The sequence below is a fragment of the Heptranchias perlo genome, chromosome 2 (assembly GCF_035084215.1).
Source record: "Heptranchias perlo isolate sHepPer1 chromosome 2, sHepPer1.hap1, whole genome shotgun sequence".
NCBI classification, from domain to species: domain Eukaryota; kingdom Metazoa; phylum Chordata; class Chondrichthyes; order Hexanchiformes; family Hexanchidae; genus Heptranchias; species Heptranchias perlo.
In genome coordinates this window covers 166,567,286-166,683,750 of record NC_090326.1, presented here as the reverse complement: position 1 = coordinate 166,683,750, position 116,465 = coordinate 166,567,286, and the positions used below count along the sequence as shown (strand labels likewise).

General features: G+C 46.6%; 2 protein-coding genes across 3 annotated transcripts; one reads left to right on the top strand and one right to left on the bottom strand.

Annotated features, from left to right (window-relative positions):
- The first annotated feature begins 2,045 nt into the window (after positions 1-2,045).
- Positions 2,046-61,302, top strand: fbxl6 (F-box and leucine-rich repeat protein 6). Of its 2 annotated transcripts, none has more exons than XM_067968718.1 (10): positions 2,046-2,123; positions 6,310-6,902; positions 7,663-7,821; positions 11,414-11,477; positions 12,813-12,944; positions 16,086-16,193; positions 22,654-22,767; positions 26,850-27,081; positions 28,156-28,396; positions 60,772-61,302. In XM_067968718.1, the coding sequence occupies exons 2-10, from the start codon at positions 6,400-6,402 to the stop codon at positions 61,085-61,087; spliced, it is 1,869 nt and encodes a 622-aa protein (XP_067824819.1). In that variant the 5' UTR covers positions 2,046-2,123; positions 6,310-6,399; the 3' UTR covers positions 61,088-61,302. The 2 variants fall into 2 exon arrangements, with proteins under 2 accessions (XP_067824819.1, XP_067824826.1); XM_067968725.1 differs by lacking the exon at positions 60,772-61,302 and adding an exon at positions 40,941-41,274.
- Positions 59,466-98,421, bottom strand: smpd5 (sphingomyelin phosphodiesterase 5). Its single transcript, XM_067968735.1, has 8 exons — positions 98,332-98,421; positions 94,729-96,098; positions 78,431-78,506; positions 76,104-76,244; positions 72,653-72,742; positions 66,132-66,195; positions 63,430-63,589; positions 59,466-60,562 (listed from the first exon to the last, which is right to left on the bottom strand). The coding sequence occupies exons 2-8, from the start codon at positions 95,869-95,871 to the stop codon at positions 60,428-60,430; spliced, it is 1,809 nt and encodes a 602-aa protein (XP_067824836.1). The 5' UTR covers positions 95,872-96,098; positions 98,332-98,421; the 3' UTR covers positions 59,466-60,427.
- Between the last annotated feature and the right edge of the window lie 18,044 nt (positions 98,422-116,465).

The following is a 116,465-nucleotide window of genomic DNA, read 5'->3' as shown; positions in this document are numbered from 1 at the left end:
AAGGGGAAGCCAGATAAGTAAATGAGGGAGAAAGGAATAGGATATGGTGATAGGGTGAGATGGGAGGAGGCTCGTGTGGAGCACAAACATCGGCATAAACCTGTTAGGCCAAATGGCCTGTTTCTGTACATTCTATGTAATCAGCTGTCCATCAAATGTACCTCATTAAGGGTCTGCTCCTGGGCCTGACCAAGATGGCCACCGACAGGGCCAGGCTAGAGGCAGCCGATCGCTCCGACTCTCTGCCTCTCTTCTACGACATTCTCCGCGCCCGGGTGGCCCTGGAGAGGGTGCATGAGGTGTCTGCCGGTACGCTAGAGGCTTTCCATGACCGGTGGGCACCGCAGGGGCTGGAGTGCTTCCTGGATCCTCACAATAAAATTATTATTTGACACTTATTTTGGTTTTTTGATTTGCTGCGCATAAAACACACCCTAACCCCCCCTTCTTTAAAAAAAAAAGAAAAAGAAAGATGGCCATCTACAGGTCCAGTCTAGAGGCGGCCGATGGGGGCAGTCGCTCCGACTCTCTGCCTCTCTTCTGCGGCATTCTCCGCGCCCGGGTGGCCCTGGAGAGGGTGCAGGCGGTGTCTGCTGGTACGCTTGAGGCTTTCTGCGACCGGTGGGCGCCCCAGGGATTGGACTGCATCGTGACAAGGAAAATAAAACCATGATATAGTTCGGTTATTTAATTGACCTGTCGGGATGACATGGGTGGCCCAGTGTCATCAGAAAAATGGGACATGTTCACACCTACCCTCCACCCCCCACTTCCCTTAATGGGCTGAAACAAAAATTAATTGGCTGCAAAGTGTGTGCTGGTATTACAAATTGAGAATAGCTTTGAGAAGGCCAACGGAATGTTGGCTTTTATTGCTCGGGGGATAGAATATAAAAACAGGGAGGTATTGCTGCAGTTATATAAGGTATTGGTGAGACCGCACCTGGAATACTGCATACAGTTTTGGTGTCCATACTTAAGAAAAGACATACTTGCTCTCGAGGCAGTACAAAGAAGGTTCACTCGGTTAATCCCGGGGATGAGGGGGCGGACATATGAGGAGAGGTTGAGTAGATTGGGACTCTACTCATTGGAGTTCAGAAGAATGAGAGGCGATCTTATTGAAACATATAAGATTGTGGAGGGGCTTGATCGGGTGGATGCGGTAAGGATGTTCCCAAGGATGGGTGAAACTAGAACGAGGGGGCATAATCTTAGAATAAGGGGCTGCTCTTTCAAAACTGAGATGAGGAGAAACTTCTTCACTCAGAGGGTGGTAGGTCTGTGGAATTTGCTGCCCCAGGAAGCTGTGGAAGCTACATCATTACATAAATTTAAAACAGAAATAGACAGTTTCCGAGAAGTAAAGGGAATTAGGGGTTACGGGGAGCGGGCAGGAAATTGGACATGAATTTAGATTTGAGGTTAGGATCAGATCAGCCATGATCTTATTGAATGGCGGAGCAGGCTCGAGGGGCCGATTGGCCTACTCCTGCTCCTATTTCTTATGTTCTTTGAGCCCTATTTACGAGATTGTCAAGGAACTTAAGAGCCTGAGGGGGGTGGTAAACAGGCGAAAGGATAAGCAAAACCAAACAATAAATTAAATAGTTAGAGTACAGTCAAATAAACCTGCTGCTGAGGTTTTTCAAAAACTCCTCCAGCAATAGCTGTCTGTCTATGCAAATGAGCAGCTGCAATAAAAAAAATAAACGTCAGCATTTTGCTTTGTGCCACGCATTTAACGCAAAGTAAAAATAACATATATTTTAAATGAAAATGTTTTTAAAAAAATAATAAAAATTCTGCCAGTTTTTTTAAAAAAAAAGTCGCTTTGGTCGTTGTCCCCCCCTCCCCTTTTAAAACGTTGCCTTTAAGAGTACGGTCCGAAGAGCGACGCAGGCGTCGACCCAGCTTGAGCGCGAGCGGCCGCTGGCGTTTTGTGATTGACGGGGGCGTTGAACCAATCGATGTTGAGGACCAGGCTTGCCTGTTTGAAGGGGCAGCAGCGAAGTAGCCAATTGGCGTGCGCCGAGGGCGGGACCTGAAGCCGGTGATCAGGTTAGTGTGAGAGGGAGCGGCGGAAAAAAAACAACATGGCTTCAGGCCGGAGAGTGAGGCAAGTAAGTGACGGAGCAGAGGGGACGGGGAGCAGCAAAGCTAGTCTTGTCAAATAGGTTTACAAATAACAAAAACAGGGTTTTTTTTTTGCAAAAGCGTTAACAAGACTTCGTTACCATGGTTACTTCCGGCCCAGTTGCAGACCGTGGTCACTTATCCCCCCTGCAAGTTGCATATTATGCCCAGATATATACCCGCCCCAGATATAGACCGTGGTCATCGTCTGTACCCCCCCCCCCCCCCCGGATATAGACCGTGGTCATCGTCTGTACCCCCCCCCCCAGATATAGACCGTGGTCATCGTCTGTACCCCCCCCCCCAGATATAGACCGTGGTCATCGTCTGTACCCCCCCCCCCAGATATAGACCGTGGTCATCGTCTGTACCCCCCCCCCAGATATAGACCGTGGTCATCGCCTGTAAACCCCCCCCCCCCAGAAATAGACCGCGATCATCGCCTGTACCCCCTCCCCCCCCCCCCCAGATATAGACCGCGGTCATCGCCTGTACCCCCCCCCCCCAGATATAGACCGTGGTCATCGTCTGTACCCCCCCCAGATATAGACCGTGGTCATTGCCTGTACCTGTACCCCGCCCCCCCCCCCCCCCCAGATATAGACCGTGGTCACCATCTGTACCCCCCCCCCCCCCCAGATATAGACCGTGGTCATCGTCAGTACCTCCCCCCCCCCCCCCAGATATAGACCGTGGTCATCGCCTGTACCCCGCCCCCCAGATATAGACCGTGGTCATCGCCTGTACCCCCCCCGCCCCCCAGATATAGACCGTGGTCATCGTCTGTACCCCCCCCCCCAGATATAGACCGTGGTCATCGCATGTAGCCCCCCCCCCTGCCAGATATAGACCGTGGTCATCGCCTGTATCCCCCCCCCCCCCCCCAGATATAGACCGTGGTCATCGCCTGTACCCCCCTGCCCCCCAGATATAGACCGTGGTCATCGTCTGTACCCCCCCCCCCCCCAGATATAGACCGTGGTCATTGCATGTACCCACCCCCCCCCCCCCCCCCCCCCCCCAGATATAGACCGTGGTCATCGTCTGTACCCCCCCCCCCAGATATAGACCGTGGTCATTGCCAGTACCTGTACCCCGCCGCCCCCCCCCCAGATATAGACCGTGGTCATCGTCCGTACCCCCCCCCCCAGATATAGAGCGTGGTCAACGTCTGTACCCCCCCCTCCCCCCAGATATAGACCGTGGTCATCGCCTGTATCCCCCCCCGCCAAGATATAGACCGTGGTCATCGCCTGTATCCCCCCCCGCCAAGATATAGACCGTGGTCATCGCCTGTACCCCCCCCCCCCCCCAGATATAGACCGTGGTCATCGTCTGTACCCCACCCCCCTCCTCACCCAGTTATAGACCATGGTCATCGTCTGCACCTACCCCCCCCCCCCCCCAGTTATAGACCATGATCATTGTCTGCACCTACCCCCCCCCCCCAGTTATAGACCATGGTCATCGTCTGTACCCCCCCCCCCCCCCCACCCCTATGAATCAAGGAAGTACACCCCCCACCAGCCTTAATCCAACCTGACAGCTCAACTGAGGTTGAGAACGCAGTATGTGGGGACTCATGGCAAAGAACTGTGTCCTACGCACACAGCAAGAATTCACAAACAGCAAATAATCTCTTTTTTTGGTGGTGGTGGTTGAGGGATAAATCTTGCTCAGAACACTGGGAGAGGACATTGTTCTTGGAATAGTGCCGTGGGATGTTTTACACCCACTTAGGAGGGCAGATGCTGCTTTGTTTTAACATCATAGTCAGACTGGTGAAATGGGCGACACATGGCAGATGAAATTTAATGCAGTGAAGTGATGCATTTTGGAAGAAAGAACGAGGAGAGGCAATATAAACTAAATGGTACAATTTTAAAGGAGGTGCCGGAACAGAGACCTGGGGGTGTATGTACACAAATCTTTGAAGGTGGCGGGACAAATTGAGAAGGCTGTTAATAAAGCATATGGGATCCTGGGCTTTATAAATAGAGGCATAGAGTACAAAAGCAAAGAAGTCATGCTAAACCTTTATAAAACACTGGTTAGGCTTCAGCTGGAGTATTGTGTTGAATTCTGGGCACCACGATGGCCTTGGAGAGGGTGCAGAGAAGATTTACTAGAATGGCACCAGGGATGAGGGACCCACGGTGATAAAAATAGAGAATGAAACAGGGGCAGTCGGTCAGGTCACGCAGAAAACTGCGAGGGAGGACAGGCTTCACCCAGGTTTAGAAGTTTAGAATGCAGAAAGCTGTTTAGGTGTTATTTCACTGAAGATGACTGTGATGTGGGGAAGCGTTGCATGCTCATTATTTTGTATTATCTTAGTAGGTACAGCACAGGAGGATGCCATTCGGCCCATTGTGCCTGTGCCGGCTCTTTGAAAGAGCTATCCAATTAGTCCCACTCCCCTGTAATTTTTTTCCCTTCAAGTATTTATCCAATTCCCTTTTTGAAAGTGAATCTATCATCTTACTGGTACTGAAATCCCTGCTTTCAGGAGCTTAGGTTTTGGAATTTCTCTTTGAATACACCCCAACTGTCTGATATGAAATAATTGATCATATCTTTTAATGTGAAATAAGTCTGGCTGAAGAAAAATATTACCGTTATGCGGCATTTGAAGTTAAGTTCCGATTTCAGAGTTGCCATAGAAATTGGTCTTGTGTGGTAGCGCAAAATGGGCGGAATGGCATCACATCCCATTATATTGACAATAGAGCCGAATATCAGAGGGACATAGAACGGGCGGACGATGGGATAACTGCCCGTATTGTTATGCAAAGACAAGTTGTACTGGGTTGAACTAAGTGAATCTGAACATAATTGTTGTTTTGTATGTTGGCTTGTGAAATAGAGCAGCTTAGATATTGGGCACTGTGAGTGAGCTGTACTGTGAGAGGCAAGGATTCTGCTTACTGACTGACGCCACTAAACCAGAGAAGGTATTTAGCGCAGACCCAAATTTGTAACACTGACACTTCAGTGCAGTACAGGTGCCATCCTTTGGATGAAATCATAGAATGATAAAATCATACAGCATAGAATAAGGCCATTTGGCCCATCGTGCCTGTGCCGGCTCTTTGAAAGACCTATCCAATTAGTCCCACTCCTCTGCTCTTATTATCCAATTCCCTTTTGGTGGTTATATTGAATCTGCCTCCACCACCCTTTCAGGCAGTGCATTCCAGACCATTACAACTCACTGCATAAAAGAGATTTCATTTCCCCTCTGGTTCTTTTGCCAATTATCTTAAATCTGTGTCTTCTGGTTACCGACCCTCCTGCCACTGGAAACAGTTTCTCCTTATTTACTCTATCAAAACCCCTCATAATTTTGAACACCTCAATTAAATCTCCCCTTATCCCTCTCTGTTCTAAGGAGAACACTCCCAGCTTCTCTAGTCTCTCCACAGAACTGAAGTCCCTCATCCCTGGTACCATTCTAGTAAATCTCCTCTGCACCCTTTCTAACACCTTGACATCCTTCCTAAAGTGTCAAGTCCAGAATTGGACACAATACTCCAGCTGAGGCCTAACCAGTGATTTATGAAGGTTTAGTGTAACTTGTCTCACTCGGTAGCTCGACATACACCCATGGCTCTTTTAAATGTTGGGTTTTTAAAACTAATTACATACGAACATACATATGTAATTTGTTCACCCAAGTTTTTAAAAAAAAAAAGGCACTGAGTCAAAAGGAGGTTCAAATGCTCATGAGCTGGGCTCTGATGACTTTTGTAGACAATATGCAGTTCATTAGCCTGTCCTGGTCATCAATAAACATCTCGCTCCCATTATGCTGGGAAGTCTCTGGGCCCAAGTGCTCAACACGGGTTGGTCCGGTGGTGATGAAAAACAGAGACTGACCAACGCTTCCTTCATGTTTCCCCACCAAGCAGAATGAATATGCACATCGATGCTGCCGTGTCTAGAGAGAGCATCTAGTGCTGAGCTATATGGCACTCGGTTGAAGTTCTGGTGAGCGCAGATCTGGGGGGATTAGGGAGGATTTTGAAGTGATGAATCGAACATCCAAATGTACCGGTTTAAGTGCAATTTTCCTGATAGTGTATTGATACTAATTGGCTAAATAAGCCTCGTGAATCGGTTTGGTTGTTTCGCAAACCAGTTCAGTGAAATGCCGACTTTCTCTTGTTCCAGTGACGCTGCAACGTTCCTCTTTGTACCTTGCCGTTGGATAAGGATTCGTCCGGCCGAAGAATTTCATGAGGAGGACTGAGAGGGGACACTATGATGGAAGGCTCTTCATCTCCCCACAACTCCAGGCAACCGTCTCGCAAGCGGGAAGGGAGTGTGGAAAGCCAGGGTAGGTCGCACGTCCGGGTCACCTCTAAGCCGTTGAGGAAAGTGCGGCGAACGGCGAGGTGGAACACTACGGACTACACGGTCCACGAGACCGACAACGACATGCTTCTGATCATTTCCAATGAGCATGAGGTGGAGAGGAGGCCCTCGAGAAAGGCTGGGATGAGGAAACCGTCAGCGAGGAAAAGCAACCGCAAGATGAACACGAAACGCAGTTCCCTCAACAGTAAGGTTTCCCTGGACGATGCAGAGACAAAGGAGGCCGTCTCTGAAGATGCAGGAGGCCGCAATAAGCTAATGGATTCAGAGGTGGAGGTTAAGAAGAAGGTGGTCTTGGACCGATGGGGCCAAGAGCTTCCGATCGAAGTCTTGGTTCATATCTTCCATTACATTGTGTCATCGAATGGGGCCATACCATTTCTCTGCAGGTAAAGGCACGGTGAGATACAGAGTTTCTGACTTGTTGAGGTGAGACCGTTATGAACAGTGATGTGTACAAACCCTGCACGCGGCGGGACGCGGGCCCTGCACATGTATTTTTGGCAAATGTTCATCTCCTTCCCTTTTAAAAGCTGTTATGGATTCTGCTTCCCTCACCTTTTCGGGTTGGGCATTCCAGTAGTGCCTTGCAGTAATTGATCTTAGTTGCACTGTGCAGTTGATCAGGGCTTTTACATATAATCATTATCCCACTACTGATGATACGTCCTCCTTAGATCACCATTAACCCCATCGATTTGAAACTTGAGCCCTATAATTTATTTTTATTCGTTCATGGGATGTGGGCGTCGCTGGCAAGGCCAGCATTTATTGCCCATCTCTAATTGCCCTTGAGAAGGTGGTGGTGAGCCGCCGCCTTGAACTGCTGCAGTCCGTGTGGTGAAGGTTCTCCCACAGTGCTGTTAGGTAGGGAGTTCCAGGATTTTGACCCAGCGACGATGAAGGAACAGCGATATATTTCCAAGTCGGGATGGTGTGTGACTTGGATGGTGGTGTTGTTCCCATGCGCCTGCTGCCCTTGTCCTTCTAGGTGGTCGAGGTCGCGAGTTTGGGAGGTGCTGTCGCAGAAGCCTTGGATGGTGAGACAGAGCAGAAATCTCCTCCACCACAATCTCGGGATTACCACCCTGGGTTTCAAGCTGCGTGTACGTGTGACTTGATCTTCTCGTCCTCTCTTTTTTTAAACAGGATGGCCCGTGTGTGTCACCTGTGGTATGGAGCTGCTGCCAACCCCAGACTCTGGCACAAGGTTACAGTCTCCTATTGCTGGGTGGAACCTGGAAAGAAACTGGTACCTCCAATTCAGAGAAAAATCCAAAACACCCTCACCTGGCTGAGAGACAACAGGTTCGTATGAGTCTGATGGCCAAAGGAACCAGCTGGTTGTTTTTAATTGGGATGGGGTGGGGATTGATGTGTGGTATTTTCAGGTGAGGTCAGCTGCCGCAATGGTCAACAACAACAATAACTTGCATTTATATAGTGCCTTTAACGGGAATAGTGCCAGAGGACTGGCGGAAAGCTGATGTGATTCCTATATTTAAAAAGGGAGATAGAACAAGTCCAGGGAACTATAGACTAATTAGCTTATCGTCGGTGGTAGGAAAGATAATGGAATCTTTACTCAAAGATGTAATAGAAAAACATCTAGAAAACAAAAATATAACAAAGAGTGGTCAGCAAGAAGGGAAAGTCATGCTTGACCTTATTAAATTATTTGAAGAAGTAACAGAAAGAGTAGACAAGGGTAATGTAGTAGGTGTAATATATTTGGATTTTCCAAAGGCCTTCGATAAGGTACCGCATAGTAGACTCATGACTAAGGTCAGAGCATGTGGAGTCAGGGGACAAGTAGCAGAATGGATAGCAAGCTGTCTACAAAACAGAAAACAGAGGGTAGGGGTTAAAGGTCGCTACTCAGACTGGCAGAAGGTGGGAAGTGGTGTTCCACAGGGATCGGTGCTGGGACCACTGTTGTTCACAATTTACATTAATGATTTGGATTCAGGAATTGGAAGCACAATTTCAAAATTTGCAGACGACACCAAATTGGGGGGTGTAGTTAATATAAAGGAAGAATGTGTCAAAATGCAAGAGGACATTAATAAACTTACAGAATGAGCATGTAATTGGCAAATGAATTTTAATATAGATAATTGTGAGCTGGTGCATTTTGGTAGGAAGAATAAGGAGGCCACAATCTGTTTGGATAATAAGAGTCTAAATGGGATAGAGGAGCAGAGGGATCTCAGGGTACAGATACACAAATCATTAAAAGTAGCGACACAGGGTAATCAGGCCATTTAAAAAAAAAGGCAAACCAAGTACTGGGGCTCATTTCTAGAGGGATAGAATTGAAAAGCAGAGAAGTTATTTTAAACTTGTACAGAACCTTGGTTAGACCACACTGGGAGTCCTGTGAACAGTTCTGGTCTCCATATTATAAAAAGGATATAGAGGCATTGGAGAAGGTGCAAATAAACATTCACAAGGATGATACCAAAACTGAGAGGATATCCTTAACAGGAAAGGCTGAACAGGCTGGAGTTCTTTTCTCTAGAAAAGAGAAGGCTGAGGGGTGACCTGATGGAGGCCTTTAAGATAACGAAAGGGTTGTAGGGCTGGAGAAAGTTACAGAGAAAGGCAGGGGCGAGACCATGGAGGAATTTGGAAACCAGGATGAGAATTTTAAAATCGAGGTGTTGCTGGACCGGGAGCCAATGTAGGTCAGTGAGCACAGGGGGCACTGGGTGAACGGGACTTTTGGATGATCTCAAGTTTACAGAGGGTGCAAGAACTTGTGTTTATATAACACCTTTCATGACCTTAGCGTGTCCTAGAACACTTCAGAGGTAATGAATTTCAAGTGCAGTCTCTTATGTTTTGTGGGCAAACACGGCAGCCAATTTGCACATAACAACACAAGCTTCAAATGACCCGTTAATATGTTTTGGTGGTGTTGGATGACAGATAAATGTTGGGTATTGGGAGAACGCTCCGTGCTGTTCTTCGAATCGTGCCATGAGATAGAATCGTAGAAAGTTACGGCACGGAAGGAGGCCATTTGGCCCATCGTGTCCGTGCTGGTCGAAACGAACTATCCAGCTTATTTCCACTTTCCACCACTTGGTCCGTAGTCCTGCAGGTTTGTAGGTCTTTTACATCCACCTGAGAAGGCAAGTTGGTTTAACATCTCATCTGACAGACAGCACCTCTGACAGTACAGCACTCCCTCAGTAACTGAACTGATGTTTCAGCCTGGATCAAGTGCTCAAGTCTCTGAGGTGAAAGTACTACCAACTTAGCCAAGCTGACACTGGCAGATGGTGCAGTTTTACCTTTGTCAGGTTGGTTTCCATTTGCTCTATACTGAAGGAGAGAAAGCTTTAAACCTTGCAGTACTGATGGCAGAATTGAACTGAAATAATAAGACAAAAATAATTTGTTACATTCTAAGATTTTTAAAGCTGGAATAGTTCCATAACTAAGCACATTTCCCGAGCTTTGCCTTTAGAATATTTAACGTTTAGAATGTATGGATGAGTTTTGTCAATGTTTCATTTTCGAAAGTGTACCTGTTGACATAGTGACCAAGAACCCAATGGTATTGAAGTTCTTGGACATCTTATGGTGGCCAGTCTTGTGCTTTAATGCATGGTTTCAGTCAGTAGAAGCCCTCATTTAGGTGTGGCAGGAGGTGTACTGCTCTTCCTCCTCTGATATCCTCATACATGCCTTCGTCACCTTCGGACTCGACTCCTCCCACACTCTCCTTTCTGCGCCCACTGTAAACTCCAAATTGCCCAACACGCTTGTTGCATATACCTTGTCCCACTCTGTGTCACTTGCTCATAGCCCCCTCCTATCTAACCTACATTAACTCCCTATTCTCCCCCAGTGCCACAAGTTAAAATCCTCATTGTTAAATCCCTCCACGGCCTTGCTCCACACCACCTCCTTCAGCCCGAAGGTTCCCCACAAATTCTCTGTTCCTGTGATGCATCTCTCCACCCCCTTCGCCCCACCATTGGAGGCTGTACCTTCAGATACTTGGGATTTACTTTCTGGAATTCCACCCTTCCAACAACAACAGCAACAACGTGCATTTATTTGGCACCTTTACCGTAGTAAAACCTCCCAGGGTGCTTCATAATCAGACTAAAATTGACCGAGCCAAAGAAGGAGATATTAGGACAGGTGACCAAAAGCTTGGTCAAAGAGGTAGGTTTTAAGGAGCGTCTTAAAGAATGAGAGAGAGGTAGAGAGGGGGGAGAGGTTTAGGGAGGGAATTTCAGAACTCAGGGCCTAGGCAGCTGAAGGTATGGCTGTCAGTGGTGGGGCGTAGTCGGGAATGCACAAGGGGCCAGAATTGGAGGAATGCAGAGTTCTTGGAGGTTTGAACACGAGGATAGAAATTTTATAACCGAGGCTTGGCCGGACTTGGGGCCATTGTAAGTCAGCGAGCACAGGGGGTGATGGGTGAACGGGACTTGGTGCGAGTTAGGATACGGGCGGCAGGGTTTTGGATGAGCTCAAATTTATGGAGGTTCAACTCTAAACCTCCCTCTCCTCCCATTTAAAACACGTTACCGTGACAAAGCATTCAGTCAGCCCACATACTCTCTTCCCTCCTGGCCCGGACTCCAATTCCCCCTCGGGTGGTTTTCCAGTTAAAGGCGCCAAGAAATGGAAGGTCGCCATCACCCCCACTCATGGCACAGAAACGTTTCATTGTGACCACCTGGGCCGACAGCTTTAACATCGAGATGGGCGTGGGTTCTCAGAGTTCAGGGGCTACGGGTGGCAGCGGAGAATCATTCCCCCACCATTAAGACGACCAACACAGGCACTTTTCAAAACTGAAGGAGTCAGTCCTCGAGGCTGGAAGTTGTGGTAAAAGTTACAAACTGATTTTGTCTGCATTTTTTTTTACATGCAGGTTTTCACAGCTTCGGGAATTCTCCCTCTGCCACTGGAACAATCTAGTGAGTTACACCATGAAGGTAAGATTTACGCTCGAGGGTTGCTCTCCAGTCGGATTAGCAATTTGTTTTTGGTACTGTTCCTAAAATAATATTCTAAGGAATATCCACTGATGCTGACTCTTTAATCCCCTGTCACCCCAAATGTCAGGGAAAAGTTTGCCAAGAGAAGCTGGGGTTGTGCTCCTTAGAGCAGAGAAGTTTAAGGGGAGATTTGTTGGAGGAGTTCAATATCATGAGGAGTTTTAATAGAGTAAATAAGGAGAAAGTGTTTCCAGTGGTCAAAGGGTCATTAACCAGAGGACACAGATTTAAAGTAACTGGCAAAAGAGCCGGAGGTGAGACGAGGAAAAATGTTTTTATGCAGCGAGTTGTTATGATCTGGAATGCACTGCCTGACAGGATGGTGGAAGTAGTTTCAATAGTAACTTTCAAAAGGCAATTGGATAAATACTTGAAAGGAAAATTTTGAAGGGCTACGGGGAAAAGAGCAGAGGAGTGGGACCAATTGGACAGTTCTTTCAAAGAGTCAGCACAGGCATGATGGGCTAATGGCCTCCTTCTGTGCTATGATTCTATTTTGGACAGTTACATGGGTAAGATGGGTATAGAGGGATATGGGCCAAGTGCAGGCAATTGGGACTAGCTTAGTGGTATAAACTGGGCAACATGGACATGTTGGGCCGAAGGGCCTGTTTCCATGTTGTAACTTCTATGATTCTATGATTCTATGTATCATTCTATGATTCTAAACACGCTAGAACCAGTTAGAATAATCTTTTCCACACCTGTACATTCCTTTGCTCTTGTGTAAATTTGATCTGTTTTCTTCCCTTGTAGCCTAGGTAAAAATGGGTAATAATAATCCACTTTGCTGGCAAAAGGGTGTGTATTTAAAGAAGTCAAAGGCACAGACTGTCTGTTTGTATATGGGAATTTTTACTCAGAGGACATAAAGGTGTTGGTGGTGGAAAATTCACTACGGTACAGTTCTGCAGTTGTGGTTAAGATACATTGTGGAAGAAGCTTTACTTTGCTGCACCCACAGCTGGGCATGTTTAATGGGGCAGAGAAGTGGGAGCTTTACCCTGTGCTGTACACGACAGGAATGCTCGATATAAAGGGATTTTCATCTGTTCTATCCTTTACCTGGCCTGCAACGCTTAATGCTGAGGTAGGTTGTAAATTACAGGGAAGTGTTCCATTCGGTAGCATTAACATCCCTAACTTTGAGTTCACTTCCCACACAGTTCCAGCTGGCATCGCCTCATCCTGTTTGATTTTAGAGTAGAGTTCCAGGTCTCACCGTTATTCCAGTCTTTCTACACATCGGTGTTACTGTTTTTCTCTTTTCAGGCCATCACTGAGTCGTGCCCTCAGTTAGTCTCCTTGCGACTGACTAACTGCACTGGTGTCACATCTGATGTCTTCGAGGCGCTGGCCACCCATTGCCAGAAGCTGGAAAGTTTAAATCTGCAGTATTCAGTGGTAAGAGGGCTACTTGTGAATCTACACTCCAGCTATTGCACAATTGTACCAATTTGAACAAGAAAGGGGCTTCAGTCAGCCTATTATACCTGGGCTGGTGCTAGTTCTTTTCCTGTACCCTCCCTTTATTATTTTTTCTTTGTCAAACTTGATTTAAGGACCACTGGGTTTGGCTGCTGTGCACCTGAGAAAACTGACCGCAACGTGCTGTGGTCAGTTGCAAATTAATTTCGGAAAGGGGCCTGAAATGGGCATTAGGCCCCCAATGTGCATAGGCAGTCGGCCTAACGCCAGTTTCAGGTGGGTGCCCTGGACGACTACTGGCACCCTGACCAATGTGGCATGTAGTTGACTCCGCTCCAATGGCCACTCCATATTTTCTTGCGTGGAAAAATAAATTCTAATTTCCCCTTTCATGCTCTTATTACTAATCCTAAGTTTATGCCACATTGTTATCGATTCACCAATTAGTGCAGACAATGTTATCCCTTGCTATGATTTCTAGCAGTTTTCCTATTACTAATATGAGTTACCCGCCTAAACCCTTTCCATTTTCTGGACAGGGGTATAAGATTGGCCGCCCTCCAATTCCCATTTCCAAAGATTCTTGTTAATTTACGATGTGATTAGTATGTGTGTTATTTGATCACTAACTTTCATCGCTCAATATTTGGAGTGTAGGCCTGCAGGGCCTGATGATTCATCTTTAAATCTAGTGACCTTTTTAGTACACTTTTTTCTTTTTAATATTAGTTGTTCTGCGGTACTCATGCAATCCTTTCTCCATCCTCTTCTGTAACTATAGGGGCCAAATACTTGTTAAGCACCTCTGCCATACTTTTCATCTCCACTAGATCACTGTGTGGCCCACCCTTTCAATGAACTATCCTCTTGCTTTTGATGTCCCATGCTCTGGAATTCTCTCCCTAAACACAACTGCCCCTACACCTGCATCATTTGTCTCCTACCTATCTGAATAAAGGCCATGTATCTTTAGGAATGGTTTCTCTACTCTTTCCTGAATCTTGAACTCCAGCATCCCCCAAGGATCTGTCCTTAGGAATTTCCTTTTCCTTGGCAACATCTTCTGCAGGCTTAGAGTCAGCTTCCACATGTATGCCAATGACACATAAATAAGGAGAAACTGTTTCCGGTGGCAGAAGGGTCAGTAACCAGAGGACAAAGATTTAAGGTGATCGGCAAAAGAGCCAGAGGCGACACGAGGAAACATATTTTTAACTCCGCGAGTTGTAATGATCTGGAATGCACTGCCTGAAAGGGAGGTGGAAGCAGATTCAATAATAACTTTCAAAAGGGAATTAGATGAATACTGGAAGGGAAAAAATTGACAGGGCTATTGGGAAAGAGTAAGGGAATGGAACTAATTGGATAGCTCTTTTGAAGAGCTGGCTCAGGCCCGATGGACCGAATGGTCTCCTCCTGTGCTATACCTACTATGAACTCTACCTCTCCACCTCCTTCAGCCCCTCCACTGCCCATGTGTTGTCAGATTACTTGAGTGATATTCAGCATTGGATGAGTCACAACTTTCCCATTCTGCAAAGGGATATAGACCGGTTAAGTGAGTGGGCAAGAAGGTGGCAGATGGAGTACAATGTGGGGAAATGTGAGGTTATTCACTTTGGTAGGAAGGATAGAAAACCAGAATATTTTTTAAATGGTGAGAAACTATTAAATGTTGGTGTTCAGAGGGACTTGGATATCCTCGTACAAGAAACACAAAAAGTTAGCATGCAGGTACAGCATGCAGTTAGGAAAGCAAATGGCATGTTGGCCTTTATTGCAAGGGGGTTGGAGTACAAGAGTAAGGAAGTCTTACTACAGTTGTACAGGGAATTGGTGAGACCTCACCTGGAGTAGTGCATACAGCATTGGTCTCCTCATCTAAGGAAGATATACTTGCCTTAGAGGCGGTGCAACGAAGGTTCACTAGATTAATTCCTGGGATGAGAGGGTTGTCCTATGAAGAGAGGTTGAGTAGAATGGGCCTATACTCTCTGGAGTTTAGAAGAATGAGAGGTGATCTCATTGAAGCATAAAAGATTATGAGGGGGCTTGACCGGGTAGGTGCTGAGAAAATGTCCCCTGGCTAAAGAGTCTAGAACTAGAGGGCATAATCGCAGGATAAGGGGTCGGCCATTCAAGACTGAGATGAGGAGGAATTTCTTCACTCAGAGGGTTGTGAATCTTTTGGAATTCTCTATTCCAGAGGGCTGTGGATGCTGAGTCATTGAATATATTCAAGGCTGAGATGGATAGATTTTTGGACTCTAGGGGAATCGAGAGATATGGGGATCGGGTGGGAAAGAAGAGTTGAGGTTGAAGATCAGCCATGATCTGATTGAATGGCGGAGCAGGCTCAAGAGGCCGTATGGCCTACTCCTGCTCCTATTTCTTATGTTCTTAACATCAGGAAGAATAAAGCCGTCACATTTTACCTCTGCCGCAAGCCCTGTTCCCTTGCCACCATTCCAACCCCCTCCTCGGTCACTGTCTCAAGCTCAACCAGACTGTCCTTTCATTATTTTTTTGTGCTGGTTAATAAAATCAAATGGAAAGAAATTCAATGGAAAGCAACAGAAAAGGAAGGAAGCAGAGACAAGGTAGAGAGCAAAACCGAAATGTAAAAGAAAAAGCAAAAGAGGAAAAAAAAAATGCAAAATGGCAGTGGAGGGGCTGAAGAAGGTGGAGAGGTAGAGTTCATAGTATCGTAGTAGGTATAGCACAGGAGGAGACCATTAGGCCCATCGTGCCTGAGCCAGCTCTTCAAAAGAGCTATCCAATTAGTTCCATTCCCTTACTCTTTTCCCTGATGGACGAGTGAGTTTGACATTCATACAAAGGGTAGTGGAAATCTGGAACTCTTTTCTCAACCCACCCCCAAAGCTGGGGGTCGATTGGAGCTTTCAAAACAGAGATTAATAGATTTTTGTTGGGCAAGGGTATTAAGAGTTACGGAACCAAGGCGGGTGGATGGAATTAAGAAACAGATCAACCATGAAATAATTGAATGGCGGAACAGGCTCGAGGGGCTGAATGGCCTACTCCTGTTCCTAAATGAAAGCCAGGAATCTGTTTTATTGAGTCTCAACTCCTATTTTGTTTGCCTTTTCCTTCCAGGTTGACACGGCAGCTGTTGTGGGTTTTCTCGAAGCAGCAGGGTCGAACCTCAAACAGCTTTGTGTGACGTACAACAGTCGCCTGCACAACATTTTCAACGCCATTGTGGTAAGGCACATCATCGAGGGCTGAGATATAGGAGCCCATTATATTAGGGCTTGGACTGTAGTGGGGGAGGGAAGAATTCTGCTGAACCTGTGTATGTAAAGTACATGCATTGGTTGTGATCTTCCAAAGTTCCCCAGATTCTAGAACGGTCCCCGTGGATTGGAAGGTAGCAAATGTAACCCCGCTATTCAAGAAAGGAGGGAAGGAAAACCGGGAACTTCAGGCCAGTTAGCCTGACATCAGTCGTCGGGAAAATGCTGGAATCCGTTATTAAGGACATGGTAAACAGGGCACTTAGAACATCATAATATGATTAGACAGAGTCAACATGGCTTTATGAAAGGGAAATAGTGTTTGACAAATCTACTGGGTAGGTAAAGGGGAACCATTGGATGTAGTATATTTGGATTTTCAAAAAACATTCTATAAGGTGCCACATAAAAGATTGTTACACAAGATAATGGCTCATGGGGTTGGGGTTAATATATTAGCATGGATAGAGGATTGGTTAACGGACAGAAAACAAAGAGTAGGAATAAACGGGTCATTCTCAGGTTGGCAGGCTGTAACTAGTGGGGTGCCGCAAGGATCAGTGCTTGGGCCCCAGCTATTTACAATCTATATTAATGACTTAGATGAAGGGACCGAGTGTAATGTATCCAAGTTTGCTGATGATACAAAGCTAGGTGGGCAAGTAAGTTGTGAGGAGGACACAGAGTCTGCAAAGGGATATAGACAGATTAAGTGAGTGGGCAAGAAGGTGGCAGATGAAGTATAATGTGGGGAAATGTGAGGTTATTCACTTTGGTAGGAAGAACAGAAAAACAGAATACTTTTTAAATGTTGAGAAACTATTAAAGGTTGGTGGTCAGAGGGATTTGGGTGTCCTTGTACACGAAACACAAGAAGTTAACATGCAGGGACAGCAAGCAATTAGGAAAGCAAATGATATGTTGGCCTTCATTGCAAGGGGGTTGGAGTACAAGAGTAAGGAAGTCTTGCTGCAATTTACAGGGCTTTGGTGAGACCACACCTGGAGTACTGTGTACATTTTTGGACTCCTTCTCTAAGAACATAAGAAATAGGGGTAGGAGTAGGCCATATGTCTCCCTGCGCCTGCTCCACCATTCAATCAGATCTTGGCTGATCTTTAACCTCAACTCCACTTTCCCGCCTGATCCCCATATCCCTTGATTCCCCTAGAGTCCAAAAATCTATCTATCTTAGCCTCGAATATACTCAACGACTAAGCAGCCACAGTCCTCTGTGGTAGCAAATTCCAAAGATCTAAGGAAGGATATACTTGCCTTAGGCAGTGCAACGAAGGTTCGCTAGATTGATTCCTGGCATGAGAGGGTTGTCCTATGAGGTGACATTGAGTAGAATGGGCCTATATTCGCTGGAGTTTAGAAAAATGAAACATATAAGATTCTGAGAGGGCTTTACAGGGTAGATGCTGAGAGGCTGTTCCCCTAGCTGGAGAGTCTAGAACTAGGGGGCATGGTCTCAGGATAAGGGGTCGGACATTTAAGACTGAGATGAGAGGAATTTCTTCACTCAGAGAGTTGTGCATCTTTGAAATTCTATCCCCCAGATGGCTGTGGATGTTGAGTCGTTAAGGTCGATAGATTTTTGGACTCTAAGGGAATCAAGGGATATGGGGATCGGGCGGGAAAGTGGAGTTGAGGTCAAAGATCAGGCATGATCTTATTGAACGGCGGAGCAGGCTCGAGGGGACCTAGGGCCTACTCCTGCTCCTAGTTCTTGCGTTCTTATACTACATGGCGTACTTGGATTTCACCACCAGAGTACAAGCAGGGGTACTGTTACATTTAGGTGGCTGACTAGGCTGAGAGGCCAATCGAGTCTGTCTGATTTACATTAGCCGCACTTGTTCAATGCATTATTATAATAGTCTGCATCGTTAAAGGACGATGGTGGATGTTACTTTACTTTGTGATTATCATAAATGTTTTTTTCCCCTCTGTTTTTTCTTTCATCACCCTCTTTTTTGAGCCCTCTGGTCAGCACCATTCATCATTCCTGTGGCTCAGTGGTAGCCTCTGAGTCAAAAGATCATGGGTTCAAGTCCCCCTCCAGAGACTTGAGCACATAATCTAGGCTGACTCTTCAGTGCAGTACTGAGGGAGTGCTGCACTGACGGAGGTGCCGTCTTTCGGATGAGATGTCAAACCAAAGCTCTGTTTGCCCTCTCAGGTGGACGTAAAAGATCCCACGGCACTATTCGAAGAAGAGCAGGGAAGTTCTCCCCGGTGTCCTGGCCAATATTTATCCCTCAACCAACACCACTAAAAAACAGATGACCTGGTCACTATCACATTGCTGTTTGTGAGACCTTGCAGTGCACAAATTGGCTGCCGCATTTCGCTACTTTACAACAGTGACTACGCTTCAAAAGTACTTCACTGACTGTAAAGTACATGTAACATCCCGAGGTAGTGAAAGGCACTATATAAATGCAAGTTTCTTTTTTCTTTATTCCCAAGCAAGAGTGGGTTGGGCAGGGTTCCCACTCCCAGCCTTTTGCCAGCACCACCCACCATTCAGCTGCAGAGATGTGTGGACAAGGAGGTTGTGGGGTGATTCGCCTCTTGAGCCCCATTTCCTTTGAACGAAGAGGCTTCTGCCTCTGGCATACACTGACGCCCGTTTGAGATCACAAGCTCACCACACGTTTCTGAATTGAGAAGCCCGGGTGGAAGGGTCACAAGTCAGGACAGCAGCAAATGTAACCCCACTATTTATAAAAGGAGGGAGAGAGAAAACAGGGAACCACAGACTGGTTAGCCTAACATCAGTAGTAGGGAAAATGCTAGAGTCTATTATAAAGGATGTGATAACAGGACACTTAGAAAATATCAACGGGATTAGAGAAAGTCACCATGGATTTGTGAAAGGGAAATCGTGTTTGACAAACCTACTGGAGTTTTTTGAGGATGTAACTGGTAGAATAGATCAGGGAGAACCAGTGGATGTGGTGTATTTGGATTTTCAGAAGGCCTTTGATAAAGTCCCACATAAGAGGTTAGTGTGCAAAATTAAAGCACATGGGATTGGGGTAATATACTGGCATGGACTGAAAATTGGTTAACAGACAGGAAACAGAGAGTAGGAATAAATGGGTCTTTTTCGGGATGGCAGGCGGTGACTAGTGGGGTGCCGCAGGGATCAGTGCTTGGGCCCCAGCTATTCACAATATATATCAATGATTTGGATGAAGGAACCAAATATAATATTTCCAAGTTTGCTGACGACACTAAACTAGGTGGGATCGTGAGTTGTGAGGAGGATGCAAAGAGGCTTCAAGGTGATTTAGACAAGTTGAGTGAATGGGCAAATACATGGCAGATGCAGTATAATGTGGATAAATGTGAAGTTATCCACTGCGGAAGGAAAAACAGAAAGGCAGAGTATTATTTAAATGGTGATAGATTGGGAAATGTTGATGTATAAAGGGACCTGGGTGTCCTTGTATACCAGTCACTGAAAGCAAACATGCAGGTGCAGCAAGCAGTTAGGAAGGCAAATGGTATGTTGGCCTTCATTGCAAGAGGATTTGAGTACAGGAGCAAGGATGTCTTACTGCAGTTATACAGGGCCTTGGTGAGACCACACCTGGAGTATTGTGTGCAGTTTTGTTCTCCTTACCTAAGAAAGGATATACTTGCCATAGAGGGAGTGCAGTGAAGGTTCACCAGACTGATTCCTGGGATGGCAGAACTGTTGTATGAGGAGAGATTGGGTCAACTCGGCCTGTATTCACTCGAGTTTAGAAGATTGAGAGGGGATCTCATTGAAACATATAAAATCCTGACAGGGCTAGACAGACTGGATGCAGGGAGGATGTTTCCCCTGGCTGGGGGGGGGGTCCAGAATGAAGGGTCACAGTGTCAGGATACGGGGTAGGACATTTAGGACTGAGATGAGGAGAAATTTCTTCACTCAGAGGGTGGTGAACCTGTGGAATTCTCTACCACAGAAGGTTGTGGAGGCCATCTTCAGCCAGAAGTGCCGAGTGGATGATCTATCTCGGCCTCCTCCCGATATCCCTACCATCACAGAAGCCAGTCTTCAGCCAATTCGATTCACTGCACGTGATATCAAGAAACGGCTGAGTGCACTGGATACAGCAAAGGCTATGGGCCCCGACAACATCCCGGCTGTAGTGCTGAAGTCTTGTGCTCCAGAACTAGCTGCGTCTCTAGCCAAACAGTTCCAGTACAGCTACAAAACTGGCATCTACCCGACAATGTGCAAAATTGCACAGGTATGTCCCGTCCACAAAAAGCCGGACAAATCCAATCCAGCCAATTACCGCCCCATCAGTCTACTCTCAATCATCAGCAAAGTGATGGAAGGTGTCGTCGACAGTGCTATCAAGCGGCACTTACTCACCAATAACCTGCTCACCGATGCTCAGTTTGGGTTCCGCCAGGACCACTCGGCTCCAGACCTCGTTACAGCCTTGGTCCAAACATGGACAAAAGAGCTGAATTCCAGAGGTGAGGTGAGAGTGACTGCCCTTGACATCAAGGCATCATTTGACCAAATGTGGCACCAAGGAGCCCTAGTAAAATTGAAGTCAATGGGAATCAGGGGGAAAACTCTCCAGTGGCTGGAGTCATACCTAGCACAAAGGAAGATGGTAGTGGTTGTTGGAGGCCAATCATCTCAGCCCCAGGACATTGCTGCAGGAGTTCCTCAGGGCAGTGTCCTAGCCCCAACCATCTTCAGCTGCTTCATCAATGACCTTCCCTCCAACATAAGGTGAGAAATGGGGATGTTCGCTGATGATTGCACAGTATTCAGTTCCATTCGCAACCCCTCAAATAATGAAGCAGTCCGAGCCCGCATGCAGCAAGACCTGGACAACATCCAGGCTTGGGCTGATAAGTGGCAAGTAACATTCGCGCCAGACAAGTGCCAGGCAATGACCATCTCCAACAAGAGAGAGTCTAACCACCTCCCCTTGACATTCAACGGCATTACCATTGCCGAATCCCCCACCCTCAACATCCTTGTGGTCACCATTGACCAGAAACTTAACTGGACCAGCCACATAAATACTGTGGCTACAAGAGCAAGTCAGAGGCTGGGTATTCTGTGGCGAGTGACTCACCTCCTGACTTCCGAAAGCCTTTCCACCATCTACAAGGCACAAGTCAGGAGTGCAATGGAAAGGTCTCCACTTGCTTGGATGAGTGCAGCTCCAACAACACTCAAAATGCTCGACAACATCCAGGACAAAGCAGCCCGCTTGATTGGCACCCCATCCACCACCCTAAACATTCACTCCCTTCACCACCGGCGCACTGTGGCTGCAGTGTGCACCATCCACAGGATGCACTGCAGCAACTCGCCATGGCTTCTTCGACAGCACCTCCCAAACCTGCGACCTCTACCACCTAGAAGGACAAGAGCAGCAGGCACATGGGAACAACACCACTTGCACGTTCCCCTCCAAGTCACACACCATCCCGACTTGGAAATATATCGCCGTTCCTTCATCGTCGCTGGGTCAAAATCCTGGAACTCCCTTCCTAACAGCACTGTGGGAGAACCTTCACCACACGGACAGCAGCGGTTCAAGAAGGCGGCTCACCACCACCTTCTCAAGGGCAATTAGGGATGGGCAATAAATGCTGGCCTCGCCAGTGACGCCCACATCCCATGAACCAATAAAAAAAATGTCACTGAATATTTTTAAGAAGGAGCTGGATAGATATCTAGACACAAAAGGATGAAGGGTTATGGGGAGAGAGCGGGAATATGGTATTGAGATAGAGGATCATATTGAATGGCGGAACAAGCTCGAATGGCTGAATGGCCTACTCTTGCTCCTATTTTCTATGTTTCTATGTGAGGCAGATCAGGAAATAGTAATGAAGTGACTTAAAGCCTCGGCTTTAAAAGGCTGTTGGCTGTAAAAGAAAGAAAGAACTTGCATATATATTTTACGACCTCAGGATGTCCCAAAGCGCTTTGCAGCCAATGAAGTACTTTTGAAGTGTAGTCACTGTTGTGATGTAGGAAATGCGGCAGCCAATTGGCGCACAGCAAGGTCCCACAAACAGCAATGTGATAATGACCAAATAGCTGGTTTTAGTGATGTTGCTTGAGGGATAAATATTGGCCAGGACACCGGGGAGAACTCCCCTACTCGTCTTCAAAATAGTGCCAGCGCTGTTGTAATGTAGCAGGAAGGGAAGACTGAAGGGGAGGCAAGAAGTCCCGAGGGGTTCCGACTTCCAGACCGATTAGCTGACGAGCATCCGGACACCTTTTTATTTGACATTTTTTACACGAGGTGGACGATATTGGGCGACAGTTTGCTCACAGGAGGAACGGGCTGATGTGGGGGGGCGTCGGAGGGAGTGGAGGGTTTCCCAGTCGGCTCCCTGCTTTATTCACCTGTTTTCCCTGTGCTTCCGTCCTGTAGGCTGGCTGCTGCACTGAACTTCGGCTACTGGAGGTGAACACCGAAATCAAGCAGACCAACCCCTACTTCCAGTTCTGCATCGAGATGCTGCAGGCCGGCTGTCCCAAGCTGCGGGTATTTCAGGAGGGTTTGCCCCATGTCCTGTCCTTTAGTGTTTGTGTGTGTGTGTGTGTGTGTGTGTGTGTGTGTGTTTGTGCACACGTGGTCTTTTCTTTCCCATTATCCAGGAATCCACATACATTTCATTTATCCCAACGGCTGTTGTGGATTGAGATGTGATAAATTTGTCGTTGTGTGTTCCAAAATCCTATCACTACAGCTTAAACTGAAAAAGACAGGTATTATGGTGATCATTATTGGAAAGGGTGCAGAAGAGATTTACTAGAATGGTACCAGGGATGAGGGACTTCAGTTATGTGGAGAGATCGGAGAAGCTGGGATTGTTCGCCTTAGAGCAGAGACGGTTAAGGGGAGATTAAATAGAGGCATTCAAATCATGAAGGTTTTTGATAGAATAAATAAGGAGAAAGTGTTTCCACTGGCAGAAGGGTCAGTAACCAGAGGACACAGATTTAACATAATTGTCAAAAGATCCAGAGGTGAGATGAGGAAATTTTTTTAACGTAGCGAGTTAATATGATCTGGAATCCACTGGCTGAAAGGGTGGTGGAAGCCGATTCAATAGTAACTTTCAAAAGTGAATTGGATAAATGCGTGAAGGGGAGAAGATTGCAGGGCTACAGGGAAAGAGCAAGGTGGTGGGACTAATTGGATAGCTCTTTCAAAGAGCCGGCACAGGCACGGTGGGCTGAATGGCCTCCTCCTGTGCTGTAAGATTCTATGATTCGATGTGCACTGACTTATGTCGTGTTATGTTCTGTTACTCAGCTGTTGATTATCTGCTCCCAGGAAGCTCCCAGGTTTAATCCCTGGCCTGTTTTGAGTTGGCTTATCTTGGTTGGGATGGGGGTAGGGAGGCTACAATTGGCCTCAGCCTTCCTCGGTTTTAGGAGTGGGAATAATCAGCCACGGTTCCTGCTCTCGAGTGACCTGTTGGGTCTGGCTCAGCCTCCCGCCAACCACGGTTGAATTTCCTTGCCAGTGAGCCTCACGTGTGACTAATACTCATTTGGGTATGGTACCGGAGGGCGCCTATGGAAGTGCACCCTAGCAAGGAGTCAGTGCCATCAGGGAGGAGAGGGAATGGCAGAGGAAATTGGTAAGGATAGAAGTCCTGTTATTAAGCCAAAATTCATTTTAAGTGAGTTGATTGCCACAACATCAATCTCCTTTGCTGGCAATCTGTTCCGCACGTTTTGCTGGCTAGGTAACACATTCTTCCAGTCGCTAATCCTGCCTAAGAATTTCCTACTCGTATACTCTAATCCTGTGGTTCTCTCCCCCTTTCAAAACCATCATCACCCCCTTCTCATAAAAATCCTCCCTCGACCCCTGTGTTCTTGTAAACTAACAGCCCATCTCCAACCTCACTTTGTTCTCCCAAAGTCCTTGAATGTGTTGAAGACTCCCATATCGTGCCTATCTCTCGCACAACTCCCTGCTTGAATCCCTCCCACAGCACCAAAATGGCTGCCTCTGTATTGTGACAGTGCTGCATTTTCCCTCTTCGTCCTCCTGAATCTTTCTTCGGCACAGTTGACCACACCATCCTCCTCCAATTCCTCTCCTCCGTTGTCCAGCTCAATGGGATTGCCTTTGCTTGGTTCCATTCTTATCAATGCGATCGCAGCCAGAGAATCTCCAGTAATGGCTTCTCTTCCTAATCCCACACCATTACCTCTGCAGTCACCCAAGGATTCATTCTTCATTTCCTCATCTACCAGGTGCCCCTTGGAGAGAGATGGAATTGTTTTCCATATATGCTGATGACACCCATCTCGACCCCTCCTCTGTTCCTGTGCTGTCAGACCGCTTGCCTGAAATACAGTCTTGGATGGTCCACAGTTTCCTCCAGCTAATATTGTGGTAATCGAAACCATTGTCTTCGGCCCCCTGCCACAAACTCTACGCTTGTCATTAAATCCATCTGCCTTCCTAGCCAAACTGTTGGCAACCTTAATGTCCTATACGACCCTGAGCTGAGCTTCCAACACCATATTTTCTCCATCACAAGGACTAAAATAGGGGGGAGGGATAAACCTGGCAATTACAGGCCAGTCAGCCTAATGTCAGTGGTTGGGAAGCTTATAGAGGCAATAATCCAGGACAACATTAGTTGGCATTTGGAAAAGTATGGGCTAATAAATGAAAGTCAGCAAGGATTTGTTAAAGGAAAATTGTGTTTGACCAACTTGCTTAAGTTCTTTGAAGTAACAGAGAGGGTTGATGAGGGTGGTGCGGTTGATATGTATGTGGACTTTGAAAAGGCATTTGATAAAGTACCACACAATAGACTTGTTAGCAAAATTAAAGCTCATGGATTAAAGGGACAGTGGCAGCGTGGATACAAAATTGGCTAAGGGACAGAAAGCAGAGAGTAGTGATGAATGGTTGTTTTTCAGACTGGAGGGAAGTATACAGTGATGTTCCCCAGGGGTCAGTATTAGGATCACTGCTCTTTTTGATATATATTAATGACCTGGACTTTGGTATAGAGGGTATAATTTCAAAGTTTGCAGATGACACAAAACTAAGAAATGTAGTTTTAATGTGGAGGATAGTAACAGGCTTCAGGAGGACATCGACAGACTGGTGAGATGGGCAGACACATGGCAGATGAAATTTAACAGAGAAGTGTGAAGTGATGCATTTTGGTAGGAAGAATGAGGAGAGACAATATAAACTAAATGGTACAATTTTAAAGGGAATGCAGGAACAGAGACACCTGGGGGTGTATGTACACAAATCTTTGATGGCAGGACAAGTTGAGAAGGCGGTTAAAAAAGCATATGGGCACAGAATGCAAAAGCAAGGAAGTTATGCTAAACCTTTATAAAACACTGGTTAGACCTCAGCTGGATTATTCTATTCAATTCTGGGCACCACACTTTAGGAAGGATGTCAAGGCCTTAGAGAGGGTGCAGAAGAGATTTACTAGAATGGTGCCAGGGATGAGGGACTTCAGTTATGTGGAGAGACTGGAGAAGCTGGGGTTGTTCTCCTTAGAACAGAGAAGGTTAAGGGGAGATTTGATAGAGGTGTTCAAAATCATGAACGATTTTGACAGAGTAAATAAGGAGAAACTGTTTGCAGTTTCAGAAGGGTCGATAACCAGATGATACAGATTTAAGGTGATCGGCAAAAGAGCCAGAGGTGACATGAGGAAACATATTTTTACGCAGCGAGTTTTAATGATCTGGAATGCACTGCCTGAAAGGGCGGTGGAAACAGGTTCAATAGTAACTTTCAAAAGGGAATTGGATAAATACTTGATGGGGGAAAAAATTGACAGGGGGTGATGGGGAACGTGCAGGGGAATGGGATTAATTGGATAGCTCTTTCAAAGAGCCGGCACAGGCACGATGGGCCGAATGGCCCCCTCCTGTGCTGTACCTATTATGATACTATGACTACCTACTTCCACCTTTCGTAAAATTATCCATGCCCACCTGAATCTCAGCCCATATACCACTGAAACCCTCATCCGTGCCTTTGTCATCTCCAGACTTGACTATTCCAGTGCTCTTCTGGCTGACCTCCGATCCTCCTCCCTCCCTAAACTTTAGTTCACCTGTCTACCCATACGCTATCCTGCACTAAATCCCACTCGCCCATCATCCCTATCCTTGCAGACCTACATTGAAACATTGGCACCACCCCCCAACCTTTCGAACTCCCCATTCCTCTGATGATGTCCAAATTTAACATTTTTTCCCCACCCTCTATTGACATTGAATCCCATTCTGTTGTCCTGGCCTAATTTCTGGAATGACTCTCGTTATTCTTCTCTGAGTCCCATAATGGTCTTTTGAAGTTAGAGGCCCAGTTCTCCCAAATATTGCCTTGCCAATGGTTTAGAAAGGGTTAAAACGCTCTGTTTGAGCTTGTGGTGAACACCACCTTGAGCTCCAGGTCTCCAGTGTGACCTGCTAACAGTGGCCTTGAAGTGACTGTTCAATATTTGTACCCTGATCTTCTCTGCTGTGCTCAGCAACATCCACTGACAGTGTAGACCTTATCACCTCTCGTTCAGTGTCCCAAACACCAAGAACTTCTAACCACTTCCTCTCTTGCAGGTGCTGAGACTCCTGAACCTGACCTGGTTCCCCAAGGCTTGCACGATGATCGTTTCACCGGAGGTCGGTTTCTCTGAGCTGGAGGAGTTGTGCTTGGCCACATCTTCGTTCTCGCTGGTCACGGATGAAGTTCTGGTAAAGTTGCTGCGCTTGTCATCCAGGCTGCGGACATTAGACCTGCGAGGTTGTTACCGGATCACCTCAACGGGATTACAGCTTTTGCCCTGTCAAGGTAGGGATGTGTTTCTGTGAGACCACTCTTTATGTGACCCCTCTGCCCAGGTGTTTGTGATGTGATTAGGGAACTCTTATTTTCTTTCTATTTCATTTATATTTATTTGGTTAATGTGAAAGGTGTTGTTACTACAAAATAAAACACTTCTCCAGCTCATTGCTATCATCAAGCACTCCCAGATCAGTTATAGCATGTTTTAGATGCAGGCTAAAGCACCTATTTGCTCTGTTGGGTCCTCCCAGGTCAAGTACAGCATGTGTTAGACACAGAGTAAAGCTACTGTCCCATCAAACCCTCCCAAGTACAGCACAGGTGAGATACAGAGTAAAGCTCCCTCTACACTGTCCCATCAAACACTCCCAGGGCAGGTACAGCACGGGTTAAATACAGAGTAAAGCTCCCTCTACACTGTCCCATCAAACACTCCCAGGGCAGGTACAGCACGGGTTAGATACAGAGTAAAGCTCCCTTTACACTCTCATCAAACAACAATAACTACTTGCATTTATATAGCGCCTTTAACATAGAAAAACGTCCCAGGGCACTTCACAGGAGCGATTATCAAAGAAAATTTAACACCGAACCTCATAAGGAGGTATTAGGACAGGTGACCAAAAGCTTGTTCAAAGAGGTAGGTTTTAAGGAGGGTCTTAAAGGAGGTAGAGAGGCGGAGAGGTTTAGGGAGGGAATTCCAGAGCTAGGCAGCTGAAGGCACGGCCGCCAATGGTAGAGCGATTTAAATCAGGGATGCACAAGAGGCAAGAATTAGAGGAGCGCAGAGATCTCAGAGGATCGTGGAGCTGGAGGAGGTTACAGAGATAGGGAGGGGCGATTTGAAAACAAGGATGAGAATTTTAAAATCAATGCGTTGCTGGACTGGAAGCCAATGTAGGTCAGCGAGCACAGGGGTGATTGCTGCAGTATGTTAGAGCATTCCTGAGAGTGAACCTCGAGCTAGCCCCTCACTGAGATTACAGCCCCTGACTTCTAACCCCTCTCTCACATTGAGATGCCCGTGGCTTAAGGACTAAACTGCTTTCTTATGGAACTCTCTGCTTATTCCAACTCCAGACCTGGCGCGGCTGTTCCTGGGACTTTACTGCAGCACCACCAACCTACTGCTGGCTAAACAGGGCTCGGAGCAGATGGCATTAAAATGGAGGCATTCCTTGCAAGAACTGGATCTGACCGGTCAGTGCTACAAAGAGAAGGACCTTGAGCTAGCCATGGAGATCCTAGCAGGGACCGAGGGGAACCATGTCCTGCACTCCTTGAACCTGGCTGGGACAAAGGTCACGCTGGATGCTATCAGGTATTCATCGATAGACGTGCTAATCAGTGTTGTCTCCTTTAAAAAAAAATGTAAGATCTGGAGTGAGAAAAGGCCATTCAGCACATCAACAGGGAATTAGAATCATAGAATCATAGAAGTTAGAACATGGAAACAGGCCCTTCGGCCCAACATGTCCATGTCGCCCAGTTTATACCACTAAGCTAGTCCCAATTGCCTGCACTTGGCCCATATCCCTCTATACCCATCTTACCCATGTAACTGTCCAAATGCTTTTTAAAAGACAAAATTGTACCCGCCTCTACTACTGCCTCTGGCAGCTCGTTCCAGACACGCACCACCCTTTGAGTGAAAAAATTGCCCCTCTGGACCCTTTTGTATCTCTCCCCTCTCACCTTAAATCTGTGCCCCCTCGTTATAGACTCCCCTACCTTTGGGAAAATATTTTGACTATCGACCTTATCTATGCCCCTCATTATTTTATAGACTTCTACAAGATCACCCCTTAACCTCCTACTCTCCAGGGAAAAAAGTCCCAGTCTGTCTAACCTCTCCCTGTAAGTCAAACCATCAAGTCCCGGTAGCATCCTAGTAAATCTTTTCTGCACTCTTTCTAGTTTAATAATATCCTTTCTATAATAGGGTGACCAGAACTGTACACAGTACTCCAAGTGTGGCCTCACCAATGCCCTGTACAACTTCAACAAGACATCCCAACTCCTGCATTCAATGTTCTGACCAATGAAACCAAGCATGCTGAATGCCTTCTTCACCACCCTATCCACCTGTGACTCCACTTTCAAGGAGCTATGAATCTGTACTCCCAGATCTCTTTGTTCTATAACTCTCCCCAACGCCCTACCATTAACGGAGTAGGTCCTGGCCCGATTCGATCTACCAAAATGCATCACCTCACATTTATCTAAATTAAACTCCATCTGCCATTCATCGGCCCACTGGCCCAATTTATCAAGATCCCGTTGCAATCCTAGATAACCTTCTTCACTGTCCACAATGCCACCAATCTTGGTGTCATCTGCAAACTTACTAACCATGCCTCCTAAATTCTCATCCAAATCATTAATATAAATAACAAATAACAGCGGACCCAGCACCGATCCCTGAGGCACATCGCTGGACACAGGCATCCAGTTTGAAAAACAACCCTCTACAACCACCCTCTGTCTTCTGTCGTCAAGCCAATTTTGTATCCAATTGGCTACTTCACCTTGGATCCCATGAGATTTAACCTTATGTAACAACCTACCATGCGGTACCTTGTCAAATGCTTTGCTGAAGTCCATGTAGACCATGTCTACTGCACAGCCCTCATCTATCTTCTTGGTTACCCCTTCAAAAAACTCAATCAAATTCGTGAGACATGATTTTCCTCTCACAAAACCATGCTGACTGTTCCTAATTAGTCCCTGCCTCTCCAAATGCCTGTAGATCCTGTCCCTCAGAATACCCTCTAACAACTTACCCACTACAGATGTCAGGCTCACTGGTCTGTAGTTCCCAGGCTTTTCCCTGCCGCCCTTCTTAAACAAAGGCACAACATTTGCTACCCTCCAATCTTCAGGCACCTCACCTGTAGCTGTCGATGATTCAAATATCTCTGCTAGGGGACCCCCATTTTCCTCCCTAACCTCCCATAACGTCCTGGGATACATTTCATCAGGTCCCAGAGATTTATCTACCTTGATGCGCGTTAAGACTTCCAGCACCTCCCTCTCTGTAATATGTACACTCCTCAAGACATCACTATTTATTTCCCCAAGTTCCCTAACATCCATGCCTTTCTCAACCGTAAATACCGATGTGAAATATTCATTCAGGATCTCACCCATCTCTTGTGGTTCCGCACATAGATGACCTTGTTGATCCTTAAGAGGCCCTACTCTCTCCCTAGTTACCCTTTTGCCCTTTATGTATTTGTAGAAGCTCTTTGGATTCACCTTTGCCTGATCTGCCAAAGCAATCTCATATCCCCTTTTTGCCCTCCTGATTTCTCTCTTAACTCTACTCCGGCAATCTCTATACTCTTCAAGGGATCCACTTGATCCCAGCTGCCTATGCATGTCATATGCCTCCTTCTTCTTTTTGACTCGTGCCTCAATCTCCCGAGTCATCCAAGGTTCCCTACTTCTACCAGCCTTGCCCTTCACTTTATAAGGAATGTGCTTACCCTGAACCCTGGTTAACACACTTTTGAAAGCCTCCCACTTACCAGAGGTCCCTTTGCCTGCCAACAGACTCTCCCAATCAACTTCTGAAAGTTCCTGTCTAATACCATCAAAATTGGCCTTTCCCCAATTTAGAATTTTAACTTTTGGGCCAGACCTATCCTTCTCCATAGCTATCTTAAAACTAATGGAATTATGATCACTGGTCCCAAAGTGATCCCTCACTAACACTTCTGTCACCTGCCCTTCCTTATTTCCCAAGAGGAGGTCAAGTTTTGCCCCCTCTCTAGTCGAGCCATCCACATACTGAATGAGAAATTCCTCCTGAATACACTCAACAAATTTCTCTCCATCCAAGCCCCTAATGCTATGGCTGTCCCAGTCAATGTTGGGAAAGTTAAAGTCCCCTACTATTACCACCCTATTTTTCTTGCAGCTGTCTGTAATCTCCTCACATATTTGCTCCTCAATTTCCCGTTGACTATTTGGGGGTCTGTTGTACAATCCTATCAAAGTGATCTCTCCCTTCTTATTTTTCAGTTCTACCCATATAGACTCAGTGGGCGAACCCTCGGATATATCCCCTCTCACTACTGCCGTGATGTTCTCCCTAATCAAGAACGCAACTCCCCCTCCTCTCTTACCTCCTGCTCTATCTTTCCTATAGCATCTGTACCCTGGAACATTGAGCTGCCAGTCCTGCCCCTCCCTTAGCCATGTTTCAGTAATAGCTATAACATCCCAGTCCCATGTACCCATCCATGCCCTGAGTTCATCTGCCTTGCCCATCAGACTTCTTGCATTGAAATAAATGCAGTTTAATCTAGACTTCCCTTGGTCTTTGCCCTGCTTTCTCAGACCATCTGTCCGGTCATGTTCTGTACACTCTCCCTTACTGCCTTTTGTTTCTGTCACCACTTTATTTCCCACTGACTTCCTGCATCGGTTCCCATCCCCCTGCCACATTAGTTTAAACCCTCCCCAACAGCACTGGCAAACACTCCCCCTAGGACATTGGTTCCAGTCCTGCCCAGATGCAGACCGTCCAATTTGTACTGGTCCCACCTCCCCCAGAACCGGTTCCAATGGCCCAGGAATTTGAATCCCTCCCTCTTGCACCATCTCTCAAGCCACGTATTCATCTTAGCTATCCTGTCATTCCTACTCTGACTAACCCGTGGCACTGGTAGCAATCCTGAGATTACTACCTTTGAGGTCCTACTCTTTAGTTTAACTCCTAACTCCCTAAATTCAGCTTGTAGGACCTCATCCTGTTTTTTACCTATATCGTTGGTGCCTATATGCACCACGACAACTGGCTGTTCACCCTCCCCCTCCAGAATGTCCTGCAGCCGCTCCGAGACATCCTTGACCCTTGCACCAGGGAGGCAACATACCATCCTGGAGTCTCGGTTGCGTCCGCAGAAACGCCTGTCTATTCCCCTTACAATCGAGTCCCCTATCACTATAGCTCTGCCACTCTTTTTCCTGCCCTCCTGTGCAGCAGAGCCAGCCACGGTGCCATGAACCTGGCCACTGCCACCTTCCCCTGGTGAGCCATCTCCCCCAACAGTATCCAAAACGGTATACCTGTTTTGGAGGGAGATGACCGCAGGGGACCCCTGCACTGCCTTCCTACTCTTCCTCTGTCTGTTGGTCACCCATTCACTATCTCCCTCAGTAATTTTTATCTGCGGTGTGACCAACTCACTGAACGTGCTATCCACGACTTTCTCAGCATCGCGGATGCTCCAAAGTGAATCCATCCGCAGCTCCAGAGCCGTCAAGCGGTCAAACAATAGCTGCAGCTGGACACACTTCCCGCAGGTGAAGGAATCAGGGATACAGGAAGGAGCCCTGAATTCCCACATCCCACAAGAGGAACATGACACGAATTGGATAATATATAGTTTAAAAAGGAAAGATTTGCGGGTCTATGGGGAAAGAGCAGGGGGAGTGGGACTAATTGGTAGCTCTTTGAGAGTTGGCACAGGCCCGATGGGCCGAATGGCCTCCTATGCTGTATGATTCTACGATCAAGCCCATTCCACCCGGAGTCTATGTATGATTATTTGCCACCATCTCCCCTTGTCGATCACTTATGTTATGTTTACTGGTCAGCGCTCTTGCATGCTCATACTGAATCCCTCTGTGTGCATTCTTAACACTGGTATTGATGTCTTTATTTTAAATGCGCTGTTAAGTACCTTCCCCTACCTCCCCTGTTTTAAAGACATCAGGCAGTGCCATTAAAATCTCTAGTAGGAATAACAGGGGAGAAATTGGTCTGGTGCCAGAAACCAACGGCAAGTGGGCGGCGATCCTGGAACGCGAGCCCGAGGCTCGCTGATAATTGGGCCGAGAGCCTCTTATCTGCTTAAATCTGGTGTTCTGCGGATGGCAATCGGGGTCCCCGATGCAGCGGTGGGAGGTGATCGGAAGGATGTGTTGGGGGGGTGGGGAGGGGAGGGCGTACTCAGGCCAGCAACCTCCCACAGTATTGCTATAGAACCAGGAGGAGCAGGAGTGCATCTACATTAATGCAAGTATAAAACACATTTACTAGCCTTTTCTCAGCGGCCTCCCTTTAAGGACTGCTGGTTTGGCTGCTGTAGTCCCGGATGGAACAAGGGATGAGAGATTACAGTTACGAACAAAGACTTGGTAAAATTGAAGCATAGGAAGGCTAAGGGGGGAAATTTAATAGAGGTTTTCAAAATTAAGAAAAGTTTTGAGAGGACAAATAGTGAAAGATTGTTGCCACCAGTTCACTTGAACTGTGGTGAAGATCTAAATTTTGTCCTTCCTAAGTTGTCAGCATTAATGCCAGCGTGGTAAACAAGGTTGGTGAGCTCCAGGCATAATTAGCCACGTGGGAATACGATGTGGCGATAACGGAGACCTGGCTCAAAAAAGGGCAGGATTGGGTACTAAATATTCCTGGATACAAGGTGTTCAGGAAAGATAGAACATAAGAAATAGGGACAGGAGTAGGCTATCCGGCCCCTCGAGCCTGCTCCGCCATTCAACAAGATCATGGCTGATCTTCTACCTCAGCGCCATTTTCCTGCACCATCCCCATATCCCTCGATGCCTTTAATATCTAGAAATCTATTGATCTCTGTTTTGAATGTACTCAATGACTGAGCCTCCACAGCCCTCTGGGGTAGAGAATTACAAAGATTCACCACCCTCTGAGTGAAGAAATTTCTACTCATCTCAGTCCTCAATGGCCTACCCTTTATTTTGAGACTCTGACCCCAGGGGAAACATCCTCCCTGCATCTACCCTGTCGAGCCCTGTAAGAATTTTGTATGTTTCAATGAGATCACCTCTCATTCTTTTAAACTCCAGAGAATACAGGCCTAGTCCACTCAATCTCTCCTCATACGACAATCCCACCATCCCAGAAATCAGTCTGGTGAACCTTCGCTGCATTCATAAATAATTGTGAATCAAGAGGTGAAAGGGAGGGAGGAACTTAAAACATTTACAATCACCAGGGAAAGGGCTTTGAAAAAATTATTAGAACTAAAAGCTGACAAGTCCCCAGGTCCTGATGGACTTCATCCTAGGGTCTTTTAAGAAGTGGCTGCAGAGATAGTAGATGCGTTGGTATTAATTTTCCAAAATTCCCTAGATTCTAGAAGGGTCCCATCAGATTGGAAAATAGCGAATGTAACTCCTCTATTCAAGAAAGAAGGGAGACAGAAAAAGCAGGAAACTACAGGCCAGTTAGCTTAACATCTGTCATAGGGAAAATGCTAGAATCTATTATTAAGGAGGTTATAGCAGGGCACTTAGAAAATCTCAATGCAATCAGGCAGAGTCATCACGGTTTTGTGAAAGGGAAATCGTGTTTGATTAATTTATTCGAGTTCTTTGAGGAAGTAACAAGCAACGTGGATAAAGGGGATCCTGTGGATGTGGTGTACTTGGATTTCCAGAAGGCTTTTGACGAGGTGCCACATCAAAGGTTACTACACAAAATAAGAGCTCATGGTGTAGGGGGTAACATATTAGCATGGATAAAGGATTGGTTAGCTAACAGGAAACAGAGAGTAGGCATAAATGGGTCATTTTCAGGTTGGCAAGATGTAACGAGTGGAGTGCCACAGGGATCAGTGCTGGGGCCTCAACTATTTACAATCTATATCAATGACTTGGATGAAGGGACCGAATGTATGGTTGTTAAATTTGCTGATGACACAAAGGTAGGTATGAAAGTAAGTTGTGAAAAGGACATAAGGAGGATGATTTTAAACCCCAAGAACGGGTGGGTTAGGGGCAGGTGGGAGTTGAAAATAGTTGTTTTTTGGGTCACGACCGCAACCCGGCTTTATTTCTGGGTTTAACGTCGGTGTGGAAAAGTACAGGCTTTGCATTGGGAATGCAAAGTCTGAAAATTTTGCAATTGTGATCCAAAAAAAAACTATTTTCAGCTCCCACTCGCCCCCAACCCACCTATTGTTGGGGTTTAAAATCACCCCCTCGGAGTCTGCAAAGGGACATCGATAGGTTAAGTGAGTGGGCAAAAATTTGGCAGATGGGGTATAATGTGGGAAAATGTGGACTTGTCCACTTTGGCAGGAGGAATAGAAAAGCAGTATATTATTTAAATGGAGAGAGATTGCAGAACTCTGAGGTACAGAGAGATCTGGGTGTCCTAGTACATGATTCACAAAAACTTAGAATGCAGTTAGAGCAAGTGATTAGGAAGGCAAATGGAATGTTGTCATTTATTGCAAGGGGAATGGAATATAAAAGTAGAGATGTTTTGCTACAGTTGTACAGGGCATCGGTGAGACCACATCTGGAATACTGTGTGCAGTTTTAGTCTCCTTATTTAAGAAAGGACATAATTGCTTTAAAGGCGGTTCAGAGAAGGTTCACTCGACTGATTCCTGGGATGAGGGGTTATCCTATGAGGAAAGGTTGGACAAGTTGGTCCTGTATACACTGGAGTTTAGAAGAATGAGAGGTGATTTTATTGAAACATAAGATCCTGAGGGGACTAGAAGGGGTAGATGCTGAGAGGATGTTTCCCCTTGTGGGAGAGACTAGAACTAGGGGCCGCAGTTTAAAAATAAGGGGTCTCCCATTTAAGACGGAGATGAGGAGAAATTTCTTCTCAGAGGGTCGTGAGTCTGTGGAACTCCCTTCCCCAGAGAGCGGTGGAGGCGGGGTCATTGAATAGTTTTAAAGCTGAGTTAGGTAGATTCCTGATTAACATGGAAGTCAAAGGTTATAGTAGGTAGATGGGAAAGTAGGGTGAGGTCACAATCAGATCAGCCATGATCTTATCAAATGGCAGAGCAGGCTCGAGGGGCCGAGTGGCCTACTCCTGCTCTTAGTTTGTGTGTTCGTATGTACTCCCTCTGTGGCAAGTATATCCTTTCTTAGGTAAGGAGCTAAAATTGTACACAATACTCCAGGTGCGGTCTCACCAAGGCCCAATATAATTTCAGTAAGACATCTTTACTCCTGAACTCAAATCCTGTACTCAAGGGGGAAGGAAAAAAAGGAGGGGGGTTGGCAGTATTGATTAAGGAGAATATTGCAGTGCTGGACAGAGAGGATAACCTGGAGGGGTCAAGAACAGAATCTATTTGGTTAGAGTTAAGAAACAGTAGAGGTGCCATTACACTACTGGGTGTATTCTATAGGCCACCACCTAGTGGGAAGGATATAGAGGAGCAAATTTGCAGGGAAATTACAGAGAGATGCAAAAGCCATAGAGTAATGATAATGGAGGACTACAATTACCCTAATATAGACTGGGATAGTAATAATATAAGGGGCAAAGAGGGGGAGGAATTTTTGAAGTGTGTTCAGGAGAACTTTCTCGACCAGTATGTTTCCGGCCCAATGAGGAAGGAGGCATTGCTGGACTTGGTTCTGGGGAACGAGGCGGGCCAAGTGGAGCAAGTGTCAGTGGGAGAACATTTAGGGAACAGCGATCATAGTATCATAAGGTTTAGAATAGCTATGAAAAAGGACATGGGATGAGAACAGATCTGGCCCAGGTAAATTGGCAGGCAAAACTGTGATTGAACAATGGGCGGCCTTTAAAGAGGAGATGGTTCGGGTACAGTCTAGGTACATTCCCATGAGGGAGAAAGGTAGGGCAACTAAAGCCAGAGCTCCCTGGATGACGAAAGAGATAGAGAGTAAGATGAAGCAGAAAAAAGGGGCGTATGACGGGTGTCAGGTTGATAACACAAGTGAGAACCAGGCAGAATACAGAATGTTCAGAGGGGAAGTGAAAAAGGATACAAGAGGGGCAAAGAGAGAGTATGAGAATAGACTGGCAACAAACATAAAAGGGAATCCAAAAGACTATAGGCATATAAATAGTAAATGGGTAGTAAGAGGAGGGGTGGGGCCGGTCAGGGACCAAAAAGGACATCTGCTCATGGAGGCAGAGGGCATGGCTGAGGTACGAAATGAGTACTTTGCATCTGTCTTTACCAAGGAAGAAGATGTGGCCAAAGTCACTGTAAAAGAGGAGGTAATTGAGATACTGTATAGGATAAAAATTAATAAAGAGGAGGTACTAGAAAGGCTGGCTGTACTTAAAGTAGAAAAGTCACCCGGTCCAGATGGGATGTATCCTAGGTTGCTGAGGGAAGTAAGGGTGGAAATTGCAGAGGTACTGGCCATAATCTTTCAAACATCCTTAGATATGGGGGTGGTGCCAGAGGGCTGGAGAATTACAAATGTTACACCCTTGTTCAAAAAAGGGTGTAGGGATAAACCCAGTAACTATAGGCCAGTCAGTTTAACCTCGGTGGTGTGGAAACTTTCAGAAACAATAATCCGGGACAGAATTAACAGTCACTTGGACGAGTGTGGATTGATTAGGGAAAGCCAGCACAGATTTGTTAAAGGCAAATCGTGTTTAACTAACTTGATAGAGATTTTTGATGAGGTAACAGAGAGGATTGATGAGGGCAATGCAGTTAATGTGGTGAATATGAACTTTCAAAAGGTGTTTGATAAAATGCAGCATAATAGGCTTGTCACCAAGATTGAAGCCCATGGAATAAAAGGGGCAGTAGCAGCATGGATACAGAATTGGCTAAGTACAGTAAGTAGAGAGAAGTGGTGAAAGGTTGTTTTTCAGACTGGAGGGAGGTGTACAGTGGTGTTCCCCAGGGGTCGGTGCTGGGACCACTGCTTTTCTTGATATAGCCATGATGTGGAGATGCCGGTGATGGACTGGGGTTGACAATTGTAAACAATTTTACAACACCAAGTTATAGTCCAGCAATTTAATTTTAAATTCACAAGCTTTCGGAGGCTTCCTCCTTCCTCAGGTGGACGTTGATTTTCCAACAAACGTTCACCTGAGGAAGGAGGAAGCCTCCGAAAGCTTGTGAATTTAAAATTAAATTGCTGGACTATAACTTGGTGTTGTAAAATTGTTTACAATTTTCTTGATATATATTAATGACTTGGACTTAGGTGTACAGGGCACAATTTCCAAATTTGCAGCTGTCACAAAACTTGGAAGTGTAGTGAACAGTGAGGAGGATAGTGATAGACTTCAAGAGGATATAGACAGGCTGGTGGAATGGGTGGACATGTGGCAGATGAAATTTAACGCAGAAAAATGCAAATTGATACATTTCGGTAGGAAGAACGAGGAGAGGCAATATAAACTAGAGGGCACAATTCTAAATGGGGTACAGGAACAGAGAGATCTGAGGGTATATGTGCACAAATCAGTGAAGATGGCAGGGCAGGTTGAGAAAATGGTTAAAAAAGCATAAGGGATCCTGGGCTTTATCAATAGAGGCATAGAGTACAAAAGCAAGGAAGTTATGTTGAACCTTTATAAAATACTGGCCCGACCACAACTGGAGTATTGTGTCCAGTTCTGGACACCGCACTTTAGGAAAGATGTGAAGGCCTTAGAGAGGATGCAGGAGAGATAGAAACTGGTCCCATTGGCGGAAGAGTGAAGAACCAGAGGACATGGACTTAAGGTGATTGGCAAAAGAGCCAAAGGTGACATGAGGAAAACTTTTTACACAGCGAGTGGTTAGGATCTGGAATGCACTGCCCGAGGGGGTGGTGGAGGCAGATTCAATCATGGCCTTCAAAAGGTAACTGGTTAATACTTGAAAAGAAAAAATTTGCAGGGCTACGGGGAAAGGGCGGGGGAGTGGGACTAGCTGCATAACCCTAACCCTAACCCTAATGCATAGAGCCGGCACAGACTCGATGGGCCAAATGGCCTCCTTCCGCGCTGTAATCCTTTCTATGATTCTATGATTAATTACTCCCGAGGTCAGATCCTCTGCCCCAACAATGTGCCTTTAACGCTGTCCAACATCACTGCAGTTGCACCAGTGCAACACTTGCTGAATTCCCACTCTAGCCACCATGTAGCTTGTCTGAGTGAAATTGCCAATCGTTGCCAGTTTTGTTCTTGGAGTCCATGGCCTCTAGGACCTGGATTGAGTCTGCCCAACCTCATCTTACATAAAGAAAGAAAGGACTTGCATTTCTATAGTGCCTTTCACGGGCTCAGGATGTCCCAAAGTGCTTTATGGCCAACAAAATAATTTTGAAGTGTAGTCATGGTTTTTACCTCGGGAAATGTGGCAGCCAATTTGTGTAAAGCAAGATCCCACAAACAGCAATGAAATAAATGATCAGATCATGTCTTTAAGTTGTTGGTGGTGGGATAAATATTGGTCAGGACACCGGGGAGAACTGCCCTGCTCTTCGAACAGTGCCATGGGATCTTTTATATCCACCTGAGAGTCCCATCCATAAGACGGCACCTCCGACAGTGCAGCACTCCCTCAGTACTAGCACTGGGAGTGTCAGCCTGGATTATGTGCTGTTAAAGGGACAGTGGCAGCATGGATCCAAAATTGGCTAAAGGACAGAAAGCAGAGAGCAGTGGTAAACGGTTGTTTTTCAGACTGGAGGGAAGTATACAGTGGTGTTCCCCAGGGGTCAATATTAGAACCACTGCTCTTTTTGATATATATTAATGACCTGAACTTGGGTATAGAGGGTATAATTTCAAAGTTTGCAGATGAGACAAAACTCGGAAATGTAAACAGTGTGGAGGATAGTAACAGACTTCAGGAGGATATAGACAGACTGGTGAAATGGGCAGACACATGGCAGAGGAAATTTAACGCAGAGAAGTGTGAAGTGTCGAATTTTGGTAGGAAGAATGAGGAGAAGCAATATAAACTAAATGGTACAATTTTAAAGGGGTGCAGGAACAGAGAGATCTGGGGGTGTATGTACACAAATCTTTGATGGTGGCAGGATGAGTTGAGACGGCTGTTTTTTAAAAAAAAAAGCAAACGGGATCGTGGGCTTTATTAATAGAGGCATAGAGTACAAAAGCAAGGAAGTTATGCTAAACTTTTATAAAACACTAGTTAGGCCTCAGCTGGAGTATTGTGTTCAATTCTGGGCATCACACTTTAGGAAGGATGTCAAGGCCTTAGAGAGGGTGCAGAGGAGATTTACTAGAATGGTGCCAGGGACAAGGGATTTCAGTTATGTGGAGAGATTGGAGAAGCTGGGGTTGTTCTCCTTCGAACAGAGAAGGTTAAGGGGAGATTTGATAGAGGTGTTCATGATCATGAAGGGTTTTAACAGAGTAAATAAGGAGAAACTGTTTCCAGTGGCAGAAGGGTCGATAACCAGAGGACACAGATTTAAGGTGATCAGCAAAAGAGCCAGAGGCAACATGAGGAAACATTTTTTTACGCAGCGAGTTTTAATGATCTGGAATGCACTGCCTGAAAGGGAGGTGGAATCAGATTCAATAGTAACTTTCAAAAGGGAATTTGATAGATACTTGAAGGCAAAAAATTGACAGGGCTATGGGGAAAGAGCAGGGGAGTGGGACTAATTGGATAGCTCTTTCAAAGAGCCGGCACAGGCACGATGGGCCGAATGGCCTCCTCCTGTGCTGAACCTATTATGATAAGTCTCTGGAGTGGAGCTTGAGCCCACAATCTTCTGACTCTGAGGCAAAAGTGCTACCACTGAGCCATGGCTGACATTAACACAGCTTAGGAATCTTGCACCTCAGTCGGCAGTGGCTGTGGGCGAGGTTTGAATCCCAGTCATAGGAGTGAAGGACCAGTGTCTAACACACTGAACCAGCCAGTCACATCTGATCTGATGAGAGGCGACACCCGGACCATTGAGGCCGTTTCACTGCTCCAGATGCTGATCGCTGTGCTGCGCACGTCCATCCTTCCTTTAGTAACTGTTAACTATCGGCATTCTCCCAGGGAAAACTCTGACGCGATTTCCTGGCTGCTGTTTCTGGTCGTCGGAGTAATGTTTTTTTTCTTTTATCCCTTTCCCTCCCTTGCCCCCCCCGCCTGCAGAGTGGTGGTGAGCAGCAGCCCCGAGCTGAGCTACCTGAACCTGACGTCCTGCCGCTGCCTCCCGCGGGGGCTGAAGCGCATCTACCGAGGCAAGGACGAGATCTGCCAGTTTGTCAACCGTTTGCTGAGCAGCCTCGAAGATAGCGGCTCACCATCGAACGCGGACCACAAGGGGAGGTCGTGAAGCAGGTGGCCCTCTCACAGACAACAGCAGGGCCCAAGTCAGATTGCAGATTCAAAAATTGGTGGGACTGACCCACCTTAAACAAAGAGAGTGTGTCCAGCTCATTCCATAAACTTCAAAGCACAATCAGTAAATAAAGCATAAAAACAATCGACTTTCCTCAAGGTTGAGCTGGGTTTAGACTGTACTCCAGATTGAGCTGGGTTTAGTTTGTACTACAGATTCAGCTCGGTTTAGTTTGTACTCCAGATTGAGCTGGGTTTAGTTTGTACTCCAGATTCAGCTCGGTTTAGTTTGTACTCCAGATTGAGCTGGGTTTAGTTTGTACTCCAGATTGAGCTGGGTTTAGTTTGTACTCCAGATTGAGCTGGGTTTAGACTGTACTCCAGATTGAGCTGGGTTTAGTTTGCACACCAGATTGAGCTGGGTTTAGTCTGTACTCCAGATTGAGCTGGGTTTAGTCTGTACTCCCGATTGAGCTGGGTTTAGTCTGTACTCCAGATTGAGCTGGGTTTAGTCTGTACTCCAGATTGAGCTGGGTTTAGACTGTACTCCAGATTGAGCTGGGTTTAGTTTGTACTCCAGATTGAGCTGGGTTTAGTTTGTACTCCCGATTGAGCTGGGTTTAGTCTGTACTCCAGATTGAGCTGGGTTTAGTCTGTACTCCAGATTCAGCTGGGTTTAGTCTGTACTCCAGATTGAGCTAGGTTTAGTCTGTACTCCAGATTGAGCTGGGTTTAGTCTGTACTCCAGATTGAGCTGGGTTTAGACTGTACTCCAGATTGAGCTGGGTTTAGACTGTACTCCAGATTGAGCTGGTTTTAGTTTGTACTCCAGATTGAGCTGGGTTTAGACTGTACTCCAGATTGAGCTGGGTTTAGTTTGCACTCCAGATTGAGCTGGGTTTAGTCTGTACTCCAGATTGAGCTGGGTTTAGTCTGTACTCCCGATTGAGCTGGGTTTAGTCTATACTCCCGATTGAGCTGGGTTTAGACTGTACTCCAGATTGAGCTGGGTTTAGTTTGTACTCCAGATTGAGCTGGGTTTAGTTTGTTCTCCAGTTTGAGCTGGGTTTAGTTTGTACTCCAGATTCAGCTCGGTTTAGCCTGTACTCCAGATTGAGCTGGGTTTAGTCTGTACTCCAGATTGAGCTGGGTTTAGTGTGCACTCCCGATTGAGCTGGGTTTAGTGTGCACTCCCGATTGAGCTGGGTTTAGACTGTACTCCCGGTTGAGCTGGGTTTAGACTGTACTCCCGATTGAGCTGGGTTTAGACTGTACTCCCGATTGAGCTGGGTTTAGACTGTACTCCCGATTGAGCTGGGTTTAGACTGTACTCCCGATTGAGCTGGGTTTAGACTGTACTCCCGATTCAGCTGGGTTTAGACTGTACTCCCGATTCAGCTGGGTTTAGACTGTACTCCCGATTGAGCTGGGTTTGGACTGTACTCCCGATTGAGCTGGGTTTAGACTGTACTCCCGATTGAGCTGGGTTTAGACTGTACTCCCGATTGAGCTGGGTTTAGACTGTACTCCCGATTGAGCTGGGTTTAGTGTGGACTCCCGATTGAGCTGGGTTTAGACTGTACTCCAGGTTGAGCTGGGTTTAGTCTGTACTCCCGATTGAGCTGGGTTTAGACTGTACTCCCGATTGAGCTGGGTTTAGACTGTACTCCCGATTGAGCTGGGTTTAGTTTGTACTCCAGGTTGAGCTGGGTTTGGACTGTACTCCAGATTGAGCTGGGTTTAGACTGTACTCCAGATTGAGCTGGTTTTAGTTTGTACTCCAGATTGAGCTGGGTTTAGTTTGCACTCCAGATTGAGCTGGGTTTAGTCTGTACTCCAGATTGAGCTGGGTTTAGTCTGTACTCCAGATTGAGCTGGGTTTAGTCTGTACTCCCGATTGAGCTGGGTTTAGTCTATACTCCCGATTGAGCTGGGTTTAGACTGTACTCCAGATTGAGCTGGGTTTAGTTTGTACTCCAGATTGAGCTGGGTTTAGTTTGTTCTCCAGTTTGAGCTGGGTTTAGTTTGTACTCCAGATTCAGCTCGGTTTAGCCTGTACTCCAGATTGAGCTGGGTTTAGTCTGTACTCCAGATTGAGCTGGGGTTTAGTGTGCACTCCCGATTGAGCTGGGTTTAGTGTGCACTCCCGATTGAGCTGGGTTTAGACTGTACTCCCGGTTGAGCTGGGTTTAGACTGTACTCCCGATTGAGCTGGGTTTAGACTGTACTCCCGATTGAGCTGGGTTTAGACTGTACTCCCGATTGAGCTGGGTTTAGACTGTACTCCCGATTGAGCTGGGTTTAGACTGTACTCCCGATTCAGCTGGGTTTAGACTGTACTCCCGATTCAGCTGGGTTTAGACTGTACTCCCGATTCAGCTGGGTTTGGACTGTACTCCCGATTGAGCTGGGTTTAGACTGTACTCCCGATTGAGCTGGGTTTAGACTGTACTCCCGATTGAGCTGGGTTTAGACTGTACTCCCGATTGAGCTGGGTTTAGTGTGGACTCCCGATTGAGCTGGGTTTAGACTGTACTCCAGGTTGAGCTGGGTTTAGTCTGTACTCCCGATTGAGCTGGGTTTAGACTGTACTCCCGATTGAGCTGGGTTTAGACTGTACTCCCGATTGAGCTGGGTTTAGACTGTACTCCCGATTGAGCTGGGTTTAGTTTGTACTCCAGGTTGAGCTGGGTTTGGACTGTACTCCAGGTTGAACTGGGTTTGGACTGTACTCCAGGTTGAGCTGGGTTTAGTTTGTACTCCAGGTTGAGCTGGGTTTAGTCTGTACTCCAGATTGAGCTGGGTTTAGTTTGTACTCCAGGTTGAGCTGGGTTTAGATTGTACTCCCGATTGAGCTGGGTTTAGTGTGCACTCCCGATTGAGCTGGGTTTAGACTGTACTCCCGGTTGAGCTGGGTTTAGACTGTACTCCCGATTGAGCTGGGTTTAGACTGTACTCCCGATTGAGCTGGGTTTAGACTGTACTCCCGATTGAGCTGGGTTTAGACTGTACTCCCGATTGAGCTGGGTTTAGACTGTACTCCCGATTCAGCTGGGTTTAGACTGTACTCCCGATTGAGCTGGGTTTGGACTGTACTCCCGATTGAGCTGGGTTTAGACTGTACTCCCGATTGAGCTGGGTTTAGACTGTACTCCCGATTGAGCTGGGTTTAGTGTGGACTCCCGATTGTGCTGGGTTTAGACTGTACTCCAGGTTGAGCTGGGTTTAGTCTGTACTCCCGATTGAGCTGGGTTTAGACTGTACTCCCGATTGAGCTGGGTTTAGACTGTACTCCCGATTGAGCTGGGTTTAGTGTGCACTCCCGATTGAGCTGGGTTTAGACTGTACTCCCGATTGAGCTGGGTTTAGTTTGTACTCCAGGTTGAGCTGGGTTTGGACTGTACTCCAGGTTGAACTGGGTTTGGACTGTACTCCAGGTTGAGCTGGGTTTAGTTTGTACTCCAGGTTGAGCTGGGTTTAGTCTGTACTCCAGATTGAGCTGGGTTTAGTTTGTACTCCAGGTTGAGCTGGGTTTAGATTGTACTCCCGATTGAGCTGGGTTTAGTTTGTACTCCAGGTTGAGCTGGGTTTAGACTGTACTCCAGGTTGTGCTGGGTTTAGTTTGTACTCCAGATTGAGCTGGGTTTAGTTTGTACTCCAGGTTGAGCTGGGTTTAGTTTGTACTCCAGGTTGAGCAGGGTTTAGACTGTACTCCAGGTTGAGCTGGGTTTAGTTTGTACTCCAGATTGAGCTGGGTTTAGTCTGTACTCCAGGTTGAGCTGGGTTTAGTCTGTACTCCAGATTGAGCTGGGTTTAGACTGTACTCCAGATTGAGCTGGGTTTAGACTGTACTCCAGATTGTGCTGTGTTTAGTCTGTACTCCCGATTGAGCTGGGTTTAGTGTGCACTCCCGATTGAGCTGGGTTTAGTGTGCACTCCCGATTGAGCTGGGTTTAGACTGTACTCCCGATTGAGCTGGGTTTAGACTGTACTCCCGATTGAGCTGGGTTTAGACTGTACTCCCGATTGAGCTGGGTTTAGACTGTACTCCCGATTGAGCTGGGTTTAGTCTGTACTCCCGGTTGAGCTGGGTTTTGTCTGTACTCCCGGTTGAGCTGGGTTTAGACTGTACTCCCGGTTGAGCTGGGTTTAGTCTGTACTCCCGATTGAGCTGGGTTTAGACTGTACTCCCGATTGAGCTGGGTTTAGACTGTACTCCCAATTGAGCTGGGTTTAGACTGTACTCCCGATTGAGCTGGGTTTAGACTGTACTCCCGATTGAGCTGGGTTTAGACTGTACTCCCGATTGAGCTGGGTTTAGACTGTACTCCCGATTGAGCTGGGTTTAGTGTGGACTCCCGATTGAGCTGGGTTTAGACTGTACTCCCGATTGAGCTGGGTTTAGACTGTACTCCCGATTGAGCGGGGTTTAGTGTGCACTCCCGATTGAGCTGGGTTTAGACTGTACTCACGATTGAGCTGGGTTTAGTTTGTACTCCAGGTTAAGCTGGGTTTGGACTGTACTCCAGGTTGAACTGGGTTTAGTTTGTACTCCAGGTTGAGCTGGGTTTAGTCTGTACTCCAGATTGAGCTGGGTTTAGTCTGTACTCCAGATTGAGCTGGGTTTAGTCTGTACTCCAGATTGAGCTGGGTTTAGACTGTACTCCAGATTGAGCTGGGTTTAGACTGTACTCCAGATTGAGCTGTGTTTAGTCTGTACTCCCGATTGAGCTGGGTTTAGTGTGCACTCCCGATTGAGCTGGGTTTAATGTGCACTCCCGATTGAGCTGGGTTTAGACTGTACTCCCGATTGAGCTGGGTTTAGACTGTACTCCCGATTGAGCTGGGTTTAGACTGTACTCCAGATTGAGCTGGGTTTAGACTGTACTCCAGATTGTGCTGTGTTTAGTCTGTACTCCCGATTGAGCTGGGTTTAGTGTGCACTCCCGATTGAGCTGGGTTTAGTGTGCACTCCCGATTGAGCTGGGTTTAGACTGTACTCCCGATTGAGCTGGGTTTAGACTGTACTCCCGATTGAGCTGGGTTTAGACTGTACTCCCGATTGAGCTGGGTTTAGACTGTACTCCCGATTGAGCTGGGTTTAGACTGTACTCCCGATTGAGCTGGGTTTAGTCTGTACTCCCGGTTGAGCTGGGTTTTGTCTGTACTCCCGGTTGAGCTGGGTTTAGACTGTACTCCCGGTTGAGCTGGGTTTAGTCTGTACTCCCGATTGAGCTGGGTTTAGACTGTACTCCCGATTGAGCTGGGTTTAGACTGTACTCCCAATTGAGCTGGGTTTAGACTGTACTCCCGATTGAGCTGGGTTTAGACTGTACTCCCGATTGAGCTGGGTTTAGACTGTACTCCCGATTGAGCTGGGTTTAGACTGTACTCCCGATTGAGCTGGGTTTAGTGTGGACTCCCGATTGAGCTGGGTTTAGACTGTACTCCCGATTGAGCTGGGTTTAGACTGTACTCCCGATTGAGCGGGGTTTAGTGTGCACTCCCGATTGAGCTGGGTTTAGACTGTACTCACGATTGAGCTGGGTTTAGTTTGTACTCCAGGTTGAGCTGGGTTTGGACTGTACTCCAGGTTGAACTGGGTTTAGTTTGTACTCCAGGTTGAGCTGGGTTTAGTCTGTACTCCAGATTGAGCTGGGTTTAGTCTGTACTCCAGATTGAGCTGGGTTTAGTCTGTACTCCAGATTGAGCTGGGTTTAGACTGTACTCCAGATTGAGCTGGGTTTAGACTGTACTCCAGATTGAGCTGTGTTTAGTCTGTACTCCCGATTGAGCTGGGTTTAGTGTGCACTCCCGATTGAGCTGGGTTTAATGTGCACTCCCGATTGAGCTGGGTTTAGACTGTACTCCCGATTGAGCTGGGTTTAGACTGTACTCCCGATTGAGCTGGGTTTAGACTGTACTCCCGATTGAGCTGGGTTTAGTTTGTACTCCCGGTTGAGCTGGGTTTAGTCTGTACTCCCGATTGAGCTGGGTTTAGTCTGTACTCCCGATTGAGCTGGGTTTAGACTGTACTCCCGGTTGAGCTGGGTTTAGTCTGTACTCCCGATTGAGCTGGGTTTAGACTGTACTCCCGATTGAGCTGGGTTTAGACTGTACTCCCGATTGAGCTGGGTTTAGACTGTACTCCCGATTGAGCTGGGTTTAGACTGTACTCCCGATTGAGCTGGGTTTAGTTTGTACTCCCGGTTGAGCTGGGTTTAGTCTGTACTCCCGATTGAGCTGGGTTTAGTCTGTACTCCCGATTGAGCTGGGTTTAGACTGTACTCCCGGTTGAGCTGGGTTTAGTCTGTACTCCAGATTGAGCTGGGTTTAGACTGTACTCCAGATTGAGCTGGGTTTAGACTGTACTCCAGATTGAGCTGTGTTTAGTCTGTACTCCCGATTGAGCTGGGTTTCGTGTGCACTCCCGATTGAGCTGGGTTTAGACTGTACTCCCGATTGAGCTGGGTTTAGACTGTACTCCCGATTGAGCTGGGTTTAGACTGTACTCCCGATTGAGCTGGGTTTAGACTGTACTCCCGATTGAGCTGGGTTTAGTTTGTACTCCCGGTTGAGCTGGGTTTAGTCTGTACTCCCGATTGAGCTGGGTTTAGACTGTACTCCCGGTTGAGCTGGGTTTAGACTGTACTCCCGATTGAGCTGGGTTTTGACTGTACTCCCGATTGAGCTGGGTTTAGACTGTACTCCAGATTGAGCTGGGTTTAGTTTGTACTCCAGGTTGAGCTGGGTTTAGATTGTACTCCCGATTGAGCTGGGTTTAGTCTGTACTCCAGGTTGAGCTGGGTTTAGACTGTACTCCAGGTTGAGCTGGGTTTAGTTTGTACTCCAGGTTGAGCTGGGTTTAGTCTGTACTCCAGATTGAGCTGGGTTTAGTTTGTACTCCAGGTTGAGCTGGGTTTAGATTGTACTCCCGATTGAGCTGGGTTTAGTTTGTACTCCAGGTTGAGCTGGGTTTAGACTGTACTCCAGGTTGAGCTGGGTTTAGACTGTACTCCAGGTTGAGCTGGGTTTAGTTTGTACTCCAGGTTGAGCTGGGTTTAGTTTGTACTCCAGGTTGAGCTGGGTTTAGACTGTACTCCAGGTTGTGCTGGGTTTAGTTTGTACTCCAGATTGAGCTGGGTTTAGTTTGTACTCCAGGTTGAGCTGGGTTTAGTTTGTACTCCAGGTTGAGCTGGGTTTAGTTTGTACTCCAGGTTGAGCTGGGTTTAGTTTGTACTCCAGATTGAGGTGGGTTTAGTCTGTACTCCAGATTGAGCTGGGTTTAGTTTGTACTCCAGATTGATCTGGGTTTAGAATGTACTCCAGGTTGAGCTGGGTTTAGTTTGTACTCCAGGTTGAGCTGGGTTTAGTTTGTACTCCAGGTTGAGTCCCATTTCTACCAGTATGCAAAAAAAGCCTCGCAATATAACCGTAAAAAAAAATCAATGAATGCTAGGTGGTGCACACTGGGGACAGGGATATCAAAGCTTAACAGCATGTTTAAGTTTCCTTGTGGTGATGGGGAAAAAGTTGCAAGGTTAATATCTTTTACAGAAACATGGGAGCCTCGAAAGGTTCGGCTGTGGAAGTGACCTCATTGACGTGTAGGGTGAGAGCTGTTTTGAGATTACACGGTAACCAGTGCAGTGAAGGTAGTGGGTGAGCTCCTATTTCTGAACACAATGGGCAGGAGATTCCGTTTACAAGCCATAAATTGCTGCATGTAAACTGAGGCCCAATTTGGCGGCCCTACAAGCCTGCTGTAATTTTTTTTACAGCAAGTTATCAAACAGTCTGATCTGAACACTCTTCACAGGGAAGAAAAATGTTTAGTGCCTTAAGTGGTTTTATTTTTCTGTGCCCCCCTCTCCCACCTCGGCCCATAGATCCCCCAACACCGCATGGCACTCTGCAGCCCAGAGGGCAGGGGATCGAGCCTTCTGAAGCCACAGTCTGAGCTGCTCTTTAATGGGCTTCTAGGCTGTGCGGTAACTGACTGGGTGGAACGTAGGAACAGGAGTAGGCCATTCAGCCCCTCGAGCCTGTTTCACAGTTTTATCTTTCCTATGAAGAAGTGCCCGGTCTCTCTCTTCTGTGCAGCTTCCCCATAATGGCACCACCCCCCCGTGGTCAAGAGTAGTTAGATGGGGATGAGGGGGCACTACCATACAACCTGGCACAATGTATTTGAGCACTGCTCCGCCCTGCAGCTGGCATTCAGGTTTGGCGCAGCTTTTAATATGATCCCTGACGTACACTTGATGCGATTTCCCCTGTCTGGCATTTAATGGTTCCGCAGAATCTGCCCCGCTGTTTACTCTTCTCCCGTGCTGTTTGACGTAACCATTCGGGGCTGTGAGCGTATGGAAAGGCTGGTCTCCTAAAGCTGGGTGGGGGCAGTGGGACCAAGTGGATCTCTTCTTATCATTGAGAGTCTGGATTTAAAGTTAATATTCGGTGAACCATTGAGACGAGATATTGTGTTTTTATATATAAGGTTTATTTTCTCCTCTTTCCCATAAATCCTAGGATGGGGTTTAGACTCTCCTTAAAGGCCAGTGTAACTCTGAAGCTGATGCAGTGAGCTGTACGAGGGTACCAGGTCTTTGCTTCTCCCCGTGGCGGCGGGGTTGGAGGGAGGAAGTGTCCAGTCAGGATGCTCAGACCATTGTGAGTGTGGGGCAGGTTTGGTGGACCAGCTGGTCTTTTCCTGCTCATCAATTTTGTCTGTTCATAGCCCAAGGTGGGACTGCCTTTCTTTGTCCTGCCTTCACTTGCCAGCTGAGGACAATGACGCGGTTACTGCCAGGAACTCGGGAAGGAAGGGGTGGTATTTTACTGGGGGGGGGAGGGGGAGCTTCCTGCTCGTCCATTAACGTTAGCAGAAGAGCTGCAGAAATCCCAGGAAAATGGCCCCTGCGGCATTCCCGTCGTTTCCCCGGGGTTCTAGCAACTCTTCCAGCGGAGGACCCGGCACAGAAATTCACTGTGTGCAGAAACACTGGAACCTTTGTCACTCAGTGCTGCTCAGGCCAAATTACTAAAACATTTCATTTTAAAATCAGTATAACTAGGATTTGAGTAAAACATGACTGCGAGTAGCTGAGATTTTGACCCCTTGATTGGCTTGTAGCGTTGTCCTGGGTTTTGATCATCCAAATGTGCGTTGTGGAAATGAGCTTCAATGTACAAGCTGTTGTGACGTCCTTTGTTCCATGTTGCAGGGGCTCCCTCCTGGGCTCCTGCCAACTGTAGCAAGGTAGAAAGAACAAACTTGAATTTGTATTGCCTTTCATCACTCCTTTCAGCATACAACAGATAGCTTTGATGTTACTGTTATGTACTGAAAATAATAGAGCGTGAAGGGGCTGCCTCCTCAAGCCCACTCTCCAGGGACCATGTTCTCTGTCCATCCCGCACCATCTCCCGAGGGAGACGAGCGACCACAGGAAAGGCTGTGCGGAATCTCTCCCTGCTCCTCTCCCCAAATCAAAACTCCAGGATATTATTAATCTATTCTTAAACCCCAGCACCATTCAACTTTTACCCTGTAGCATCGCACGGGTGGCACATCCATGGTTCTGGCAGCAGAGTATTTGGTCGCCTGGTCGTTCCCCATCCTGAAACCCCGCAGCCCCACTTTTAAAATAGAGGCTCAATCCTTTTTCAACGAGTGCTAATTGATAAAGCCGTAATTGCCTTTCCACATGAGAGTGGAAGAGCAGAGGCCATTGACATGAATACTTCAATCATGGTGCATTACTGAATATATGAATTCATAATTGGCATTTTTTTTTGTAATGTTTGGGGGCTGTTGCAGCTTTAATTCTCGGGAAAAGCAAGGCAGCTTTCCCCAGCTGGTTAAGAGAGTGATTAGGTGAGCAGCCTGGGTGCTAAGTTGGATCCCCCAGTCTACACTGATCTCAGCCAGGTGTCAGTGACACCCCCCTTCCGGGGTTTAGGGAGAGAAAAATTGGTCTGGGATCTTCCCACTCCTGCTCCCGCGACCAATGCAGGAACCTGGGCAAAGGGCAGGACCGGACATGGCAGCGGCTTCCCCTGCAATTCAGCAGCCTGCTGGCACTGATTGTCTGTCTGGAGTCACATGCGATGCATGGGCACGTGGCCAAGACCTGTAATCCCAGCAAGGAGTCCGCCTCTTCGAGAGGTGGGGAGGGGGGAAAGGGGGAAGAACGTTACACACTGGGACTCTGATCAACAGCTGCTAAGCCAGTGATTTTACTATCTTGCAATACATCTTGTATTTTATGAAAATGATTTTTTAAAAAATTGGACATAGAAATAAATAACTGGAATACGCAAATATGTATATATTTAATTAAATATTTGTAAAACTTAAGAGTTTATTTCTTTCAATTGTAGCTCATTAGAATCGCTGCCAGTAGATTTAGCAGAATATGACTTGGCTAGTATATAAAAGATTTAATAGGACCGACTTATGAGTTGGCAGCAATGTGGTTATGGCACTGGGCTAGCAACTCAGCAGCCATGAGTTCAAATCCCAGCACGGAAAGATATTGAAATTGAATTCAAGAAATCTGGATAATTTGTCCGATGCCACTAGTGAGGACAAAAATAGGAGGATAGAGCAGCTCAATGCGTGGCTGGAGAGATGGTGCAGGAGGGAGGGCTTTAGATTCCTGGGCCATTGGGACCGGTTCTGGGGGAGGTGGGACCTGTACAGGCCGGACGGGTTGCACCTCAACAGGGCCGGGACCAATATCCCCCGCTGGGAGGTTCGGTAGTGCTGTTGGGGAGGGTTTAAACTAGCTTGGCAGGGGGATGGGAACCTGAGCGTAGATTCAGAAGGGAGAGAAGCAAAGCTGGAAATGGAAGGCAGGAAATTAGTAAGTAAGTTTGTAAGGCAGAGGAAACAAAGGTTAGAAAATAGACCACAATGGAGTTTGGCAGTGCTTAATGGTATGCACCTCAATACAAGGAATATAGTGAATAAGGCAGTTGAGCTGAGGGCGCAGATAGAAACATGGCAGTACGATATCAATGATGATATTTCTATTACTGAAACATCGGTTAAAGGGGGGCAGGAATGGCAGCTCAACATTCCTGGTTACAGATGAGATAGAGAGGGGGATAAACAAGTGGGGGAGGTGGCAGTATTGGTTAAAGAAACAATTACAGCTGTGAGGAGGGACGATATGTTGAAGGATCATCAAATGAGGCCTTATGTGTTGTGCTAAAGAACAAAAAAGGGGCCGACACACTACTGGGAGTGTACTATAGGCCCCCAAACAGTCAGAGGGAGATAGAGCAAATATGTAGGCAAATTTCTGAGACGTGCAAAGACAATAGGGCAGTAATAGTAGGGGATTTCAACTACCCTAATATTAACTGGGATAGAATCTGTGTGAAGGATATAGAGGGTGCAGAATTCTTCAAATGCATTCAGGAGAACTTTTATAGCCAGTACGTAGCAAGCTCAACAAGTGAGGGGGCAGTTCTGGATTTAGTTTTCGAAAAAGAGGCTGGGCAGGTGGAAGGAGTATCAGTGGGAGAGCATTTTGGTGGTAGTGATCATAATTCAGTTAGATTTAGCGTTGTTATGGAAAAGGACAAAGATAGAACAGGAGTTAAAGTTCTCAATTTGGGAAAGGCCAATTTTGCTAAGCTGAGATGTGATTTGGCAAAAGTGGACTGGAAACAGCTACTTGAAGGTAAATCAGTGTCAGAGCAGTGGGAGGCATTCAAGGGGGAGATTCAAGGGGTTCAGAGTAAACATGTTCCCACAAAGAAAAAGGGTGGGACTGTCAAATCTAGAGCCCCCTGGATGACAAGGAGCAAACATGGTAAGATAAGGCAGAAAAGGGAAGCTTATGTCAGACACTAAGAGCTCAATGTTACAGAAAGCCCTAGAGGAGTATGAAAAGTGCAGGAGTGAAATTAAAAAGGAAATTAGAAAAGCAAAAAGAGGGCATGAAAAAATATTGTCAAGTAAAATCAAGGAAAATGCAAAGATGTTTTATAAATACATAAAGAGCAAGAGGATAACTAAGGAAAGAGTAGGGCATATCAGAGACCAAAAAGGTAAACTATGTGGAGGCGGAGGATGTGGGTGTGGTTCTTAATGAATACTTTGCGTCTGTGTTTACAAAAGAGAGGGATGATACAGGGATTGTAGTTAAGGAGGAGGAATGTGAAATATTGGATGGGATAAACATAGTGAGAGAGGAAGTATTTTAACATTTTTTTCATTCATGGGATGTGGGCGTTGCTGGCAAGGCCAGCATTTATTGCCCTTGAGTAGGTGATGGTGAGCCGCCGCCTTGAACCGTGTGGTGAAGGTTCTCACACGGTGCTGTTAGGAAGGGAGTTCCAGGATTTTGACCCAGCGACGAAGGAACGGCGATATATTTCCAAGTCGGGATGGTGTGTGAGGGGAACGTGCAGGTGGTGTTGTTCCCATGTGCCTGCTGCTCTTGTCTTTCTAGGTGGTAGAGGTCGCGGGTTTGGGAGGTGCTGTCGAAGAAGCCTTGGCGAGTTGCTGCAGTGCATCCTGTGGATGGTACACACTGCAGCCACGGTGCGCCGGTGGTGAAGGGAGTGAATGTTTAGGGTGGTGGATGGGGTACCAATCAAGCGGGCTGCTTTGTCCTGCATGGTGTCGAGCTTCTTGAGTGTTGTTGGAGCTGCACTCATCCAGGCAAGTGGAGAGTATTCCATCACACTCCTGACTTGTGCCTTGTAGATGGTGGAAAGGCTTTGGGGAGTCAGGAGGTGAGTCACTTGCAGCAGAATACCCAGCCTCTGAGCTGCTCTTGTAGCCACAGTATTTATGTGGCTGGTTCAGTTAATTTTCTGGTCAGTGGTGACCCCCAGGATGTTGATGTGGGGGATTCAGCGATGGTAATGCCATTGAATGTCAAGGGGAGGCGGTTAGACTCTCTCTTGTTGGAGATGGTCATTGCCTGGCACTTGTCACTTATAAGCCCAAGCCTGGATGTTGTCCAGGTCTTGCTGCATGTGGGCATGGACTGCTTCATTATCTAATGGGTTGCGTTTGGAACTGAACACTGTGCAATCATCAGTGAACATCCCCATTTCTGACCTTATGATGGAGGGAAGGTCATTGATGAAGGAGCTGAAGATGGTTGGGCCAAGGACACTGCCCTGCAGCAATGTCCTGGGGCTGAGATGATTGGCCTCCAACAGCCACTACCATCTTCCTTTGTGCTAGGTATGACTCCAGCCACTGGAGAGTTTTCCCCCTGATATCCATTGACTTCAAATTTACTCGGGCTCCTTGGTGCCACACTCAATCAAATGCTGCCTTGATGTCAAGGGCAGTTACTCTCACTTCACCTCTGGAATTCAGCTCTTTTGTCCATGTTTGAACCAAGGCTGTAATGAAGTCTGGAGACGAGTGGTCCTGGCGGAACCCAAACTGAGCATTGGTGAGCAGGTTATTGGTGAGTAAGTGCCGCTTAATAGCACTGTCGACGACACCTTCCATCACTTTGCTGATGATTAAGAGTAGACTGATGGGGTGGTAATTGGCCGGATTGGATTTGTCCTGCTTTTTGTGGACAAGACATACCTGGACAATTTTCCACATTGTTGGGTAGATGCCAGTGTTGTAGCTGTACTGGAACAGCTTGGCTAGAGGCGCAGCTAGTTCTGGAGCACAAGTCTTCAGCACTAAAGCCGGGATGTTGTTGGGGCCCATAGCCTTTGCTGTATCCAGTGCACTCAGCCATTTCTTGATATCACGTGGAGTGAATCGAATTGGCTGAAGACTGGCTTCTGTGATGGTGGGGATATCGGGAGGAGGCCGAGATGGATCATCCACTCTGCATTTCTGGCAGAAGATGGTTGCAAACGCTTCAACCTTGTCTTTTGCACTCATGTGCTGGACTCTGTCATCATTGAGGATGGGGATGGTCACAAAGCCTCCTCCTCCCGTTAGTTGTTTAATTGTCCACCACCATTCACGACTGGATGTGGCAGGACTGCAGAGCTTTTGATCTGATCCATTGGTTGTGGAATCGCTTATCTCTGTCTATAGCATGTTGCTACTGCTGTTCAGCATGCATGTAGTCCTGTGTTGTAGCTTCACCAGGTTGGCACCTCATTTTTAGGTACGCCTGGTGCTGCTCCTGGCATGCTCTTCTACACTCCTCATTGAACCAAGGTGATCCCCTGGCTTGATGGTAATGGTAGAATGAGGAATATGCCGGGCCACGAGTTTACAGATTGTGCTGGAATACAATTATACTGCTGCTGATGGCCCACAGCGCCTCATGGATGCCCAGTTTTGAACTGCTAGATCTGTTCTGAATCTATCCCATTTAACACGTTGGATGGTGTCAGTGTGAAGACGGGACTTTGTCTCCACCAGGACTGTGCGGTGGTCACTCCTACCAATATCTCCATGGACAGATGCATCTGGGACAGGTAGTTTGGTGAGGACGAGGTCAAGTAGGTTTTTGCCTTGTGATGGTTCGCTCAACACCTGCCGCAGGCCCAGTCTGGCAGCTATGTCCTTCAGGACTCGGCCAGCTCGGTCAGTAGTGGTGCTACCGAGCCACTCTTGGCGATGGACATTGAAGTCCCCCACCCAGAGTACATTCTGTGCCCTTGCTACCCTCCGTGCTTCCTCCAAGTCGTGCTCTACATGGGGGAGGACTGATTCATCAGCTGAGGGAGGACGGTAGGTGGTAATCAGCAGGAGGTTTCCTTGCCCATGTTTGACATGATGCCACGAGATTTCATGGGGTCCAGAGTCAATGTTGAGGACTCCCAGGGCCACTCCCTCCTGACTATATCACTGTACCGCCACCTCTGGTGGGTCTGTCCTGCCGGTGGGACAGGACATACCCAGGGATGGTGATGGAAGAGTTTGAGATGTTGGCTGAAAGGTATGATTCCGTGAGTATGGCTATGTCAGGCTGTTGCTTGACTGGTCTGTGGGACAGCTCTCCCAATTTTGGCACAAGTCCCTAGATGTCAGTGAGGAGGACTTGGTTTGCCTTTGTCGTGTCCGATGCTGGGTGGTCCGTCCGGTTTCATTCCTCTTACGATGTTTTGTAGCGAGATTGTACAACTGAGTGGCTTGCTAGGCCATTTCAGAGGGCGATTAAGAATCAACCACATTGCTGTGGGTCTGGAATCACATATAGGCTGGACCGGGTAAGGATGGAAGGTTTCCTTCCCTAAAGGACATTAGTGAACCGGATGGGTTTTTACGACAATCCGGTAGTTCCATGGTTCCTTTACTGATACAAGTTTTTTTTTCTAGATTTTATTTAAGGGGTTTAGCATCTTTGAAAGTAGATAAATCACAAGACCGGATGAAATGTATCCCAGGCTGTCAAGAGAAGCTCGGGAGGAAATAGCGGAGGCTTTGACCATCATTTTCCAATAGTCTCTGGCTACAGGCGTGGTGCCAGAGGATTGGAGGACTGCTAACATTGTACCATTGTTTAAAAAGGGAGAAAGGGATGGACTGTCAGTCTAACCTCGGTAGTGGGCAAATTATTAGAAAAAAATTCTGAGGGACATTATACACCGTCATTTAGAAAGGCACGGATTAATAGCATCATAGAATATTTACGGCACAGAAGGAGGCCATTCGGCCCATCGTGTCCGCGCCGGCTGAAAATGAGCCACCCAGCCTAATCCCACTTTCTAGCACTTGGCTGTAGGTTGTAGGTCACGGCACTTCAGGTGCATATCCATGTACTTTTTAAATGAGTTGAGGGTTTCTGCCTCGACCACACTTTCAAGCAGTGAGTTCCAGACCCCCACCACCCTCTGGGTGAAAACATTTTCCTCAGCTCCCCTCTAATCCTTCTACCAATTACTTTAAATCTATGCCCCCTGGTCATTGACCTCTCTGCTAAGGGAAATAGGTCCTTCCTATCCACTCTATCTAGGCCCCTCATAATTTTGTACACCTCAATTAAATCTCCCCTCAGCCTCCCCTGTTCCAAAGAGAACAACCCCAGACTACCCAATCTTTCCTCATAGCTAAAATTCTCCGGCCCTGGCAACATCCTCATAAATCTCCTCCATACCCTCGATTACATCCTTCCTGTAATGTGGTGACTAGAACTGTGTGCAGTACTCAAGCTGTGGCCTAATCAATGTTTTATACAGTTCCAGCATAACCTCCCTGCTCTTATATTTTATGCCTCAGCTAATAAAAGAAAGCATTCCATATGCCTTCTTAACCACCTTATCTACCTGTTCTGCTACCTTCACTGATCTGTGGACATGCACTTCAAGGTCCCTTTGTTCCTCTACATCTCTCAGTCTCCTCCCATTTATTGAGTACTCCCTTGCCTTGTTTGCCCTCCCCAAATGCATTACCTCACACTTCTCCGGATTGAATTCCATTTGCCACTTTTCTGCCCACCTGACCAGTCCACTGATATCTTCCTGCAGTCTGCAGCTTTCCTCCTCACTATCAACCACACGGCCAATTTTTGTATCATCTGCAAACTTCTTACTCATGCCCTCTACATTTAAGTCCAAATCATTAATATATACCACAAAAAGCAAGGAACAGAGTACTGAGCCATGTGGAACCCCGCTGGAAACAGCCTTCCAGTCGCAAAAACATCTGTTGACCATTACACTTTGCTTCCTGTCACTGAGCCAATTTTGAATCCAATTTTCCACTTTTCCCTTGGATCCCATGGGCTTGTACTTTTTGACCAGTCTGCCATGTGGGACCTTGTCAAAAGCCTTGCTAAAATCCATGTAGACTATATCAAACGCGCTACCCTCATCGACCCTCCTTGTTACCTCCTCAAAAAATTCAATCAAGTTAGTCAGGCACGACCTTCCCTTAACAAATCTATGCTGACTGTCCTTGATTAATGCAGGGAGTATAGTGAAGAAGGCAGATGAGCTGAGTGCACAGATAGACATGTGGCAGTACGATATCTTAGCTATTACAGAAACATGGCTTAAAGAGGGGCAGGAATGGCAGCTCAACGTTTCTGGTTAGAGTTTTCAGACGAGATAGAGAAGGGGATAAAAAAAAGGAGGGGGTGACAATTTTGGTTGAGGAATCAATTACAGTTGTGAGGAGGGATGATATGTTGGAAGGATCGTCAAATGAGGCCATATGGGTTGAGCTAAGGAACAAAAAAGGGGCAGTCATACTGCTGGGAGTGTACTATAGGCCCCCAGTCAAAGGGAGATAGAAGAGCAAATATTTAGGCACATTTCTGAGAAGTGCAAGAACAATAGGACAGTAATAGTAGGAGATTTCAACTACCCTAATAACAACTGGGATACAAACATTGCGAATAGTATAGAGGGCGCAGAATTCTTAAATTGCATTCAGGAGAACTTTTATAGCCAGTACATAGCAAGCCCAACAAGAGAGGGGGCAGTTCTGGATTTAGTTTTAGGAAATGAAGCTGGGCAGGTGGAAGGCGTATCAGTGGGAGAGAATTTTGCTGGTAGTGATCATAATTCAGTTAGATTTAGCATAGTTATGGAAAAGGACAAAGATAGAACAGGAGTAAAAGTTCTAAATTGGGGAAAGGCCAATTTTACTAAGCTGAGAAGTGATTTAGCAAAAGTGGACTGGAAACAGCTACTTGAAGGTAAATTAGTGTCAGAGGAGTGGGCGGCATTCAAGGGAAAGAGTAAACATGTTCCCACAAAGAAAAAGGGTGGGACTGCCAAATCTAGAGCCCCCTGGATGACTAGGAGCATGGATGGATGGTATAAGTCAGTAAAGAGAAAGGACTTGCATTTTATATAACCACCATTTATGACCTGAGGAGAGCCAATGAAGTACTTTTTCTTTGAAGTGCAGTCACTATTGTAGGGAAACACGGCAGCCAATTTGTAAGGTTCCCCCAAACAGCAATGAGATAAATGACTAGATAATTTGTTTTTAATGATTTTGGTTGAGGGATAAATATTGCACAGGATACCTGGGAGAATATCCCTGCACTTCTTTGAATAGTGCCATGGGATCTTTTACTTCCACCCGAGAGTGCAGTCAGGGCCTTGGTTTAACGTCTCATCCAAAAGACGGCAGCACTCCTTCCGTACTGCACTGGAGTGTCACCCTGGCCTACGTACAAGTCTCTGGAGTAGGTCTTGAACCCACGACCTTCTGACTCAGGCGAGAGTGCTGCCCACTGAGCCACAGCTGACACCTAAAAGAGACTTTTATGCCATCAGTCCGGGGCTGCATTTGTGAAGTGAAAGGTCAGTGTTCAATACCTGCTAAGCACGTTATTCAAATTTGGATTCCGGTTACTTTTTCAGTCCAAATTGACTTGACATTTTATTATTAATGTAACATCAGTCAGGAAAGAGAATCTTCAGTTTGAAGGGAAGGTTTAAGTTTAATTATCCAATCTCCTCCCAGCCACTGCACCGTCAGAGAAAACAGTCATTTCAAAATCCATTTTTGAAAAGTTAATGCATATGAAGTGAATGTGCCTCATTCACTCAAACCAATAAACAATGGGGTAAATGGATGATGCAGTGGGTTATACACTTAGCCTGTTACCTCTGGGTAGGATTGCCAACCCTCCAAGATTATCCTGGAATCTCCAGGAATTAAAGTTTAATCTCCTGGACACTTCGGAGAGCAATACCTAGGAGGAAAACCATAGAGGCATCAAAAAAAAATGGTGTGTATTTTTTTCTTTTTTTAAACACTTTCATTTATTAGTTATGAAAATATTGGTAAAATGCTGTTTAAACCAGGTGGGGTGGTGGGAGGTCATGTGACAAAACCTCCAGGAAATACATCCAACCAGAGTTAGTGACCCGACCTCCAGGACAAGAGGAAAATTTTCTTTACCTGCAGGCGTTGCATGGGAATGCCTTTGTGCAGCCTTAAGTAGCAGGAATGTGCAGGCAGCACAGAACAGACTCATTTGGCAATAGATTGGTAATCTTACTCAAAGGCCACAGGATGAGAAATACAACAAAAAGATCACATTGGGGCTCCTGGAGTTGGAGCGAAGGTCTCTGATTGGCAGAGAGTGGATGGGGGCTTCACTCTGCACTTGATCCTGGCGTGTTCAATGTGGAGTCCGAGTGTCTGACGTGGTAAGTGTTCCATTCTCCAGCATCAACATCCCTCATCTTGATGAGGGAAAGAATTCTCTTCAATAATCACATTTCCTGTGCTGGACAGACCATCAGAATTTCTCAATATTTTTATTCATATTTTTAAAAATAGTATCAGTTCGAAGATATTCTTCTTTTGTACACTTTTCTGAAGCGTTTGGCACTTTTTCCAGTCAGTCTCTTTTCTGTGGGGGGGTGAGACAAAATCAAAGTTCATCAGCAAAATCATGGTTCACATTGTCTCCTTCCTCTGTTGCCATGGAAATGAAGAGTCTCATTCCAACAGGAAGGTGGTCAGATAGTCCAGCCAGCTGGGTGATAAAGGTGAACTCCTCCAGTTCCTGTCACGGAGAATACATAAATTAATATAATCACTCCCCTCTATGAATAAATTTAGATAATTACCCACCACCGCAAATAAATTAGGATAATTACCTACCACCACAAATAAATTAGGATAATTAAAACAATTTACTGCCATTTATTGCCTAAAGAATGAAACGTGAGTGGGTGGGCGTTAATCAGTTCATAACATTTTTTTTTAAAAAAGGAAAGCACAGGGTCGTCTCGATGGCTCAATTAATGCACGACCTAAGATGGAACGGAGTCACTCAGAGCTGGAAAGGTTTCCGGTTCATTTCAGTCAGTCTCCTTCAGCAGCCGCGGGTGGGGGAAGAGCAAAAAGCGAATCAAGAGCCAGGACTTCGTCTGTTCAGCAACTGCTGCTCGAAAGTGTGCGCGCACCAGCCCCAACTCCATCTCCTCCCCCCCACCCCTGGTCAAATTGCCCCCGACTCTCACCGTCTGGGCTCGCAACGAAGCACAGCCACTGTGAGACCCACAGGATTGACCCCGAGCGCTTTTAGAGGACGGGTATGCGGAACGAAAAATACATTTTGTAAAACTCTCTGCAGTATCCCGCAAGGCAGTACATTTCTTGGGTTGAAAGGACATAAACTGCAAAAGCCCTTGTGATACCTATCGTGTTATAGAGGGCCGATCATCCAAGTATACACTGACCGTTGGGAGACTCGATCATCGGCTGCGCGTATGGGATTTGGTCTTTATATAACTCGTACCCCTCCCAAAATAAAAGATCTGCAGCCTGAGTTGTTTGGTAGATTAATGAGTATTTTTATTTTGCCTGCCATCTTTTCTTTTTCTTCCGCCAAGCAACACACAGGATGTGACTGGCAAAGACACTGGCCATCAAATCTGTGCCTCCCCGCTACCCGATGGCTCAGCGCGTTCATCTAACTGAGCCTTACAGACAAGGGCAGTACTCGGGGTATTGAAGTGTGTCTCGGTTAACGAGAGGAAAATAGGCCCGTACTCCCATTCCCGACTGTCAGTCAGCGACCCCTGTCGAAGTGCGTACAGACAGGACCGGTATCCGCTTGGGCTGCCCCACTCCTCTCCGTGGAGGAATAGCCTGTTGACATTTCCCATCAAAGCTCACACTATGTTGCAGATACGCAGGTGGGGGAAAAAAAATGGATAAGTGCCGTTTTTGGGCGCAGGTAGTGTGATGTGCTATTACCCCGCGCCCAATGACCCCTGCGCAGGCAAGTTTCGGCCCACCTGAGGACTTACCTGCAATCAGCGTTCCATTCCAGGCCTTGCATGTGGAATCAATGCAATTCACACTTTCCATCAGTACTCAACTCTTCCAACCAGATGCTTCCTCTCACCCTTACACATTAGCACTCTTTCGAGCCGCCCACCCACACTGGCAGCTATTCAACCATAACAGGCACATTGCCCAGATATACGTCCCGCTTTCTTGCAGGAGAAGGTGGCACATACCAGGAGGCAGCAAGTGGCAGTGCCATTTAGCCCCTTGAGCCTGTTCCACCATTCAATGAGATCATGGTGGACCTGTGACCTAACTCCATATACCCACCTTAGCCCCATATCCCTTAACACCCTTGGTTCACAGAAATCTATCAGTCTCAGATTTAACATTCACAAGTGAGCTAGCATCAACTGCCGTCTGCAGAACAAAGTTCCAAACCTCTCCCACCCTTTGCGTGTAGAAGCATTTCCTAACTTCACTCCTGCACGTCCTGACTCTAAATGTTAGGCTATGTCCCCACGTTCTAGTATTGAAGTCTAGGAGAGCTCCAATAAAAGTTACAAATGTCTCGGCAGCCAGAAGCAATAATCCAGCCACTAACCTGTAAATCCTGCATGGCCCCTTTAAATAGCGCTGGTGGGGCGGTGGGGTCATCCAGGTACTCTAAAACACGTTCAGATGGTGGGGATTAAGACTGCGCGTTGAGTTGAGTTGAGCGTTAGACACCATTTTAGGACTTAGCACTTTAAATCAGCGTTGCACACTGGTTGAAGCCATTTTCTCTCTACTGTACAGATTCCAGCGTTCTATACCAAGATGGCGTTCGGCGCACGTCACGCTAGAAACATGCGTGCGCATCCAAGACGCCATTTTGGATGCTGGAGCGACCATGTAGCGCTGAAACAACCGGTGCCACACGGCCCAATTTTGCGCCCACTATGCCCTCTATAGTGGCCTAAGCAAGCCACTCAGTTGTAAGTTCAATCGCTATAGGGATGGCTTTACCCGTGTTGTCCACATCCCGAATATAAACATATTACAAACCCTAGCCCCAGAGTTTCTCATCCCCTACCCATTTTTGAGAATAAACCGTGATTGAGTAAGATCACTGTTATAACAACTTAATACCAACAGTAATAACAACCTGCATTTATATCACTCCTTTAAACGTAGTAAAACGTCCCAAGGCGCTTCACAGGAGCGTTTTCAGACAAAATTTGACACCGAGCCCCATCAGGAGATATTGGGACAGGTGTACAAAAGCTTGGTCAAAGAGGTAGGTTTTAAGGAGTGTCTTAAAGGAGGAGAGAGAGGCGGAGAGGTTTAGGGAGGGAATTCCAGAGCTTAGGGCCTAGGGCAGCTGAAGGCATGGCCGCCAATGGTGCAGTGATTAAAATTGGGGACGCGCAACAGGCAAGAATTGGAGGAGCGCAGAGATCTCGGAGGGTTGTGGGGCTGGAGGAGGTTACAGAGATAGGGAGGGGCGAGGCCATGGAGGGGAATTGAAAACAAGGATGAGAATTTTAAAATCCAGGCGTTCCCGGACTGGGAGCCAATGTAGGTCAGCGAGCACAGGGGTGATGGGTGAACGGGACTTGGTGCGATTTAGGATACAGCACACTGTTCACTCACAGTTGTCACTTCCTTTGCGACAGTGTCTTCCCGATACAGCATGTAATCGATCCTGCGTCCACCTCCCACAGTCCCCGACTCCACGTTGTCGGCGGTGTTGATAGTGGGGTTAACGGGGAAGGCCAGGTACTGTTTCCTCAATTCCCCAATCTCCAAGGCCCTGAAAGGATTGAAAACAGTTGTGTTTTTTTATATAAAAAACCCAAACTTGGTGTCAATTAACCAGTCCTCCGTCTTCTCTGGTCCCTGTTCCTGGATTAGGATCAGGTTCAGAAAGTCATTCCATTGCTGATACACCAAGTATTTGGAACACACTATCCCCTCTTCCCCCCCCCCCCCCCCCCGCCCACCTTAACATGGTAACCCACAAACACGAGCAAGATCCAACTCTCACGGAGCTGGGAACTGCAGCTAACACACCCTAACACGTCTGCAACCACCAGAAACATACGTACATACAAATTAAGAGCAGGAGTAGGCCATTCGGCCCCTGGAGCCTGCTCTGTCATTTGATAAGATCACGGCTGATCTGATTGTGACTTCAACCCTACTTTCCCGTCTACCTACTATAACCTTTGACTCCCTTGTTAATCAGGAATCTATCTAACTCCGCCTTAAAAATATTCAATGACCCTGCCTCCACCGCTCTCTGGGGAAGGGAGTTCCACAGACTCACGACCCTCAGAGAAAAAATTTCTCCTCATCTCCGTCTTAAATGGGAGACCCCTTATTTTTAAACTGTGGCCCCTAGTTCTAGTCTCTCCCACAAGGGGAAACATCCTCTCAGCATCTACCCCTTCTCGTCCCCTCAGGGTCTTGTATGTTTCAATAAGATCGCCTCTCATTCTTCTAAACTCCAGTGTATACAGGCCCAACTTGTCCAACCTTTCCTCATAAGATAACCCCCTCATCCCAACGGTGAGCAGGGTCATGCCTAACCTAAGCCAGCTTGCCCAAGGCCCTCCTGGGCTCTATCAGGTTGCTGGAGGGTTACACACATCCTAAGTTGCCCAGACTAAGAGCCCTGAAATTCCGTCATTCTAGAGAGAGGCCACAAAGTTTGGGCGAGAAATTCCTGGTGGGACTCGGACGTAATAACTCCGCCCCCTTTTTACATTGGGAGGGGGAGTGGGCGCATCTCATGCCCGCCCCTCCCGTGCAGGCATTACAGAAGGGGTGGGACTGGTGGGATGACACCGTCCTCCGGATATTCCCGCCCAGTTGCACCCCCCGAAGCTACTTGCGCCTGCGTGACGGGAACCTGGTGGAAGCGGGGCGATCCGGTCAGTTCAAAGGTCGGCTTCCCCACAGCAATCAATGGCAGAGCAGTCGATCAACCAAGAGCATGCTGACCCCCCGGGATTTGGGACAGGGCTCGGGGCAAGTTCAAGTTCAGCTCTGCCCCCTGGAGGCTGCCTCAGGAATTTCCAGCCTTGGGTATTCTGGGATCAGCCCTATCCAATGAGGCAACAACACCCTTTCCAAAGACGTACGAAAACGGGACAAACTAGTGAATAAGAAATATCACGACTAGGCCTGGGCTTCAAGGTCCAGGTTGCAGAGCTCGGGTGCCTTTACATGGCTTTGGAACATAGGAACAGGAGTAGGCCATTCAGCCCCTCGAGCCTGCTCCACCATTCCTGACCAAAGCCACTCTGTAAAGTTGCTCCCTCTCACACTGTGGCCTGTACACTATGGACGCAACAACAATTTGTTAACTATCAATCAGAATTACGCAGAGGTTTTATGTATTAAAATATTCAGGGAGTTGGATCTTTTCTTCTTTTCAATCTTCTCCCCTGCCCCAACATTCACACAGTCCCTGAACTGTCTGAAGCAGGGCACTCAATCCTGGGATTATCCTGGAGAATACGACTCAACTACTATGCCGATATCTCCTGAACTATCAGGCTAAGGAGAGAGAGGCAGACACAGGTATAAGTCAGCTACTCCATTTATAGAAATATCTCAGAGTGTCAGCCGTGGCTCATTGGTAGCACTCTTGCCTCTGAGTCAGAAGGTCATTGGTTCAAGCCCTGCTTGATGGGCTTGATGGCCGGCACGGACACGATGGGCCGAAGGGCCTCTATCCGTGCTGTATAACTCTATGACTCTATGATTCACGCACGATGAGTTATTTGAAGTGCAGTGACTGTGAGGTGGGTAAGCAATTCAGAAAAAAGAAATGCCTTGCATGTATATAGCACCTTTCACAACCTCAGGACATTCCGAGCCAATGAAGTACTTTTTGACATTTAATCACTGTTGTAATGTAGGAAACAGGGCAGCCAATTTGCACACAGCAAGGTCCCACAAACAGCAATGAGATAAATGACCGGTTAATCTGTTTTTAGGCGTTGGTTGAGGGATAAATATTGGCCAGGACACCGAAAGAACACCCCTTCTTTGAAATAGTGCCATGGGCTCTTTTAGGTTCACCTGAGGGGACAGATGAGGCCTTGGTTTAGCATCTCATCCGAAAGACGGCACCTCTGACAGTGCAGCACTCCCTCAATACTGCACTGGGAGTGTCAGCCTAGATTATGCGCTCAAGTCTCTGGAGTGGGGCTTGAACCAATGACCTTCTGACTCAGAGGCAAGAGTGCTACCAATGAGCCACGGCTGACACTTAAGAGCTGGGATCTTTGTAGTTGGGCTCAGTTCTGCTATTTGCTCTCCCCTCTCTCTTGCCCAATACTCACCTCTGCAAGTTTTCTGGGCTGATCACTGGATCTTCATACATGGTTCTTTGCTCTAACAGAGTACCTAAGAAAAAATAGGACAAGCCTCTTAATATAAGAGCATCCTTGTGAGTCACAAGATGTTCCCTTTCATCCAGATGATCCTTTTGAGCATCTGCCATTAGACTTCTGATGTACCAATGAATTGAATGGCAATAACAGGACCGTGCATTATAAGTACAGCACAGGAAACAGCCATTCGGCCCATCGTGCCTGTGCCGGCTCTTTGAAAGAGCTATCCAATTAGTCTCAATCCGCCGACTTGTTCCCCATAGTCTTGTAAATTTTTTCGCTTCAAGTATTTATCCAATTCACTTTGAAAGTTACTATTGAATCTGATTCCACCACTCTTTCAGGCAGTGCATTCCAGATCATAACAACTCGCTGCATAAAAAAATGTTTCCTCATGTCGCCTCTGGTTCTTTTCCCGATGACCTTAAATCTGTGTCCTCTGGTTACCGACCCTCTGTCACTGGAAACAGTTTCTCCTTATTTACTCTATCAAAACTGTTTATGATTTTGAACACCTCTATCAAATCTCTTCTGAACCTTCTCTGTTCTAAGGAGAACAACCCCAGCTTCTCCAGTCTTTCCACATAACTGAAGTCCCTCATCCCTGGTACCATTCTAGTAAATCTCTTCGACACCCTCTCCAAGGCCCTGACATCCTTCCTAAAGTGTGATGCCCAGAATTGAACACAATACTCCAGCTGAGGCCTAACTAGTGTTTCATAAAAGTTTTGTACTCTATGCCTCTATTAATAAAGCCCGGGGTCCCGTATGCCTTTTTAAAAAAAAACAGCCTTCTCAACTTGTCCTGCCACCTTCAAAGATTTGTGTATGTGCATCTCCAGGTCTCTCTGTTCCTGCACCCCCTTTAAAATTGTACCATTTAGTTTATATTGCCTCTCCTCATTCTTCCTACCAAAACGTATCACCTCACACTTCTCTGCGTTAAATTTCATCTGCCATGTGTCTGCCCATTTCACCAGTCTCTGTCCTCCTTAAGTCTGTTACTATTCTCCACATTGTTCACTACATTTCCGAGTTTCGTGTCATCTGTAAGCTTTGAAATTATATACCCAAGTCCAGGTCATTAATATATATCAAAAAGAGCAGTGGCCCGAATAAAGTGCTTACGAACTATCAGTCCACCACTTTGGACAGATTTGGAGTGTCAATTGCCCCTTGAGGTTCCCTGGGTTGGATCTATTGAATACGAGGAAAGCCTAGTCAGATGGTTAAGGCCACTCCCTTACTGAAATGTTCTAAAATCAGCTAACACCATTTTAACCCTCCTCTTATTAGGAACAGGAGTAGGCCATTCAGCCCCTTGAGCCTGTTCCATCATTCAATTAGATCATGGCTGACCTGTATCTTAACTCCATCTACCCACCTTGGTTCCATATCCCTTAATACCCTTGCCTGACAATAATCTATCAATCTCAGTTTTGAAATTTCCAATTGCCCCCCTGCCTCAACAGCTTTTTGGGGTATGGAGTTCCAGACGCCAGGCCCATCTCTACCCCTTGCTGATTCCAAAATCCATCCCTTTTTCAAATGCTTCAACTAACTCCAAGTTCACTGCATTGGGACAATCTGTTTCTGTGATTTATAACTCCAGGTGTGAAGTGGTTACATTTAGCTCGTTGTTTATGTAACTTTTCATTCAGGTCAGCTCTCCTCTGGCTCCACACAATCATCACCCACATATCCATCCCATAGATTCTCTTCACAATATATTAAAAATCAGATTTGATCCCCGTGCTGTCATATTCTGAACTGAACTGAACGTTCTGCCAGTCCTGGGACTGAGACAAATTGCCCAATTCTGGGAGGCTGTTTACTCACATCAGGAACTTTCAAATCGCCACACCAAAATTTTTTCAACCATGTGTTTAATTCCCTTCATGGCCTCACCCCTCCCTATCTCTGTAACCTCCTCCAGCCCTACAACCACCACCCAAACACTTCATTCCTCTGACTCTGGCCTGCTGTGCTCCGCCCCCCGCTCCTTCACCTCACCATTGGTGGCCGTGCCTTCAGCCGTCTAGGTCCCACGCTCTGGAATTCCCCTCCACCTCTCCACCTCCCTTAAAACCCTCCTTAAAACCCACCCTTTTGGCCAATACAAATGCTGCTGTTGTTGGTGGTTCTACCTCCCAGTCCTTTCTTTCTTTCAGTTCCCTGAGCCTCTTCACCAGTGCTCATCGTGGGAAGGACATTAAATCACCACTTGGGATTGGTTTATCTGAGGGCTTTCAATCCCTCCCTGTGGGAAACACCCGGTCTGTATTTCGTAACTAGATATCGACACGTCTGATATCTGGAGCTTTATTCTCTACCTTGAGACACGATAATCAGGCAAATGTTTTCATCCTCTAAAGCTAGAGTTAAAAAACATTACCGTCCCCAGCACTTAAAACAGGCATGTTTAAAATGGGCAGTCGCCTATATCAGCCAAAGAGCGATAACCATTATCCATTTCATAGAATTACAGAAAGTTTACAGCACTGAAGGAGGCCATTCGGCCCATCGAGTCCACGCCGGCTCTATGCAAGAGCAATCCAGTTAGTCCCACTCCCCCGCCCTTTCCCCGTGACCCTGCAAATTTTTTCCTTTCAAGTACTTATCCAGTTCCCTTTTGAAGGCCATGATTGAATCTGCCTCCACCACCCCCTCGGGCAGTGCATTCCAGATCCTAACCACTCGCTGTGTAAGAAAGTTTTTCCTCATGTCACCTTTGGTTCTTTTGCCAATCACCTTAAATCTACATCCTCTGGTCCTTGACCCTTCCGCCAACAGGAACAGTTTCTCTCTATCTACTCTGTCTAAACTTTTCATGATTTTGAATACCTCTATCAAATCTCCTCACAACCGTCTCTGTTCCCAGGAGAACAGCCCCAGCTTCTCCAGTCTATCCACGTAACTAAAGTCCCTCCTCCCTGGAATCGTTCTAGTAAATCTCTTCTGCACCCTCTCTAAGGCCTTCACATCTTTCCTAAAGTGCAGTGCCCAGAACTGGACACAATACTCTAGTTGTGGCCAAACCAGCGTTTTATAAAGGTTCATCATGACTTCCGTACTTTGATACTCTACGCCTCTATTTATAAAGCCCAGGATCCTGTATGCTTTTTTAACCATTTTCTCAACCTGCCCTGCCACCTTCAATGATTTGTGCACAAATACCCCCAGATCCCCCTGTTTCTGTACCCCTTTTAGAGTTGTGCCCTCTAGCTAATATTGTCTCTCGTTCTTCCTACCGAAATGTATCACTTCGCATTTTTCTGCATCAAATTTCATCTGCCACGTGTCCGCCCATGCCACCAACTTGTCTATATCCTCTTGAAGTCTATCACTATCCTCTTCACTCTTTACTACCTTCCAAGTTTTGTGTCATTTGCAAATTTTGAAATTGTGCCCTGTACACCCAAGTGTAAGTCATTAATATATATCAAGAAAAGCAGTGGTCCCATCACCGACCCCTGGGGAACACCACTGTACACATCCCTCCAGTCCGAAAAACAACCGTTCACCACTACTCTCCGTTTCCTGTCCCTTAGCCAATTCTGTATCCATGTTGCTACTGCCCCCTTTATTCCATGGGCCGCAATCTTGATGATAAGCCTACAATGTGGCACTTTATCAAACCCTTTTGAAAATCCATATACACCACATCAACTGCATTGCCCTCATGTACACTCTCTGTTACCTCATCAAAAAACTCTATCAGGTTAGTTAAATACAACTTGCCTTTAACAAATCCATGCTGGCTTTCTCTAAACAATCTACCCACATCCAAGTGACTGTTAATTCTGTCCCGGATTATCGTTTCTAAAAGTTTCCCCACCACTGAAATTAAACTGACTGGCCTATAGTTGCTGGGTTTATCCTTACAGCCTTTTTTGAAAAAGGCTATAACATTTGCAATTCTCCAGTCCTCTGGCACCACTCCCGTATCTACGGATGTTTGGAAGATTATGGCCAGTATCTCCACAATTTCCACCCGTACTTCCCTCAGCAACCTAGGATGCATCCCATCCAGACCGGGTGACTTATCGACTTTAATTATAGCTAGCCTTTCTAGTACCTCTTCTTTATCAATTTTTAGCCCATCCAGTATCTCAACTACATCTTCCTTTATTGATATTGTGGCAGCAGATTCTTCCTTGGTAAAGAAGATGCAAAGTACTCATTTAGTACCTCAGCCATGCCTCTGCCTCCATGATTAGATCTTCTTTTTGGTCCCTGTTCGGCCCCACCCCTCCTCTTACTACCCGTTTACTGTTTACATCCCGTAGAATTCCCTTTTATGTTGGCCGCCAGTCTATTCTCATACACTCTTTGCCCCACTTATTTCCTTTTTCACTTCCCCTCTGAACTTTCCATATTCAGCCTGGTTCTCACTTGTGTTATCAACCTGACATCTGTCATATGGCCCTTTTTTCTGCTTCATCTTACTCTCTATCTCTTTTGTCATCCAGGGAGCTCTGGCTTTAGTTGCCCTACCTTTCTTCCCTCGTGGGAATGTACCTAGACTGTACCTGAACCATCTCCTCTTTAAAGGCCGCCCATTGTTCAATCACAGTCTTACCTGCCAGTCTTTGATTCCAATTTACCCGGGCCAGATCTGTTCTCATCCCACTGAAATTGGCCCTCCTCCAATTGAGTATTTTTACTTTAGAGTGGTCCATGTCCTTTTCCGTAGCTATTCTAAACCTTATGATACTATGATCACTGTTCCCTAAATGCTCTCCCACTGACACTTACTCCACTTGGCCCACCTCATTCCCCAGAACCAAGTCGAGCAATGCCTCCTTCCTCGTTGGGCTGCAAACGTATTGTTTAAGAAAGTTATCCTGGTCACATTTCAAAAATTCCTCCCCCTCTGTGCCCCTTATATTATCATTGTTATCCCAGTCTATATTAGGATAGTTGAAGTCCCGAGTTATCATTACTCTTATGGTTTTTGCACCTCTCTGTAATTTCCTTGCAAATTTGCTCCTCTATATCCTTCCCACTAGTTGGTGGCCTATAGAATACACCCAATAGTGTAATGTCATCTCTTATTTCTTAACTCTAATCAATTAGATTCTGTCCTTGACCCACCTACGACATCCTCTCTCTCCAGTATAATTATATTCTCTTTAATCAATACTGCCACTCTCCCCCCTACCTTTTTTTTCCTTCCCTATCTTTCCTGAACACCTTGTATCCAGGAATATTTAGTACCCAATCCTGCCCTTTTTTGAGCCAGGTCTCCATTGTCGCCACGACATCGTATTCCCATGTGGCTATTTGCGCCTGCAGCTCACCAACCTTGTTTACCACACTTCGTGTGTTTACACACATGCACTGTAAACCAGTCTTAGACTTTCTTTTACTGTCTCTTAGTCTGATCCCACCTAATACTTACTATTACTTGCTTTAGTGCTATTTTTCTCCCCAATCCTTTGTGCCCCTTGTTTCTCCTTTCCATCCTGGTGCCCATCCCCCTGCCAAATTAGTTTAAACCCACTCCCACAGCACTAGTGAACCTCCCCGCAAGGACATTGGTCCCAGCTCCGTTGAGGTGCAACCTGTCTGGCCTGTACAGGTCCCACCTTCCCCAGAACTGGTCCCAGTGCCCCAGGAATCTACAGCTCTCCCTCCTGCACCATCTCTCCAGCCACGCATTCATCTGCTCTATCCTCCTACTTCTATGCTCACTAGCGCGTGGCACTGGGAGCAATCCAGAGATTACTACCTTTGAGGTCCTGCTTCTTAATCTCTTTCCTAACTCCTTAAAATCTGCCTGCGGGACCTCATCCCTCTTTCTGCCTATTTTGTTGGTACCAATATGGACCACGACCTATGGCTGTCCACCCCCCCGCCAGAATGTTCTGCAGCCGCTCAGTGACATCCTTGAACCTGGCACCAGGGGGTCAACATACCATCCTGGAATCACGTCTGCGGCCGCAGAAACGCTTGTCTGCTCCCCTAACCAGAGTCCCCTATCGCTTTTGCTCTCCTCTCCTCCCCCCCACCGTACAACTGAGCCACCCATGGTACTAAGGTCTTGGCTCTGGCTGCACTCCGCAGAGGAACCCTCTCCCTCACCAGTATTCAGAACTGGATACCTGTTAGAGAGTAATTGCCATCTTAAGTTCCCAATTTATTTCATGCAGAAACACCTGTGCTTATTCACTAGATGCACTGAACGCAAGAACAATCATAAGTAAATGATCCTTTTAAGATCCTTTTGTGTACTTAAACCCTTCTAATCCCTTATAAGTGGTGTGGGGTTACAGTTTGTACTAAGCACTGACGACTTCAACAGTGGCCTACAGGATATAGTAGAGTACAGTCATAGTATTACCCCATTAATACCGGCCATCGCATAAATTACAGTCGGCACGATCGAGTGAATGCAAACAGTGGGGACTGGATATAAATCAGACCACGGACCACAATGAATGACTGAGCAAGGGGTGAGTACCAACCTATGACCCCGGGCTTTTCTTTACCCGGTCCAATGCAGCAGGGATCTTTGTACATGTTGAAAATCTGATGCTGCTGTTCTAACTGATCCTCTAAAGCAAAAAGAAAAAGTGTTTAGGGACATCGGAATTAGACAGTTTCCACCTGCTGCAGCTGTTAACGGGAAGGCAGTGTGAGGGTCCATTGATTGCCCAGGGACGAGCTGAATCATACTGAATGGGATTTTTGATTTTGGCTTTTTTGATGTTCAGCTCTAACTTATTAAATCAGATAACCCTTTTTTCACTCACCTATTGCCATAGTCTAACTACTATAATATCTTAACATCAGCCATGGATCGAACTTGGGGGCCTTCCTGCTCTACTTTACCGTTTACTGATTTAAAAAAACATTTGTTCATGGGATGTGGGCGTCGCTGGCGAGGCCGGCATTTATTGCCCATCCCTAATTGCCCTCGAGAAGGTGGTGGCGAGCCGCCTTCTTGAACAATTGAGTGGCTTGCTAGGCCATTTCGGAGGGCGATTAAGAATCAACCACATTGGTGTGGGTCTGGAGTCACATATAGGCCAGACCGGGTAAGGATAGCAGGTTTCCTTCCCTAAAGGACATTAGTGAACCAGATGGGTTTTTACGACAATCCGGTAGTTTCATGGCCACCATTACTGATACCAGTTTTTTCTCCCAGATTTTTATTTAATTAATTGAATTTAAATTCCCCAGCTGCCGTGGTGGGATTTGAACTCATGACTCCGGAATATTAGTCCAGGCCTCTGGATTACTAGTCCAGTAACATAACTACTATGCTACCGTACCCGGCAGCTTAATAAAAAGCTGGCCTCAGTAAAAGTGACCGTGAAGCTGTCGGATTGTCGTAAAACACCAACTGGTTCACAAATGTCCTTTAGGGAAGTAAACTTGCAGTCCCGGTCTCGACTATATGTGACTCCAGACCCACACCAACACGATCAACGCTTAACTGGCCTATGAAGTGGTCTAGCAAGCCACCCAGTTGTACAATCCTGCTACAAAAAGTCATAATAAAATTGGACGGACCACCCGGCATCAAACCACTAGGCACCAGACACGACAGAGGCAAACCAAGCCCAGTCGAACCTGCAAAGTCCTCCTCACTAACATCTGGGGACTTGTGCCAAAATTGGGAGAGCTGTCCCACAGACTAGTCAAGCAACAGCCTGATCATAGCCATACTCACAGAATCATACCTTTCAGCCAACGTCCCAGAATCTTCCATCACCATCCCTGGGTATGTCCTGTTCCACCGGCAGGACAGACCCACCAGGGGTGGCAGCACAGTGATATACAGTCATGAGGGAGTGGCCCTGGGAGTCCTCAACATAGACTCCGGCATCAGGTCAAACATGGGCAAGGAGCAGGAGCAGCACCAGGCATACCTAAAAATGAGGTGCCAACCTGGTGAAGCTACAACACAGGACTACATGCGTGCTAAACAGCGGAAACAACATGCTATAGACTGGGTTAAGTGATCCCACAACCAACGGATCAGATCAAAGCTCTGCAGTCCTGCCACATCCATTTGTGAATGGTGGGGGACATTTAAACAATAACGGGAAGAGAAGGCTCCATGAACATCCCCATCCTCAATGATGGCAGGGTCCAGCACGTGAGTGCAAAAGACAAGGCTGAAGCGTTTGCAACCATCTTCAGCCAGAAGTGCTGAGTGGATGATCCATCTTGGCCTCCTCCCGAGATCCCCACCATCACTGAAGCCAGTCTTCAGCCAATTCGATTCACTCCACGTGATATCAAGAAACGGCTGAGTGCACTGGATACAACTAAGGCTATGGGCCCCGGCAACTTCCCGGCTGTAGTGCTGAAGACTTGTTCTCCAGAACTAGCTGTGCCTCTAGCCAAGATGTTCCAGTACAGCTACAACACTGGCATCTACCCAACAAAGTGGAAAATTGCCCAGGTATGTCCTGTCCACAAAAAGCAGGACAAATCCAATCCAGCCAATTACCACCCCATCAGTCTACTCTCAATCATCAGCAAAGTGATGGATGGTGTCATCAACAGTGCTATCAAGCAGCACTTACTCACCAATAACCTGCTCACCAATGCTCAGTTTGGGTTCCTCCAGGGCTACTCGGATCCAGACTTCATTACAGCCTTAGTCCAAACATCAGCAAAAGAGCAGCATTCCAGAGGTGAGGTGAGAGTGACTGCCCTTGATGTCAAGGCAGCATTTGACCAAGTGTGGCATCAAGGAGCCCAAGTAAAATTGAAGTCAATGGGAATCAGGGGGAAAACTCTCCAGTGGCTGGAGTCAAAATTGGCATAAAGGAAGATGGTTGTGGTTGTTGGAGGCCAATCATCTCAGCCCCAGGACATTGCTGCAGGAGTTCCTCAGGGCAGTGTCCTAGGTCCATCCATCTTCAGCTGCTTCATCAATGACCTTCCCTCCATCATAAGGTCAGAAGTAGGAATGTTCGCTGATGATTGCACAATGTTCAGTTCCATTCGCAACCCCTCAGATAATGAAGCAGTCCATGCCCGCATGCAGCAAGACCTGGACAACATCCAGGCTTGGGCTGATAAGTGGCAAGTTGCATTCACGCCAGACAAATGACCATCTCCAACAAGAGAGAGTCTAACCGCCTCCCCTTGAAATTCAACGGCATTACCATCATCAAATCCCCCACCATTAACATCCTGGGGGTCACCATTGACCAGAAACTTAACTGGACTAGCCACATAAATACTGTGGCTACAAGAGCAGGTCAGAGGCTGGGTATTCTGTGGCGAGTGACTCACCTCCTGACTCCCCAAAGCCTTTCCACCATCCAGAAGGCATAAGTCAGGAGTGTGATGGAATACTCGCCACTTGCCTGGATGAGTGCAGCTCCAACAACACTCAAGAAGCTCGACTCCATCCAGGACAAAGCAGCCCGCTTGATTGACGCCACCTTAAACATTCACTCTCTCCATCACTAGCGCACTGTGGCTGCAGTGTGTACCATCTACAAGATGCACTGCAGCAACTTGCCTAGGCTTCTTCAACAGCACCTCACAAACCCGCAACCTCTACCACCTAGAAGGACAAGGGCAGCAGGCGCATGGGAACACCACTACCTGCACGTTCCCCTCCAAGTCACACACCATCCTGATTTGGAAATATATCGCCGTTCCTTCATCGGCGCTGGGTCAAAATCCTGGAACTCCCTTCCTAACAGCACTGTGGGAGAACCTTCACCACACAGACTGCAGCGGTTCAAGGCAGCAGCTCATCACCACCTTCTCAAGGGCATCTAGAGATGGGCAATAAATGCTGGCCTTGCCAACAACGCCCATGTCCCATGAATGAATGAAAAAAAAACTAATTACATTGCAGCATAGGTGAGGGTGGGGTGTGACTGGTAGGGGAGGGAAGATTACTATTATTTTCAGCTCCTACCTGGGCAGACTGACACTCACCCAGCGAGCAGTTGTCGAAGTTAAAGTCCCCACAAAGAACATCAAACACGACCTTCTCATCCTCGCTCCTCGTCGCACTCTGGAACTCGCCGATCCAACTGATCATGTGACTGAGCTGGCTTTGGCGGATGTGGGAATCCTCTGAAATGGAGCACATGGACGTGAAACCACACTCTGCAGACAGACAGACAGACAGGCACACACACCTGGAGTGATCTCTTTTACTTTGTAATTCAACAAAATAGAAAGCCCCTCAATTTTCACATTGCGACTTCAGGAATGCAAACTGCTCACACTTTGAGTCTCTGCCCGGTAGTGTTTTTGGTGGGCAGGGTCTAATCAAACTGCGGGACGTCACAATGGCATGCTGATGGCAGTTTCTTCCCTTTTGTTTCTTTTCCTTTCTCTGCCAATTATATTGTCTTTTCTTTCTGTTGGTGTGACTCCATGGATGCTGGATATCTCCCCCCTGCGCCCCCCTCCATCCCACACACCCCCTACCCCCTTCAGCTGTGGCTCAGTGGGTAGCACTCTCACCTGAGTTAGAAGGTCATGGGTTCAAGCCCCATTCCAGAGACTTGAGCACAAAACCCAGGTTGACACTCCAGTGCAGTACCGAGGGAGTGCTGCACTGTTGGAGGTGCCATCTTTTGGTTGAGATAATCCCGGGGATGAGGGGGCGGACATATGAGGAGAGGTTGAGTAGATTGGAACTCTACTCACTGGAGTTCAGAAGAATGAGAGGCGATCTTATTGAAACATATAAGATTGTGAAGGGGCTTGATCGGGTGGATGCGGTAAGGATGTTCCCAAGGATGGGTGAAACTAGAACTAGGGGGCATAATCTTAGAATAAGGGGCTGCTCTTTCAAAACTGAGATGAGGAGAAACTTCTTCACTCAGAGGGTAGTAGGTCTGTGGAATTTGCTGCCCCAGGAAGCTGTGGAAGCTACATCATTAAATAAATTTAAAACAGAAATAGACAGTTTCCTAGAAGTAAAGGGAATTAGGGGTTACGGGGAGCGGGCAGGAAATTGGACATGAAGCTGAGTTTGGATCGGTCAAGGCCCTGTGGGTGGCGGAGCGGGCCCAGGGGCTGAGTGGCCGGGTCCTGCTCCTACTTCTTGTGTTCTTTAGATTTGAGGTTAGGATCAGATCAGCCACGATCTTATTGAATGGCGGAGCAGGCTCGAGGGGCCGATTGGCCTACTCCTGCTCCTATTTCTTCTGTTCTGATGTAAACCGAGGCCCCGTCCGCCCTCTCAGGTGCATGTAAAAGATCCCATGGCATTATTTTGAAGACGAGCAGGGGAGATCTCCCAGGTGTCCTGGCCAATATTTATCCCTCAACCAACATCATTAAACAAGATTATCTGGTCAATATCTCATTACTGTTTGTGGGACCTTGCTGTGCGCAAATTAGATGCCACGTTTTCCTGCATTAAAACAGCAACCACTTCAAATCTACTTCATTGGTTGTAAAGCTCTATGGGGCGTCCTGAGGTCGCGAAAGGTGAATGAGTGGTTGAAGATCTGCTTCAAGAGGCCGGGGGATTAGCATTAGGCTCAAGGGAGGAACCAAAAATTGTAGAGAGAAAATACAAAACAAACATCTCATCACACTGGTACTAAAAATACAACTCAGACTTGGACCCACATCATCTTCACTTGTTACCATCGCACATTGCTGCTCAGTATCCTCTGCCTCTATTCATGACCTGTCTGACTCTGGCTTGCTGACCCAAGAAAGAATTATTCCAATTTCTATGTGCGGCTCCATTAAAATAGAACTATTGGTCCTTCTTCCCCACCCGCTCACCACCCCTACCCCCAATCCTACGAGAGAGTTCTTGGCCTCCACTTGGGATCTGGTACTTGGAGCTCAACGTGTAGTGGAGTTGAGCGTCCATCACTGATTAGCGCAGTACTCAGAGACCTCTGCACTCCCCCAATTTTAATCGCTCCACCACTGGCGGCCGTGTCTTCAGCTGCCTAGGCCTTAAGCTCTGGAATTCCCTCCCTTAACCTCTTACCCCTCCACCACCCTCTCCTCCTTTTAAGACGCTCCTTAAAACCAACCTCTTTGACCATGCCCTGTCCTAATATCTCCTTATGTGGCTCAGTGTCAAATTTTGTTTGATAATCACTCCTGTGAAGCGCCTTGGGATGTTTTACTACATTAAAAGGCGCGATAAAAATGCAAATTGCTGCTGTTGTTGCTTGGCAATTTGAGGATGGTCCTGGAGCAAGAGACTGATTGGGATCTTGGTCCCCAACAAACTAGTGAATATTGTGCTGGATTAGGGGACCCGTTTCCATCCTCTTTACCTGCTGTGGCATGAAGGTGAGTGCAGCTGAGATATCCCACAATCGGCTGGCCTTTCCGCGTCAAACCAACTTGGACCTGAAAGTAAAACATTTTTACTTTAGTATTGTTGTTGGTGACTGTCACATTTCAAGATTTGTTTCTCGACCTTTAACTCCCCCCACGGAAAGAATTTGGGAAAAAAGATGTTGGGGTTGTCAACCAAAGTATATTCACACAGGTTTCAAAAAATAATGGCACCGACACAAAAATGTGGCTAAAATGCTAATGCGCTGGACACTGAAGATGTTTCTCCAAAGACTGTAAATAACAAGCGATTCATTAGCCTCTCTCCGTAATTAATAAACATCTCACACACATTGCGTTGGGAAGTCTCTGATCCTGGTTGATTGACAGGTGGTGCCTGGCACAGGCCCTCCTCTCAGGTTGTGAACGCAGAAATAAAAACAGGGACAAGAACACTCACCGACGGTCAGCTTTATTTTATATAAACAGGGCGGCTTTGCCAGGCGCAGGTGGTTAGAATGCAAGAGGGTAGTTAGAAGCGATTTGGTTAAAGTCAAGCAAGACAATCCACCAATGTGGGAAAGCGTAGCATGTTAATTATTTTGTATTCTTACAGAAAGACAAGTTGTACTGATTGAATGAAGTGAGTCTGATTATAACCGCTGCGCTGTATGTTCACTTGCCGTGAAATAAAGCAGTTTAACAATTCGCATTCTGCCTTGGTCTGCTTTCGGAAAGATCAGAGCGGTGCAACATGACGGCTTATGCAGAAGATACAAATATCCAGGGTGCAGAGGACTACTAGAATGATGCGGGACTTCAGTTATATGGAGAGACTGGAGAATCTGGGATTGTTCTCAGGAGCAGAGAAGGTTAAGGGGAGGTTCAATAGAGGTGTTTAAAACCATTAAGCATCTTGATAGAGTAAATAAGGAGAAACTGTTTCCAGTGGCTCAAAGGGTCGGTAACCAGAGGACACAGATTTAAGTTAATTGGCAAAAGAGCCAGAGGTGAGATGAGGAGAAATTATTTTACGCAGAGTGTTATTGTCTGGAATGCTCTGAAAGGGTGGTGGAAGCAGATTCAATAGTAACTTTCAAAAGGGAATTGGATAAATACTCGAAGGGGACAAAATTGCAGGGCTTTGGGGAAAAAGCAGGGGAGTGGGACTAATTGGATAGCTCTTTCAAAGAGCCAGCACAGGCACGATGGGACAAATGGCCTCCCTCTGTTCTGTAAGATTCTATGATTCTATATCTCAAGAGGTAACCATTTTTACACCCCAGGGTATCACTATCGCGCAGTTAGATATTGGGCTGTGCAGACACACCCCTAAACTCAAGACACTCAGGCTGTTGATGGGAGTGACTAGTCCCATCGTATCCAAGAGAATCGTCTAAGGCAAGATGATAAACTTGCAACAGTAATTGTAAAAAGAGCCATAACCAGGCATGAGGACATTACAGGGAAAGTCCATTCTAGAGTCTCAGGTGTGTATAACCGTAGGTTAAAACTCCACTGTAATAGTTTGTATTTGTAATCGTATAATAGGAACTGCTAGATGAGAAAAGACCAAGGTCCATCTAGTTCGCCATCTACCATCCTGGTAGTCCCATGATACAACGATAATGGAGTTGTTGACTATTCACAGTAATCAATCTCTATCAATTAGTCTACAACAGACCCAGACATGAGGTGAGGAAAACTCCAGTGGAGAAGAGATTGGGGAACCATAGTTCCAAAGTCACTTGTTCCTCCCAAGCATGGTACACTTACCACATCATGTCTCAAATTACTCACATACTGTATCCCAAATCATGCTCTGTTGGTGAGAGGTCAGGCTGGGATATGAAAGGAGAATCTAGGTCCACTTTGTAGCATCACGCAATACGTCGCACAGAACATCAACCCAAGGGGGTGAGGTCTACCCCTCAAGTCAGTTGCTGCTGATGCAACAATTGAGAGGCATTTTGTCTGGTTAGCTTTGTAAGTGCGATTAAATGCTGCGGCAGCTCAGATTCGGGATGAATTCCATTTGCTTAGTTAGTCACTCAAGACAACATTGGCCCGGATTTTCCCATTAGGTTTGCCCGATATACAAGCGTAAATCTGGTGAACCTGATCGCAAAATGGGTAGAGATCAGTAAGGCTGGATCTCTGTCCACTTTGTGCCATGCGCATAAATCAGAGGTCAGAAAAAAAAACTAGGGGCAGGAAGGTCTATGTCTGAAACAGGTCAGAGCTTCATTATAATATGGAAACTGGGGAGTGGGGGGGAGGGAGGAGAAGGTCAATATCCCAATGTTTGAGCAGTCATATTTATAACCATGAATAACGGTTAGCCAAGGTTGCTAGGGAATTGGTGCTTTAGATGAGTTAATGCAAAGGGCATAGCAACAACATTATTTCAATAATTACAAGCCAAGTACTGGTCTTTTGTTTGGATTTCTTTCCCCCTCTCTGGTGCGAATTTGATTTTTGTAAGCCTCTTCTCCAAATTCACCTATAGGTCCCATCCTCATGGTAATTAAGAGGTTTAAACCAGGGGATCTTTCTGGGCTTGGGAGTCCAACCTGGTCCTGCTGGTGTTTGTCCACACCTTAGAACCTGGTAAAAGTCTGGCTTACATATTCCTCAAAGGCATTTCATGACACCATGCATATCCGAAATGAAGTCCTGTAAAGAGTCGCATGGAAGTCAAAGCAGCTAAAGAAACATCTACAGACCAATGTGTCTAACTTCAGTACCACGTAAAATAATGCCATTGGCCAGGAGTAAACTTAAGGATTATCTGTACAATAACAACCCATTAGACAGCAGTCAACATAGGAACATAGAACAGGAGGAGGCCATTCAGCCTCTCGAAACCTGTTCCGCCATTCAATTAGATGATGGCTGATCTGTATTTTAATTTCATTTTCCCACCTTGGTTCCATATCCCTAGATACCCTTACCTAATAAAAATCTACCAATCGCAGTTTTAAAAATTTCACTTGACACCCGCCCCCCACCACCAGCATCCACAGCTTTTTGGGAGATGAAAGTTCCAGATTTCCAATACCCTTTGTGTGAAGAACTCCTTCCTGATTTCACTCCTGAACGGCTAGCTGTAATTTTAACTTGCATTGCCACATTTAGCAATTTTGCTTCTCAACCCCATTTTATTTTCTTTCCTGCCATGGAATAAGTGGCCTCCTTATTCCTCCTGCCAAAACGAACCACCTGACACTTCACTATGGTGAATTTAATTTGCCAGTTATCCGCCCACTCTGCAAGTCTGTTTATGTCTTCCAGGAGAAACTTCTTTACCCGGAGAGTGGTGGGAATGTGGAACTCGTTACCACAAGCAGTAGTTGAGGCGACTAGCATAGATACATTTAAGGGTAAGGTAGATAAACACATGAGGGAGAAAGGAATAGAAGAATATGCTGATAGGGTTAGATGAAGTAGGGAGGGAGGAGGCTTGTGGGGAGCATAAACACCGGTATGGACCTGTTGGGCCGAATGGCCTGTTTCTGTGCTGCACATTCTATGTAATTTTGGAGCAGTCCTCCACATTATTAACTATACCCGCCAATTTGGTAACATCTGCAGGATTCAACACCGTACCTCCAATTTCAGAGACCAAATCATTCTTGTAAAATACTGCACATTGGAACAAATAAAAAAATCTAGGCAACATGTACTCCATGGACAGAAGTTGAGGTAGCTAATGGTGAAGTTGAGAATTCTTTTAAGCCTTAGTGTTCAACATGTCCAACCAGTGCAGAGCAGCAAACAGTAGATTAGTTTGACAAATCAAAGGAAGTCATGAAGAAACCGTTTGGTGCTCCAGTCACATCAAACCTTGGCTGTAATGCATTTAAGACGACCTGAGGTCGTAAAAGGCGCTATAGAAATGCAAGTCTTTTTTTCTTTAACATTGGAACAGGAGTAGGCCTTTCAGCCCCTCGAGCCCGTTCTGTCATTCAATTAAATCATGGCTGACCTGTACCACAAACCAATTTGCCCGCCTTTGATCCACATCCCTTGATACCCTCACTTAATAAAAATCTTGAGTAGCTTGTCCAGTTCTGGTTACTGAGCATTGGAGGCAGTGCAGAGAAGAGCCACAAAGCTAATCTCCAGTGTCTGAGTCACGAGGAAAGACTTCAGAATCTTGGGCCTCTCGGCATCACTAGGAGAATTCTGAGGTGATCTTATTTAGGCGTATGATAGTAAATATTATGGATCGGCAAAAATTATTTCAACTAAATTGCAAGAGTAGGACATCAGATCAAACTAGTAAAGGCAAATTTAGCATCGATATCAGGAAGTTCTGCAAACAGAGCGAGATCAATAGATGGAATGGACGTCCAGGTACAGTTGTGTTAGGCGACAGCTAGAATCCAGTTTTGGTTAAAAGTATGAGAGGGAGCAAGAGGACATAGACAGGTTGTGGAATAGGCGGATAAGTGGCAGATGAAATTTAACGCAGAGAAGTGCAAAGTGATACAGTTTGGCAGGATGAATGAGGAGAGGCAATATAAACGAAATGGTACAATTCTAAAGGGGGTGCAGGACCAGAGACACCTGAAGGTATATATATGCACAAATCTTTGAAGGTGGCAGGGCAGGTTGAGAAAGCGGTTAAAAAAGCATACAGGATCCTGGGCTTTATAAATCGAGGCATAGAGTACAAAAGCAAGGAAGTTATGATGAACCTTTATAAAACACTGGTTCGGTCACTGCTAGAGTATTGTGTCCAGTTCTGGGCATCGCACTTTAGGGAGAATGTGAAGGCCTCAGAGAGGGTGCAGAAAAGATTTACTAGAATGATTCCAGGGATGAGGGACTTCAGTTACGTGGATAGACTGGAGAAGCCGGGATTGTTCTCCTTGGAGCAGAGAAGGATAAGAGCAGATTTGATACAAGTGTTCAAAATTATGAAAGGTTTAGATAAAGCAAATGAAGAGAAACTGTTTCCATTAGCGGAAGGGTCAAGAACTAGAGGACACATATTTGAGGTGATTGGCAAAAGAACCAAAGGCGGCATGAGAAAAACTTTGTTACGCAGCAAGTAGTTATGATCTGAAATGTGCTGCCTGAAAGGGTGGTGGAAGCAGATTCAATCGTGGCTTTCAAAAAGGAATTGGATAAATACTTGAAGGGAAAAAACTTGCAGGACTACGAGGAAACAGCAGGGGAACGGGACTAATTGGATTGCTCTTACAAAGAACCGGCACTGGCTCGATGGGCTGATTGGTTACAGCACAGAAGGAGGCCATTCTGTGTCAAGCAACAGAGGCTTTAGTTATGAGGGACTATAGAAACTGGGGCTCTCTTCGTTAGAGCAGCACAGGTTGAGAGGAAATTTGATAGAGATGTTCAAAATTATGAGGGGTTTTGATTCTTTTAAAAATTCTATCTGGGGGCAGCTGAGAGGAGCCGAGCCGAGCGGAGGGAGCGTCCGATAAAAGGCGGGATTTCAGAGCGCTGAGAGGAGCCGAGCCGAGCGGAGGGAGCGTCCGATAAAAGGTGGGATTTCAGAGCGCTGAGTGCAGCTGAGAGGAGCCGAGCCGAGCGGAGGGAGCGTCCGATAAAAGGCGGGATTTCAGAGCGCTGAGAGGAGCCGAGCCGAGCGGAGGGAGCGTCCGATAAAAGGCGGGATTTCAGAGCGCTGAGAACAGCTGAGAGGAGCCGAGCCGAGCGGAGGGAACGTCCGATAAAAGGCGGGATTTCAGAGCGCTGAGAGGAGCCGAGCCGAGCGGAGGGAGCGTCCGATAAAAGGCGGGATTTCAGAGCGCTGAGAACAGCTGAGAGGAGCCGAGCCGAGCGGAGGGAGCGTCCGATAAAAGGCGGGATTTCAGAGCGCTGAGAACAGCTGAGGAGCCGAGCCGAGCGGAGGGAGCGTCCGATAAAAGGCGGGATTTCAGAGCGCTGAGAACAGCTGAGAGGAGCCGAGCCGAGCGGAGCTGCGACCGAGTTCGAAGTGACGTCAGGAATCAGATTGGGACGCGACACAGGGGAGGCACCTGATTGGTGAGTAGGTTCAGGTGAGTATTTCTCCTTATCTACAGTAACTGAAGTAAAAGGAAAGGGAAGGTCTGCAGGTCTTATAGGAAGTAGCGTTTATTTTTTAGTGAATCAAGGTCCCTAGTGTAGTTAACATTCTCTAAATTGAGAACAATTTAAAGGAGTAAACTCCTTAAAGGGAGTGGTAAGTAGTTTTTCTTTCCTTTTTTTTTCTCTTGACATTGTAGTTGTTCTTAAGCTAATTTAAGGGTTAAGTCATGGCAGGAGATCCTAGCGCCGTGTCATGTTCCTCTTGTGGGATGTGGGAATTCAGGGCTCCTTCCTGTATCCCTGATTCCTTCACCTGCGGGAAGTGTGTCCAGCTGCAGCTATTGTTTGACCGCTTGACGGCTCTGGAGCTGCGGATGGACTCACTTTGGAGCATCCGCGATGCTGAGAAAGTCGTGGATAGCACGTTCAGTGAGTTGGTCACACCGCAGATAAAAATTACTGAGGGAGATAGTGAATGGGTGACCAACAGACAGAGGAAGAGTAGGAAGGCAGTGCAGGGGTCCCCTGCGGTCATCTCCCTCCAAAACAGGTATACCGTTTTGGATACTGTTGGGGGAGATGGCTCACCAGGGGAAGGTGGCAGTGGCCAGGTTCATGGCACCGTGGCTGGCTCTGCTGCACAGGAGGGCAGGAAAAAGAGTGGCAGAGCTATAGTGATAGGGGACTCGATTGTAAGGGGAATAGACAGGCGTTTCTGCGGACGCAACCGAGACTCCAGGATGGTATGTTGCCTCCCTGGTGCAAGGGTCAAGGATGTCTCGGAGCGGCTGCAGGACATTCTGGAGGGGGAGGGTGAACAGCCAGTTGTCGTGGTGCATATAGGCACCAACGATATAGGTAAAAAACAGGATGAGGTCCTACAAGCTGAATTTAGGGAGTTAGGAGTTAAACTAAAGAGTAGGACCTCAAAGGTAGTAATCTCAGGATTGCTACCAGTGCCACGGGTTAGTCAGAGTAGGAATGACAGGATAGCTAAGATGAATACGTGGCTTGAGAGATGGTGCAAGAGGGAGGGATTCAAATTCCTGGGCCATTGGAACCGGTTCTGGGGGAGGTGGGACCAGTACAAATTGGACGGTCTGCATCTGGGCAGGACTGGAACCAATGTCCTAGGGGGAGTGTTTGCCAGTGCTGTTGGGGAGGGTTTAAACTAATGTGGCAGGGGGATGGGAACCGATGCAGGAAGTCAGTGGGAAATAAAGTGGTGACAGAAACAAAAGGCAGTAAGGGAGAGTTTACAGAACATGACCGGACAGATGGTCTGAGAAAGCAGGGCAAAGACCAAGGGAAGTCTAGATTAAACTGCATTTATTTCAATGCAAGAAGTCTGATGGGCAAGGCAGATGAACTCAGGGCATGGATGGGTACATGGGACTGGGATGTTATAGCTATTACTGAAACATGGCTAAGGGAGGGGCAGGACTGGCAGCTCAATGTTCCAGGGTACAGATGCTATAGGAAAGATAGAGCAGGAGGTAAGAGAGGAGGGGGAGTTGCGTTCTTGATTAGGGAGAACATCACGGCAGTAGTGAGAGGGGATATATCCGAGGGTTCGCCCACTGAGTCCATATGGGTAGAACTGAAAAATAAGAAGGGAGAGATCACTTTGATAGGATTGTACTACAGACCCCCAAATAGTCAACGGGAAATTGAGGAGCAAATATGTAAGGAGATTACAGACAGCTGCAAGAAAAATAGGGTGGTAATAGTAGGGGACTTTAACTTTCCCAACATTGACTGGGACAGCCATAGCATTAGGGGCTTGGATGGAGAGAAATTTGTTGAGTGTATTCAGGAGGAATTTCTCATTCAGTATGTGGATGGCCCGACTAGAGAGGGGGCAAAACTTGACCTCCTCTTGGGAAATAAGGAAGGGCAGGTGACAGAAGTGTTAGTGAGGGATCACTTTGGGACCAGTGATCATAATTCCATTAGTTTTAAGATAGCTATGGAGAAGGATAGGTCTGGCCCAAAAGTTAAAATTCTAAATTGGGGAAAGGCCAATTTTGATGGTATTAGACAGGAACTTTCAGAAGTTGATTGGGAGAGTCTGTTGGCAGGCAAAGGGACGTCTGGTAAGTGGGAGGCTTTCAAAAGTGTGTTAACCAGGGTTCAGGGTAAGCACATTCCTTATAAAGTGAAGGGCAAGGCTGGTAGAAGTAGGGAACCTTGGATGACTCGGGAGATTGAGGCACTAGTCAAAAATAAGAAGGAGGCATATGACATGCATAGGCAGCTGGGATCAAGTGGATCCCTTGAAGAGTATAGAGATTGCCGGAGTAGAGTTAAGAGAGAAATCAGGAGGGCAAAAAGGGGATATGAGATTGCTTTGGCAGATCAGGCAAAGGTGAATCCAAAGAGCTTCTACAAATACATAAAGGGCAAAAGGGTAACTAGGGAGAGAGTAGGGCCTCTTAAGGATCAACAAGGTCATCTATGTGCGGAACCACAAGAGATGGGTGAGATCCTGAATGAATATTTCACATCGGTATTTACGGTTGAGAAAGGCATGGATGTTAGGGAACTTGGGGAAATAAATAGTGATGTCTTGAGGAGTGTACATATTACAGAGAGGGAGGTGCTGGAAGTCTTAACGCGCATCAAGGTAGATAAATCTCCGGGACCTGATGAAATGTATCCCAGGACGTTATGGGAGGTTAGGGAGGAAATTGCGGGTCCCCTAGCAGAGATATTTGAATCATCCACCGCTACAGGTGAGGTGCCTGAAGATTGGAGGGTAGCAAATGTTGTGCCTTTGTTTAAGAAGGGCGGCAGGGAAAAGCCTGGGAACTACAGACCAGTGAGCCTGACATCTGTAGTGGGTAAGTTGTTAGAGGGTATTCTGAGGGACAGAATCTACAGGCATTTGGAGAGGCAGGGACTAATTAGGAACAGTCAGCATGGTTTTGTGAGAGGAAAATCATGTCTCACGAATTTGATTGAGTTTTTTGAAGGGGTAACCAAGAAGATAGATGAGGGCTGTGCAGTAGACGTGGTCTACATGGACTTCAGCAAAGCATTTGACAAGGTACCGCATGGTAGGTTGTTACATAAGGTTAAATCTCATGGGATCCAAGGTGAGGTAGCCAATTGGATACAAAATTGGCTTGACGACAGAAGACAGAGGGTGGTTGTCGAGGGTTGTTTTTCAAACTGGATGCCTGTGTCCAGCGGTGTGCCTCAGGGATCGGTGCTGGGTCCGCTGTTATTTGTTATTTATATTAATGATTTGGATGAGAATTTAGGAAGCATGGTTAGTAAGTTTGCAGATGACACCAAGATTGGTGGCATTGTGGACAGTGAAGAAGGTTATCTAGGATTGCAACGGGATCTTGATAAATTGGGCCAGTGGGCCGATGAATGGCAGATGGAGTTTAATTTAGATAAATGTGAGGTGATGCATTTTGGTAGATCGAATCGGGCCAGGACCTACTCCGTTAATGGTAGGGCGTTGGGGAGAGTTATAGAACAAAGAGATCTAGGAGTACAGATTCATAGCTCCTTGAAAGTGGAGTCACAGGTGGATAGGGTGGTGAAGAAGGCATTCAGCATGCTTGGTTTCATTGGTCAGAACATTGAATGCAGGAGTTGGGATGTCTTGTTGAAGTTGTACAGGGCATTGGTGAGGCCACACTTGGAGTACTGTGTACAGTTCTGGTCACCCTATTATAGAAAGGATATTATTAAACTAGAAAGAGTGCAGAAAAGATTTACTAGGATGCTACCGGGACTTGATGGTTTGACTTACAGGGAGAGGTTAGACAGACTGGGACTTTATTCCCTGGAGAGTAGGAGGTTAAGGGGTGATCTTATAGAAGTCTATAAAATAATGAGGGGCATAGATAAGGTCGATAGTCAAAATCTTTTCCCAAAGGTAGGGGAGTCTATAACGAGGGGGCACAGATTTAAGGTGAGAGGGGAGAGATACAAAAGGATCCAGAGGGGCAATTTTTTCACTCAAAGGGTGGTGAGTGTCTGGAACGAGCTGCCAGAGGCAGTAGTAGAGGCGGGTACAATTTTGTCTTTTAAAAAGCATTTGGACAGTTACATGGGTAAGATGGGTATCGAGGGATATGGGCCAAGTGCAGGCAATTGGGACTAGCTTAGTGGTATAAACTGGGCGACATGGACATGTTGGGCTGAAGGGCCTGTTTCCATGTTGTAACTTCTATGATTCTATGATATGGGTATCGCTAGCAAGGCCAGCATTTATTGCCCATCCCTAGTTGCCCTGAGAAGGTGGTGGTGAGCCGCCGCCTTGAACCGCTGCAGTCCGTGTGGTGAAGGTTCTCCCACGGTGCTGTTAGGTAGGGAGTTCCAAGATTTTGACCCAGCGACGATGAAGGAATGGATTTAAATATCCAAGTCAGGATGGTGTGTGACTTGGAGGTGCTGGTGTTCACGTGCATCTGCTGCCCTTGTCTTTTTAGGTGGTTGAGGGCGCGGGTTTGGGAGGAGCTGATAAAGTAAATTGGGGGACAAACATTTCCCAATATACAGGTCAGTGAGCTGGTAACTAGAGGGCATAAATTCAAGGTCATCACCAAAAGAACGAAGGGAGAAGTTAGATTTTTTTTATATGCAGAGTGTTGTTAGGACATAGAATGCCCCATCAGGAACAGTGCTGGAAGCAGCTTTTAAAATGGAAGTGGATAAATATTTGTAAAAGAACATTTTTATAGGGGATGGTAAAAGGGCAAAGGGTTTTTACAGATGCACTAAGTGGTTCGACTAGCCTCTTAAATCTGTACTTGCTTTGTGAAGAACTATTTGCTGCACTGTTTAGTTATTTTAATACTAGAGATAGTCAGAAGCTCAGAAAAGATAAATTATCTTCTCTACAATCATTTCTTCAGCGGTTTTAGAATCATAGAATGGTTACAGCACAGAAGGAGGCCATTTGGCCCGTCGAGTCTGTGCCGGCTCTCTGAAAGAGCAATCCAGCTAGTCCCACTCCCCCGCCCTATCCCCGTAGCCCTGCAAATTTTTTTCCCTTCAAGTACTTATCCAGTTCCCTTTTGAAAGCCATGATTGAATCTGCCTCCACCACCCCCTCGGGCAGTGCATTCCAGATCATAACCACTCGCTGCGTAAAAAAGCTTTTTCCTCATGTCACCTTTGGTTCTTTTGCCAATCACCTTATATCTATGTCCTCTGCATCTTGACCCTTCTGCCAATGGGAACAGTTTCTCTCTATCTACTCTGTCTAGATCCTTCATGATTTTGAACACCTCGATCAAATCTCCTCTCAACCTTCTCTGTTCCAAGGAGAACAACCCCAGTTTCTCCAGTCTATCCACGTAACTGAAGTCCTTCATCCCTGAAACCATTCCAGTTATACCCATTTATTGCGCTGTATGATATTTTTCCAACATCTTTGCCAATGTAAATAACTAAATTAGAAATAAATCTGATTAGATATTTTAGCCTGTATCAAGCTGGTTCAGTGTGCGCTATTTTCCATCTTCAGAGATTGGGAATCCTACATGAATTGCAGTAAGTAGCACAATTTGAGACCCTGGTTACTTTGATATAGCAGGATCGGAAGTGGAAAAAGATGCAGACTTTCCATTTGAATGGGATAGGTAGACTTACAGGGAGCAGTCAGGCTGCTGGAAAAGGAAAATAGTGTTTGACCAGCGCAAACTAACAGGCCCAGGGCAGGTCCTGAAGTTCGATTTCAGGATGAAGTATTCTGCTATACAGACTTCGAAACATTGAGCCATCTTACTGCTACAGACAAAGAAAGAAAATATCCTACACCAGGACGGCCTGTGTGTCCTCCGCTTCTTCCTTGAATGGAGGCCCAACTAGTCCCCAAGCTGAACTTGATCTTACATTGAACAACTTCATAGTAGGTACAGCAAAGGAGGAGGCCATTAGGCCCATCGTGCCTGTGCCGGCTCTTTGAAAGAGCTATCTAATTAGTTCCATTCCCCTGCTCTTTCCCCATAGCCCTGTAAATTCTTTCCCTTCAATTATTTATCCAATTCCCTTTGAAAGTTACTATTCTCCTTTGACTCCACTCACTTCCTCTAAATAAAAGGTGTCGCTATGGGAACCCACGAGTCGGAGCTCTGCCTGCCTTTTTGTGGGATACGTGGAACATTCCTTGTTCTAGTCCTACTCAGGTCCCCTCCCTCACCTCTTCCTCCCGGTACAATGATGACTGTATCGGTGCTGTTTCCTGCTCTTGACCAAAACTGGAAAATTTAATCAACTTTGCTTTCAATTTCCACCCTTCCCTCGCCTTCACGTGATCCATCTCTGACTCTTCCCTGCCTCGACTTCTCTATCTCCATTCCTGGGGATATACTCTCAACCAATATCAATTATAAGCCCACCAATTCCCACAGCTACCTTGATTACACTTCCTCTCACCCCGCTTCCTGTAAGGCCTCTATTCCCTTCTCCCAGTTTCTCAGTCTCTGTCACATCTGTTCTGATGATGCCACCTTCCACACCAGTGTTTCCGACATGTTTTACTTTTTCCTCAACCGAGGATTCCCCATCTCTGTCGTTGACAGGACCCTCGGCCGTGCTCGTCCCATTTCCCGCACTTCTGCCCTCACCCCTTCCCCTTCCTCCCAGAACCATGATAGGGTCCCCCTTGTCCTCATCTTCCACTCCACCAGCCTCCACATTCAACGTATCATCCTCCGCCATTTTCGCCACCTCCAGCACGACCCCACTACCAAACACATCTTCCCCTCCCCTTTCAGCATTCCGAAGGGGCCGTTCCTTCCGCGACATCCTGGTCCTTCACCCCCAACACCTGCTCTCCTTCCCAAGGCAGCTTCCCGTGCGAGCGCAGGAGATGCAACACCTGCCCTTTCACCTCCTCCCTTCCCAACGTCTGGGGCCCCAAACACTCCTTCCAGGTGACACAGCGATTTACTTGTATTTCTTTCAATTTAGTATTCTGTATTCGCTGCTGATGTGGTCTCCTCTACATTGGGGAGACCAAACACAGATTGGGTGATCGCTTTGCTGAACACCTCCGCTCAGTCCACAAGTGTGACCCTGACCTACTTGCCATTTTAATTCTCTGTCCCACTCCCACTCTGACCTCTCTATTCTCGGCCTCTTACACTGTTCCAACAAAGCTCAACAGAGGCTCGAGGAACAGCACCTCATCTTTTGATTAGGCACTTTACAACCTTCCGGACTCAACACTGATTTCAATAACTTCAGATCATAACCACTGCTCCCATTTTTTTGGACAGCAGGTGCTGCTAATGGTTCTGCTGTTGCCATTTACAGCTCCTCTAGACCCATCTTTTGCTTCTTTACTTGTCCCATTACCACCCTCCTTGCCTTGCACCATTCCCCCCTTTTGTCATTTAATCACTCCTTCCCTTTTGTTCTTTCCTCCCCTCCCCTCCCTCACCCCCACTTTGCCTGGCTCTGTACTGTTAAATCTTTAATTTCTTCCAGATCTGACGAAAGGTCATTGACCTGAATCGTTAACTCTGTTGTGTTTCTTTCTCCACAGATGCTGCCTGACTTGCTGAGCGTTTCCAGCATTTTCTGTTCTTATTTCAGATTTCCAACATCCGCAGTATTTTGCTTTTGAAAGGAAACATACCTTGTGTTTCGCCCCACACCTCCCACTACTGAACAAACCACATATACGGCCAAGATTGATCAGAAAATGGTTCTGGATGATGTAGAAATGACGTTAAAACACCACCTACTCTATCTCCAAGCATTCTGAAATAAATACCATCAAAAAATTCTTCTAAATAATGCTTTTTGATTACTGCATTGCCTCGATTTTAAAATTCTCATCCTTGTTTCAAATCCCTCCATGCCCTCGCCCCTCCCCATCTCTGTAACCTCCTCCAGTCCTACAACCCTCCGAGATCACTGCGCTCCTCCAATTCTTGCCTCTTGCGCATCCCCGATTTTAATCACTCCACCATTGGTGGTCGTGCCTTCAGCTGCCTCAGCCCTAAGCTCTGGAATTCCCTCCCTAAACCTCTCCACCTTTCTCTCCTCTTTTAAAGCGCTCCTTAAAACCTACTTCTTTGACCAAGCTTTTGGTCACCAGTCCTAATATTTTCTTATGTATCATAGTAGGTACAGCACAGAAGGAGGCCATTCGGCCTATCGTGCCTGTGCCGGCTCTTTGAAAGAGCTATTCAATTAGTCCCATTCCCCTGCTCTTTTCCCTGTAGCCCTGTAAATTTTTTCCCTTCAAGTATTTATCCAATTCCCTTTTGAAAGTTACCATTGAATCTGCTTCCACCGCCCTTTCAGGCAGCGCATTCCAGATCATTACAACTCGCTGCGTAAAAAAATGTTTCCTCGTGTCGCCTCTGGCTCTTTTGCCAATCACCTTAAATCTGTGTCTTCTGGTTACCGACCCTTCGGCCACTGGAAACAGTTCCTCCTTATTTACTCTGTCAAAACTGTTCATGATCTTGAACGCCTCTACCAAATCTCCCCTTAACCTTCTCTGCTCGAAGGAGAACAACCCCAGCTTCTCCAGTCTCTCCACATAACTGAAGTCCCTCATCCCTGGCACCATTCTAGTAAATCTCTTCTGCACCCTCTCTAAGGCCTTGACATCCTTCCTAAAGTGTGCCCAGAATTGAACACAATACTCCAGCTGAGGCCTAACCAGTGTTTTATAAAGGTTTAGCATAATTTCCTTGCTTTTGTACCCTATGCCTCTATTAATAAACCTAAGGATCCCATATGCTTTTTTAAAAAAAAAACAGCCTTCTCAACCTGTCCAGCCTCCTTCAAAAACTTGTGTACGTACACTCCCAGGTCCCTCTGTTCCTGCTCACACTTCTCTGCATTAAATTTCATCTGCCATGTGTCTGCCCATTTTAGCAGCCTGTCTATATCCTCCTGATGTCTTACTATTTTCCTCATTGTTTACTACATTTCTGAGTTTTGTGTCATCTGCAAACTTTGAAATTATATCCTCTATACTCAAGTCCAGGTCATTAATATAGATCAAAAAGAGCAGTGGTCCTAATACTGACCCCGGGGGAACATCACTGTATACTTCCCTCCAATCTGAAAAACCACCATTCACCACTACTCTCTGCTTTCTGTCCCCAAGCCAATTTTGTATCCATGCTGCCACTGTCCCTTTAATCCCATGGGCTTTAATTTTGCTAACAAGTGTATTACGTGGTACTTTATCCTGTGGCTTGGTGTCAAACTTTGTTTGATAACGCTTCTGTGAAGCGCTTTGTGACGTTTTACTAAATTAAAGGCACAATATAAATGCACGGTGTTGTTGTTGTTCCTTTGGCATATGTTTTATGCTTCCATTACATGGACACCTTCATACCTGGAGAACAAGGCGGGTAAGATCTGTGCCTTGGTTTCTGTAACCACTACTCTAACTGGCAACACTCAAGTGTTGGGAGGGGTGGGAAAGAGGGGGAGGGGTGGGAAAGAGGGGGAGGGGTGGGAAAGAGGGGGAGGGGTGGGAAAGAGGGGGAGGGGTGGGAAAGAGGGGGAGGGGTGGGAAAGAGGGGGAGGGGTGGGAAAGAGGAGGGGTGAATACCTAAGCTGGCCTCTAATACTTGATTCCCCAAAATATATGACCGTGGGGAAGCCGTGACTGAAATCCAGTTGCCGCCCCACCACAGACACTGGAAGGGGAGCAGTGGGAATCGGAAATGGAGGAGTCTGCACGGACTACGAAGTTGCCATAATCTCGGTTATATTCAGATAGAAAGAAAGAAGAGAGACTTGCATTTATATAGCGTCTTTCAGGACCCCAGGACGCCCCAAAGCGCTTTACAGCCAAGGAAGTACTTTTTTTTTGAAGTGTAGTCACTGTTGTAATGTCGGAAACGTAGCAGCCAGTTTGCACACAGCAAGATCCCACAAACAGCAATGAGATACTGACCAGATAATCTGTTTTAGTGATGTTGGTTGAGGGATAATTATTGGCCATGGGATCTTTTATGTCCACCTCAGAGAGCAGATGGTTTAACTTCTCATCCAAAAGACAGCACCTCTGACAGTACAGCACTCCCTCAGTACTGCATTGGGAGTGTCAGCCTGGATTATGTGCTCAAATCTCTGAAATGGGACTCAAACTCACTAAACGTCTGACTCAGAGGCGAGAGTGCTACCCTCTGAGCCACGGCTGACCTCTGATGATCACAATATGACAAGAAGCAGCTAACGCGTACATGACAATTCCTTCTGTCTCAAAAACTCTATGGAACGAGTGCAAATAAACCACCCTTACCTTAACGCACAGAAGGCCTTTAGCAGCCAAGGCATCTTCTCCTCGGGTCCTGGGGAAACAGCGATACTTGGCATCCAGGATCGGATAGCGGCTGGCAAAGAAGATCCCGCTGTTGAGGAACTTGAACTCGCAACAACCGTGGAAGCCGTACACCCCGACATCGTAGAGGACGTGCCCGAAGGCCGGCCGAAGGAGCTGCTCCAGTTTGGCCGCTGCCCTTTTCTCGAATACTTCCAGGAGGCAGACGAAGGCCACGTCGGCAGGAAAGAGCGGAGATATTTCTGCGGGCAGGTCGTCTTTCCTGTTCTGCTTTTTCTGAAGTCTATCTTGGCGCTTTGGACATGTGGGAGACGGTTCTTGCTGCTCGCTGGGCTGGTCGGCTGGCACCTCATCCATGACATTTGGCGCGTTTGTTCCTTCCACCGCTGTAAGTTCTGAAACATCCATGTTGGTTCTTTCAAGCACATTCTCAACTTCGCTGCTCTCCTCTGAACTATCGATGTAGTGCAGGTTATTCACGACCAGAACCGATCTTCCAGGCTCATGTGGCTCAGTTGCGCCATAAGAGTTGGCTGCTTCTCCGACGGCAGCCATTAGGCTACTTCTGCTCTGCGAGCTTACGGTCACGCTCGTCGGAGAGTCCACGCAGACTTTAATCCTTGGCCTGCCGACAGAGTCGCGGATATAGGCGGCGATCTGAGCAGCCCTCCTTTGGGTCCGAGACAGGTTGTTAAATCGGGCCAAGCAGTTGGGCAGAAAGCACAAGTTCGCTTCCACGAAACTAAACCCTTTTCCATCTCCCTGTCCCGTCCATTCCTTCTGGACGTCTACTCTCGGGGTTTTCGCACGGGAGTAACTGAAGGGCCTACGCACTGCCTGCAAAGGAGCCCAGACGATGAACCCAATTAGCGCCAATGGCACAGAGACTGCCAACAGAATCAGACACAGAAAGAAGCTGAAGAAAACCTTCATTGGCCAAAGGTAGCATTCTTGCTCTTGTTTTTGACGCTTCTCGTAGGTTGTTGGCACACAAACAGCTACCATGTGATCCAGGGACCAGAAGCAGGGGAAGATCAAGGCCCACGCTGCAGTGTGTAGGCCATGGACACAGAGATTGGGGAAAGGAGATTCACGTAGAACCATTTTTACAAAAAAAATTGTATGTGTACATATATATATATATATAAAAAAAATAAGAATCTACACTTAATCTTTTCAAGCAGTGGATACGCTAGAGGCTCAATAACATAATTTTGGCAGGCTGGAGTCAATCATTTAACATTGGATTTTGTTTTGTGGCATGTTCCATTGGAGGAGACCATATGTCCAGTACTGTTGGTGTGGGACAAATCTCTTTTCCCTCACGTAACCTGGAATAAAACAAAAGTCAGCGATTTCAGTGTCTGTTCTTAAAATGAAAAGAACTCTGAACCACAAAAGTAACTCCAGTGGAGAACTGAGGGAGCGCTGCACTGTTGGAGGTGCTGTCTTTCGGACGAGACATTAAACAGAGTCTGCCCTTTCAGGTGGACGTAAAAGATCTCATGACACTACTTCGAAGAAGAGCAGGGGAGTTCTCCTCGGTGCCCTGGCCAATATTTATCCCTTAACCAAAATCACTAAACAAAAAAAACAGGTTATCTGGTCATTTATTTTACTGCCATTTGTGGGATCTTGCTGTGTGCATATAGGCTGCCGCCTTTCCTACATTACAACAGAGACTACACTTGAAAAGTATTTAATTGGCTGTAAAGCGCTTTGGGACGATCGTGAAAGGTGCTAGAGAAATGCAAGTTCTTTCTTTATCTCATTCTTTACTAGCAACATGAGGCTTATTAGGTTTGAGGTTAGGTGACAGCACACTGCTCTGCCACACGCTCTGATACTTTGGAGTAGGAACCCACGACGTATCTCTCTCCCCCCCCCCCCCCCCCCACTTCTCCTCTCCCTCCGCGAGAACACTTGTAAAATCTCCTCCTCCACCGGCTGGTTTGCAAAACTCAGTGACGTTCTGCCTTACTTATTCCCACCCCCTCCGCTCTGCATCCTCAAATCTGAAGACCAGAGACTTCAGTCCACCACCAAATCGTGGCTGGAGCATTTCAAGCAATCCCAGATATCTCTCCCACCCCTTAGCCAATTCTTTCCACTTCTCCAGGATCATTCCTCCTCCTCCTCCTCCTCCATCTCCATCATCCCTGGCCAACTTTCCCTCATCCAAGCTCCAACTCGATATACATGCACACCCATCTGTGCCCCAGCCCTAACCAGGCACATCTCCTCCAGCTCTTGTGTTCTCAATCCCCTTCAGCTGACTGGGTCTTACTCACTGCTGTGTAAAAGAAATGTACATGTTAACCAGTGAGAGTTTTGAGTAAAGACTAAAAAATACATCTCTTTATATTCTATAATAACCGATGGTACCATGAAGTTCAAGCAGTGATGTAATCACAGGATAATAAATCACCCGTGCCTCACCACCTTATCTCAGAACGTCAGGCCCACTTGACTCATTCACCTCTTGTACTAGATTCGTTTCAGGATTTACTCCCCTCCCTAAATGACTATTGTCCAGAACGTATTTATATTTTAAAAATCAGCAACATCCCATCCCAGATCTAGCAAGTTGAGGAACATGGGTATAAAATTCACGCAGACGCCAAACCTACAAGATGTGGCCGAATTACGAAGCTTAACAAACACACTTCATTTATTCTATCTGACACAGGACAGAACAGTAATCCAAGTACTGAGATATGGCTAAACACCCCAGCAGCTGATTAAGTTTACCTAGTAAACAGAGCCACAAAGACCTGCACTGAGTCAACTGATTTCAGCCAAATGGAGAGACAGGTTTCACTACAATATGCCACAGCATCCCTGGATTACAGATCCGTTCAGGATTTCTGCTCCTCATCACCTAGAGTTGCCAACTCTGCTTGGACGTATTCCTGGAGATTTCATCACGACCTCCCACTTCCAACCACCCCGACCATTCAAACAGCACTTTTTCCCCCATTGCCAATATTTTTATAACTAATAAACAAAAAGTGTTCAAAAGAGAATGAGTAAAACTCAAATGTTTTTTAAATGGCCCTATGGTTCTTCTGCTGGGTTGCTTGCAGCAGTGTCCAGGAGATTCATCTCCAATTCCTAGAGACCCCAGGGCAATCCTGGAGGGTTGGCAATCCTATCACAGCCTGTTGGAAAATGCCCCAGTGTGGCCGTGACAGCAGATGACAGGCATCAGCTGTCAATCAGGCTGCCCACAGTGACCCGCTGACTGTGCCCATGCTATCCTACCCCCAGGGAGGGGGAGGGGGAGGGGGGGGGGTCATGCCAGAGCAAGGCAGTGGTGGTGAGGGAAGGGTGGGGCAAAGATAAAAATAAAGGGTCTTTAAGTGAATGAATGAGAAGGCACAGCAGAAAACGCTGGAAAATGCAGCAGGTCCATCAGCACCGGTGATGGGGGAAGAGGGGGAACGGGGGCAGCTTCCCTGGACTGTACACCCAGCATTGCCCCCCCCCCTTCCACCAAGGCGGGGGGGGGGGGGGGATGGGATGAGCTGACTGAATCCCCCTCCCCCCCGGGGAGGACCTCACCTGGAGCCGCTTCTTCATCGCAGAGGCTCGGTGCTGTGTGGGTGCGGTCGGCGGTGACGGCTCCTCTTGTGCTTTCTTCTGCCGCGCCCCCCCCCCCCCCCCCCCCCACACACACACCTGAAGGCCGGGGCCGGGAGGAAAGAGCCGCTCATTATTCCTCCATCCGCCCGCCCGCCCGCCCGCTCCCTCCCGCCCGTCCGCCTGTCACCTGCTGGTCTCGCGCGGGCCCGCGCTCTCACCTGCGCCACCTGCCGGCCCGTCTGACGTCAACGCGCACGGCACGCAGCCCCCGCCCACTGGCAGGTGCGGCTTAAAAAGTCCAGGCGGACCGGAAAGTGCGGAGTGGCAGTTTGGATTTGGTAAAAGGCTGGGCGGGCCTACACCCATAGTAGGTTTAGGGGGAGCTGTCCAGTCATTTTTTTTAAAAAAAAAGGTTTATATATTTAAATTTAGCACTGTTATATTTGCCACTTATTTACAAGGTGCTGTTTATTTTGAGGGTTGGTTAAGAGGGCACAAGAGTTAAAATAATCACAAAGTGTTAAAATGGAGGTTAGCGGAAAAAAAACATGTTTTTAACACAAACTGTCAGTTGTTGAAGTGAAGTCCACAAATATTTTTTTTTATCATTCATTCTCAGGACGTGGCCATTGCTAACCAGGCGCAGCATCCCTAGTTGCCCCATATAACTGAGTGATTCACTCAGCCGCTTCAGCAGGCAGTTACATTGGTGTGGGACTGGAGTCACATTTAGGCCAGATCAGGTAAGGACAGCAGGTTTTCTTCCCTAAAGGGACATCAGTGAATGAGTTGGGTTTGTATAATAATCCAACAGCTTCATAGTCACCTTTACTGACACTAGCTTTTAAACTCTCAAACTGCCATGGTGCAACTATGAACATGCACTCTCTGGATTACTAGTCCAGTAACATAATCACTACACTACTGTACCTCACTATTAAAAGGGAATTAGCTAGTTGGTTGTAAAAAAAATAGCAATATTAAAGGGTATGGAGAGCGCACAGGAGAGGGGGCATGGACTGGAACGTTCATGTGGGAAAAACAGTGGCATGTACTTGCTGCACTCAATGGGCCTGTTTGTCTGCTGTTATATTCTTTGAATCAGTGTTTTGAGGGGTGGGAAGGTGGGATAAAGGGTATAACATTGTCTCTGGAGGGCAGCTCACCACCGTTGAATGGTGGAACCATGAAGGATGGTGAATATTTTGGGGTTTATCACAATTTAGGGGATCACAGATTATTTATGCAGAACTTTTCATTTGGAGAATCACTGTATGAGGTATAGTCTATGACAGTTTATGACTTAGAGTTTTCACACAAAGGGTAGTGGAAATCTGGATCTCTCTTCTCCCCCAAAAGGCAATGGATGTTGGGTCAATTGAAATTTTCAAGACTAAGATCTATAGATTGTTGTTGGGTAAGCGTATCAAGGGATATGGAGTTAAGGTGGGTAAGTGAAATTGAGGTACAGATCAACCATGATCTAATTGAATGGTGGAACAGGCTTGAGGGGCTGAGTGGCCTACTTATGTTCCTATGTTACGAGATTTGTTTTGCCACATGACTCTAACTCACTTCATGCTTTCTTATGTTCAGACCTGTTTTGTGCACTTGCTTTGAATTCCATTTCACATTTTTGTGCTCCCACTCTTTGCCTCTTGTTTTCTTCCTGGTTCCAGTACCAGTTTCAGGATGCCTTCCTCCACATCCTATGGTTTGGTTTCATTTTTTCCATAATTCTCATATATGTTCTTCCTCCTTCTTGCATACTCACCGTGTTGAAATCAAGTCTCGTGGCGCAATCTCCACCTCTTTCTTTCTCAGGAGCTCAAAACTGTAGAACTCATCACCTCTGCCGCATTTCCTTCTTGTTGCAATTTTCAGGCTTTTGAAACCCAAGCTCGGTGTCAGCTAATGACTTCTTCCTGATTAACCTCATCAACTTTACTCTTTTCAACCGTAGCAGTATTCTGAACTATAGACCTTGGCCTATCACTTTTTAGTTTTTTAAAAAAAATGTTAGGAACATAGGAATTGCAGACCAATAAAGACCAAGGACCATCGAGTTGGCCTTCTACCATCCTGGTAGTTCTTGATACAATGATAATGAATGGAATTGTTGACTAATCATAGCAATCAATCTCCATCAATTAGTCTACAACAGACCCAGACATGAGGCGAGGAAAACCCCCAGTGGTAGAGAGCTTTGGGAACCATAGGTCCAAAGTCACCTGTTACATAGAAACATAGAAAATAGGAGGAAGAGTAGGCCATTCGGCCCCTTAAGCCTGCTCCGCCATTCAGTATGATCTTGGCTGATCCTCTATCATAATACCATATTCCCGCTCTCTTCCCATACCCCTTGATGCCTTTTGTGCCTAAAAATCTATCTAGCTCCTTTTTAAATATATTCAATGACTTGGCCTCCACAGCCTTCCACGGTAGAGAATTCCACAGGTTCACCAGCCTCTGAGTGAATAAATTTCTCCTCATCTCAGTCCTAAATGTCCTACCCCATATCCTGAGACGGTGACCCTTCATTCTGGATCCCCCAGGAAGGGGAAACATCCTCCCTGCATCCAGTCTGTCTAGCAGAATTTTATATGTTTCAATGAGATCCCCTCTCATTCTTTTAAACTCGAGTGAATACAGGCCGAGTCGACCCAATCTCTACTCATACGACGGTGCTGCCATCCCAGGAATCAGTCTGGTGAACCTTCGCTGCACTCCCTCTGGCAAGTATATCCTTTCTTAGGTAAGGAGACCAAAACTGCACACAATACTCCAGGTGTGGCCTCACCAAGGCCCTGTGTAACTGCAGTAAAACATCCTTGCTCCTATACTCAAATCCTCTTGCAATGAAGGTCAACATACCATTTGCCTTCCTAACTGCTTGCTACACCTACATGTTTGCTTTCAGTGACTGGTGTATAAGGACACCCAGGTCCCTTTGTAATCAACATTTCCCAATCCATCACCATTTAAATAATACTCTGCCTTTCTGTTTTTCCTTCCGAAGTGGATAACTTCACATTTATCCACATTATACTGCATCTGGCATGTATTTGCCCACTCACTCAACTTGTCTAAATTGCCTTGAAGCCTCTTTGCATCCTCCTCACAACTCACGATCCCATCTAGTTTTGTGTCGTCAGCAAACTTGGAAATATTACATTTGGTTCCTTCATCCAAATCATCCAATATATTGTGAATAGCTGGGGCCCAAGCACTGATCCCTGCGGCACCCCACTAGTCACTGCCTGCCACCCCGAAAAAGATCCGTTTATTCCTACTCTCTGTTTCCTGTCTGTTAACCAATTTTCAATCCATGCCAGTATATTACCCCAATCCCATGTGCTTTAATTTTGCACACTAACCTCTTATGTGGGACTTTATTAAAGGCCTTCTGAAAATCCAAATAAACCACATCCACTGGTTCTCCCTTATCTATTCTACCAGTTACATCCTCAAAAAACTCCAGTAGGCTTGTCAAACATGATTTCCCATTCATAAATCCATGCTGACTTTGTCTAATCCCATTGATATTTTCTAAATGTCCTGTTATCACATCCTTTATAATAGATTCTAGCATTTTCCCTACTACTAATGTTAGGCTAAGCGGTCTGTAGTTCCCTGTTTTCTCTCTTCCTTTTTTAAATAGTGGGGTTACATTTGCCACCCTCCAATCTGCAGGAACTGTTCCATAATCTATAGAATTTTGGAAGATGACAATTAATGCTTCCACTATTTCCATGGCGACCTCTTTTAGTACTCTGGGATGAAGATTATCAGGCCCTGGGGATTTATCGGCTTTCAGTCCCATTAATTTCTCCAGCACTTTTTTTACTAATACTAATTTCCTTTAATTCCTCCTTCTCACTAGTCCCTTGGTTCCCTAGCATTTCTGGGAAGTTATTTGTGTCCTCTTCCATGAAGACAGAACTAAAGTGTTTGTTTAATTGCTCTGCCATTTCCTTGTTCCCCATTATAAATTCTCCCGTTTCTGAGTGTAAGGGACCTACATTTGTCTTCACTAATCTTTTTCTTTTTCTATACTTGTAGAAGCTTTTACAGTGCACTTTTATGTTCCTTGCAAGTTTACTCTCATACTCTATTTTTCCCCTCTTAATCAATCTCTTGGTCCTTTTTTGCTGAATTCTAAACTGTTCCCTATCCTCAGGCTTGCTACTTTTTCTGGCAACTTTATATCATGAATCATGAAGGGTCCAGACAGAGTTGGTAGAGAGAAACTGTTCCCACTGGTGGAAGGGTCGTGAACTAGAGGACAGAGGAAAACCAGAGGTTTAAGGTGGTTGCAAAAGAACCAAAGGCGACATGAGGAAAAACGCTTTTATGCAGTGAGTGGTTAGGATCTGGAATGCACTGCCTGAAAGGGTGGTGGAAGCAGGGTCAATTGTGGCTTTCAAAAAGGAATTAGGTACCTGAGCAGAAAAATTTGCAGGGTTACGGGGAAAGAGCGGGGGAGTGAGATTCGCTGGATTACTCTTGCAGAGAGCCCGCGCAGGCTCGATGGGCTGAATGGTCTCCTTCTGTGCCATAACCATTCTATGATTCTATGTTGGGGGGGGGGGGGGGGGGGGAAGGTTGTTTAACTGACAATCAAGAATAATTCAATCGACGCGAAAAGGTAGTGTGCCAAGAGGATGGACATGTTGGGTGAATAATGGCGGGAGTGTGGGGGTGGGGCAGTTGGAGGCGGGAAGTCATGTGATGAAAGCTCCTGGATTACGTCCAACCAGAGTTGGCAAACCGAGACCAGGTAGGGGTAGCAGGTTCCCTCCCCTGAAGAACATTCGTGAACCGGTTGGATTTTTAGAACAATTCTTCTGGTGCTGTTCCAATTTATTAAATTCAGTTTCACAATTTGCTATGGTCTGATTTAAAACTCACAGTCCCTGGTTACTGGTCCAGGTGGCAGATGTAGCTCAGTGGTAGCATTCTTGCCTCTGAGTCAGAAGGTCTCATGGGTTCAAGCCCCACTCCAAAGACTTGAGCACAAAATCTAGGCTGGCACTCCAGTGCGGTACTGAGGGAGTACTGCATTGTCGGAGGTGCTATCTGCCCCACCTGCCCTCTCAGGTGGACATAAGAGATCCCATGGCACTATTTCAAAGAAGATCAGGGGAGTTCTCCCCAGTGTCCTGGCCAATATTTATCCCTCAACCAAAATCATTAAAACACTAGTCTGTAGCTGTTCTTAGTCCCATCAGCAAAGGTAGCTGTTCTTAGTCCCATCACAATGACACCAGCCTGTCAATGCTGTTACATTGCCTTGTGTATTTTAACAGATGTCAGAGCTGGTCCTTTAAATAGTGTAATTTACAAAGGAAATCAGAAATTTAGCTGCACAGATTATTTTGTAATTGGTACAGGCCCAAGGTTGATCGAATTGGATTTAGTCTTTTCCCTTTGTAGGGACATAGGAACAGGAGTAGGCAATTCAGCCCCTCCAGTCTGCTCTGCCATTCAGTTACACCATGACTGATCGGTACCTCAACTCCATTTACCCGCCTTTGCTCCATATCCGTTGATACCATTACCCACCAAAAATCGATCAATCTCAGCCTTGAAATCTCTAATTGACCCCCAGCATCCACAGCCTTTTGGGGCAAAGAATTCCAGATTTCCACTTCCTTTAGTGTGAAGAAGTGCTTCCTGATTTTCCTCATGAATGGCCCAGCTTTAATTTTAAGATTATGTCCCTTCATTCTTGATTCCCCCACCAGAGGAAATAGTTTTTCAGTACCTACTGAATCCTTTTAGCATTTTGAACATCTCGATCACATCACCTCTCAATCTTCTGAACTCAAGGGAATACAAGACAAGTTTATGCAACCTGTCCTCATAATTTAACCCTCTAAGCCCCGGTAGCACCTGGTAAATAATTTCCTGTAGGTCTTGTTGGCGATTCAGGTTGATGACTTTCATGCAGATTGACTGGATACCCTGCGTACATATAATATTCAGGGCCTCAGGTTCACAGAGATGTAGTGAATCCTCAGTGTGGTGAGACTTCCACCCAGAAGTCATTTGTTGGCAGGCTGCCTAGGGTTGCCAACTTTGGTTGGACGTATTCCTGGAGGTTTGATCATACGACCTCCCACCTTCAGCCACCCTGCCCGGTCAAACAGCCTTTTCTTTCCTCATTTCCTAATGAAGAAAAGTGTTCAAAGAAAATGAAAAAAAAACACACCATTTTTTTTAATGCCCCTATGATTGTTTCTCCTGGGTTACTCGCAGCAGTGTCCAGGGGATTAATGTTTAATTCCTGGAGACTCCAGGACAATCCTGGAGGTTTGGCGATGCCTGGCCTCTGCCGAGGAGAGTGCCAACAGTGCACACGGAGTTCTGATGCAGCAAGCCTCGAGAGACCTTGTGGTTTTGTACATCGGATCCAGTGGAATTGTGTAACCAAAGAGTGGTGTTTGTGAAATACTTCATGTTTATTTACTCTTTAGCAAGACAGCACAACGAATGACTGTTTCCAGTCCTCCTGCGGCTGAGTTACACAGAATTACATAGAATTTACAGCACAGAAACAGACCATTCAGCTCGACTGGTCTGTGCCGGCATTTATGCTCCACGCAAGCTACCTCCCACCCTTCTTCATCTAACACTATGAAGATAGCCTTCTATTCCTTTCTCCCTCATAAACTTATCTAGCTTCCCCTTAAATGCATTTATGCTATTTACCTCAACTACTCCTTGTGGTAGCGAAAGCCGAATTCTAACCACTCTCTGGGGGAAAAAGTTTCTCCTGAATTCTTTCTTGGATTTATTAGTGCCTACCATATATTAATGGCCCCTAGTTTTGGACTCCTGCACAAGTGGAAACATCTTCTCTGAAGCACAGAGCGGGCAGGTTGAAGTACAGAGCGGGCATTGCAAAGAGAGTGGATCATGAACCGAGTGGGAACTTGAGAATTTGGTGAGGGTGGGAATTAGATGTCGAGGGGCAAGGGGGTACTAAATTTTTTAACAAAGCAAAAATAAAACAAAACAGACTAAAAATTAATTATCTATAAATAAGTATATAATTTAGTCGAAAAAAGTGGCACTGAACACCAGGGGAGGAGCCCCAGGTATCAGTACAAAAGCGGGACCGGAGCGGAGTCGAGAGAAGTGATGCTTTCCCCATTCACTAAGAACAGAGAGAGTGGCATCATCATGACATCATGGCGAGAGGCAGCACTGTGACATTTTTTTTTTATTCGTTCATGGGATGTGGGCGTTGCTGGCGAGGCCAGCATTTATTGCCCATACCCGAATTGCCCTTGAGAAGGTGGTGGTGAGCCACCTTCTTGAACTGCTGCAGTCCGTGTGGTGAGGGTTCTCCCACAGTGCTGTTAGGAAGGGAGTTCCAGGATTTTGACCCAGCGACGATGAAGGAATGGCGATATATTTCCAAGTCGGGATGGTGTGTGACTTGGAGGGGAACGTGCAGGTGGTGTTGTTTCCATGTGCCTGCTGCTCTTGTCCTAGGTGGTAGAGGTCGCGGGTTTGGGAGGTGCTGTCGAAGAAGCCTTGGCGACTTGCTGCAGTGCATCCTGTGGATGGTACACACTGCAGCCACAGTGTGCCGGTGGTGAAGGGAGTGAATGTTTAGCGTGGTGGATGGGGTGCCAATCAAGCGGGCTGCTTTGTCCTGGATGGTGTCGAGCTTCTTGGGTGTTGTTGGAGCTGCACTCATCCAAGCAAGTGGAGAGTATTCCATCACACTCCTGACTTGTGCCTTGTAGATGATGGAAAGGCTTTGGGGAGTCAGGAGGTGAGTCACTCTCCGCAGAATACCCAGCCTCTGACCTGCTCTTGTAGCCACAGTATTTATATGGCTGGTCCAGTTAAGTTTCGGGTCAATGGTGACCCCCAGGATGTTGATGGTGGGGGATTCGGCGATGGTAATGCCGTTGAATGTCACAGGGAGGTGGTTAGACTCTCTCTTGTTGGAGATGGTCATTGCCTGGCACTTATCTGGTGTGAATGTTACTTGCCACTTATGAGCCCAAGCCTGGATGTTGTCCAGGTCTTGCTGCATGCGGGCTCGGACTGCTTCATTATCTGAGGGGTTGCGAATGGAACTGAACACTGTGCAATCGTCATCGAACATCCCCATTTCTGACCTTATGATGGAGGGAAGGTCATTGATGAAGCAGCTGAAGATGGTTGGGCCTAGGACACTGCCCCGAGGAACAAGTGCAGCAATGTCCTGGGGCTGAGATGATTGGCCTCCAACAACCACTACCATCTTCCTTTGCGTTAGGTATGACTCCAGCCACTGGAGAGTTTTCCCCCTGATTCCCATTGACTTCAATTTTACTAGGGCTCCTTGGTGCCACACTCGGTCAAATGCTGCCTTGATGTCAAGGGCAGTCACTCTCACCTCACCTCTGGAATTCAGCTCTTTTGTCCATGTTTGGACCAAGGCTGTAATGAGGTCTGGAGCCGAGTGGTCCTGGCGGAACCCAAACTGAGCATCGGTGAGCAGGTTATTATTGAGTAAGTGCTGCTTGATAGCACTGTCGACGACACCTTCCATCACTTTGCTGATGATTGAGAGCAGACTGATGGGGTGGTAATTGGCCGGATTGGATTTGTCCTGCTTTTTGTGGACAGGACATACCTGGGCAATTTTCCACATTGTCGGGTAGATGCCAGTGTTGTAGCTGTACTGGAACAGCTTGGCTAGAGGGGCAGCTAGTTCTGGAGCACAAGTCTTCAGCACTACAGCTGGGATGTTGTCGGGGCCCATAGCCTTTGCTGTATCCAGTGCACTCAGCCGTTTCTTGCTATCACGTGGAGTGAATCGAATTGGCTGAAGACTGGCTTCTGTGATGGTGGGGGTATCGGGAGGAGGCCGAGATGGATCATCCACTCGGCACTTCTGGCTGAAGATGGTTGCAAACGCTTCAGCCTTGTCTTTTGCACTCACGTGCTGGACTCCGCCATCATTGAGGATGGGGATGTTTGCAGAGCCTCCTCCTCCCGTTAGTTGTTTAATTGTCCACCACCATTCACGACTGGATGTGCCAGGACTGCAGAGCTTTGATCTGATCCGTTGGTTGTGGAATCGCTTAGCTCTGTCTGTAGCATGTTGCTTCCGCTGTTTAACATGCATGTAGTCCTGAGTTGTAGCTTTACCAGGTTTGCACCTCATTTTTAGGTGCGCCTGGCATGCTGTTCTACACTCCTCATTGAAGCAGGGTTGATCCCCTGGCTTGTTGGTAATGGTAGAGTGAGGAATATGCCGTGCCATGAGGTTACAGATTGTGTTGGAATACAATTCTGTTGCTGCTGATGGCCCACAGCGCCTCATGGATGCCCAGTTTTGAGCTGCTAGATCTGTTCTGAATCTATCCCATTTAGCACGGTGGTAGTGCCACACAACACGTTGGATGGTGTCCTCAGTGCGAAGACGGGACTTCATCTCCATGAGGACTGTGCGGTGGTCACTCCTACCAATACTGGCATGGACAGATGCATTTGCAACAAGTAGATTGGTGAGGACGAGGTCAAGTAAGTTTTTCCCTCGTGTTGGTTCGCTCACCACCTGCCGCAGGCCCAGTCTGGCAACTATGTCCTTCAGGACTCGGCCAGCTCGGTCAGTGGTGGTGCTACCGAGCCACTCTTGGTGATGGACATTGAAGTTCCCCACCCAGAGTACATTCTGTGCCCTTGCTACCCTCAGTGTTTCCTCCAAGTGGTGCTCAACATGGAGGAGTACTGATTCATCAGCTGAGGGAGGACAGTAGGTGGTAATCAGCAGGAGGTTTCCTTGCCCATGTTTGACCTGATGCCATGAGACTTAATGGGGTCCAGAGTCAATGTTGAGGACTCCTAGGGCCACTCCCTCCTGACTGTATATCACTGTGACATTGAGAAATAAAATCTCCACGGGAAAAGCGATCCATCCGTGGCTAACTAAAGAAGTTAAGGATAGTATTAGATTAAAAGAAGGGGCCTATAATGCTGCCAAAAAGAGTAATAAGCTTGAGGATTGGGAGAGTTTTAGAAACCAGTAAAGGACAACCAAAAATTGATAAAAAGGAAGAAAATAGAATATGAAAGTAAACTAGCAAGAAATACAAAAACAGATTGTAAGAGCTCCTACAAGTATGTAAAAAGGAAGAGAGTAGCAAAAGTAAACTTTGATCCCCTGGAGGCTGAGGCAGGAGAAATTATAATGGGGAATCAGGAAATGGCAGATGCGTTAAACAAATATTTTGTATCTGTCTTCACAGTAGAAGACACAAAAAGCGCACCAGAAATAGTGGGGAACCAAGAGTCTAATGAGAGTGAGGAACCTAAAGTAATTATTATCAGTAGAGAAAAAGTACTTGAGAAACTAATGGGACTAAAAGCTGATAAATCCCCTGGACCTGATGGCTTGCATCTGAGGGTTCTAAAAGAGGTAGCTGCAGAAATAGTGGGTGCATTGGTTGTGATCTTCCAAAATTCCCTAGATTCTAGATCGGTCCCAGCAGATTGGATGGTAGCAAATGTAACCCCGCTATTTAAGAAAGGAGGGAGAGAGAAAACAGGAAACTACAGGTCAGTTAGCCTGACATCATTCGTCGGGAAAATGCTGGAATCCATTATTAAGAAAGTGGTAACAGGGCACTTAGAACATCATAATATAATTAGGCAGAGTCAACATGGTTTTATGAAAGGGAAATCGTGTTTGACAAATTTATTAGTTTTTTGAGAATGTAACTAGCAGGGTAGATAAAGGGGAACCAGTGGATGTAGTATGTTTGGATTTTCAAAAGGCATTCGATAACGTGCCACATGAAAGGCTGTTAGGCAAGGTAAGGGGATGGGGGTAATATGTTAGCATGGATAGAAGATTGGTTAAAGGACAGAAAACAGAGAGTAGGGATAAACGAATCATTCTCAGATTGGCAGGCTGTAACTAGTGAGGTGCCACAAGGATCGGTGCTTGGGCCTCAGCTATTTACAATCTATATTAATGACGTAGATGAAGGGACCAAGTGTAATGTATCCAATTTTGCTGATGATACAAAGCTAGGTGGGAAAGTAAGCTGTGAGGAGGACATAAAGAGACTGCAAAGGGTTATAGACAGATTAACTGAATGGCCAAGAAGATGGCAGATGGAGTATAATATGGGAAAATGTGAGGTTATTCACTTTGGTAGGAAGAATAGAAAAACAGAGTATTTTTTAAATGGTAAGAAACTATTAAATGTTGGTGTTCAGAGAGATTTGGGTGTCCTCGTACAAGAAACACAAAAAGTTAGTATGCAGGTACAGCAGGCAATTAGGAAAGCAAATGGCATGTTGGCCTTTATTGCAAGGGGGTTGGAGTACAAGAGTAAGGAAGTCTTACAACAGTTGTATAGGGCTTTTTAGTGAGACTTCATCTGAAGTACTGCGTACAGTTTTGGTCTCCTTATTTAAGGAAGGATATACTTGCCTTGGAGGCGGTACAACGAAAGTTCACTAGATTAATTCCTGGGATGAGAGGGTTGTCCTATGAGGAGAGGTTGAGTAGAACGGGCCTATACTCTCTAGGGTTTAGCAGAATTGAGAGGTGATCTCATTGAAACATATAAGATTATTAAGGGCTTGACAGGGTAGATGCTGAGAGATTGTTTCCCCTGGCTAGAGAGTCTAGAACTAGGGGGCATAGTCACAGGATAAGGGGTCGGCCATTAAAGACTGAGATGAGGAGGAATTTCTTCACTCAGAGGGTTGTGAATCTTTGGAATTCTCTACTCTAGAGGGTTGTGGATGCTGAGTCAGTGAATATATTCAAGGCTGAGATGAATAGATTTTTGGACTCTAGGGGAATCAAGGGATATGGGAATCGATCAGCAAATGGAGTTGAGGTCAAAGATCAGTCACGATCTGATTGAATGGCAGGGCAAGCTTGAGGGGCCATAGGCCTACTCCTATTTATTATGTTCTTGTGTTAAGTACTTTGGATCTGTCTTTACCAAGGAAGAAGATGCTGCCAAAGTCACAGTAAAAGAGGAGGTAGTTGAGATACTGGATGGGCTAAAAGTTGATAAAGAGATGGCACTGGAAATGCTGGGTGTACTTAAAAGTAGATAAGTCATCCGGTCCGGATGGGATGCATCCTCGGTTGCTGTGGGAAGTAAGGGTGGAAATTGCAGAGATGCTGGGGGTGGTGCCAGAGGACTGGAGAATTGCAAATGTTACACCCTTGTTCAAAAAAGGGTGTAAGGCTAAACCCAGCAACCACAGGCCAGTCAGTTTAACCTCGGTGGTGGGGAAGCTTTTAGAAATGATAATCCAGGACGAAATTAATAGTCATTTGGACAAGTGTGGAATAATAAAGGAAAGCCAGAACGGATTTGTTAAAGGCAAATCATATTTAACTAACTTGATTGAGTTTTTTGAGGTAACAGAGAGGGTTGATGAGGGCAATGCAGTTGATATGTATATGGACTTTCAAAAGGCATTTGATAAAAGTGCCACATCATAAGCTTGTCAGCAAAATTGAAGCCCATAGAATAAAAGGGGCAGTAGCAACATGGATATGAAATTGGCTAAGTGACCGGAAACAGAGACTGGTGGTGAACAGATGTTTTTCAGACTGGAGGAAGATATACAGTGGTGTTCCCCAGGGGTCGGTACTAGGACCACTGTATTTTTTTGATATATATTGGACTTGGGTGTATGGGGCACAATTTCAAAATTTGCCGATGTCACAAAACTTGGATATGTAATAAACAGTGAGAAGGACAGTAATAGTCTTCAGGTAGGTGGAATGGGCGGACACATGGCAGATGAAATTTAATGCAGAGAAGCACAAGGTGATACATTTTGGCAGGAAGAATGAGGAGAGGCAATACAAATTAAATGGTACAATTCTCAAGGGGGTGCAGGAACAGAGAGACCTGGGGGTATATGTGCACAAATCTTTGAAGGTGGCAGGGCAGGTTGAGAAAGAGGTTAAAAAAGCATACAAAATCCTGGGCTTTATAAATAGAGGCATAGAGTACAAAAGCAAGGAAGTTATGTTGAACCTTTATAAAACACTGGTTCATTCACGGCTGGAGTATTGTGTCCAATTCTGGGCACCGCACTTTAGGAAGGTGTCAAGGCCTTAGAGAGAGTGCAGAAAAGATTTACAGGGATGAGGGACTTCAGTTATGTGGATAGATTGGAGAAACTGGGCTTGTTCTCCTTAGAGCAGAGAAGGTTGAGAGGTGATTTCATAGAAGTGTTCATAATCATGAAGGGTTTGGATAAAGTAAATAAGGAGAAACTGTTCCCATTGGTGGAAGGGTCGAAAACCAGAGGACACAGATTTAAGGTGATTGGCAAAAGAACCAAAGGCAACATGAGGAAAAACGTTTCTCTGCAGCGAGTAGTTATGCCTAAAAGGGTGGTGGAAGCAGATTCAATCACAGAATCATAGAACTGTGGCTTTCGAAAAGGAATTGGATAAATACTTGATGGGAAAAAATTTGCAGGGCTATGGGGAAAGAGCGCGGAATGGGACTAACTGGATTGCTCTTACAAGAAGCCTGCATGGGCTCGATGGACCGAATGGCCTCCTTCTGCACTGTAACCATTTTATGATTCTATGCTTCTACGATCTTCTCTACGTCTCAACCCCTTCATAATTTTAAAGACCTCTATTAGGTATCTCTCAGTCTTTTGTTTTTTTTAGAGAAAAGAGCCCCAGCCTGTTAAGTCTTTCCTGGTAGTTGTAACCTCTCAGATCTGGTATCATCCTCATGAATTTTTTTTCCACCATCCCCAATGCCTCTATATCCTTTTTGTAGTATGGAGATCAGAACTGTGTACAGTACTTTACGAGTTTAACCGTTGACCTTTGTTAGCACAAGGGCCAAATGGTGACTTGTTTACTGCACCGTTTCCGAGACTCTCTGCACTCTTTCTGGGGCTCACTGCACTGTTTCCGGGGTTTACTACCTGTCGGCTATCTTTTTATCTACCATTTATCTGCCTGTCTGTCTTTAGGTTATTGATCTATCTATCTGTTATCTATCTATAGGTTATCTATGTATCTATCTCTCTAAGATTCTATCTATCTGTCTATCTATCTATTATCTGCCTTCCATTTATCTATCTTCCATTTATCTATCTACCATTTATCTGTCTGTCTATCTTTCGGTATCTATCTATCTATCTACCATTTATCTATCTATTGGTTAGCTGTCTACCATTTATCTATCTATCTATCGGTTATCTGTCTACCATCTATCTATCTATGAACATAACAAATAGGAGTAGGCCATAAGTCCCTCGAGCCTGCTCTATCATTCAATAAGATCATAGCTGATCTTCGACTTCAACTCCACTTTCCCGCCCGATCCCCATATCGCTTGTTTCTCCTTGAGTCCAAAAATCTATTTATCTCAGCCTTGAGCATCCACAGTCCTCTGGGGTAGAGAATTCCAAAGATTCACAACCCTCTAAGTGAAGAAATTCCTCCTCATCTCAGTCTTAAATGGCCGACCCCCTTATCTTGAGACTATGCCCCCTTGTTCTAGACTCTCCAGCCAGGGGAAACAACCTCTCAGCATCCACCCTGTCAAGCCCCTCAGAAACTTAAATGTTTCAATGAGATCCCCTCTCATTCTTCTAAACTCCAGAGAGAATAGGCCCATTCCTCTCAATCTCTCCTCATAGGACAACCTTCTCAACCCAGGAATCAATCTTTGTTGCACCGCCTCTAAGGCAAGTATATCCTTCCTTAGTTAAGGAAAGCACGTGCTCCAGTTGAGGTCTCACCAAAGCCCTGTACAATTGTAGCAAGACTTCCTTACTCTTGTACTCCAACCCCCTTGCAATAAAGGCCAAAACGCCATTAGCCTTCCTATTTGCTCGCTGCATCTGCCTGCTAACTTTGTGTTTCTTGCACGAGGACACCCAAATCTCTCTGAATGCAAATATTTAATAGTTTCTCACCATTTAAAAAATATTCTGTTTCTCTATTCTTCCTATCAAAGTGAATAACCTCACATTTCCCCACATTATATTCCATCTGCCACCTTCTTGCCCACTCACTTAATCTGTCTATATCCCTTTGCAGACACTTTGTGTCCTCCTCACAGCTTACTTTCCCACCTAGCTTTGTATCGTCAGCAAACTTGGATACATTACACTCGGTCCCTTCATCTAAGCCATTAATGTTGATTGTAAATAGCTGAGGCCCAAGCACTGATCCTTGCGGCACCCCACTAGTTACAGCCTGCCAACCTGATATTGACCCGTTTATCCCTACTCTCTATTTTCTGCCAGTTAACCAATCCTCTATCCATGCAAACATGTTACCTCTAACCCCATGAGTCCTTGGGCTTGATTTTCGCACCCGCAATTGGGTGCGTTTGTGGCGGGGAGGCTGCGAAAATCCGGGATTCCCGGGGCGGTTCCAGAGCCCGGTTCCAACCCGCCCACTTCCGGGTTCCCCAGTGATGCGCTCACATGCGGGCGCAGACCCCGCATGTGGGACTTCCACCGGCAATTAAAGCCGGCGGGGTGCCACTTAAAGTACTTGAACAGGTACTTCAGGTTGTTTACAGACCTGATTGACCTGATATTTTAGGAGGGATGGGATTTTGAAATGATCTGAGACTGTTTCCCGTACTGGGGGAGACACTCCAAGTTGAAATGGACGTGTTGCAGCCATCAGCCTGTGGCAGCTGCAAAGGTCCGTTTGACAGGTGAGGGGGGGAGACCCTCACTCATTGCAGGAGGCCACTCTGTCACTTTGGACAAAGTTTGGCCTCCACCACCCTCCTCCTAACAATCAAATGCATAAACTTGCACACTTACCCCGGTGTCCAGACACATTTAACTACCTTGCGGACCCCCTCAAACTTCCGGATGGGGGCCGCCGTAGCTGCAGTCGTGACCTCCTTGGAGGGCGAACAGCATCACCAGCCTCACCGGCCACACCGTCCACCTCTGACACGTGGAGCTCCACAACACAGTGCTGTGACACATCCACCTGCACAGCAGGAGGGAGGGCAACCACAGAGAGAGATGTGTCGCAGAGGGCACTACCCTCGCCACAGGGTCTACAGACCGAGGCTCAGCTTCCTGGACCTCTCTGAGCAGCAGTGCACATGGAGGCTCAGATTCACTTGACATGTAGTCGTGGACATCTGCAGCCTCCTTTATGCCGAGCTGCTCCCGGCTGGCCCGAGCACCATCTTCTTACCTGTTGCTGTCAAAGTCACCACTGCCCTCAACAATTTCTCCGAATCCTTCCAGGGTGCCACCGGGGACATCGCTGGCGTCTCTCAGTCGTCTGCACAAAACATCCCTGCAAATACATCTACACCCACTCTGCAGTGACACAATGGGTGGCATCAAGTGTGCGTGTTCATGGTGAACCCCATGAAAGGGACCTATTCCACAAGCCAGTCAAGAATGGGCAAGACGTGGCAGTAGTGGTGATGATAATAATATTTATTGTGCATGTGAAACAAAACAAATATAAATGAAAAACATGACAAATCGTCAGGCACCCTTGTGCATTCCCTTTGTGCTCACAAAACCTTCGCCTTGCGTTTCCAGGAACCCCTACGTGGTGCTACACCTGTGGCTTCAGCAGAGGTAGTGGCAGGTTGGTCTTGTCCATGCCCTGACCGATGAGATGCTTTGGGCCGACGCCCTCTGGGTTTGGGTGCCCGTGAGGGCCCCTCCAAAGACTGCTCCACCTGCACCTGTGCAGGGGCAGACTCAGCCACCTGGAGAGGGGGCAGCATTGCGGGTACTGGTTGAGAGGGGGGCAACGTGTGAGACGTGGGAGCGCTTTGAGTGGCGTCCCCACTTCCATGTCCCCTTTCACCATCATCCCTCTCGTGGCCCAGGCCCACATCACTCCTTCCACCCTACTGGACAGCAGTTTGGAGGACTTGTGTGAGGCCTTGGAAGGCTACCTGTAAAGTATCTGTCAGCCTGTTCAAGGCGGCAGAATGTTGCTCACCCTGAATCCGAACGGCCGTTGTCAGGGCCTGAATGGACTCATTGTTGAGCCGTGCTTGCCGCTCGAGGGAGGCTAGTCTTTCCTCCACCGCAGGCGTTTCTGCACCTACCCGCGACACTATCTCAGAGTTGCCTTCACGTCTCTGCGACACTATCTTGGAGATACCCTCCTGTACCTGTGCCACCATTCCCCTCATGTAGGAGTTGAACTCCTCCATCCTCTGCGTGATTGTGGAGAGTGCGCATGGCACCTGTTCCAGTACCTTGGCAATGTGCTGCCGCCCCTCGATGACTCTCCTTTTCATGGCTGGCCCCCAGGTTTCAGCATCTGGGTCCAGCTGAGCAGAGCCTGGAGAAGAGTGCTCCCACCGACGTGGACTCTCTACGGCTGCCCCTGCCACCAGGGTCTGCTCGTGCTCACATGTGCGTGGTGACTCACCATGTGCAAGCCCAACTAAGTGAGGACGGGGACCCACCGAGGTGTATGTATCTGCGCTGGTGGATGCATGGCTCAGATGTGACGATGGACCCTCAGAGGCTGGCAGGTCCTCTGAGGAATCGCCCTCCACAGTCACAGCGCTCGCAGATGGCCCTGCAAGAGAACAGAAAGCAATATTAGGCATGTGGACAGATGTTGAGGTGCTGCAGATGCCAAGTGATGCTCAGATCATTCGCTATCATGAGTGCTGAGTGTTAGCTTTCTGTTACCGGCCGCTTGTGCAATCCCAGCCTCGGCATTTGCCACGGACAGGCACTCCAGCGTGCGGCTGATGTCCAATGCCTGCTGCTCTGCGTCCGTTAGGACCACCTGGTGTGGCAGGCCCCCCTCCAATCCGTGCCCTCTAGTTGTAGAAGCTCTTACAATCTATTTTGATATTCCTTGCTAGTTTACTTTCATATTCCATTTTCTCCCTTTTTATCAATTTTTTGGTCATCCTTTGCTGGTTTCTAAAACTCTCCCAATCCTCAGGCTTATTGCTATTCTTCACAACATTATAAGCCTCTTCTTTTAATCTAATACTATCCTTAACTTTTTTAGTTAGCCACAGATGGATCACTTTTCCCGTGGAGTTTTTATTTCTCAATGGAATGTATATTCATTGAGAATTTTGAAATATTTCTTTAAATGTCTGCCACTGCTT

Coding starts and splice junctions, on each gene's coding strand:
- fbxl6 (XM_067968718.1), top strand. CDS start 6,400: ATGATGGAAGGCTCTTCATCTCCCCACAACTCCAGGCAACCGTCTCGC. Junction 6,903..7,662: donor GCCATACCATTTCTCTGCAG/GTAAAGGCACGG, acceptor TTTTTTAAACAG/GATGGCCCGTGTGTGTCACC. Junction 22,768..26,849: donor CCGGCTGTCCCAAGCTGCGG/GTATTTCAGGAG, acceptor CCTCTCTTGCAG/GTGCTGAGACTCCTGAACCT.
- smpd5 (XM_067968735.1), bottom strand. CDS start 95,871: ATGGTTCTACGTGAATCTCCTTTCCCCAATCTCTGTGTCCATGGCCTA. Junction 72,743..76,103: donor CTTCGACAACTGCTCGCTGG/GTGAGTGTCAGT, acceptor TTTTTGCTTTAG/AGGATCAGTTAGAACAGCAG. Junction 60,563..63,429: donor TCGCAAAGGAAGTGACAACT/GTGAGTGAACAG, acceptor TCTCCGTGACAG/GAACTGGAGGAGTTCACCTT.